This window comes from Engraulis encrasicolus, chromosome 5 (genome assembly GCF_034702125.1).
Source record: "Engraulis encrasicolus isolate BLACKSEA-1 chromosome 5, IST_EnEncr_1.0, whole genome shotgun sequence".
Taxonomy (NCBI): domain Eukaryota; kingdom Metazoa; phylum Chordata; class Actinopteri; order Clupeiformes; family Engraulidae; genus Engraulis; species Engraulis encrasicolus.
The window spans coordinates 4,604,607-4,715,144 of record NC_085861.1 but is presented as its reverse complement, the minus strand read 5'-3'; the positions used below and the strand labels follow the sequence as shown (position 1 = coordinate 4,715,144).

At 45.2% G+C, this 110,538-nt stretch overlaps 3 protein-coding genes across 3 annotated transcripts; 1 reads left to right on the top strand and 2 right to left on the bottom strand.

Annotated features, from left to right (window-relative positions):
* Positions 1-14,640: 14,640 nt before the first annotated feature.
* Positions 14,641-15,648, bottom strand: LOC134448770 (beta-2 adrenergic receptor). Its single transcript, XM_063198428.1, has one exon. The coding sequence runs from the start codon at positions 15,646-15,648 to the stop codon at positions 14,641-14,643; it is 1,008 nt and encodes a 335-aa protein (XP_063054498.1).
* A 2,946-nt stretch (positions 15,649-18,594) lies between these two features.
* plekhf2 (pleckstrin homology domain containing, family F (with FYVE domain) member 2) lies at positions 18,595-84,570 on the top strand. The gene is made up of 3 exons (XM_063197948.1): positions 18,595-18,942; positions 81,941-82,217; positions 83,356-84,570. The coding sequence occupies exons 2-3, from the start codon at positions 81,956-81,958 to the stop codon at positions 83,835-83,837; spliced, it is 744 nt and encodes a 247-aa protein (XP_063054018.1). The 5' UTR covers positions 18,595-18,942; positions 81,941-81,955; the 3' UTR covers positions 83,838-84,570.
* LOC134448769 (piggyBac transposable element-derived protein 4-like) lies at positions 53,701-57,355 on the bottom strand. Its single transcript, XM_063198427.1, has 3 exons — positions 56,305-57,355; positions 54,249-55,607; positions 53,701-54,136 (listed from the first exon to the last, which is right to left on the bottom strand). The coding sequence occupies exons 1-3, from the start codon at positions 56,478-56,480 to the stop codon at positions 53,701-53,703; spliced, it is 1,971 nt and encodes a 656-aa protein (XP_063054497.1). The 5' UTR covers positions 56,481-57,355.
* Positions 84,571-110,538: the final 25,968 nt, after the last annotated feature.

Below are 110,538 nucleotides of genomic sequence, written 5' to 3'. Positions count from 1 at the left end.
TGACTTGTCAGTATACCCAGTGATGCCACATTTTTCGGCTAAGCCCTTTCCGAGATATGAGCTATTCTAATGGGTCAGCGTTTGTTTACATTTATTTTTTTAAATCAACATAGGCCTACTCCAAATATTTTCTCAAAAGGTACTGCTGTTTGCTAGTTGTCTGCTGATGTTGTATAACCTTTCGGTTGTTTTTGGGAATAAATAAACAATGTTTTTTTTGTTTTATAATGTAAACAAAGCGCTGCCCCCGTTACAATGACCAAAATCTCGGAAAAGGCTGGAGAAGTGGAAAAAAAACCTCAGGTACTGACAAGTCCAGGGTATAGTGTGAGCGTTACAACTGCATGTTGAAATTGACTGAACTGGTTAATGTCACTGGTTGCCATGTGCTATAGCGCAATTGCTTTCATGTTCTTTCAGGTTATTTTGTGATTTCAGACGTTTTTACCGAGAGGCAGACGAGGCAGTTGCCTAGGGCCACATCAAAACTGTACACTCAAGACCCCCCCCCCCCCCCCCAACAACAGCCAGCCCCTAAATGTCAGGAAAGGTAATTCAAGAGGGGCCCCATGTCTACATTTTGCCTAGGGCCCCTAATGTGTAGGACCACCACTGACTGTACCCAGTGTTAACCATTGTTTTTCCCCTGACGACAATAAAACGATGACGAAAAAAAGCAGCATGCGTTTGTACGAAAAATATAACGATATTGATTTATATTTTCATCGAAAAAATAAAAATCTGACTACAATACCACAGGAGACGAAAACCAATAGGAAGCATATAATTTTCATGAAATTTTCATGATAGAAGACCGCAGATGGCTACTCATACCCTTTTCCTTTCTTTGCACTTTACCTGTACCATAGTGCTGTTATTACTTGCTATGAATCACATCCTTGGGGTGGTTAGATTGAGGCTATTTGAAATGATTGGCTGTCAGAAAGGGAGGCCGTAGCTTCAAGCCAGGCACTCTGGCCCTCTTGTACAGTAGTAGTGGTGTTTCTGGAAAATTGTGCCTTTATGTCACTGGTTGCCATGTGCTATAGCACAATTTCTTTCATGTTCTTTCAGGTTATTTTGTTATTCAGTTTGTCATTCAGACTCTGTGACCACAGTTACGGTTTGAACATTTCAAAGACACCATATTCACAGACAGTACACAAATATTATTTTGCAAAAAGTCATCTTTAGTGTTGGCCCAGTCATCAGTCCAGGTCTCGAATCGTTCTGAGATCTTCACCCGTGCAAGGGGCTAGCCCCCGATGGCCCCCGGAAGGGAGCACTGCGGCGGGACGGTACCATGCTCAGGGTACCTCAGTCATGGAGGAGGGTGGGGGAGAGCACTGTGAAATTGAACATTAATTGCAAAATTCAAGAATCATTCAGCCAGGTGTGTTCGGAGAAGGATAAAAAAAACTCAGTTGTGACAGACTCCACAGACCCTGATGGTAAAACTAATTTGTAGGCCTATCAAAGACAAAAGTTCATCCAGGCCCTCCACGTATAGTGTCCAAACGGGAAGTTACATTAAAACGCCTTTAATTTTACTGGGCTGCGTTTTAATGTAACTTCCCCTTTGGACGCTGTGCTTGGAGTGCCTGGATGAACTTTTCTCTTTTGATTCAACTCTTCCCCGATATCGAAGAGCGTCCCAAACCCTTAAGAACATTCTGACGACTGCTTGAGCTACCAGCCACCTGTGTGCCTTTCTAATTTGTAGTAGAGGTGTGTCGGTCATGAACGAGCCGGTTCTTTTGAACGGCTCCCTTAAGTGAACGATGGGAACCGGATCACAGCTGGGGGAGCCACTCGACCATTATTTCATTCATTTTTCATTCATTTTAAGCACGTGACCTCGACCAATTAAATTTGGGAAAAAACACAATTGTTTGCCTCAAAGAGGGGCAAAAGCGGTCTGTAGAAGCAGGAGAATAATCAGTTGTTGTTTGGACAAAATTACCTTGAGGTGGAGTCAAAATATTACATTCTTAATAAATGATTTAAATCAGAGCCAAAAGAGCCAGTTTTCTGAACGGCTCTTTGAAAGGAACGGCCAACTAAGATCCGGATCCTGTCAAAGAGCCATAAATCCCATCTCTAATTTGTAGGTGTGCTGTCTTTGTTGGGTAGTGGCTACTCCGTTATCAACTGTGCCCATGGCTGGGCTTGAGAGGCATTCTTCAGAATAGAAATACACATTACTTCATCCTAGCAAAAGAAAAGGTGCGAGAACTCATCCTTTTATTGTGTCAGAGGGACTGGCGGAGTAGGCCTGTTAATTGTGTTGGAGGATGAAGGGTGAATGTGCAAGAGGTGAAATTAACAAGAATAGAAAAACACAGAGACAGGTTCTTTCAGAGCAGAGCAGAAGTGTGTGCTGTGCAGACGTGTGTGTGAGAGAGAGTGAGACAGAGACTGTGTGTGTGTGTGTGTGTGTGTGAGAGAGAGAGAGAGAGAGAGAGAAAGAATGGCGTAGAGAAAGAAGTTCTTGTTTGATAGTCCATGATAACATCCACAGAGCATGGAGCTGTTTCAAAGGCCTTTTGATGTGAAAAGAGTTTGAGTCCAGTCCTCATCAGATGAGTTAAGTCCTGCAGCCTTAAAAGTGAGAAGATTAAATGAATACGTACTGTATGTGTGCCTGGCAGTTTCTGAAACCCTGTCAGATCACAGATCAGTTCTGTAATGGTAAGCGAAGGATTTGTCCAGCTTTACTGAGATCTTTTTTGTTAAAAAGGGTGAAAAAAAGCATGAAATGACTATTGTGTCTTTTTTTGAAATTTGATTTAAGATACAGCTTTGCATGCAGATAAATATGCTTTAGAGGTTTAAGATAATCAAAGCCCTAAGTCCAAATGACAGATTTGAAGCATATTCTCTTCTTTTTCTCTCTTCATATTTCTCTTCATTTGTCAGCTGAGATGAGCGACAGCTGATGTATGGTAAACCAAGGGAAAACTCCACCCAATACAGTAGTGGTGAGGAACCTTTTTCATTCGAGGGGTCACTTAAAATTTTAAAACAGTCTTCCAAGGGCCTTACTATGATGAACACAAACCAGATTTCCCCTGTACCTCAGACAAGGCGACCACCTTTACGACAGACCCCACCTTCTCTAGGTCCCCTGAAATATAACTAACTTAATTGTATTGCAAATGTAATTTCTACATTTCTTCGCAAAACATGTCATATTTCATGTGAAATGAGGGGGCTTGGAGGGGAGGTGGGCTGGATAAGACGTCCCTCGAAACATACCGTCGGTTCCCCACCCCTGCAACAAAGTTTCTCATCTCTCAGCATGGACGGAGGTAGCCTGATTATCATCGACTTTCACATCTCTCCGAGACTTGGTCTGACCAAGAGCATAACAATTGACATTTCCCTAACGGCATGGTCGACCTACCTCCATTGATTTGCTAATCATTGTATGCTTCCCGACAAAGTGGGAGGGGTTCCCGATTTTTCGGGAGCTCAGAAATGATATTTGTATTGCTCTTGGCCTGACTAGGAGCGACGCTGAAGGTGTTGCGTCACGAGGAGGGCGCAGCCTGGCTGGGACGGAGGGGTTATTGGATGGCCAAGCAGGGGATTTGCCTCTTGGCTTAGGGCCCTCCAGTATTGGTGGTGGTGGGGCCCTATTATGGTCCTTGTCAGGCCGCAGGGGGGACCCTTTCAGTATTTTGCCCTGGGGCCCTGTGTGCCTGCGTTCTGCTACTGTCTCACAGGGCTGTATTGGGGGAGAAATAGGGCCCGGGAACTCTTGGCTTAAGGGGGGTCCTCATAATTAGCGCTGCAGAACTGAATCACTGGTGGGCCCTGCACCCTCGTGGGCCCCTATTTTCAGAAATGTAAAAAAGAAACACACACACAAACAAGGGTGCAGGGCCCACTGGGATATGCCCGCTATGCCAGATGGCCAGTCCAGCCCTTGTCCTCAAATAGCGCATTCAGGCCGACTGAGAACCGTGCTGGAGCCCGTTCCCGCACCTAATCGTGAACCGGCTGTCGTGTTCACGCCACAGATATTTGCGTTCGCGAACCGGAAAGTTGGTTCGCAATGCAAACCGCAAAATACTAGGTTTTCCTCCGCGAACCGTGACGCAGCGTGGCCGTCAGCAGGTTCATCCGGGTAACACAGTCACGTGCGGAAAAAGTTCAGAGCCCGGTATGAACACGTTGGGTTCGCAGATAAGCACTTAAGTGCCGAACGTAACTGGTGCGGGCACCGGCTCCGGCTCCGTTCTGGTCGGCCTGAAAGCCCTAACAGAGGAAACCCCTCTGGGCCTTCAGGATATTTGGTGAAGACCCAATCTTCAATCTTGGTTTCTAATAAGGTGCTGCCTGCCACACTGAGTGGCATTTGGCCATCCGAGAAAGTTCTCAGCAAATGTTTCGCTTAGTAGTACTGTGGGCAGGGCTCGAGCTGTAGGGGGATGGGGGGGGGGGGGGGGTGCCCATAGATCTGTATGACTCTTGGGGATGCCATCCCCCCTAAAATGAAAATGGTCTAAAATCATCCCCCTCTAAAACAGGCATCCCTTCTGCATATATTGTGTTAAAATTGCACTTTTAACAACTACATTTTCAAAAATTTCTCAGGGGAGAAACCCCCGAACACCCAATAATGAAAATCCATCTCTGACCATCCTCCCTGCTTTGATTTTACAACTCGACCACAGTCTGTGTGGCGATATCTAATCTTTCCACACAAAAAAAGAAAAAAGAAAAAAGGAAGTGTAATCTGGGTGAATATTTTTAGGGCTGGAGACATTAGAACGCCCCCATCTGTAGCACAACAGGAAAGATAAAAGTTGTGCGTAATGCATTAACAGCTTTTATTCTACTAGAATTTTCGTTCATGCATGGTGTGACCTTTCCTTCCTTCCTTCGCTGCATTCAGGCTCTTGAGATTTTAGTTTTTTATGAAAAATGTGGGTATGTTAGAGCTGAATGAACACATTCTAGTGCCAGATTGAGGATCCTAGCTTTTAAATGCAACTTATTTCATGTTTTTATATGCTTCGGAGGCTGAGGTATTTAGGTTTTTATAGGCTGAGGGCATTTCCCAAAAAGGGCTTAGGCACTCAGCAGGTGTTTTTGCAGGGTAATTGTTAGGAACACATTTTTTGTTTGAAGAAGGCCAGGCAGCTGGAAACGTCCTTATTTCCTTATTTTCTTTGATGTTAGAAAATGTTAGGAGAATGTTAGAAGATGTTAGGACAAGTGATCAGCACCTCAGAAATAAACTACCTTGTTGTGCAATACTTTATTTTTTCTGGGAATGCATTTATGCCATTACCATCTATAGGCCTGATGCTTTGGAGCGTGCATTGTGTCATCCCCAATCAGAAACGGATGGTCATAGAAGACACCTTGATAAAAATTCAGGAAATAGCTAAACAAGACAAGACACAGACAAAGGCAACAGCTGAAACGTTGGTCTGCTTTTCTGCTGCTACATGTACACTCACTGGCCACTACATTAGGAACACCTGTTAGAACTGTTCATTGAGGCAAATTTCTGATCAGCCAATCACATGGTGGCAACTCAATGCATTTGTGCATAGACATGGCCCAGATGATCTGATAGGGTTCAAACCGAGCATTATAATGTGGAAGAATTATTATTTAAATGACTTTTAACATGGCATGGCTGTGGGTGCCGAAGGGCCTGATTTGACAATGTCAGAAATGGCTGATCTACTGAGATATTCACGGACAACCATCTCTAGGGTTTACAAAGAATGGTACGAAAAATTAAAAAAATGCAGAGAGCAGTGATTCTGTGGGCAAAAATAGCTTGTTGATGGCAGAGGTCAGAGGACAATAGCCATACTGGTTTGAGTTGATACAAAGACAACATTAAGTAATAAAAAACACTCATTACAACCGAGGTATGCATAAGAGAATCCCTGATTACACAGCACAGCAAATCTTGAGGCAAATGGGCTATAGCTGCACTCCTGTCAGCTAAGAACACGAAAATGAGGCAACAATTTACACAGTCTTACCATAAACGGCACTAGAAGATCGAAAAAAATGTGCCTGGTCTGATGGGTCTTGGTATCTAGTACTGCAACACTCAGGTAGAATGGTCCGAATTTGGCGTCAACAGCATGAAAACATGGGTCAACCCTGCTTTACGTCAACATTTCAGGCTGGGGATGTAATGGCATAAGGACATTTTCATAGCACAATTTGGGCCAATTAGTACCAATTTATCTTTGTTGGAATGCCACAGTCTACCCAAGTTTTGTTGTAGGCAGTTCAGGCAGTTCTGAAGGCAAAAGGGGGTCCAAACCAGCATTAGAGAGGTGTTCCTAAACACGCCCACCTGTGAGACCATTGTGAGGGGCCCCTTTCAGCCAAAAGTCCCCGGACCCTATTTCTCCCCCAGACCAGCTCTGTGTATGTGATTTTCTAGCCAGTGTTGCCATCTGGCCCAAAGAAACGGCTCAATTGAGCTGTCATAATGTCCAGGTTTGTTTTGTCAGCTCGAGGTGGCAACCCTGTTTCTAGCATGTCACCTTTGTAACTACTGTATGAAAAGTAGCCTACCGGTAACTTCTGTTGTTTTTTCTGTGTCTCTGTCGCTTGGAGGAGAACGGCTGTGGAGAGCACTGGGAAAGGACTGCTTGTGTGTCAGCAATTACCTGATATGTGACAGATAATTAAATTCAGCATGAGTTTGTGGCACTAAGAAGACAGTGAGTTTACACACACACACACACACACACACACACACACACACACACACACACACACACACACACACACACACACACACACACACACACACACACACACACACACACACACACACACACACACACACACACACACACACACACACACACACACACTAACACTCACACTCACACTCACACACACACTCATGAGTGTGTGGCACTAAGAAGACAGTGAGTTTATGAACCACAAAGAAAAAACTTGTCTGCAGCACTTTATGTCCACAACACTTACTATAAGTCTGCAGATTGAAAGGAAAGGAAAGGAAAGGAAAGGAAAGGAAAGGAAAGGAAAGGAAAGGAAAGGCTATTTTCAGTCTACCACTCTAGGCCAAACAAACAGTGAAACGTCAAGTCGTGCGTCAATGCTTTGCCTGGACTTGCTTTTAAAAAGTTGCCAGTTCTTAATGGAAAATGCACTACTGCAACACGCACTACACTGTAAACCTGACATTTAAGCCACTTTTCTGTTTCCTGTTTCCTGTTTCCTGTCTACTGCCTCCTCATTATCCCATTGTTACACTGTGTGCGTTCCAATATGCGACCTCGCATCCTTCACTTGTGCTTGTGGCCTCGCCCTGCCTCCTGCCCCCTCCTCCGTGGAGAAAACGAAAAAGTTTCCCCGCTGTCAGCCTAGCCAAAACATTTTTGGGGGACTATTCTTCTCTACTCTACTCTACTCTACTCTACTCTACTCTACTCTGCTGTACTGAACTCTACTCTACTCTACTCTACTCTACTGTACTCTACTCTACTCTACTCTACTGTACTCTACTCTACTCTACTCTACTCTACTCTACTCTACTCTACTCTACTCTACTCTACTCTACTCTACTGTACTCTACCCTACTCTTCTCTTCTCTATATGTCCTGTGCTACTCTACTCTTCTTTACTCTACTGTACTCTACTGTTCTGTACTGTGCTCTTCTGTACTGTACTCTACTGTACTCTACCCTACTCTTCTCTACTCTACTGTGCTGTACTCTCTACTCTACTCTACTCTACTCTAAATCTACTCTACTATACTCTACTCTACTCTAATCTACCTCATCCCAACAAAACAGTAAATAAGTGCTGCTGCCCAGTTTTTATCTTGGGCAGGACGGGGCCACTCCTCACAACACGAAGACCGAAAATTCTGGTCTTGGTATGCCAGGACACTTTAGAGAATTACAAATTATAGGCCTGAAGGAGATACTGTGATGTCTGAGACAGACTGGTGATAAAAAACGTCTTTCTGTCAGAAGAATTCAGGATGAAAGCTTCTTTAGTGATGATGCACACTGTGAAGAAATAATGAGTCTCTGTCCCTTTGTCATTTCTCTTCTCTCTTCTCTCTCTCTCTCTCTCTCTCTCTCTCTCTCTCTCTCTATCTCTCTCTCTCTCTCACACTTTTTCACTCTCTCACTCACTCACACACACACACACACACACACACACACACACACACACACACACACACACACACACACACACACACACACACACACACACACACACACTACACGTAAAGCTACACACAATACAATACTGACGTGATCCATGATTTTGCAACTCCATTGTGCAAGTGTCAGGTTGATTTCTTTTATTATTCATTATTATTATTCATTGTCATGTCAAGTGATTGCAAGATGTGCTGCGCATTTAGGTCTCTTGACTGAGCTTCAGCATATTGTCATCTGTACAGATATTTTTTTCCCCAAATATTTTTCATAGTGACATGCAAGGGATTTGTAAAAGAACACGAGTTCTTAGAGGCTTGTTAACAACAACACAACGCACAACATCAATGTCCTTCAGTTAGTTAATAACTGTCATTTTGAAAATGTCCAAGGTCGTTATGTCGCTCATTTTACTAATGAATAATCTAACCAGTGTCTCGTTTTCAGAGGCACTTAGAGGCATTTTTGTGGAGAAAAGGTTCGCACAGCTGGTCAGTGAATCTGAGGAAGACTACGAGGTCGACATGTCATCATGCTTCAAAAAGTGGAGAAGACGCGCTCACACTATCGCCTAAATAGGCTACTTAACAATTCTTAACTGGGTGCTGAATCTTGAATGAATAAATGAAGCGAAGGACAGCACTCTTCAAATTTCTTCTTTGTTTATTCGCCCACGAACGTTTCGGGCAGAGCCCTTCTTCAGCGTGTAATGGCGCAAACGATGAATGAATGAATGAAAAGAAAAAATAAGAAAATAAGAAAAGAAGAACTTAAAGAAGAAAAAAATCCAAAGGAGTGTGCGAAACTTTTTTCCACACATAGCCTATGTACTTTTTTTGTTCAGCACCAGGCATTGTGCTCAAGCAGCCTAACTCTCTACAAGTCAGAGGCATTTTGCCATCCTGTAGTGAGGGTAAGGAATGGATTTAGTCATCAAAAATATAGCGAGAGAAATAATCAGTCCATGCTGGAGACACGCTGGAGAAATGTCACACTGCTATTTCCTCCCACCGTTTTACAGTATAAAACTATCCAAGGCCACCCCGGTAGCAATCGGCATTAATGAAAGTGAAAGCCCAACTGGGAAACTCCAACTTCCATTGTCATTGTGACACAGCTCTCCACAGCACACAAGCGCACACTGCACATAACAAAATTGCATTTACTGTATGCCTCACTCGTGCAAGGGGGCAGCCCCCAACGGTAGGCCTATCCGAAAGGGAGCAGTGCAGCGGCACGGTACCATGCTCAAGGTACCTCAGTCATGGAGGAGGATGGGGGAGAGCACTGGTTCATTACTCCCCCCACCAACTTGGCGGGTCGGGAGTCGAATGAGCAACCTTTGGGCTACAAGTCTGACGCCCTAACTGCTTACCCATGACTGCCATAAATAAATAAATAAATAAATAAATAAATGAGTTTAACCTTCCATCTGATTGGTTGGTCGGTACCCTAGCTTTGCTTTGGGGAGGGGGGGGATAAGTTGTCCCAGGCCCTGGGAGACAGGGGGCCCAAAATTGAGCTTTTCATTACATTACATGTATTGGATGGGGGGCCCTTTCAGATGACTTTGTCCTGGGCCTAGCAAAATCTGTCAGCGGCCCTGCTCCAGAGCTCTGCAGTTCTAGTAGCGTTCTCATCAGTGACCCCCCCCCCCCCGCAAGGTCACAGTATTCACCTCCAGGGAGCAACTGCCTTCCACCATCCAGAGACACCGCCCGGCCGCCTGTCAACATGTATGGTGGGTTTGAAAAGAGAACTGTTTGCCGTAAATTAGCTCATAGCTAGCTCACAGTACACGCTGCAGGTCAGGATCCAAATGCACTGGTGCACGAATGAATTAAATGCTTTAGGACAGCGGTTCTCAACCTTTTTTGAACAAACGCTCCCTTGGCCTCATCACAAGCCTCCCAACGCCCCCTTGACCTCATCATAAGCCTGACAACGCCTCCATTTATATTGAAAAACTAAATGGACTAATGACCCCCAATGGCAACTAAGCACCGCCCCCTCTCAACTGTATCCTTCTCAACGACCCCCTAGAGCTCCCCGACGCCCCCTAGGGGGCTTTACCGTCCCCGTTGAGAAACACTACTTTAGGAGTTGGGAGAGGGGGGAAGAGATAACAGGAGCTGAGTGCCAGACTGAACATCATATTTTATGCATTAGGCTTTTTGGACCAGGAAGTGGTGTTAGTGTTACTATTTTTCCAGTTGCAAAACTATTCACGTACTGACCTCTGGTGAATCCAGACCACACACCTTAAGTTGTTTTAGAACAACAGGACGCAAAGCTATGCCATTAGATATAAAAGCACAAAAAAGTCTGATCAATTTTACAAGAAGTGCACCACTGTGGTACGTATATCCACCTCTCGTGAAACTAACGCATAATGTTTTATTCTCTTTACATTGTGAAAAATGGGTTGGCTACATTTACTACTGTATGTGTAGATATTACATGACATGACATTGTGCTAGCTGACGCTTTTATCCAAAATGTCTTTGCAGATGTTACAGGATATATTGGTTACAGTCCTGAGCAGTGTGGGGTTAGATGTCTTGCTGAAGAGCTCTTCAGCCATGGAGGGGTGATCAAGGGACACGTGCATAACTGTGCCATGACACTATTATGACACTGTAATGACATGCTTATGACAAGTGCGTCAAGTAAAGTGTTACCCTTGTCTCTGCCTCTCTCCTATCCCTCATCTCTGGCCATCTGCGCTGCAACGTGACTTTGCACGATTCCCCTTTCAATCCAAACGTAGTAAAATAGTAGAGAGGGGAGAGGGGGGTGGGGGTGGGTAAGGGGAGGGCATGGCATAGGAGGGATAAAAAAAATGGATTTGCCAGCTTTGAGAATCCCAGCTATGATTACAATAAGTAGACGTCCAGCCGCTAAGGAGAGAGAGAGAGAGAGAGAGAGAGAGAGAGAGAGAGAGAGAGAGAGAGAGAGAGAGAGAGATAGAGAGAGAGAGAGAGAGAGAGAGAGAGAGAGAGAGAGAGACAGACAGAGAGAGAGACAGAGAGAGAGAGAGAGAGAGAACACAGACAGACAGACAGACAGACAGACAACAGAAGATGAAACGAGGTTGGAGAAGATAAGACAAGAGAAAAAAAAGAAGAGAAGAGAAGAGAAGACGAGAGAAGACAAAACAAGACAAGACAAGACAATACAAAGAGAGAAGGGAATAATAAACAAAGATGACAGCAGCTGTGCCATCTGTAAAGGGATAGACAGTCCTCATGCTCCCGTGCTGACCACTCTGAATCTGAGCAGTATCTGAGGGAGAAATGATTGGACCCCCTCCGACTGTAATCCTCAAACATGGATTACCACATGGTTTAGGAATAGAAATACATGTCAAATCGCACTCCAGATTACCACCCCCTTCATCTCCATATTGCTCCTTGAGCAGTTACCCAGGGCTGGTCTGGCCATCTGGCATACCGGGCATTTCCCAGTGGGCCCTGCACCCTCGTGAGCCCCTATTTTCAGATTTTTTTTTTTAAAATTTAAATTAATTTTTTTACATTTCTTACAGGGGCCCACGAGGGTGCAGGGTGATTGAGTTCTGAGGGGGCCCTGCACCCTCATGGGGTATTTTCAGAAATGTAAAAAAATAAATAAAATAATAATATATGTATATATTTTTTACATTTCTGAAATTAGGGCCCATCGGTGATTCAGCTCTGAGGGGGCCCTTTAATCCAAAAGTGCCCGGGCCCTATTTCTCCCCCAGCCCAGCTCCTGGGCCTTACCTCATGCTGGAGGGCTGGCTGCTTTGCAGAAGCCGTCTGTCCATCAGGATCACTAGTAGGAATTAAATTTGTACAGGGCCACAGCAGCCCCCAACACTCCAGCAGCAGTATACACATACTGCACATGCACAATATACAGCTATCAGATGATGGAGCAAGGGATTTTTATTTATATTTTGACAAGGTTATTTTCCACATACCGCGCTCTTCCGTCTTGTTGGTGCGTCTCTGAAGTAATCTAGTAGTTAGGAAATGGATCGCACTCAGTTTTTCTTCTGAAACTGAGTGCGATCCATTTCTTAACAATCTATATTTTTGATCAATAGGAAATCCTTGAATTCAGAGCACTCATATCTCAAACAACATCTCTCTCTCTCTCTCTCTCTCTCTCTCTCTCTCTCTCTCTCTCTCTCTCTCTCTCATTAGACAATAAATGCTTTTTGAATCATTAAATCTGGAATAAATTAAGTTGTCTAAAAAAAAAAACAAGCTCTGGATGTTTGATGTCAAGTCAAGTCAAGTCAAGTCAAGTTTATTGTCAATTTCTTTACATGCACTGGTCATACAAAGAATTTGAAATTGCGTTTCTTGCTCTCCCATGCAGACATAGACTAATCTAGGTAAGGACATAGACAGTATAGACATAGACAGTACTCATACATGGACATAGACAGTATGGACGTAGACATTGCTCATACAGACATTTAAAGTGCAAGACTGGACAACAGAAGACTTGTAGAGAACATACATTAAGAGGAGGTATTTTGTTGTTCTTTTTTCTAAAAGTCCTTTATAGCGTTCTGACATAGTAATAGTAGCATTTGAAGAAATAAATAATTAAAAAAAGGTTTTTATTAAATACACCAGCAGCAGTATGTGTGTGTGTGTGTTTGTATGTGTTTTGTGTGCGTGTGTGCGTGTGTGTGTGTGTGTGTGTGTGTGTGTGTGTGTGTGTGTGTGTGTGTGTGTGTTTAGTGCAGGTAGAAAGTGCGGTGTGCGTCTGTGTGTGTGTACCTGTGTATGTGTGTGTGTGTGTGTGTGTGTGTGTGTGTATGTGTGTGAGTATGAGTTGTGTGTCAGTGTGTGTATGTTTGGGTTTAGTGCAGAAAGTGCGGTGTGCTTGTGTGTGTGTGTGTGTGTGTGTGTGTGTGTGTGTGTGTGTGTGTGTGTGTGTGTGTGTGTGTGTGTGTGTGTGTGTGTGTGTGTGTGTGTGTGCGTGCATGTGTATGTTTTGAGTTAGTGCAGGTTGAAAGTTCAGTCACAGATGTAGTAGTGCAGGTGGAATGTTCAGTCGCAGATATGGTGGTGGGGATGAGGGGGGGGAGCGTTGTCAGTGGCCTGGCTGGCTAGAGGCTGACAGTGAAGGGAGAGTGGGTTGAGTGTTCAGTATCTTGATTGCTTGATGCATCGTGCTGCTTGCAAGCCTGGTGGTACGGGAACGGAGGCGCCTGTACCTCTTTCCAGAGGGCAGGAGGCTGAACAGTTTGTGTGCAGGGTGGCTTGTGTCTTTGATGATCATCAGTGCTTTTCGGGTGAGGCGTGCGGTGTAAATGTCCTGCAGGGAGGGGAGTGTGTGTGTGTGTCAATGTTTCCCTGGTAGTGTCTTTGCAATGACTTGATATGCATTTAGTAGATGTCAGTTATTATGGTTAGGCCAATAGTCTATGTAGGATAATGGGTTTGTCGAAATATTTCAGGTTGTAATGCAGAAAGCAATTTTACTTCTCCAGTAGACCTGTGCCACGATATACAGGTGCACATTTTACATATGAAAATGTTGGTCAAAATGTTGAGATCGGTTTAAAAATAGTTTGAATGTTAATCTGTTCAAGTAAAATCAGAGACGGTCTATTGTTCTAATATTTTGCTAAAACCACATTGTTGGGGTTTGGATAAGTTATGGTGTTTTTATATGACACATAGCTAGACAAGTGAGCACAGTAACATATTTCATTTTATAGGGAAAAAATGTTTTATTTGTCATTGGATTCCTCTCATGTAAACATTTCACAGAAGTGACAATTGACCAAAGAAAGCATGCCAGTTACAACGACAGTAGTGCAGCGATCACCTGTCTCTTTACCAATGAACCATCCATGCCCACTGTGATGCACTCTCCCTGAAGCTGAGCCCATCACATTCCGCTTTCTGTACACCCATTTCCCATTTGAGTTACTGAACTTTGTCTCCACCTAGCGTCATGCACAAGGTACTGACCAACAGTACAACAGTAGCCTACTGAGAAAAGAACAGCCAGACTTGAAGTACAAAAAAACAACATAAAATGTAAACATTGGCAACACGGCAGTGTAAAACACTCAAGATAACCGACGAAGCTTCTTTTGCAATTCACTTTGATGTTGTGGACGTTTGAATTAAGCCTCGTAATATTATTAGGAACATGAATGGTATGCCTAGGCTACCCAGCTGACTTACACAACATCAATCAATCATCAATCGTTAATAGCAGTTCCATAATCAACACCTGAAAGTACATGCACGTGAACGAATAATAACACGATTGGCTAATAACGTGGAAAGAAACACCACTCCGGATGAAGTCCCGTTTTTCAGGTTTGTACAGTATGCAAATGCAAGGCATTCATTGAAATGTTACTCCTGAATTTGAAAACAAATTCGTATAATTATGACAGGCTACTTTAGAAACCATAGCTCTACGCATTTCAAGTACTGTCCTCAGTTCTCCCCAGCGGTGTCGATAGAAGCTGTTGCGCGCGATGTCGAAACTTTTGGTCTCTGGCGCTGTATATAATGACGTTCCAGCAACTGTTTGTGGCTAAAATCCAGAAAGCAAAAAACGAAAAATTGCACCATTCATTTCCGATGACATTGCCCACCACAAAGACGGCGATGGGGGTGAAGGATGCTGTGAAAGCGAGGGTCAACGTTCCTATGGTCTTCGCGGCATTGATGTCGGAGAAAGTGGGTTTGGTTGTGGTCTGGCAGTCCGCCTCCACGAGATGTTTCCTTCGCTTTGAGTGCTGTCGGATGGAAGAGAAGGAAATGATATTGATCACCACCGTGCCCCCAAGCAGAGTAAAATCAAATGCTGGGAAAAGTAAAAGAACGTTCCATGCCTGAGAGGGAAAGCCATTCCCGCCCAATGCGTAATTGCACATCCTGCTGCAAGAGTTGTATTCCAGATTAATGTCCTGGCTGAATAAAATGGGGGTAACAGCCAGGAGGAAACTCCCTACCCAAGACAAAACAATAAGGACCGTTGTTCTCCTCTTTGTAATCACCGCCTCCTTGTGTAGGGGCTTCACCACAGCGATGCTCCGCTCGATGGTGAGGAGAAAGATGGTCGTAATTGAAACGAACGTGCATCCCGCAAACATTGGTCCAATAAAAATGCACGGGTGAAATGTAACGTCCCGTGAATTGAGCATTGTCCATTCAGGCGTGGAGCCATTGATCAAAATGGAAAGCTCTGCGTAAACAGAGAGCGGCACCACGAAAATGCCCACGGCCAGGTCCGCAGTGGCCAGGGACGCTTTCAGGTAGCCCTGCGGCGTTTGGAAATGTTTGGTTCCCAAAACCACAGCTAACGTCACGGCGTTCCCAAATAGTATCGCAAAGATTAAGAAGACCATAAACACCACCATCAATATTTTGTTGGCAAGCGTACAGCAACAAACGGTGCAGTTCGTTGGCTCCAGCGCTGACAGCATGTTTGGTCAGCCGCGCGTAAAAGTCAGTCTGCCGACGGACGGAGCCCACTCCTCCTCACATGAAGGCACCGAACCCTCCGTCCCAAAGCATCCCTGCCATTCCAAGAGCAGTCATCAACATCTCAGCTCACAATGACTGGGTTGGTTTGGTCTGAAGCAAACTCTGATGCGCTTCACACGATTTTAAGGTTGGATATGCTAGGTTGTACATGATGAAGATAGCCAATGCTTTCAAAGCGCTTTCAGAAATACTCACTGTTTTGGGGTTTTGGAGGGAATCAAACATGTTTTGCTTCATCGGAGGTGCAAGCGATGGTGCGCAAAAACGTGAGGCTTTTTGGCAACATGGAAACCAAGCACATTACGCACAGTCCGAAGTCCGCCAAAAAGGCACCAATATGTCCGCTCTTGATCGTAAATAAAAACTCCTCATCTAAAAAAATCTTAAAAGCAAACTACTGTGAAACTAGCAGAAGACTCGTCTTCAATGAGGTAGAAACTCTGGCAGTTCTACTGGAAATGCTATATAGAGAGTCATGACGTAGTATGTCGCTTTGCTATTGGCCCCCCGTGAGATCATAGAACAAGGGTGTGTGAGAGAGGGGGTCTGTGGTTAAGGTGCGGATACATAATTTCATACGTGATGTATGCCTCTTCCATCGCAATTGCTAACATGTAGGCCTACTACCGTTTGGAAATATTGGGACGACTTTTGATGGAGACGGTCAGACGCATAGGCTACATTACATTCTTCAGTGTAAGAGAGTTGACTAGAACAACACTCAATGTGTTTGTCCTTTCAGTGTTGATCTCACCACTACGGAATTTACTGTGTGGGGTTTCATGAGGTAGTAAAAGAGAACAGGCACCCGCGCTCGCTGCTGGTATGGTGGAAGTGAAGCGCTCAAATGTTGACAGCTTCAACCTCCGACAATAAATCGCTCTACATTTACAAAGGCCAACGCCTGGGGGCAGCAGGGAGTCGCTGCGAATCGCATCTATTTTCAGTCTCTTCAACTGTCACATGACTGGTATTGTAATAACAACATTAAATACAGCATCAACATTACATTTATAGTTCTGTGAAAGGACATGTTCATTACTCTGCTTTAGTCCCAGAAACGAGAGTCGTTGGCTCTCTGGTCTATCTTACTTCACACGGCACAGCAAAGCTGTGTCCAGACAACACTCTGAGACAGGAATTACTGTGGACAGGCCAGGAGGATGTGAAAGAGCAGCAAGTAGGTCAAGAGGATGACATCCACAGACTGTGAGAAACTCTGGCGGCAGCAAAGCCAGCAGTCAACTAGGCCTGCACTTGGTGTTTCTTTAGGAAGTGCCTTCACTTTTAAAGGTGTCAAACTTGGGAAGTATTCTGTTACATACAGTACACTAAGCGTATGCAATGCATGTAAGCCTAGGTCTACTGCATAGTTTTATCCAGACAATTGTACAGACGTTTAAAAATCAAACACAGAAGTAGGTTTCTTTTCTTTTACTTCTACTTCAGGTTTACAACTCTGCGTTTCTGATAGCGAAAGCGAAAAGTGAAAGTTCAATTGGGAAACTCCAACTCCCATTGTCATTGTGACACAGCACTCCACAGCACACTACACACAATGAAATTGCATTTATGCCTCACTCATGCATGGGGGCAGCCCCCACTGGTGCCCCAAGGGAGCAGTGCAGCGGTATGGTACCATGCTCAGGGTACCTCAGTCATGGAGGAGGATGGGAGAGAGCACTGTAATTACTCCCCCCACCAACTGGCGGGTCAGGAGTCGAACCGGCAACCTTTGGGCTACAAGTCTCACGCCCTAACCGCTCTCCCATGACTGCCCTATGCAGGCCTATGTAACGGAGGCCAACTAGCAGAGTGTGGCTTGGAAAAGTTAGTAAACCTCCCTCCCCGAAGCCTCATACAGTATCGGTAGAGCTGTGCTATCTATCGGAGCGATCCTGTAGCTCAGCGGTATCGTGCTGTCCCTCCCATTCCTGAACCAATGTGTTGACTAGGAGGTGGTGAGTTCGAGAACTGAGGGGCGGACGGTGCAGGAACACCTCAGACACTGGTGCCGTTTACCAGCGGTTGCCAAACTTTACCATGACAAGCCCCCCATATAGGCTACCGGTAGAGTCCAGGCCCCTTTTATAAGCTACCGTATATTTCAGCCAAGGTCCCCCATATAGGCCTACCAGTGGATTCCAGCAAAGGCCCGTCCCCCTTATACCAGTAGATTCCAGCCAAGGCCCCCCATATACAGTAGATTCCAGACAAGGCCCCCCATATACAGTAGATTCCAGACAAGGCACCCCATATACAGTAGATTCCAGACAAGGCACCCCATATACAGTGGACTCCAGCCGAGGCCACCCATATACCAGTAGATTCCAGCCAAGGCCCCCCATATACCAGTAGATTCCAGCCAAGGCCCCCCATATACCGTATATTTCAGCAAGGCCCCCCATATAGGCTATATTAAGGCCCTCCTCCATACCTTATATTCCAGCCAAGGCCACCCATATTCCAGCAAAGGCCCCCCTTACATTGGTCATTCCACACTATTTTTTTTTTCCTTTTTCTTGTGCAACATTCGGAGCCATTCGGATCTATCTATTTAAAATAACAACAATAAGTAATGTTCAGGGAAGCAAGCAATATATTATTATAATGCAGTTGTTATTGTTCAGGTTTTTTGTTGTTTATTTTAGTGCACATTAATTATGCTATTCAATGATATATTTTGTTTCATTTTTTCCTTTGGCCCCCCAGGGGTCCCCGGCCCCCAGTTTGAAAACCACTGACCTAGTTTACCGCTTGGTCGCGTTAGTAACATTGGTGCGTATTTAATGTCAATGGTTTCACATTGTGCTGATGATACCCACGGCGCTTTCAGGGAAAATAAAAAGTTGTCATACTGGTTGATCAACTTGGACCCAGTAGGCTACTGCTGCAGCCAGGTCTCGTGAAAGAGTTGAGTCAGACGAAAGCAAGTGTCTAACCAGTGTTCCAATGAACATACTTTCCCTGGGAATTTGCTCTCTTTTCTGAACATTAGAACTAGACTAGAACTTCAATTTGGATTTCCCTCTCATCCCAGCTGTCGGAACTGCTACGGAGTGACGTTTCCATCAACTTTACGGAGCCAGCCATATTGTTGTTGCCCGCAAAGTACCAGAGGAAACTGCCGCCTCGCCACTGACACAAGCAAAGTGTAAAAGGTGTCAAATCTGGAATTTCTTTGGAAGGATACAAGTGACTCCAACTTTACTGGCATACGTTGTCTTTCGGAGGTAGGTGTTTTAAGTATTACACTGCCACTGTTCTGTGTGTTAGCGCTTGGTTTATTTTCCAAGTCTACTCAGCCATTTCTGAGTTAGCAATAGCCTGCTAATGCGGTGGACTTGGAACTTGGAAATAGCAGGCTTTTCGTGCTAATGTTAGCTTGAATAGGGATTCACTGTCGGGGGCAACTTTCTCGACAATACCAACCGAGTAAGTAGTTTTGTTAAATAAGAGAGTCACTTTTGAACGAAGTTTCTTTCAATTGAAGTTGTGCATTTGTTCTCGAATATTTTAATATGTAGGGGAAGTGATATCTTTACGCTGTGTGTGTGTGTGTGTGTGTGTGTGTGTTCTCCTTTGAAGCTTTCAAAACTCTGGACCGTTTATGAACTACCAGTTAGCCATTGCAAGCTAACTTGTACACTATGGAAATTGTTAGCCTGTCAGTGAGAAGGTAGTAAAGTTGGTATGTGTTATTACTTAACGAGCCATGTATTCAGCTGTGTAAATCTCCCCACTGCAAGGGGGTGTTTGTGTAAAACGTCCAAGCACGTACTTAGCTGTAGGATAACATTTAGAACTACTATTGGTCACAAACTAGCCAGGAATGTTTTGCCTCCCAAGAGTACTTTGCCAGGCTACGATTGTAAACAAACTGGGAAATATGTCTGTCTGGACTTTGGAATCCGTTTCACGATTTTGAGAGTTAGTAATAACACAGACAAATACATTAACCACGTCGAGAACTGGAGAGTGGTTTTATGTTTTCTTGTAGGCTATATTTAATTGATTATACTGTTCGCTGCGGGCAACAGTTATTTCTGGAAGGCAAACACGGCCGTCCTAAATTATAAGACACAACAATCGGTCACGAAGTCGGCTAGACATCTGCTGCTAAGCCAATTCTAACGGGACAAGACTGTATTTACCTGATAAGCGCATGGAGTGGTGTGTGAATGCATGCACAGTACTGCAACATCGTTTATTTTCACTGTTCAAAGAGTTCTGGGTGCCCATCATAAGTCATTGGTCCAAAGTTGACATTTCCATTGTATTTGTGGTGTGACTGGTCTTGTGTAGAATCTCGCATGTGAGAATGATTCATAAGAAAATCATTCCTTCCTGCCAGATTTTACAATACAGCGAACTTGCTTTCTCTGTGAGTCGACCATTATAGATTAGCAAATATATTTCTTCAAATGTAAGCTACTTGCTGAAGTCAGTTGAAGCAAAAACTGGGTAGGTTTGCTTTCTGTTAGACAAGGGAAGTAATTGTTTTCTCAGGTCTCTGAGATGACTTGACATTGAGTTCACTATACTGTCAGGCACTAGTATTTCCTATCTGTAACTTCTTGGTCTTGGTTTCTCACATTAAAGTATCTCGTCATGCATGTCGTGTATTAATCTTATGTTCAACCTGTGTGGTGGAACTGACTTTCTCTATTTCTTTGTCTTGAAAGTTAAACTCTTAGAGGCGTGATGTTTGCAGGGAAAGCCTTCTGCTATTTCAGGGTGATACCGCTTTGTGTTTCAACTAGCCTACTTGTCTTAAAACCAGTTCTGCTTGAAGGGCTGATCATTTTTACCTGACACCAGGTGAGAGAATCGTTGTCTGTCTCACACATGAGTAATGGTACCAGTTATTATTACTGTATTACCTAACCTAGAGCTTGACCTCTGTAGGAATATGTTAACTTTAATCTGTTGTTCACACTTTCTGTGATTCTTGAATCTTGACCCACATTTCTGGAGAGGAGAACAGGAGGACACTCGAGCAGAACACCCTCAGGGTTGCCAGACGAGACTGATGATTTCCAGCCCAAAAAAAATGCTAAAAACCCGACTGGAAGCACTAAATCCCACCCAATTTGATCAAAATTCCATTAATTTCTATGGCCATAAATCGGCAGAAAAACCCGCCCAAATGCCGTTTTTTTTACCCACAGACGGCCATCCTAAGCAGCCCAATTGGGTGGCTGGGAAACTGCCCAATCTGGCAACACTGAACACCCTGCAATGAGGCTGAGAGGTCTAGCTTCCTTTTTTCGCGCAGAGCCAGTTCGGTGCAATCATGTGTTTGGCTTTTTGCACTGTGTCTGGTAGGCCCAGGCTGTGGAGAGTAATGCTCACCACATGAGCAGGTCCCAATGAGAGAAACAGATGCACCTACTCTAAGCTCCAGCTACCTTGTGTACTTTTTTTCCCCTTTTTTCCCTACTATTTCTCCCCCCCTCTCTGTATCCGTTTCTCTCTCTCTCTCTCTCTCTCTCTCTCTCTCTCTCTCTCTCTCTCTCTCTCTCCTCTCTATCTCTCTCTCTCCTCTCTATCTCCCTCTCTCTCATCTCGCCCCCCCCTCTCCCCCCCTCTCTCTCTCTCCGTCCCGCTGGCATATCTGGAGCAGTTCTGAGGCCTCTCTAACTTCTAAAGTCCGACCCTGCTGCTGCTGCTGCCTGGAACCTGGAAAATGCTTTTGAGGGTCTTTTGTCTGCCTGCCTCAGGCATCTGGTCGTGTTAAAAGTTTAATGTGGACTGGATCGTATTTATGGGTTTCCAGCTGTCAGAGAGCCCGTGTTGCTGATGTTTATTTCAGTGTAGTAGTCAGTAGTCACTATACTTCTTAGACTGTTTTGCTATGCTGTAGTGCGTTGGCCTCAAACAGCATCTTGGGCTCTGAAAACAAGTGGCAGACCTCTTCTTCTTTGTAGGTCAACAAGCTTTCAGGCTACTTTTCTTCAACCGTGTGCATACCGGATTCGTTGAGCAGTACACTGGGTTTTTTTATTCCTTCAAAGTCTGATATATGTTCTCCTTCCACCGTAGTCTGTCACACAAGCTGAAAAAATGTGGGGGTAGGGAGGGACAGTGTGGAATCACCAGAGAGGGCTGACTTTTGGTGGGCCACCAGGCTCTAGGGGCCACAATTCTTAACACAAGCACTCCTGTATGACATTTCTTCAGTATTATTCCAATCACGTATCAGTCCAGAGCAGGCTAGGCCAGAGCCGAATACTAGAGATTCTTGTCCCTGGTGTCCGCTATGCTTGAGATGTGACCTCCACCAGGTCCAGGACGTTCCACTGCAGTACATTGCCGCGGTAACTGAGGTGTTCCGGCGCACTCCACCACTCGGGGCTCGAACCCTCCACCTCCTCGTCAACGCTCCAGTTCGGGTGTGGGAGGCACAGCACGGTACAACTGAGTTAAAGAACCAGTCCGATAGCTTAGTGCTACTGATACTGTTTGAGGCTTCAGGAGGGTGGTTTAAGTAATGTTCCACGCCACACGGTGCTAGTTGGCCTACGTGACAAAACCACGGCCAACTGTACTGAACTGGCCAGGTTGCCGTCACAAGACCTTAGTCAAGTCACCAGAGAAGGTTCACACGCAACACCCCCCCCCCTCACTTGTTGTAAGTGCAATGTAATGTAATGTAATGTCCCACTGCCACCACGGCCAGCTGAGTTGGGCCGCTGCTGCGAGACCTTTACACCCACCAGGTCCAAGACCTCAGCACTTCACTTCCTGCTCCGCAAGAATGGAAATAGCTGAGTCGACTCGGAAGATGTGTTGACGCATGGAGGCTGGAGTACCAAGCTGTCTGCCCATTTATCACCAGCAGAAAAGACACAAGACGTGGCGCGGGGGCAGAACAGCCTGGTTTGCTGCGCTTGCTGCTTCTGGCTCGTTACAGTGGGCCGAGCTATAGGGAGGGCAAGCGAGGCCTTTGCCCCTGGGCCCAGGGCCCCTCCTGTATGGGTGTTGGGGGCCCTGTTGTGACCATGGCAGCCCGTATGGGGGGTCCTAGACTATCAGTGTTTTGCCCTTGGGCCCTGTGTGCAATTGTTCCGCCACTGCTTGTTAGAGTGGGCTGCGAGTGCTGCCGGGTGCCCTGTCATTCACCGTAGGCGTAAAACAAGGGTAGTCCTAAACTCGACTTATGACTCAGGGGATGACGCCGTGTCACTGGGCTTGTAATGGACGAAGGCCTGGCCCTGAGCACTCAAGCTGAACTTTCGGCACTAACGTGACTCATACTCTGATTCCAGGGTGTTAGCGGTGGTGAAAAGCCTACTATTTGGCTCCAGGCTTGACAGCTATGCACTTACTGACCACCGAAATTAAATGCATATTTAATTAAGAAGAAAACTGTGAAAGGAAGAGACTGTTAGTTTTCGATCAATACAAACAAAGTTTAATGAATTTTTAAATTGGCGTATAAACTTAATTCCACATGAAGATAAAAAGCCCCATTGGTCAGATAACTGTATTGGGTGTATGTAGGGTTTAAGCTTAAACGCGTAGGATGTTAACTTCGTCCATACTCCACACTCCATACGTCATCCAGCGTGGTGCATACACTGTGCGGTTGGGTTGTTTCCATGTCTTAAAGTAGGCAGCCTGGTGGCACACATGTAAATCCTGCCCGGGGAATTTCCCCAGTCAGTCACAGCTGTGAATCAGTGGCAACAGCAGCCAGGCCAGGCCACCCAAAGTTGGTATCTAAGCAAGTACAGTACACATCAAGACATCATTATGTTCCACCATGCAGTGCACCAGCGCTCATGCAAACCTCTGCCCACCACTTCTGTCCCTTTTTGTGGTGCTGGCGTTCATTATTTCCCCTCTTTTGAAGTCAAGTCAACACCCCCCACACCACTGCTTCATGTAACAGAATAATGGGTTAGCTGGGAGTTACCCCCCAAAAGCCTTCGAGCCTCCGAGTTATCTCCCCCCCCCCCAGCCGCTGGGAGTTACGCCCCCCCCCCCCTCGAGCCTTCGAGCCTCCGAGAGCATTAGTGGCACGCCAGACGCCACCACAGCGGCACGGCTGCTAAATGGGAAGGGTGCCATGCGCCCTAGTTGGCAACATGCAAAGATGGAGTACTGGGGGCCCAAGAGTCATGGGCCCTGAAAGCCCCATTGGGAAACTCCAACCAACTCCCATTGTCATTGAGACACAGACAGCACTCCACAGCACACAAGTGAACACTGCACACAACGAAATTGCATTCATGCCTCGCCCGTGCAAGGTGCAAGCCCAAGCCCCAGCTGTGCAATCCTAGGCCTCTATATTTCTATTCTCATTGTGCCTTAAAATCATACTTTCAACAACTATATTCTCACATTTTCTTGGGGGACAAATTTCCTGAACCCCATCTATAAGCTCTGTAATAACATCTGTCCTATTACCCACCTTGATTTAAAAAAAAAATTAACTAACAATGCTCATGTGAGGGGGGCCTTTCTTGTCGTCTGGCCCAGGGCCCCATGAAGTCCTAATCCGTCCCTGGCTGCATGACGTGTGGCCTTCCCGCGCCTTGGCAACAGGTCCATGCGTTCATTCCAATATTCACACTCTTGTCCTCTTCACTTGTGCTTGTGACCTTGCCCCGCCTCCTGACCCCACCTCCATGGAAAAAACAATAAAGTTTCCCTGCATTAGAATTGTGCTTTTGCTTTTGCAAGATATTGAATTCATTTTCTGTCATCGGTGACGTCGTCATGAGGTCACATACAAGCAGGCAAGTGAGCAAGGGAGGAAGCGAGTTTGCATATTGGAATCCACACCCTTGTGTTACTAGGCTGTGGGCTTGTTGGCTGCATGACGTGTGGCCGTCCCGCGCCTTGGCAGCAGGTCCCAGTGTTAATAGGCTGTGGGCTAGTTGGTGCATGACCTGCTTTTGTAGGGCATGCTGTGTATAACATTAAAGCCCAGCAATGGAAACAGACAGTTTATCTTTGACAGCAATGGCAAGACAAGAGAGATGAACTTTGCCCACTTGTCTCGAGGTGATTTTGATTGTTTTTACACATCACTGCTTTCATGCTTTAAAAAAAAAAAAGATGAAATGTAATGTTTAACTAACTGTACTGACCCGTACCAGGTTGAATGTGAAAGTGAAATGGTGCTTAGCTGTGGGGCAAAGTGTACTCCATTAGTCTATGATGTCTTGAGAACAAAATCAGACGAGTCTGGGCCAGGGGCTGATAGACAGTGCTTTTGAGGCCAACGGTTTGACCTAGTAGTCTGCAGAGGGACGCTTAGCTTATCTCCTCTCTGTCTGTCTACTATTGTCATTGCATCATTCACAGCCTGATGGTCAAGGCAAGAAAAAGGAGAAACGAGATCCGTCCTCGATACAATTGAAGTGGACAGGACAGGAAGGCCCTCTGGGGGCGTAGGAACTTGTCAGCATTAAAGTGATACTGTCCCATTTTTGGAAATAAGCTTATTTTACACCTCCCCTTGGGTTAAATAATAGGGTTTTACCGTTCTCCTGCACTTTCAACCGTTCTCTGCGTATGGCAGTGCAAATTTTACCTCCATGCTAGCAGTTAACATTGAGTCCTATGAGACCAGTTCGCGGCTAACTGGTCTCATAGGACTCAATGTTAACTGTTAGCTTGGAGGTGAAATGTGCACTGCCATAACTAGAGACCGGTTGGAAGTACAGGAGAACGGTAAAAGCCTATTATTTAACGCAAGGGGAGGTGTAAAATAAGCTTATTTCCAAAAATGGGACATCACATTAATGATTACCCTTTTGCTAATGGTGTGTTCAGCTGACAAGTGTTCAGGTCCCAACGCACCTAAGCGTTTTGGTCTGGTAGGCCAGTGTAAAGAGACCTATTTGCTGAATCACACTCCTTTCATTCCCCAAGATAATAACGGTCTGTTGCATCTGTCAGGATTTAGCTGTAAAACTTCAGCCTATTAGAAAGTAAGAAATGTCATCGTACTGCTCAACTTGTGTTATGCATACATCCTCAATAAGCCTAAGGTTTTCCAATTGATATAGAAGAGGCTGCAGAAGTTTTGCTTCTAGTTTCCCTGCTTAAAATACTATCTCCACAGCACATAGCCTGGCTTTCACAAGCCCATGTCAGAAGTGTGAGAGCCTGGGCACCATCTATTCATTTTCTTATAGGTGACTCAGGGTTGGTCTTAACTCTTTAAAATACAATCCAAGCTGGATGGAAAGCTGATTTCACATCTGCTGTCGAGTCGACACGGCGCATCTGTAAACAAACTACAAGTTTCGTTTGTCTTGCACTTTCTCCCTGTTCTCTGCCTTGGTACCCAGATTTCAGCAAGGGTTTCCATTGCTGTCCTTCAGATCGGAACGAAGGCACAAGGCAGCGTGGGATGTCCCAGACTAATACAGTAGCATCTATGGTATTGTTTGTCAACGGGGGCGTTACAGCCCTCTAGGGGGGCGTTGAGAAGGATACAGCTGAATGGATGCGGGGCTTCGTTCCCATTGGGGGGCATTAAGCTTAGTCTATTTTTCAATTCTAAGTGTGGCGTTGGAAGACTTATGATGAAGGGGGTGTTTGTTGGAAAGAGGTTGAGAACCATTGATCTATGATATCTAGGTTAGTGGTTTGTTTTGCTGGTGTCCTCTCCTCTCCTCTCCTGTCAGGTGCAGAATGTACAGTGAGTGACCTCTGCAGTTCAGCTCTGACAGATCTTATCCTCTCCTCTCCTTCCTCTGAGCTGTCTGCTGCGTACGAGCTGAGCTGTTTTCGTGTCAGAGGTAATCTGCGTCTCTCTCTCTCTCTCTCTCTCTCTCTCTCTCTCTCTCTCTCTCTCTCTCTCTCTCTCTCTCTCTCTCTCTCTCTCTCTCTCTCTCTCTCTCTCTCGCCCTTTTGCACTTGTCCAGTGAGGCGTATTTAGAACTCATGACCTAGCCCAGCATGATCGCCTTTGTTTGCTGGATTTGTGTGTGTGTGTGTGTGTGTGTGTTTGTGTGGTCACTGACAAGTCCTTGCATTGCAGGCAAGCAGGCAGCGTATGGGTACTAGACACAAAGAGCGTTTTTGATACCCTGTTTGTTTGTTGCACTTTGACATAAACACACAGGCAGCCGGAGAACAGTCTTGAGGAGCGCTTTCAGGAATCTAGAGGTAAGACGATGATGACTGGGCAACCTCATGTTCGGGCGGTTACGTAATTGTTAGCCTGTGAAAACTAAGAACAAGATGTCATACGACACGACGAGTACCTCTCAGAGCAGAGTCACGTCGTTAAGCAGGTGGAGAAAGCAGCAGTGAGAAGAAATGAATGGAATGTTTTGGCTCTGTGGATTATCATGGATTCTGTGGATTCTGTGCATTTCTCGACAGCGGCGTTGCTAATCAAGTTAGCGACTTACTTGGTTGCAATGTAATTTCCCATTGGCAACTTTCTAAATTTCTAACTGGATAGCAACGGCGCTTTCGAGAAACAGGGTCCTGGTCTGTGGAGTGTATTCCAAGAACAAGGTTAAAGGGGTATGCCACTATTTTGGGGCTTAATACAGTTAAAATCATTGGCCAGGGTTTATAAAGGTGGTAAAGTGTCTTATTTTTCATGTAAGCCGTTGTCTTGCTTTAAGACAAGTTAAAAGAGGGAGCATGTCGCTAAGCTAATGAAAGTCAATGGATCCGTGTAACATGAAAAATAAGACACTTTACCACCTTTTATAAATCCCAGCCAACGATTTTAACTGTATTAAGCTCCAAAATAGTAGCATACCGTTTTAAGTGATAATTGATAAACCCGGCTAAGTTAACCTACAGGAAGTGGGAAACTTGCTAATAGATGGACCGCAGGTGTCATTTGACTAAGAAAATGAAGACTCATTATTTACCACTGCCTCTGGGTTAATTTCAGATGGTTTACTACTTACTTAGTCAGGTTCTTGGAATACTCCCCAAGGTTCTCTTGTTAGAAATCTTAGAACTGACCACCACCACCACCATGACCACGAGGCAGCTCTCTCTAACTGGATGGATGGATGGACGGAGGAAAGAAAAAAAGAAAAGGGAAAAAAAACAAAACAACAATAAAGGTCAGCCTGGGTAACAGGAAAAAGTGTTGGGTGACAGGAAAAGGAGTAGGATATCACGTGGTTGAAAGTTCTGCCTGCAGAGACAGACTAGAGCACTCACCTGCCTTGTCTACCCTGCCTGCCTGCCTGCTGAGTTGCGGCCTGGTGGCAGTGACGGAAGTCAAGGTAGATGTTATCAGCCTCTGTCGTCGTGTACAGGATATTAGTCTTGGAGGTGTGTGTGTGCGTGTGTGCGTGTGTGTGCGTGTGTGTGCGTGTGTGTGCGTGTGCGTGCGTGCGTGCGTGTGTGTGTTGCGGTCTAGCCTGTGCTGCTTGCTTGCTCGTTTCTCTCTCTCTCTCTCTCTCTTTCTTTCTTTCTTTCTTTCTTTCTTTCTTTCTTTCTTTCTTTCTTTCTTTCTTTCTTTCTTTCTCTCTCTCTCTCTCTCTCCCTCTCTCTCTCTCTCTCTCTCTCTCTCTCTCTCTCTCTTTCTCTTCTTTGTCGTTCTTTAGTGCTCTCTTTCTCTTCCTCTCTCTCTCTCTCTCTCTCTCTCTCTCTCTCTCTCTCTCTCTCTCCCCCCTTGTGGTAAGCGTGCTCTGTGCTGTGAGAGTGGGGCCTGTCCCCTGTCAGTATAGTGGGCCTGTACTCTAGAGCAGTGTTTCTCAAACTTTTTCAGACCAAGGACCACTTTGTCCCCCCAAAAATGTTCAGGGACCACCTGTCAACTTAATTGACAGTTTACGGGTGCTAATTTGACTGCTAATTTTGATATAGATCACTTACTTTTTTATTCAAATTTACAAGTCTGTCTAATTGTGGTGAAAATGAGGTTTCAGCTATGTTTATCTTTGTAATAATGTTACAAATATTGTGTACTGCTAACTTGTCTTGGAAGAGTAGAAATCCCCTCGCGGACCAGCTGAGCTCTGTCGCGGACCACAAGTGGTCCCCGGACCACACTTTGAGAATCACTGGTGTAGAGGGACTGAATGCAGACAGCTGGAGAGGAGAGGAGCGATGCTTCAGGGCAGTAAGGCGACATGACAAGTCGACCTCAAGCCAAACACGCTGGATATAAATAATCACGGGCGACGAGCGGCTGGCTGGCTGGCTGTGGAACCCGAAAATCAGCTTCCTCTTCCCCTTCATGCTGCTCTGCCTCTCGAAGTGTCTGTCTGCTCTGCAACATCCAGTGCAATGTGCAAAGCCTGTTATTGTGTGTTATTGGCCAAGAGCTCTATATTTATCCACATGTAGTAGGCCTACTAATGCTTTTCTTACGGTAATGCAGCGTGTCAATTGCAAATGGCCGTGTTGTACTCTGCATATCCAGTGCAATGTGCAAAGCCTCTACTGTGTTGTTGGTAAACAACAGCACTATTTTCATTCACATGTAGTAGGCCTACTAATGCTTCTCTTACGGTAATGCAGCGTGTCAATTGCAAATGGCCATATTAAGGTTCTGCTGCTCGGAGAGACGGGGTTGTAATAAAATGTTTTGCTGCTGTAGCTGTTTACAAAAGGAAAATAGCATGTAAAATAAAAACAGCTTGTTGCCACGCTTTTTGTGGTAATTGCGTTCCTGGCTGCTTTAATTGGATTAGAGGCGTTTGAAGTGGGCTAAGTTGTTTATTAAGAGGCATTTGAGGAGCACGTCACGTGACCGGCACACTGGGAAAATCCACAGCCAATTTGCTCTGTTGTGGTGGACTAGCTGAGATGTTTTTTTTTCCATCCCTCAACTACAACCAGTTGTAGTCCTGTTTGGGAGTTATCTATGTGTGAGGGAGAGAGAGGGACGAGGGGTGGGGTGGGGGGTTAAGCATTAAGTATTATCCATTCTTAATTTTAGATAAGGATGAATTGTGTTCAACACGTGCGAGCGACTGATGTGTTTGTTTTTTTAGTTGCCTGAGCTTCTAAGAATTGACACCATTGTATTCTATCAGGCTATGAGTAGACTCTGCAGTAGCTACATTGTTACGTTGTGTGTGTTGGCCGTGTCACCAAATGCCTGCTAGTGTGCGAATGATAACCTTTTAAAAGATCCCATCACTGGACAGTCTGGGGGAGTACAGAAGTGTCACGGGGAGTACATCCATGCAGGGCCGCTGACAGCTTTGGCTGGGCCCGGGACAAAGTCATCTGAGAGGGCCCCCACATGATGCATTCAATGTAATAAGGACCCAATTATGGGCCTCCCATCTCCCTGGGTCTGGGACCGCTGACCCCTTTGTCCCCCCTTGTCAGCTTCCCTGCTGGCGTGTCACGCACATGTTGACATGGATTGCCCAGGTTGCTTGGCACGACACTACAGGACATAAACTAGATCACACTGCCAGCCGTGATTAATATCTCTCTCGTCACAGCCTCTTTCATTTTCTCTTTCTCCATCTGTCTATCTCTCCATCTCTCTATCTCTCCTTTCTTCTGCCTCCTCCTGAGTTACAGGTGCTGCAGAGTGAGCAGGTGCCTGCAGCCCGGCCAAAGTGGCTCATGTCATTACAACACAAGTACATGAGCTTACATAGTTTATACTAGGGATGGCGAAAATGTAAAAATATCTTAACCGGTTACTGAGACTCATTAACCGGTGGTTAACCGGTTAACCGGCAATCTTAAATGATATAACGTTTGCGTGCCTGATAGGCACAGCACTGAATTTTTTCAATTTTATTTTTCACATAAGCCTTTCTTCTTGCTGCTCAGACAGGGTCTGTCATGTCCAGCCAGTGTCGCCAGATGGAAAATGCTGAATTATCGTACCAAAACCTCAAAATTATAGTTTTTGCGGGCTTTTTGGGAGGAAATTATTATTATAATTATTATTACCGGTTAACCGGTGGCAGAAAATTTAACCGGTTATCGTTGTTCCGGTCGACTATCGGTTAACCGGTTACATTCCTAGTTTATACAGCAGTTATTCCACTCTGCCTAATGATAAACAGTATGTTAGTTATACAGCAGGTGTACTTGGACTTACACTCTGTAACATTTTAGTGAAGTATTTCCAGAATTCATGCTGCCAATTCAGAAATGTTACCTTCTCCATAAATACTTACCACCACCATAAAATTCTAAGTTCAAAGTATTCATTTTGACTGGGAAAATTGCACTTTTCATACATGTATGAAAAATACAATTTTTCCAGTCATAATAAATAAGTTACTTAGGATTTCATGGTGGTGGTAAATATTCATGAAAAAGGTAACATTAGTGAATGGGCAGCATGAATTCTGGAAATAAACAACAAAAAATCTCACACAGTGTCCCTTTAAGCTTATGGCATCTTTGCCTGCGTGGCACATGTGTGTCTTCAGCAGCAGTACAACTTTGAGCTGTTCTCTAAACTCTGTCAAGTTGTTAGCCACCGTATCTTTTAAATTAAACAGCAGTCTGTCTGGTTGGAGTTTCTCAGTAGCAGGGGAAATGGTGCTGCTCCCGGGGACGTGAGAAGCACTTTGAAGTGTAAAGACCGGCCATCTGGCATACTGGGCATTTCCCGGTGGGCATTGCACCCTTGTGGGCCCCTATTTTTAGAAATGTAAAAAAATAAATATATGTACAAACCCCAACTCCGATGAAGTTGGGACGTTTGGTAAACAGTGAATAAAATCAAAATGCTATCATTTTCAAAACATTCAATCTATTCATTAGATGGAGAATAGTGAAAAGACAACATATTAAGTGTTAAAACCGAGAAAAAATATTGTTTTGGGGGACATATGTACTCATTTCTAATTTGATAAATCCAACACGTCTCAAAAGAGTTGGGACGGGGACAATAAATGGCAGCAAATGTCGAGGAAGACTAAAACAAAACAAAAGACAACACTTAACAGTTAAATACATTAACCGATGAGATGATTTTATATTAAAAAACAGTGTTAATTCCTATCTTGGACATGATTTCACCAGCTTAAATGGTGGGTGTATTCCTTGTCATGTTTTGCAATGTTTTCCTTTCTGTAATGCTTACAGTGTGACAGGTCTTGACCAAAAACCCACCATTTTATCACCTGCTGGTCCTTATGATGGAGCCAAACTGTTAAAACATAGTAGAGAATGCAATTTGACCTTACTATGTGGCAGTAATCGAAGATCTCCCTTCAAAATATAATGCATGAGTGGCTTTTCATGCTGTTTAAAACCCATTTATACCATTCAGCACTGTATTTAACTCTACAGATGAGTGAGAACATCTTAACCAATGCACTACTGCACTCGCATGCCATCATGGAGGCTGACTTTTGAAGCTAGCACTAACACAAGTTGGATGGTCCATTTTCACTGTAGCACAGGATGTACAATGCTCTATTATTGTCAAAAAGAATGGACTTCTACAACTTCTGCTGACTTCTGTAAGCAAAGGACAGTTTCCCATGTCTTCTGGGTCTATTTCAAGTGAGCTCAGGTGCTTAGGAGAATGTTACACCCCTGTATCATTTTCATGCATTAAGCATTCTTAATATGGTCAATTTTCAATAGCTCTAGTTCCTGGAGTGCTAGAGTGAGACTACAGCCAATATATATTTCATGATGTCATGAACCTATACAATGATTTTATTAACAAAAATATGTCTTATATACACTAAATCGTGGTAAATCAAAGGGAATTCAAAAATGTATGTAATAACTATGGTAATTATTCCCTTTGCATCTTTAATTCTGAGTGACTCAGCCTCTCTGTGATGATCTTATACCTGGACACCTATATTGTCCGTCAGTACAATTCATTTTGAAATGTTCTTCTTTGTTGTTTTATCTTATTTGGATGTTTACTAAATTTCACTGATCCCTGTCCCAACTCTTTTGAGACGTGTTGGATTTATCAAATTAGAAATGAGTACATATGTCCCCCAAAACAATATTTTTTCTCGGTTTTAACACTTAATATGTTGTCTTTTCACTATTCTCCATCTAATGAATAGATTGAATGTTTTGAAAATGATAGCATTTTGATTTCATTCACTATTTACCAAACGTCCCAACTTCATCGGAGTTGGGGTTTGTATATATTTTTTTTACATTTCTGAAAATAGGGGCCCACGAGGGTGCGGGGCCCACCGGTGAGTCAGTTCACACACGCGCGGCCCGGCTTGATATTAGAAAAGACCGGGCCAAATGTCATTGCATAGTTGCGCACCTACTCGGTCACGTTGTAGGCTAATTATTATGCTACAACATGCTAATTGGTAGTCGTTGTAGCTCGTACGTTTTAAACAACTTGCCTCACAGCGTTCTTGCAGAATAATAGCCTACGATGTAGGCTGGTTTGGGAACCTGGCGAAAATGCCTGTCAAATGATAAGTCAATCGCCTTACCTCACCCGACACTGACAGCCTGACCACCCGCCTCGAAATGCAACACACAGACAGTATGAGTATCCACGATTTTTGAATGTATTGATATAGTCTCGTCGTGTTAGAAAAGGGTTTCCATTCAGTCGCGCTGCATGTTCGACGAGATGCATAACTCGTTATAGCAATACTAAAGTAGCACTGTATCAATACCTTGTAAAATAAGTTAATATGAGAGAAGGGAAATGTTTTGCCCAAGTTTTCCTTCATTCTTTCATTTACCACAAGGCCTTGTTAACCAAGAAGTCCGTTGACCCGTTATTTCTTTCTCTCTCTCTCTCTGCCATTGCGCAGCAGCAGGGTGCCTGTCTCACTCTCCACACCTCCTCCAAATAATGAAATAGAAATTAACGATGATCTCGCCACAAATACGACTGTTCGATGAAGACCTAGGACTACTACAGTTTCCTACAATAATGATTTAATGACAATGACGATGTTGTCCCTCGATCACCCTTCATTAAAACATTCATATCGCCTCAGGCGTCTACATCCTCGCGTAAAACAAAAACAAGTGTGTAAATAGAATACAAGCCAGAACCTTCATCCCAAGGAAAATATGGTCTACAACAGACGATGGAAAGGAATTTTAAAAAGTAAACGGGACATAGGCCTAGAGGAGCTAAAATAGCAGTGTCAGGCAACTGACAGCTGGACAAGTAGCCTATTGCCAGAAACGGTATTATGTAGGCCTATCATTTCAGTGACGGTCAGTATAATTGCCTCATTAATGCTTATATTGTAGCTTTAGCTGTAGGCCTCACTCCACTATCGTCCTTGGCATTGTTCAACAGCGTTTATGACGAAATCTGGCGCATGTGGGGGGTTGGGGGCTCGGACATTAAAAAAAATTGAAAAAAAAAAAAAATTGAAAAAAAATTGAAAAAATCCGACCGACCCATGACCAAACCTGACAACCAACCGGAACCAAACATTTATTTTTCTTAGGCCTAATTATGAGGGGCCCCTTTAAGCCAAAGGTGCCCGGGCCCTATTTCTCCTCCAGTTCAGCCCTCTGTAATGAATACCCACTGGGTAGCAATGCGGATTCAGAAGAGGAAGGAACATGTGATCAGTGTGTTGGACAGATTGATTTAATTAATTTTACATGACTGAGCCTTGCGGACATTATTTTACATTTTAAAACCCATGACATTGAACCATGATGAAACAAGTTTTCCATCTGCTGCTGCTGTAGGCTGGGCGGGTTGGATGGCGCTGGACAGTGATGTCCAGGGGGACATAGTTCAGCCATTTCTGTGTCACCTGTTTGACATGCTGATGCCGACCTGACCATTTATTCCTGATTACAGGGGGCGGCGAGGTGATTTAATATAATAGTGTTGCCTCTGGTCACCGGGTCTGTGATCGAGTCCTTTCCTCTCTCTAATGTGTTTTGGCGCTTCGGATGATTAAGTGTGTCTGAGGTGACGATACGTTTGAACTAACTAAATTGCAGAGGGAGTCCTGACATAAAGATGAAGACTTCATAACTTTCAAGTTGTGAGTGATTCATAATACATTTGACGTCTGTGTTTGCCATGAATCCGACTTCCTCAGTTGTTTTTTGATGGATCGGCAGCTCGAGGCTGTTTACATCAGAATCTCTCAGTAGTCAAGCTTTGCCTTCACATCCTGCATCCATGATGATTCAATTCAAAGGGCACAAGATGTTAATGTCTGAGTTAATTTTAAGGGTGAAGCTTGAGAGTGCATGATGGAGATTATTTTGAAGGCCATAATAATTGCAGTCGACCTCTGTCATCATAATGCATTAAGCTTTGCCCTCTGGGGATGCCAGCTATCCAACCTCATAGTTTTGACGGGTCTGTTCTGCAGCTCGAGGCTGTATTCCGTTTCCAACAGACTCTCAATATTAATGTTTGGAAGTCAGAGGCGTGCCCTGTCCCTTTAGAAAGATGAAAAAAGTATTCTTATGGCTGCTCTTTGGTTCAAGGTTCAATGTCAAGAAAGTTGCTTGAAAAAACTTTTCTTCACCAAGGCACTCCAAAAAGTATAGTTAAAATGTCTTGAAGAAGGCTCATGCCCTGAAGAAGGCTCAACTGCCGCTACGCTTGGGCAATTTTAAAGTCCTTAATGGACATGTCATAATAATAAAGACATTTTAACTATACTTTTTGGAAGGCCTTGGTGAAGAAAAGTTTTTTTTCTGTTTTCAAGCAACTTTTTAAACTCTCGGTATTGTGAAGGTTTGACGTATACATTGTTTTAGCTACTTTTTGATTTACCATAGTTTTGACATGTCTGTTGGCCCTGAACTAAATTGCAGCTGGAAACTCTTAACTCTAACTTTTAGCCCAAATTGTGATTCATAATAGGGATGCACGATACACATTTTTCCACTTCTGATCCGATCCCGATATCTACATTTGGATATCTGCCGATACCGATACTACTCCGATCCTATACCAAAACCACATATATGCATGGGATTCAACTTGAGGTAATTAGGCCCAAGTAGGCTATTTGGTCAGAAAAGGAAGTTAGAAGAACAGGACACCAATTAATGAGTAAAAAGTAACAAGTAAGCTTAACTTAAAAAAGCAACAATCCCATCCTGAAAGCTAATATGCAAGTGTTCATGATTTCAAATTAACATTGGAAATGGCTCAATGTCAGATTCAGGAAAGTTCAGATACTTTAGGAAAATTCTGATCCGATCTCTGAATTATGTTGATATCTGAACCCGATACCGATACCCCATCCCTAATTCATAATGCATTAAGATTTGACCTCTGTGGTTGCCAGGTAATCAAATTCATAGTTCTGACAGGTCTGTTCTGCAGCTCGAGGCTGTTTTCTGTTTCCAACACACTCTCAGTATTGTGAAGGCTTGACTTATTGCTGTATACATGAATACTTGATAAATTTAATTCAGAGTTCAGACATCATACCCCTGCCTGTCTGTGTACTGAATCTTTAAGTGTGCTTAAAAGTTGAGAAGTGCACACAGAATAATTGAAGGCCAGAAATAATTGCAGTCAACCTCTTTTTTTTGGCGGCAGTTTTTTATTTGTATTTCTGACAAATCTGTTGGGTCTAACTGATCTGACTGATGCTGCCGTTTCAGTTTTCCGGCAGAGTCTCGAACGTTTTGTCTTTTTTTATATAAAAATAAAAGTCTATATGATTGTGTGATGCTTTTCATATGGGTCATTTCACGTGAAATCAGACACTTTGGGACCCGACCGACCCGGATTTCAATCATACTTGGTGTGCCTTTTCAGTAGCAAGGTAGCACCCCAGAACTGCATTGGTTTGAATCTGACACTAATATTAAGGGAGAAACAGACTAGGAAAGGTTCACATGTGAGGGTAGGACACTATACATTCAGCCTTGAATATATCAGTCAGTGTTAGTCACAAAAAGATGCCTGTGGTGTTGTTTGAAAGCTCTTTTCTGGCTCTACATATTACACAGTCACCTTGGAATACAACTACTCTCAGAATATGAATTATGATAAATTGAAAAATTAAAAATTGAATATCTAAAAAAACTATATTTTAAAATGGCCAGTTCCTTGTCCAAACGTAGCCGGCAATGTCATGAGCAGCACCTAAAATGCTGGTGTTCGGTTTGTTATTCATTTCAGAGAGAAGTTGACTCACAAATATGGCATCATACAGACCACTTACTAATAATATGGTAATACCATAGTAGCATCACATGACAAAACAAAAACAAAACAAAAATGGTCAGTGTCCATGGTCCCAGGTTTCAGAAACTAAGGCAGATGTCCATTTATACACACGAAATGAAGATATGTGAATGTTTGAACATTCCTTCTCTGTGTACCTATGCCATCTTCCCTTTACCGTACTTTAAAGAGATAATCAATGGCTACACTCTCATTTTGTACTCTACCAGTGCATTTGAAGCAGCAGCTGTGTCTTTTGTAGATAATGTATAAGTACGTCCCGTTGCAGTTACAGGTTCCACTACCAGAAGCACATCCTGATGATCCATGACAAGTCTATCTGGTCTGAAGGGAAAAGTGAAGGATGGAGATGGCCCATGAGGATGCAGGAAGTTCAGTTTCACCTCTCCAGTGCTCGGCATACATTCCTCAGCACATGCTAGCCACCAGTTGCCATCATATACAGCTACAATATACCCTTTGATGCTTGAAAATGTAACACATTCCTTTACTGAGCTCACTCTTTCAACTCTGCCTTCTCTGAATGCTGAAAATGGCCTAACTTCCACTGTGTCCATTGACAATGGGTAGAAGCTGTGTAGTTTTTGAGTACCTGGAATAGTTCTTGCAGATTCAAACCTTTTCAACAGGTTCTCAGCTTCATGATGGTACATCTCTGTTGTGGCAAACTGGCAATGGATGTTCTTGACATTATCCTTGACAAATTCAAACAGTTGGTATGGCGTTACAATTTAATTGTCAATAGGACGTTGCAGACTTGCTCGTGCAGCAAGCCATTTTACTGTCCCTCCAACGCCATCACATGGACCTTTGCCATGTGATGTGGCAAAAAAGTGCCACTCTGCAGGTATGTGAAAATCTGCCTCGTGGTGGCACAAATTTGTTGTGTTTTTAAGGTTCTTATATTGTGCAGCACAGCCATCAGAAAAAATATAGGATCTTCTTTGGACGTTCTGTCATTGATGAAGTGTCACTGAGGAACTGAATTAGGAGCTTCTGAAACAGATGTACAGCAATTGTATCATGAATGTTGCAGTCTGAAATAACAACAAAACAGATTTTTTTCCCAGTTTCAACTGATCTTGGTAGTAGCATACAAATGGATGGATTGTGGCCTGCACTGGTTGTTCCAGTGAAATGATTGAATAGCATCTTGAATTACAAAACTATAGTTTTAAAAACGTTCCTGGTTCAAGGGAGTCAGTCAAGGATAATGTCAGAGAAGGCAGAGTTGAAAGAGTGAGCTCAGTAAAGGAATGTGTTACATTTTCAAGCATCAAAGGGTATGTTGTAGCTGTATATGATGGCAACTGGTGGCTAGCATGTGCTGAGGAATGTATGCCGAGCACTGGAGAGGTGAAATTGAACTTCCTGCATCCTCATGGGCCATCTCCATCCTTCACTTTTCCCTTCAGACCAGATAGACTTGTCATGGATCATCAGGATGTGCTTCTGGTAGTGGAACCTGTAACTGCAACAGGACGTACTTATACATTATCTACAAAAGACACAGCTGTTGCTTCAAATGCACTGGTAGAGTACAAAATGAGAGTGTAGCCATTGATTATATCTTTAAAGTACGGTAAAGGGAAGATGGCACAGGTACACAGAGAAGGAATGTTCAAACATTCACATATCATCATTTGGTGTGTATAAATGGACATCTGACTTAGTTTCTGAAACCTGGGACCATGGACACTGACCATTTTTGTTTTGTTTTTGTTTTGTCATGTGATGCTACTATGGTATTACCATATTATTAGTAAGTGGTCTGTATGACGCCATATTTGTGAGTCAAATTCTCTCTGAAATGAATAACAAACCGAACACCAGCATTTTAGGTGCTGCTCATGACATTGCCGGCTACGTTTCGACAAGGAACTGGCCATTTTAAAATATAGGTTTTTTAGATATTCAATTTATAATTTTTCAATTTATCATAATTCATATTCTGAGAGTAGTTGTATTCCAAGGTGATTGTGTAATATGTAGAGCCAGAAAAGAGCTTTCAAACAACACCACAGGCATCTTGTTGTGACTAACACTGACTGATATATTCAAGGCTGAATGTATAGTGTCCTACCCTCACATGTGAACCTTTCCTAGTCTGTTTCTCCCTTAATATTAGTGTCAGATTCAAACCAATGCAGTTCTGGGGTGCTACCTTGCTACTGAAAAGGCACACCAAGTATGATCGAAATCCGGGTCGGTCGGGTCCCAAAGTGTCTGATTTCACGTGAAATGACCCCCATATGTCTCTTGCATAATAAAAATCTATGTGTGTGTGATGTTTTTCATACATGTCTTACATAAAAATCTATGTGGGTGTACAAATTCCCCCGTGACCTTATGCATGGCGTTTGGCTTGCAGTGCGTGGGATCAGGCTTCTTCTCTGGCTGTAGAGAGGGGCTCCCAGATGAGAGGCTGGCTGGCTGGCTGGCTGGCTGGCTGGCTGGCTGTAGGAGCACTAGAGCAGTGATTCTCAAAGTGTGGTCCAGGGACCACTGGTGGTCCGCGACAGAGCTCAGGTGGTCCACGAGGGGAATTCTACATTTCCAAGACAAGCTAGCAGTAGGCTGTATTCGCATAGCATAATTACAACGATAAACATAAGCTTAAGTCTTATTTTCACCACATAAGACTGACTTGTAAATGTGAATAAAAAGCAAGTGATCTGCATCCAAAGTAGCAGTATCAAATTACCACCTGTCAACTGTAAATTCAGTTGACAGGTGGTCCCCGAACATTTTGGGGGACAAAATGGTCCACGGTCTGAAAAAGTTTGAGAAACACTGAGCTAGAGCGAGCAGCCGAGGGATGAATAACCCATGAGAGAGTAGCTGGCCAGGGACAGTCGAGCTCCAGGGCCAGATTAACACACAGGCTAGACATGGCTGCAGCCTAGGGCCCACACCTGACAGGGGGGCTACAATTGCCTATACCAGCCTAGGGGCCCTATACCATTTTAATGCAGCGCTATCAAGCTCCCTTGCTCATTAGGGCATAGCTGGCCAGGGACAGTCCAGCACCAAGGCTGGATTAATGCACAAGCTACATATGGCTGCAGCCTAGGGCCCACACCTGCCAAGGGTGGCGCCAATTGGACAAAGTGGGATGTGGAATTGAAAAGTGAGATGTGATGTGAAATTGAAAAGTGTTGTTGAGTTTTAGTTTCCAATCTTGTTAATATTCATTCTTGGCTTGCCTTGGAATAATGACACTCTGCTTCCACACCTCCCCCCCCCACCCCCACCCCAAATTGTTGCAGAATTTGTCTTGCGTGGGGGCCTACAGCAACCTATAGCCTTGAGGCCCCATACCATCTTAATTCTGCCCTGTCGGGCTCCCTTGCCCATGAAGGCGTAACTGGCGTAACTGACATGTAATTGAGCTTCCTAGCCGACTTTAGTTGGCCTGGGATAGTCAAGCTCCCTTGCCCATGAAGGCTTAACCAAAAATACTGGATAAGAGAAAGATAACGCAAACCACGCCCACTCAATTCAAAAGCGTGGGCTCAAGTTGGGTCTCCTAAGGGGGCGTTGTCCCCTCCTTCTTCTTCTATTTTTGAGGTGTTTGCTCAAGACGTGCGCTACTGCCATCTACAGCGCTAAGGGGACTTGATTTATTCTCAACCTCAGGACTCCTAAGGTCTCCTAACCTAAGGTCTCCTAAAGGGGCGTTCACCCGACATTAAGTGGATACCGGAAAGGAAATAAAATGACGCTCCTTGTTAGATCCACTCTCTTTGGCGTAGCTGCTGGCCAAGGATGAGGTAGTTGAGCTTCCTAGCCGACTTTAGTTGGCCTGGGATAGTCGAGGTCCCTTGCCCATGAAGGCGTAGCTGGCCAGGGATGAGGTAATTGAGCTTCCTAGCCGACTTTAGTTGGCCTGGGATAGTCAAGCTCCCTTGCCCATGAAGGCTTAACTGGCCAGGGATAGTCCAACTCCCTCGCCGGCTTAGTTGAGTCACCTCCTGCGCCTCTAAGGCAGCAGCACTGATTAGCACTCTGGCTGGGCTGGTGGACTGGTAGGTAGCATTACCAGAGACAATTCATGATTAAGAGACCGGCTTTAGATCTGAGGGTTGCAGGTTCGAATCCCTCTCTTCCACTTACACAATCTCATAATCTGCATAATATCCTGCAGTCTATAGCTTCCAATATGCACATGAACACAGTGTAACCGCAGAAATACACCAGCGGCGATCTGAGCGAGGCGAGCGACGGAAGTAATTGATTTTGTATTAAGTTGCGAGACAAAAACGATTCTGGAGACTAGAGCAATTTGCGCAACGAGAACAACAGTTTGAAGGTGAAATCCTCTCAACTTTCTATGATGCGGTTCGGCGACAAGTCGCGACAGCCAATGACTGTAGAGAGGTCAGTGACCACAGCCAATGGGAATGCTTGAATGCTTTGCCTTCTGCCTGTAAGGACATACTCCAGTCTCCTCAATCGCTTGTATCGCTTGCTGCTGCACTCTGTCGCTTGAATCGCATCGCGCCTGGTCTATTCATGCGGTTATGCTTGCTCACTGCCTGAATCAAGCATTCTAAAAAAAGTTCTATTGTGCAACACCTCCACCCCAATGTACATGTGCTTGTTGACACACACACACTTGCACACACACTCATGAACACATGCCTTCACACACATGCTCACATGTGCACATATTCACACACACTCCCACTCTGGCTATGGCACGTTCCCCTTTACAGTGTGATCACAGCTCTGCCCATGTGTGATGTGATTTCACACTCTTTCCCTTTACTACCATTTTCATACGCTTTGTACTCACATGTGCTAAAACCTACACATACTAAGTATGCATAGCACATTCATCATACACATGGTGTGTAGGCACTTCCTGATCTTACTTCTGCTCCTGTAGTGCAGGGGTGGGGAACCTTTTTCATTCGAAGGGCCACTTCAAATTCATCCGAGGGTCGCATTATGAACACAAATCAGGATTTACCCCTGAACTTTGGGCCAATATTGAAGGCAGCCACCTTTAAAACAGACCCCAGCTTCTCTAGGTCCACTGAATATAACTTAATTGTATTGAGATTAAGATTCCTTAACAAAATATGTCATATTTCATGTGAAGCTGCATAACATTAAAATTATATCGGGTGCCGGATGAAACGGCCTCAAGGGCCGCAAACGGCCCTCGAGACATAGGTTCCCTGCTGTAGTGAGTGTGTGAACTGCTTTCAGTAGTAAAGTAAAGCCACAAGCTCACAGGCCTGTGCTCATCACTACTCAATATGTTTTTTTGGTCCTACATAGACATCTGAGTAGTTTGAAAACAAGGAAAAATCCACACACTGTTGCTGCTCACCGATTTATTGAACACAAAGTTTCGACCTCAGGCGGTCTTCCTACACCTATATATACCTGACGAAGACGAAGCCTGATATCGAAACGTTGTGTTCAATAAACCGGTGAGCAGCAACAGTGTGCGGATTTTTCCTTCTTCTTTTACGCACGTCTGTTTGATCCAGCACCTGTTTTACTGGATGTCGGCGTGCATCACTTACACTACTGTTAGTCTGAAAACAAGCCCTGAAGATGTGGCTCTTTGAGGCCTTACTATACTGCAGTCAGGGGTGTAGTGGGCGTGGTACGCGGGGGTACGCATTCCACCCACTTCTCATGAAGTGAGATTTAAAAAAAAAGTCTTCTGCCCATGTTTGAATACAAAAAGGAATGAGCACATAGCAGTATTGCAGGTGATTGGCCAAACAGACGAGAACGGAGAAGCAACGACTTTAGATCAAGGACAGTTGGCGGACTTGACAGGATAAGCTGCCTAATTATTTGATGACATTAAAAATGTACGCGTACCCCCACTTTAAAAATCCAAAAAATGTGGCATCACCGGGTACTGACAAGTGAAGGGTAGCGTGAGCAATACAACTGCAGATTGAAATTGACTGTAGTGGTCCTTTAATTAACCTTTCCTGAATGTATGTAATCTTTGTCATCCCAACAGCTGTATTCACATACAGTAATAGGCTATTTTTTAGTGTCCAGATTTGTCTTGTATTGTTACTTAGTAAAGGCCAAGCGCAGTGGTGTAGTGGGGATTTTTAAAGTGGGGGTACGCGATTTTTAATGTCATCAACACTGACTGCAGTGGTCTCCAAATGGCGGCCCGCGGGCCAGATCCGGCCCGGGCACGGTAAACATTTGGCCTGCCATGAGGTTGGAACAAATTAAAACATACATCCTATCTGCGGCCATACAGCTGGGTGATTTGTTTGGCCCTCGGCCTCAATTGCATTACATCATTTCGCCCTTGCAGAAAATTTCCTGGTTTTTAGCTTTTATAGCCGCTTTTCTAGTACTTCAACATGATCTCCAAAAATTCCGTGCTCCTGGACACGGATGTTAAGGACACAAAATCCGTGTCCAGGAGCACGGATTTTGCCAAAATTCCGTGCTCCTGGACACAGAATTGTTTTCCGTGCTCCTGGACACGGAATTGTTTGAAGTGCTTTCTAAAGGCTATTTCCACAGTCTTGTGTTTTCTCAGGATTTTTCTAATTTCAAATATTTTGTCTAAAAAAAAAAACATTTCTTACTGACAGGTTAGGGTTAGGGATTGTTTTGGTCTGGGCACAGCTAGTTTTCTTTCATTCATTATATGAGTTTGATAGCCTAGCAACCAACTGGAAAAGGTATTTCTCAAAAACATGTCTTTAATGACAGGTTAAGGTTAGGGAATGTTTTGGTCAGGGCACAACTTAAATTGCTATAGCATTATTTTGTTTAGGATTAGCATTTGGTATGTATTTTCTAATGATAGAGTTAACACAGTGCTGTGGTAATAGCCTATATAAAGCACTTCCGTGTGCCCATCACGGAAAACAATTCCGTGTCCAGGAGCACGGAAAACAATTCCGTGTCCAGGAGCACGGAATTTTGGCAAAATCTGTGCTCCTGGACACGGATTTCGTGTCCTTAACATCCGTGTCCAGGAGCACGGAATTTTTGGAGATCAGGCTGAGTACTTCCATAACGGCATGTGCACTTGATCATCATGTCTGTGACTGTGCATATTCATCTTGTGTGTGCGCGTGTGTGTGTGTGTGCGTGCATAACACATCACTGTGTGGCTCAATAAACCATGCAGCAGTTGTGAGGTCAGCAGTATTCAGTGTGTGTGTGTGTGTGTGTGTGTGTGTGTGTGTGTGTGTGTGTGTGTGTGTGAATAGCACATCAGTGTGTGGTGCAATAAGCCATGCAGCAATTGTGAGGTCAGCAATATTGAGCTGCATGAGGAATGCAGTTCGAGGCATCCACAGCTGGCCCGCCCTATGACTGTGTGAGTGTGTGAGTGTATGCTGGAGTGTGTGTGTGAGCGAGTGAGTGAGTCCCTTTGGGCCTGTGTGTATGTGTGTGTGTGTGTGTGTGTGTGTGTGTGTGTGTGTGTGTGTGTGTGTGTGTGTGTGTGTGTGTGTGTGTGTGTGTGTGTGTGTGTGTGTGTGTCCGTCCCTCCCTCTCTCTGGCTCATTTTGTCATTTTGTGTGCGTGTGTGTGTGTGACTGTGTGTCCATGTTCGTCCCTCCCTCTGGGTCATTTTGTGTGCGTGTGTGACTGTGTGTGTTTACCAGGGTCTGTGTGTGTGTTGTGCCCAGCCCATGTTGTGTGTCAGCAGGCTGTAGAAGGATCCAGTTTCCTCCTGCTCCCCTCACAACACAGCTGATGCTCCTACACAGCACGTGTGTGTGTGTGTGTGTGTGTGTGTGTGTGTGTGTGTGTGTGTGTGTGTGTGTGTGTGTGTGTGTGTGTGTGTGTGTGTGTGTGTGTGTCCCTCCTTCTGGGTCGTGTGTGTGTGTGTGCCCCCCCCCCCCCTCTCTCTCTCTCTCTCCCCTCCCCCCCTCTCTCTCTCTCTCTCTCTCTCCCTCCTTCTCTCCCCCCCGCCCTCTCTCTCTCTCTCTCTCTCTCTCTCTCTCTGTCTCTCTCTCTCTCTCTCTCTCTCTCTCTCTCTCCCTCTCTCCCTCTCTCTCTCTGCCTCTAAGAAGGGGAGTAGTACTGTATACTTTCTGTGTTCTGCACCTGCTCCCCTGACACCATCTGTTGTGCTGGATAACCCAGTCACCTAAATCCACCCTCACTATACGATACCAAGAGCATGCTAGCAATGTGAAGCGTAACAGGTGTGTGTGTGTCTGGGTGGGTGGGTATGTGTGTTTGTGTGTGTGTGTGTGTCAGGGTGGGTGGGTGTGTGTGTGTGTGTGTGTGTGTGTGTGTGTGTGTGTGTGTGTGTGTGTGTGTGTGTGTGTGTGTTTGTGTGTGTGTCAGGTTGGGTGGGTGGGTGTGTGTGTGTGTGTGTGTGTGTGTGTTTGTGTGTGTGTCAGGGTGATTGACAAATGCTAACCTGAGATACAAATTATCCAGGGCAGATTCTGGTACTGGTTCTTAACTTTTCTGAACAAGTGCCCCCGTGACCTAATCATAAACCTGAACGCTCCCCAAGGGCTCTGTAACGCCCCCTGGGGAGAGCCCCCGTTGAGAAACGCTATTCTGGTATAAAGGGCTTTTCCCCAAATCCACAATAGGTAAAAAAAAAGCTTTGTTTGCATGTAGAAAGCTATGCTGATGCCAGATTAGTGGACTGCATGTGAGTGAATAACAGTTAAGTGATGACGTAATGATGTATAAATAGTTATGTGTGGTGTGTTGGTGTTGTGGTATAATGCAGCATTGTGTTCATGCAGAGTCAGTCTCTGCCTGTATAGCCTCCTGGCAGCTTGGTGGAAGTGGCAGCAGCAGTGTCCTCACATACACTTCACTAATCTGGCATTCAGACTTGTTGTGGTTAGTTGGTTCACCCACATTCATGTGTAGATTAAGGACAAGTCTGCCACCTTCACTATTCTGGTATAATGGGCCTTTATCAGAGATTCTTTAAGTATATAGAGATATGCCAACATAATAGGTTTCTATGGGCACCTAACACGGCCAGGTTCCGGTCTGCCTAAAGGGGCGTGTCATAATGCTCCTAGCATTGAATAGAACAGTCCTTAGGTCTGCCTAGGTCTACCTAAAGGGGGCCATAATAGAAACAATGGGCCAATGGAACCTCTCTCTCTCTACTCTCTCTGCCTTTATGGTTATGTACTATAATCCACATGTGTGGTGTGGTGGTCTTGTGGTATAATGCAGCATTGTATATTGATGCAGAGTCAGAGACTGCCTCCGTAGCCACCTGGAAGCTTGGTGGAAGTGGCAGCAGCAGTGTCCTCACATGCACTACACTAATCTGACATTCAGACTTGTGTGGTTAGTTGGTCACCCACATTCATGTGTAGATTGAGGACAAGTCTGCCACCTTCACCACCAGTCTTTTTTTAGAGAAAGTGCGCTCAACTTCCCACTGTTTCTTACAAAGTCTTCGGGTGAGAGCAAACAGCAAAGTTCATGTTTTACTGTTTACAAGTACATGTTTTACTTACTTTTGCAGGTGTGCGGCTTTTTTACTAAACCTTCACCACCAGCCCTTAACACAGTAACTGTTTCTTAAGATCATCAGCCACTTTGGCTAGTGCTTTTCCCTGCGTAATTACTCATTCAGTAGGCTATGTCCTCCTGCCAGGTTTGTTCAGTTCTTTTCTTTAGCATGCTAAGTCATCAGCAGAGCTTTCTACATGCAAACAAATATTTTTTCTTGCGCAAATAAGTTTAGTTTAAGGACACGTCTGCCACCTTCACCACTAGGGCTTAGCATTAACTTTAACTTTTTTTAAAAGCTCATCAGCCACTTTGTTAGTGCTAGGCTAGTGCTTTCGCTCGCTGCGTAATTACTCATTCAGTCTGTCCTCCTTCCAGGTTTGTTCAGTTCTTTTCTTTAGCATGCAAAGTCCTCATCAGCATAGCTTTCTAACAAAGCTTTTTTTCTTGCACAGCAACGATTAATGTACTGCGTGCCATGAAATAGCTGCATTGGTAGGTAGCTCTGGGTACGTAATGCCAACCATTCATTACTGTTCCAGAGAATCTGCATGGCTTGCGCAATGTAATGCCACACAGGGCTTCCTCGTTCCTTTTTTGGCCCGCGGCCGCTTGTTGTTTCTGACTTCACTTCGCTGTTAAATGAGGAGGAGTGTTTAGGAGAGTGATGCGTCATGAGATCTCCTCATCCCAATAGATTAGCTGTTTTATGAGGTCATTGGCAGAAAGAGGTGTGCGTGTGTTGGTGTGCGTGTGTGCGCGCGTGCGCGTGTGTGTGTGTGTGTGTGTGTGTGGACATTTGAATTGCACTTTTGCAAGATATTGAAATAAACTTCTGTTGTCAGTGACGTCATCTTCACGAGGCCGCAAGGAGGCAAGTGAGCAAGGGAGGACGGACTGGGAAGAACCGAATGTGCATATTTCCAGTGCCTCGTACCTGCTGTAGGATGGACTGGGAAGAACCACATGTGCATATTTCCAGTGCCTCGTACCTGCTGCTTGCTCTGCTCTGAACCTAATGTGCATATTTCCACTGTAGTGCCTCGTACCTGCTGCTTGGGAAGAACCTAATGTGCATATTTCCAGTGCCTCGTACCTTCTGCGTGCTCTGCTCTGCTCATGCCAGGCTGTCATGTGTGGCCTTGAGAATAAGATCACTGCCCTGTTGGCTAGGGCTGGGCGATATGACGAGACATATATCGTGAGGACGAGAGAAACGTGTCTTGGGAAACGAGATGACTGGTGAAAACAGGCGATGAAAGATTTTTTTCGACCCTGTCCGTCAAACTGGTTGACTGTTTTTTTTTTAAGGCTATATCGTGATACATATCGCTATCGTGATATAAAATAATCCATATCGCGATATACATTTTTTTCCATATCGCCCAGTCCTACTGCTGGCTAGAGAGCATGGTGTGGTGGCTGTGGCACGCAGGAGTCACCTTGACAGACACACGGGTCATCTGACTGGACTGGACTTGACTGGACTGGAAGGTCAGCTGAGACATCTGGGTGTGTGGATGTGCATGGATGTTGCTCCTCTGGAGCTAAATTGATCCGATTGGCCACATCTTCCGCCGCTGTCCAATATGCGGACTCCTGTCCTTGGCCTGTGCGTGTGGCCTCACCTTATGTCAGGGATGTCAAACTCAAATTTGGCCCGCGGAGCAATTTTATTCAGCCCGCCAGATCATTTCAAATGTGTATAGTTGACCCACATACACCATTAATGTATAGCGTAACATGACTTGAACATGGAATTTGCTGTGTCACAGGATGTGGAAAGAGTGTATGTAAAATGCATGCACTAATTTAGTCATTTTAAAAAAAAAAAATTGAGTTCGGCCCGCGACTTTTTTGATTTTGGCCCTCGGTCAATTTGAGTTTGACACCCATGACTTACGTGGACACCCCAACTCTGTGGAGAAAACAATAACGTTTCCCCGCTGTCACAACAACTTTTTTGGGGACTGTTCTTCATTCACCATCCCGATTACAAATGAGAAAATGACATTAGAATTCTGCTTTTGCAAGATATTGAAATACAGTTAGTGACGTCATCACAAGGCCACAAGCAGGCAAGTGAGCAAGGGAGGACGGGAGTTAGGATATTAGAGAGACTTCTCCGCTCTGCTGTATGCTCTGCTCCTCCCAGGCTCTATGGCCTTAACAATAAGATCACTGCCCTGTTGGCTAGAGAGCATGGTGTGGTGGCTGTGGCACGCAGGAGTCACCCTGACGGACACACGGGTCATCTGACTTGACTGGATTGGGCTGGCAGGTCAGCTGAGACTTTGGGGTGTGTGGATGTGCATAGATGTTGCTCTTCTGGAGCCTGATTGGCACATCTTCCGCCACACGGCCGGGTCATCTGACTTGACTTGACTGGGATGGCAGGTCAGCCGAGACATCAGAGCGGCTATCAAGCCTTCATCAGTGCGTGGTGAATAAGATCACTGCCCTGTTGGCTAGAGAGCAGTGTGGCTGTGGCACGCAGGAGTCACCTTGACAGACACACGGGTCATCTGACTGGACTGGACTTGACTGGGTTGGCAGGTCAGCCGAGACATCAGAGCGGGACGGGTGGATGTGCATGGATGTTGCTCCTCTGGAGCTAAATTGATCCTGATTGGCACATCTTCCACCCACCACTCCCTCGCCTCACCTCCGCCACACCCTCCCCTCCCCTCGCCTCCGCTACACCCACGCCTCCCCTCCCGTCAGGAATGATCTCTCAGGACTTTGAGAGACTGACTCAGAGTCTGCCTTGAGACTGAGTTGTGCCCGTGTGTGCCCGTGTGTGCCCGTGTGTGTGCCCGTGTGCCCGTGTGTGTGCCCGTGTGTGTGTGTGTGTGTGTGTGTGTGTGTGTGTGTGTGTGTGTGTGTGTGTGTGTGTGTGTCAGAGAGTTTGTGAGTGAGTGAGTGTGTGTGTGTGTGTGTGCGTGCGTGTACGCAACATGACACTGCCATGAGTAACTCTCTCTAGAATGAGTTGCTTCACGGCAGGAAATCGGATTGTGTGTATTGCGTGTACTCTGGCCCAACTGGATATTTTAGGCTTTTTGTTTGTGTGTGTGTGTGTGTAGTTGTGTGTGTGTGTAGTGTGAGTGTGTGTGTGTGTGTAGTTGTGTGTGTAGTTGTGTGTGTAGTTGTGTGTGTGTCTGTGTGTGTGTCTGTGTGTCTGTGTGTCTGTGTGTGTCTGTGTGTCTGTGTTTTGTGTGTAGTTGTGTGTTTTGTGTGTAGTTGTGTCTTTTGTGTGTAGTTGTGTGTTTTGTGTGATTGTTTATTTTTTTCAGAGCTCACTTTCAGTAGGATAATACGATTGTTTTCCTTTCTGTTTTTTGTAATTCTTGCAATATTAACCCTTTTACCAAAATTGTTGAGCAGTAGAATTCTGGCCCCTTGGCTTTTTTAACTACAGTATACTCTATTGATTCAGGTAGCAGTTTGTAAGAGCAAAAAAACAAGATGGCTTTGGTCGAAACGTCTGTCTGTTTGACATACAGTGTGAAGTGTGCAGAGTCAGACCTACCTTCTTCAACTAGCTGTTAGTTATGAACATTGTCATTACCATAGTTGTATAAAGGACAATTAGAAGTGGAGTACTCTTACAGATGTCATTACAATGCTATTGGTACTGTGTGATAATACATGGTTTCAACTTTGTTATACCACTAGTAGCGCTGTAATTACATCTAAGTAAGGAGTACTTCTAGTTTATACAACTCTGACTGGTCATGTGCATGAGTGACACACATGGTAAACTAACTCACAGAGTGCATCTTAATATGTGACCTTGCCTCCTCCACTTGCGCTTGTCTCCTCGCCCCGCCTCCTGGCCCCTCCTTCGTGGAGAAAACGATAAAGTTTCCCAGCTGTCAGCCTAGCCACAACAACTTTTGAGGGACTGTTTTTCATTCACCATAACAATTGCAAACGAGAAAAAGACTCTACAATTGAGCTTTTGCAAGATATTGAAATATAATGCTGTTGTCAGTGATGTCATCATGACGAGAAGCGAGTGGAGGAGGCAAGTGGAGGAGGCAAGGTCCCATATTGAGATGCACTCACACACTCCCCAGCCTGCTGTGTAGAGTAGACAAGGCGGTAGTAGACTCATCCTGGTTGAGTGTGGTGTACAGAGATGGAGAGTGGCACATGTCCTGTCCTCTCCACTCGACCCCCCACGCTCTCCTGTCATGTGACATGTGACATGCCCTGTCCTCTCGACCCGACCCCCCACCTCCTCCACCTCCTCATCTAGATTGACAGAATTAGAGCAGTGCCCTGAGGATGGTGGATAGTGGGGTTGGGGAGGTTGGGGGTTAGGATGAGGGGGCAAACAACGAGCAAAAAAGAAAGGAAAGAGGGGGAAAAAAGCATTCAGCCCCCTCAGCTGCCCTCTCCATCTCCCATGGCAACAGCCCCCAATTAGCTCATCGTCCGACGTCCATATCGTTCCCGCCATCATGCCAAAGAAGATACATTTTTTTAAAAATAAAATAAATTGTGGCATTAAACAACAGCAAAGACAGTAGAGTTGCCTCTGGTGTGCCCAGTATGATGCCTAGTATGCCTAGTATGATGCGGATACATGCAGCATGCTGTATTGTGTTGTGTGCGTGTTTGCAACTGTGTCCAGTTGAGGCATGTGATTGGCTAGCTGGGATTGGCTACCCAGCACCAGGCGCTGCGGGTCAGGGTCACTGGAGCCAACAGCAGGACTCATTAGCAGGATCCATCCTCCTCCATCCCTCTCATTCCCCTCCTCCATCCTCATCCATCCTCCTCCATCCCTCTCATTCCCCTCCATCCTCCTCCATCCTCCTCCATCCCTCTCATTCCCTCTCATCCTCCTCCATCCTCCTCCATCCTCCTCCATCCCTCTCATTCCCCTCCATCCTCCTCCATCCCTCTCATTCCCCTCCCCCATCCTCATCCATCCTCCTCCATCCCTCTCATTCCCTCTCATCCTCCTCCATCCTCCTCCATCCCTCTCATTCCCTCTCATCCTCCTCCATCCTCATCCATCCCTCTCCTGCCCCCCTTCTCCCTACTCTCTCTCCCGCTCCCTCCTCCCCTCACTATACCACACCACTCCACTCCACTCCTCTCTCTCCACTCCCCTCTCCTGCTATTTTCCATTAAGGAATTGTGTTTGAGGTTGTGCGCAAAATCATGGCACTTTGTCCTTCACCTGTGGATAGTATACACGTCTACCGCCAGCTTCATGAGAACAATGTTTCACTGTCGGCTACTGTGATAAGCGGTGGGAAATATAGCCTATGCGATGTCATCTCAGTGGAGTTCCGTGCATGGGATTTCATCTGGGTCAGTCAGAAATGGCAGTTTGCTTTAGCGCCAGGAAGAGTGTTTTTTCAAACAAGAAAACTGGTTCATCATAGGCAGGTATGCATGGCTAAACTGACTTTACCGTTTGCCCAAGTGCTATCGTTTTCCTCTGGTAATAGCACCGGGCGTCACTACAGTTAGGTGACCTCGCGCGCATAATAAACCCATTAAAATATAGGCATAGGCTTGAGTGTCTTTCAGAGCAATATGAACCAGCTTGGCTTTGCAACTAAACAAAATACTTTCCTGATGTCTACTTAACTAAATTAAGCTGCATTTTGTCTAATATTTGGAGACATCGCCTTACCCTTTCTGCAGAGCGATTTTGGGAAGCGCCTCTCTCTCGTTCTCTCTCTGGTTCTCTCGCTCACACACAAAGCGACGCTTGCACTCTTCGCAAGACATATGTCACTTGACTCATCTTGTTGGATAGACCAGCCAAACTTGCAAGCTAGATAGCCAATAGTTTCGATTTAGCTGCTTGGAGAGGAGGCAAAATTGGTACAATTTAGGCTGCATGAAAGCATACACGTTAACTTTCACGTTGTGCGATGGATGGAGACAAGTTTGGAATCGCTCCCTCTCTCACCCTCTCTCGCTCACACATACACGCGCGACGTAATTCTCTGCACTCTTCGCAAGACACTTGACTAGTCTTATTGGATACCATCCAAACTTGTAAGCTAGATAGCCAATAGTTTCGATTGTGCTGCTTGGACTGGATGTATTTAAACTGTTAAAATTTAGGCTGCATTAAAGCATCCACACGTTTCAACTTTCACGTTGTGCGATGGGTGGAGACAAGTTGGGAATTGCTATAAATTAGAGATTTTTTTTAAACATGGGCTGGCAAGATGTAAATGACCTGCACTGCTTGAAAAAGACGATCGACTATGTGCCTCAGGCATCTTAACCCCTTAAGACGCACCCCCTTTTTCAGACTTCATTTGCGAAATTGGCATACCCAATTTGAAAGTAGCACAGATCCCACATGGTTGTAGATACATGCATGTGCATGTACCCATTGTAAAGGTAACACTCTCAGGTTCATGCCTAAAGTGTCAGTATGATTTTATGATGTTCTATCAGAGAAATACAGTTGTTTGAATGGAATAAAAATATAGTTTTTTTGTTCCCGTATAGCATCTTTTCTTGAAAATGACTGAGATTGACAGCTCCAGCAACCTGTCAGCTCTGTAATGATACATTGAGACCAAAGACACAAGTGTCTGCTTCCAACAGCAAAAGAAATGGAAGAAAAATACCAAACTATGAATATTTTATGGGTTTTTTTCTCTTGGTATACCCATGCGCTTTTGTTGGGTACCTTTTGGTGATGCCCAAGAACCTTTTTGGATAGGTAAGAAGGACACCAGAATCAAAAGCCTGTAACTTCAGAATGCCACATGCTAGAAACACAGTTCTGGTTTCTATTGAAAGCTAACATCTTGGGGCTTCCAATCATGGACTTGGATTGGGTGCTAGACATTTTGGATTAGATTGGCATAAGCATAAACTCAAAAATATCATTTTTTCTTATTACGTCTATGGGGTATTGATGAAAGAAAGGCTAAAACAATTGAAGTATGAACAAGTATTTAATAAAATAGTAGAAATAAGAAAGGCAAAATATTTAAAATAATTAAAAAATCAACTATATACAAACAAGAACATAACATAACAATATCAATATAACTAATAATACAAAACTAATACAGTGTATAATACAGAGTGTGTGTGTGTGTGTGTGTGTGTGTGTTGTGTGTGTGTGTGTGTGTGTGTGTGTGTGTGTGTGTGTGTGTGTGTGTGTGTGTGTGTGGTGCAAACCATGCCATGTGGCAATGAAAAGTGTGAAAATGAAATCCAGTCCGGAAGTCCAGCATCATTCTTTCTTCCCTTTGTGTGTGTGTGTGTGTGTGTGTGTGTGTGTGTGTGTGTGTGTGTGTGTGTGTGTGGGTGTGTGTGGTGTGTGTGTGTGTGTGTGTGTGTGTGTGTGTGTGTGTGTGTGTGTGTGTGTGTGTGTGTGTGTGTGTGTGTGTGTGTGTGTGTGTGTGTGTGTGAGTGAGAGAAAGAGAAGTAGGGGGGAGAGGGGGAGGGGGGAGTCCTACAAATTGTTCTTTGTATGCCACTCATTGTAGCAGTCCCTCTTCACCGTAAAGCACAGCACTACCTGGCATGAAGTGCACTCTGTGGTGCTCTTCAGGGAACAGTTCACACACCTCCGCCTCCCTGCTGTGCCATCTTCCGTGTAGTGCCTCAGTTTGTGATGTGCACCTTGGGGAGCTGGAGCAGGTGATGGAGGAGGGTCAGTTGAAGGTGACCCCGCTGCCTTCAGCTCCAACACCAGGGCCTCCCGGAACGCCTTCTGTGTAAGGGGGGTCTCATGCCTCTCTGCTGCCATACAGGAATGAAGTACAAAGGCGTTCACGATGGCAATGTCCAGAAAGTGATAGAAGAACGTCCTGTGCCACTTCCTGGTCTTGTGAACGGTGTTGTAAAACCCGATCATGGCATCAGAGAGGTCCACTCCCCCCATATGTCTGTGAAAATAAAAGATTACAAAAGTTTTGTTTAGCACATAGCATTACAATCATTGGTGGATTGTTACATACCCTTGAAGACAAAATAAAATAATGTATCTCAAGTACTTACTTGTTATAATCAGTGACAGCTGGTGGGGCAGGGATGGACTTCAGCTGCCACCGGCCATCTGTCCCTCTGACCCTCCTCTGAACGGTGGTCTGTGGGTTGTGGGCTGTGTGCATTGTGGAGCACAAGCGGACGTCCCTCGTGTCCTTCCACTGGACAAAAAGAACGGGATCATCTCTTATCCAGCGGATGGTACCACGTGGTGACTGAGAGGTGAGAGCTCCTGGACGTCTTCTCGGGTAGCCTATTCGCTGTTCTCTAATTGTTCCACAAGCCCATACCTTCTCGGCCAGGAGGTCCTTGAACAGGGTAGGGCTAGTATAGAAGTTGTCCACATAGAGCTTATAGCCCTGGCCAAGCACACGCGTGTCCACGAGATTCATGACTGAATCATAGCTGAGCCCCTTTTGAAGTGCCATGTTTCTCCCCTCATATACAAAAAAGTCCCATGTGTATCCGTTTGATGAATCTGCCAGCACAAAAAGTTTATACCCCCACTTAGTGGGCTTGTCTTTCATATACTGGCGGAGGATGGAGCGGGCTTTTGATTTCACCATCCTTTCATCCACTGCAATGTGTTGTTGGGGATGGTAGTGAGCTTTACACGCGGTCCTAATCTCGTCATAGAGAGGGCGGATCTTGCACAGACGATCGTAGGCCTGTGTTCCCCTCCTCCTGTCATTCTCTGCATCACTGTCTGGGTGGCTAATATGCAGCATGCTGGAGACAGCTGCAAATCTTCTCCCGGACAACATAGATGTGGGGAAGGGGAAATTGTAAAGTTCGTTCTTCGCCCAGTAGTCCCTTACAGACTTGGCCCCAACTAGGCCCATGTAAATCACCATACCAATATATGAAAGCAGATCCTCCAGGGACATCTGATGCCATCTATGAGGGTGGTTCCTTTGTCCATATATGTTAGAGTGATTTACTATTGTCTGTAGGGTGTTTCTTGTCATGAAGAGCATGAAGAGTTGCAGTATGGTGTATTGCACCCCCCCCACGACCTGGGGCCCTGGAGCGCGAGCGGGGTTGAATGATGGTTGTGGTGGTATGATGTCATCCACGTCCATCCCCTGCCATGGCTGACCATTTCCCTCTGGCTCCTGTCGCCTTCCCTGTCCTCTTCCTCTTCCTCTTCCTCTTCCTCTCCCTCTTCCTCTGCCTCTCTTGGTGGCAGGTGTGGCGCTGGATGGCTGCGCTGCTTTCCTCTTCCTTGCTCTGGTGGTAGCCGGCGAAGAGGCTGATGGTTGATCGTCTCCTTCCTCCTCACCAACTCTCTGCCCCTCTTTCTCCACCTGGCTCTCCTCCTCCTCCCCCTCCTCCTCCTCCTGTTCAGGGAGCCAGTCTGCATCAGAGGATCTATGTGGAAAAAAACACAATATAATTGCAAATTATTATTTCATGTAACATTCAATTTGATGCATCTCTCTCTCCCTCCCTCTCTCTCTCTCTCTCTCTCTCTCTCTCACACACACACACACACACACACACACACACACACACACACACACACACACACACACACACACACACACCTCCCCCCTATCGCACTCGGTCACTAAAAGGTGAGAGATTTTCAATGGCCCCTTCCCCCATTGCATACACTTTGTATCAGCTGTGAACCACACACACACACTAGGCAACAGGTAGTATAAATACAACATAAGCACAATTCAAAGCATTTACATTAGGCATTATGGATGAAAACAGCTAAACATATTCGTAATGCAAATTGCAACATGGCAACAGCACAATGTTCACCCAGAAAGAGAAATACATAGTACAGACAAATGCCCCCATTCATCCATTGCCTTCACACACAAACAGATAATCATAGCATACACTATAGGTTACATGCAGAATGAATACAATTAGAAAGCATTTGCAGCCGTAGTGGATGAACAATCGCTGTATTTACATTGCAACATTGCAACACTGCAACATCTCGAATGCGGTCCAAAACGCACTATGCAACTAGCACTAAGTACAATCCAGTAGTGTAAATGAATATGTGACATCTGTTTACATTCAGTGAAAGTTTAGAAACAACACTTACATCTCCAAGGCTGGATCGAGTCCTTCCAAAAATGCCACAGAGTCAACCGATGACATGCTCCCTGCGTCGGACTCTTCGTCGCTGGATTGTAAAATCCATTCGGCTGCCTGTTGAGCAGTCATCTTAGTTGGGCCAGCAACATTCTTCTTCTTGCTCGTTGCCTTCTTACCAGACATTTTGCATGCAGTAGACTGTCTGTAAGACTGTACGCAAACTGTATGTCCCGTGCTGTCTTCCGAAGTCTGTGTAAAGTCTACTGTTCTCTCGCGTAACCGTGCGTCCTCTCAAAACTCTACAGCTTGCTGTTTACGCGAGCAATTACGCAAACATCGAAAACAGCAAGTGGGTGGTTCTCTGTAAGTCCAAGGCAGTCGAGTGATAGCTCGTTTGAAAGCTATGAATCTCAACTATAATATTCAGTGACTCATGAAACCCGAAACTCTCACTGTCCTACGCCAATGGCGAGGTAAAGACGGGAGGTCAGATTTGAATAGCAGTGCCCTATTGGTCTTCAATCGCCTGTAACTTTCCATAGGAGGATCCGATTGGCTCGTGGGTGGTGTCAATCAAAAGCTAAGACCTTCGAGAACATCATTCAGGCACTGTTTTGCGCATTTCGTGCGGTGGAGTGGATTCCTTCGTCTTCAAAGACGCTTGTAGTGAAGAAATACAATTACACAACGTATGCAGGAAGCCAAGAAACATTGGGATTATCACAAAAACACAAGGATTTGAAGTAAATGGCCTGGATATTCCAACATTGTGGACACTGGATGACTCAGAGAAGAAATCTTGGACCATAAAACATTCGTTGGGAATATTGAGAAATTTTCAAAGGTAAGTACACCCCGTTTTCGGTTGCAATTTTGATGACATCACACACAGAGAAGATTAGCCCACTGTTAGCTGTGTGGAGAGTGTTGATCTTTGAGGATGGGTTCATATGAAAGCTGACGTTCTCAGCTTTCGAACGGTGTGTGGTATGACCATTATAAGCTTGTGTACAGTCTATAGGACAACAAATTCTTTATTTTTTTTAAAACAAAATGGCGGCATCGTGCCGTGAGCGCCACAGTGCGGCTTAAGGGGTTAAATACTAAAAACTAATAGGCGGATGGCGGGCGGATTCGGTTTTGGAAATTGGAGAAAAACATTAGGGCGGGTGGATTAGAAATTCTGAGAAGCGGTTGCGGATGAAATAATACGTCAACCGCGCACCTCAGACATTGCTGAAATGGGCCTGTACTGCTGCTGCTTAAATGAGCCTGAAGTGTTACCGCTGCTAGATGGCACTGTTGCTTATGTTGCTGGGACAACAAATAGACACGCACTTAATTTTTTTCCCGGTTTCCCGTCATGGCTTTCCCGGGAAACGGGAAATTGTTTTGATCAGATTTCCCGGGAATCCCGGGTCCCGGGATTAAACCCTACTCCACTCCTCTGCAAAGTGGACCCGTCGCCTGCCCCCCTTCTCCCTACTCTCTCTCCCGCTCCCTCCTCCCCTCCTCCTCCTCTGTCACTCTCTTCTTCTCCTCTCCTCTCATCTCCTATCCTCTCCTCTCCTCTCCTCTCCTCTATCCCCCTCTCCTCCATCCCCCTCTCCTCTCCTCTCCTCCCCTCTCCTCTCCTCTCCTCTCCTCCTCCCCTCTCCTCTCCTCTCCTCCTCCTCTCCACTCCCCTCTCCTCTTCCCCTCCCCACATCTCTCCACTCCTCTCTACAAAGTGGACCCGTCGCCTGCCACTACCGAGAGAGAACAGTGAACAGTGTGGGGATGAGTCATCTTGAGTGTGTCCCTTCTTGTAATGTGACGGCGCCTCACCAGAGCTAGATGGATGGATGGATGGATGGATGGAGGGATGGATGGATGGAGAGGAAGATTGAGAGACAGAAAGATATCTCTGTTGAATAGAGGTCCTTTGACAGCTTTTCTATTTTCAAGAGAATTGACAATTGGAGCCCAGTGTTGTGTCCCATCTCAGTCTGAAGTGATGCTTTCAGGCTATGTGAGGCATCCCTCCTCGCTCTTGATCGCTTTATTTCGTTTCATTAATCTATCTAATCTAATAATTACTTTTATTTATTTTCTTTCATTAAACCAGCTGTTTAAAAAGGGAACAACACGGTACATTTGTATTTGACCGTGAAATTATGGAAACTTCCATGTTAATGGAATAGAAACGTTCATGCCATGCCCCGGGCATGTGTACCTACCTGCGTCATTTCACGTGTAATCAGACACTTTGGGACCCCGACCGACCTACCCTACCCTCTTAATTAAATCTTTCTTAACTCGTTACTTCTTTTATATTAGTGACAGATTAATGCAAATGCATTTCTGAGTTTCTACCATGCCACCAAAAAAGCACACCAAGTTGTAAGTGTTAAGATCTGAGTTGGTCGAGTCCCAGTGTCTGATGACCCAACTGTACGGTACGGCACCTTGTGTTCCTCTCATTGAGAGTAAATAGAATGGAGGCCAAAATTCTATTTCATTGTTGAAGCCAAGTTGGAGCCAAGGTTGGACCCAAAAAGACCAAAAAATGGCCAAATCCCATTCATTCCTATGAGAGACATAAAACCCTGTATCTCCCTTAAATGACACTTCAGGGGGATACTTTTTCGCTCAACTAGTAGGTCCCTTTGCTCTCCAACTTACCAGGGTGGTGATTTTTTGTGGTGATGTTTTGTTTTAGAGAGATATTAAAAGTTAAATTGACCAATGAGCATCAGAACATGGTTTGATTGACCGTTAGAAGTCTTGTTGTTGTCCAATCAGCACCTGCGTTTGGCGTTGCTAAGGTGGAATGTAAGTTGGAATGTTCCCAAATCTAGCTTCAAAGCGTTGAATGGCAAATAGCGTTGATTTGGCGTCCATTCTATTTACTGTCAATGGTTCCTCTTCATATCCGCTTACTGCTGACATGCACGGCGGGGTTGGCCATAAGGCATACAGGGCATTTGGCAGGTGGGCTGTTGATGATTTTGGACTGGTACTCCCCTCCTCAATGTAGTAGTGTATCAGCCCTCATGCAGTCACAGCTGACCTCTCTGAGTCAGATTTGAAAATATGTTTGGCTGTTGTGGTCAAAATAGCTCGTAATAGATGACTAAAAATGTTACAACAGGCTTCATTGTCTTTCTCAATGCCTGGTGGACCGGTTTTGGCTGAAAATGAATGCTCTGCCGTGGCCAACCGGTAGGGTACTCGTCTACCATGCAGCTGACCCTGGTTCGATTCCCGGCCCGGGTCCTTTACCTACCCCTCCCTATCTCTCTCCCCATTCACTTCTTGTCCATCTCTCAAACTGTGCTATTCTATATAAAGTCGTAAAATACCAAAAAACGACATTAAAAAAATAAAATGCCCGGCCCTTTTTTTTTGGCCCAGTTCAGCACCGCTGTCAGGGCAGGTTGGCACAGGCTGCGTTGCAAAATGACATTGAGGATAATTGGGGAGAGGCTGGTGGTGAGAATTGGCTTTTTTCACGTGACGTTAGAGACACCTTCGATTCTCAGTGCATTTGAAGCAGGAAAAGTAGCATCCAGTCCGCCGGCATAGACATGCAAATTTATACCTCACTGTCTTCTTTTTTTATTATTTATTTTTTATATATATTTTTAGGGGCTTTCATGTCTTTATTTGACAGGACAGTCGAAGATGGTGACGGGAAGCGAATGGGACAGAGAGACAGGAGAGGTTCGGGAAATGATCCCGGCCGGACTCGAACCGGGGTCCCTGTGGGTGGACATGCAAGCCCAAATGTGGGGGGCTTAGCGCGCTGCGCCACAGCACCCCCCACCTCACTATTTTCTATGGAAACCAGTTGGCGGTTTTCAATGCTTCGCGTTAAAAATTGAACTTCTCTGACGTCACGTTACAAACGTCACATCTGTTGTACATGTACTCATACAGAACCTTTGGAAACAGACGTTCGGTACGGTACAGTGCCGTACAAAACAAGTACAGGACATGGAGCATGGGACCTACTTGCATTAGTTGTGGATGTCATTGTCAACCGTTTTTTTCCTGCTTCGCTTCAAAAATGGAGCTAGTCTGACATCATGTTGAGAGAGGCTAATTGGAAGAGCATTGGATACATTACTTGCAGAATATGGAGGAGGTCTGTAACAGTACATGTACAGCTGGAAACAGTACGGTACGGTTTGGTACGGTACAGGGCGGTAGTCTGTACCAAACGAGCACAGTACATGATGGAGCATCCTATTTTTATTAGGATAGTTGTGGAGTTGTGGACGCCACACAAGCAGTAAGCACACGCAGTATTTCCGTCATCATGGCATTGATGCACATAATAGAAAACTGCAAGGGAGAGGTAGTCGCATTTTGGTTGGTGGGGCTTAATGCTCTTCACAGTTTGGCAAAACAACACATGACATTAGAGATACACATTTATAAAAGGAATTTGATACAGTAAGCTTCAGAGTTGTCAAAATACACTAGGACATGATACGTCATAGCTTTTTTGTACTGTCTAATGAGATAGATGTACTGTGTATCCACTCCTCTCATCTCCTCTCCTCTCCTCTCCTCTCCTCTCCTCTTCTCTTCTCTTCTCTTCTCTTCTCTTCTCTTCTCTTCTCTTCTCTTCTCTTCTCTTCTCTTCTCTTCTCTTCTCTTCTCTTCTCTTCTCTTCTCTTCTCTTCTCTTCTCGATGATGGTGTCATACTCTGTCCAGTAACAACTGATGCCTGATGAAGGTCTAGTACAGAAACGTTGTTAAAGAAAGAACAGCGAAATGGTCAGTGTGCAGGAGTTTCTTTAAGTTGTTGCTGAGTGACCCATGGGCCATCTCCAACGCACCTGCCAGCTGAGGTGTGCGAAAAAAAAGTCGAAGTTTAACGTAATACTCAGTCCAGTAACAAAACCACAAAACCTGGCCAGGGGCCGCCGCTAGGTATAAGCAGAGTAAGCAGAGCGCTTAGGGCCTCAACCACTTTGCCCCCAAAATCGGGGCCTCCTAAATTACGATTGACTAAAAAATGTATTATTATTTAATTATGAAGGGGTCCTCCTGACTAGTTATGCTTGGGGCCTCCAAAACCTTAGCAGCGGCCCTGGGCAGTAGTACTGTGGTGAGTTCCACCGCAAGCAGTGCCTTTTCAATAGCTCATTTCAGACGACTAGGAGTAGGTCGCGGTGTCTTCCCGCAACCACATTGTCTTCCAGCAATACATTTTTCACAGGTTTAATCCACTGGGGGTCACATTGGCCTGTCACCCACAGGCCTCTCACCTTGTGACTTCCGGCGTGACCATCATCCTCCTTGTTCCCTATGGGCAGTCATGTGTAAGCGGTTAGGGTGTCAGATTTGTAGCCCAAAGGTTGCCGGTTCGAGTCCCGACCTGCCAGGCTGGTGTGGGGGAGTAATTAGCCAGTGCTCTCCCCCATCCTCCTCCATGACTGACGTACCCTGAGCATGGTACCGTCCTGCCGCACTGCTCCCTTGGGGCGCCATTGGGGGCTGCCCCCTTGCACGGGTGAGGCATAAATACAGTTTTGTTGTGTGCGGTGTGCACTGTTCACTTGTGTGGTGTGGAGTGCTGTGTCACAATGACAATGGGAATTGGAGTTTCCCAGTTGGGCTTTCACTTCACTTTCACCTGATCTTATATGACCGACAGTGGTTTCCAACAATCAGAGGTTGAACAGTGTGCAGTTTGGACCGCAAGGCCAGGGATTGTTTACTAACGGAGAACCCGTATAGTTCCAGACCAAAACCAATGCTCACCTGGGGAGGAGTGAGTTGAGTCATATGGTCGTGTCGTGTTTTGTCGTGTCTTATATAAAGTTCTCTAAATGTACTGACCTCTCCCATGGTAACAATATGAAACATCCTCCGTCTTGGCCAAGACTAACACAGCCCAAGCTGAGGATGCATCCGGCCTGCCTACCTGCACTCCCACACTACTACTACCTTTACGTAAGAATGATGCAATCTGCCATCACCCCACAGACAACACATGAAAGACCAGTGTACTGTGTGTGTCTAACTGTGTAAACGGGCGTGTGGGTGTTTGTGGACTTGCGGCTCTGTGCCACATCGGAGGGATTTGCCGGAAATCATAATTGTGTTTTGTCAAGGCCATCTGTTGCTTGGCCACTGCAGGCCTGTACTGTGATGTGCTGGGCTGGGCAGTGTTGCCAGATTTGGCGGTTACCCAGCCAATTGAGCTGCTTGGGATAGCCGTCTGCGGCTAAAAACATTCAAAAACGGCCATTGTGTGTGTTTTGCACTGTGATGTGCTGGGCAGTGTTGTCTGCCTCCGTCATCTGAGGCGGCTAGCTGCTATAGCCCTCCTCTTCTCTCTCCTCTTCTCTCTCATCTTTAGAATGCTCCAGTCACTCTCTCTTCTTCTCTCTTCTTTCTCCTATTTTCTTGTTCTTCTTCTTCTCCGCTCTTCCTCCTCTTTCTTCTTCTTTTTCTTCTTCTCCGCTCTTCCTCCTCTTTCTTCTTCTTCTTCTCCTTCTTCTCCGCTCTTCCTCCTCTTTCTTCTTCTTCTCCACTCTTCCTCCTCCTGCATACATGGCACTCCTCCGCTTGGCCACTGCAGGCCTGCGCTGTGTTGCCAGATTGGGTGGTTACCTGGCCAATTGGGCTGCTTGTGATAGCCGTCTGTGGTTAAAAACGGGCATTGTGGATTGTTTTTTTTTGTAGTTTTATTGTTGTCATAGAAAACAATACAATTTGGTTGAAACTGGGCGGAATTTAGCGCCTCCTCCTCCAGGTGGTTTTTGTGTACCGTTTGGGCTGGAAATGATCAGACTCATCTGGCAATGCTGTGCTGTACTGTACTGCATCTGGCAACACTGGCGCTGGGCTGTACTGGCGCTGTGCTGTGCTGTGCGCCTCTATCATCTGAGACGGCTGCCTGCTATTGTTGTTTAGAATGATGCAGTCACTCTCACTCCTCTTCACTCCTCGTCTCTCTTCTTCTCTCTCTTCTTCTCTCTTCTTCTCTCGTCTCTCGTCTTCTCTCTTCTCTCTTCTTCTCTCTTCTCTCTTCTTCTCTCCTCTTCTCCCCTCTTCTCTCCTCTTCTCTCTTATTCTCTTCTTCTCTCTTCTTCTCTCCTCTTCTCTCTTCTTCTCTCTTCTTCTCTCTTATTCTCTTCTCCTCTCCTCTTCTCTCTTCTTCTTCCCTCTTCTCTCCTCTTCTCTCTTATTCTCTTATTCTCTTCTTCTCCCCTCTTCTCTCCTCTTCTTTCTTCTTCTTTCCTCTTCTCTCTTCTTTTCTCTTCTTCTCTCTTCTTCTCCCCTCCTCTCTCTTCTTCTCTCCTCTTCTCTCTTCTTCTCTCTTCTTTAGAATGCTCCAGTCACTCTCTCTCCTCTTCTCTCTTCTTCTCTCCTCTTCTCCCCTCTTCTCTCCTCTTCTCTCTTCTTCTCTCCTCTTCTCTCTTCTTTAGAATGCTCCAGTCACTCTCTCTCCTCTTCTTTCTCCAATTTTCTTTTTCTTCGCTCTTATTCTTCTCCGCTCTCCCTCTTCCTGTGTACACGGCACTCCTCCGCTGGTATAGAAGGGATGAGTCACGCCAAGGCATGGTGTATCGGATGAGCTGTGAAGAGAGGGTGTGTGTGCGCGTAGAATGTGAGTGATTGATTGGTGTGTGTGTGTGTCTGTGTGTCTGTGTGTGTGAGTGAGAGAGTGTGTGAGACAGATTGGTGTGTGTGTGTGTGTGTGTGTGTGTGTGTGTGTGTGTGTGTGTGTGTGTGTGTGTGTGTGTGTGTGTGTGTGTGACGGATTGTGGTGTGTGTGTGACGGATTGCACTGTGTGTGTGTGTGTGTCTTCATTGGTTGCCTCCATGGCAAGCCTGGTCTTGAGAGGTTTGCTTCACTGTAATAACTTCTCATAAACAGTCATCTTAATCTCCACCCTGAGCACCTCTCTCTCTCTCTCTCTCTCTCTCTCTCTCTCTCTCTCTCTCTCTCTCTCTCTCTCTCTCTCTCTCTCTCTCTCTGTCTCTCTGTCTCTCTGTCTCTCTCTCTCTTTCTCTCTCTCTCTCTTTCTCTCTCTCTGTCTCTTTCTTTCTCTCTCTTTCTCTTTCTTTCTCTCTCTTTCTCTCTCTCTGTCTCTTTCTTTCTCTCTCTCTCTCTCCCTGTCTCTCTCTCTCCCGCTCTTTCTCTCTCTGTCTCTCTCTCTCTCTCTCTCTCTCTCTCTCTCTCTCTCTCTCTCTCTCTCTCTCTCTCTCTCTCTCTCTCTCTCTCTCTCTCTCTCTCTCCATCCCTCTTTATTAAATCAAGAGGGTGAGTTTTGAACTATGTAATTGGAGTTGAATTATCTGCTGCTGAGAGTCAGTGAGTGCTGTGAGGGGAGCGTGGCCTGCCGGCCTGCCTTGCTCTGTGGGGCGTATTGGCAAGCTGTGTGTGCGTGTGTGCGTGTGTGTGTGTGTGTGTGTGTGTGTGTGTGTGTGTGTGTGTGTGTGTGTGTGTGTGTGTGTGTGTGTGTGTGTGTGTGTGTGCCTGCCTGCCACCCTGCCTTCTTCTGTGAGGCGTATTTGTCAAGCTGATGAGCACAGTCAATATTGAACTGGACTGGACTTGACTGGCTAGGAAATACCCACTCCGGGCCGCCGCTAGGCATAAGCAGAGCACTTAGGGCACCAACCACTTCGCCCCCAAAATGGAGGACTATAATATGTACTAGGGCTGCACAATTAATCGAAAAATAATCAAAATCGTGATAAAATATTGAAATCGAACTCATGATTTTAATCGTGATTTAATCGTGGCAATAGTGACCTACCTTTGAGAGCGTCCTTGAAGCCAGAATATACTGACAGGCTGGTGTTTCTGGCCAGAAATCTGTCCACCTAAGTTTCATGCTATTGCCTTTACATAATTATTACAATTAATTTTTATTTTGCTCATCCCGTATGTAATTCATTCTTGGTTATATTTCATCCTGTTATAATTTTCAAAAAAATCTGCAAAAATCAATAATCGTGATTTTGACCAAAATAATCGTGATTATGATAATAATCGTGCAGCCCTAATAATACTATTATTATGAGGGGCAGCCGTGGCCAAGTGGTTAGAAAATGTGTCTTTCAATCTAGGGGTTGCAGGTTTAAATCCCCCCTGACCTCTCCCCACATCTCCATCCATGACTGAAGTGCCCTTGAGCAAGGCACCTAACTCCACACTGCTCCAGGGACTGTAACCAATACCCTGAAAAATAATAACTAAGTCGCTTTGAATAAATGAAAGTCAGCTAAGTGCAATGTAATGTAATATTATTATTTAATTGTAAGGGGGGGGCTCCTGACCAGTTATGCTCCGGGCCTCAGAAACCAAGTAGCAGCGGTCCTGTGTCCACTGACTCCATGCCATGGCATCCAAACCAGTCATTATGTGGAGTGGAGTGGACACACTCCCAATGTAATTCCTTCCTCACCAGGGTTTGTGTATGTTTGAGTTGAGGTGGTGGTGGTGATTTATAATGTTGTAATTACTGAATGATGTAACATTGTGTGTAGGCTAATGGCTCATTCACATTGCAATCATGGGATGAAACAAGTCCAAATGCAGAGCCGTGGGAACTCGTCTGTGACAGGGGGTGCAGGGGTGCAGGGGGTGCAGGCATTTTTTGCACATTTTTTGGGGGTCCTCCCCCAAGAAAATGTGTGTCTTCGATGCAATTTCCTGCATTTTAATGCATTTTAATGCATTTTAATCAGTGTCCGAATGACGGACGTCTGGCTACCCTATGGGGGCTGAAAATGGTCAGAAAAGTTATTGTGCTTGTAACCCATTGCACCGCTAGTTCCCACAGCAGGGGGTGCGGCCGCACCCCCTGCACCCCTACTTCCCACGGCTATGTCCAAATGTGTCTAAATGTATCTGTGCTCAGTCGGAAACGGTTAGAAGACATGGAAACAGATTATTCTTTTCACATTGAACATTTGCGTGCGCGGTACGGGGACAACGCGAGCACAGACAACGCGAGCGCAAGAGGTTCTTCACAGGCTGTTCAGTTGTCCGTTTCACACTGGTACGGTCTGCTCTGCATACGCATTCTATCTGCGGTAATCTGCATTCCGTCCCAGCCTGCCCAGCCAGCCCATCCATACATTCCAATGGAACGCCGCGCTTCTCTGTGAAAAAAAAAATCTGTTTTCTTGTTTTCTAACCCTTATGGACTGAGCACGGGTAGTTGGGTACATTTGGACGTGCGTGTGTGTGTGTGTGAGAGACAGTGAGTCTTCATGTGTGTCTGTGTCTGAGCAAGTGAATGTACAGTTAGGGCCATAAATATTTGGACATCTGCACAATTTTCATGTTTTTGGTGTTGTACACCATCCCAATGGATTTGAAAAGAAACAAACAAGATGTACATTAACAGCAGACTTTCAGCTTTAATATGGGGGTGTTTGCGTCCAAATCGAGTGAACTGTGAAGGAATTATGACATTTTCTATCAGTGCTACCCCATTTTTAAGGGACCAAAAGTAATTGGACAGTCTAGTATTTATACATCAAACTTTCAGTTTTTAATTATTTGGTTGCAAATACTTTCCAGTCAGTTACAGCCTGTAATTTGCAATCCATAGACATCAATAGACACTGGGTTTTATCCCTGGTGATGCTATGGTGAGCTCTCTATTGCAACAGTCTTCAGTTCCTGCTTATTCTTAGGGTGTTTTCCCTTCAGTTTTGCCTCCAGCAAGTGAAATACTTGCTCAACCGTACTCAGGTGAGGTGATTGACTGGGCCATTGAATAATATTCCACTTTTTTGGGGTAGAAATGGCTAGTGGCTTTCAGATGAAGCTTTGGGTCATTGTCCATCTGCACTGTGAAGCATTGTCCAATGAGTCCAGAACCATTAGGTTTAATATGACATGATAATATAGCCTGAAAATCTTCAGAATTCATCCTGTGGCTTTTGTCGGTAGTCCTCATCATCAATAAATACAAGGGGATAATCGTATTGACAGATATGCATGCCCTCACCATGACACTACAACCACCATGATTCACTGATTGGGTGGTGTGCTTTGAATCATGAGCAGTTCCTTCCCTTCTCTATACTCATTTCTTCCCATTACCCTTGTACAAGATGATATTTGTCTCCTCTGCCCATACATTCAGATTCAGATTCAGATTCAGATTACTTTATTAGTCCCATGAAGGGCAATTCAGTTTGCGGTCCCAGTCTCCATCAGTCAATGAATAGATAGTATAAATAAAAAGAGTAGAAAAATGAAATACAAAACCTAAAGGAAACAAAAAACAATAAATAATAAATAGGAAACAAAAACATACACATTTTAACACATACATTCAAACACCCTGTCCTGTCAGTGATGAGCAGCCCTCAGTAAATTAAATGGTCAGTAATGAACTCTACCCCTACAACCTTGTTTAATAATCTAATGGTTGTAGGGATGAATGATCCAGAGTAACGCTTTGTTTTTGTCCTGACAGAATAATAGCGCCTCCCAGAGGGCATTAATGAAAATTCACCACTTAGAACATGGTCAGGAAGTAACTCAAGACCTATACAGTCTTTTTAAGATGTTGTTTGGCAAAGCCAAATCTGGTATTGCTATTTCTGATGCAATCAATAATTTACATCTTTTAGTGAACCCTCTGTATTTCCTATGGTGAAGTGTTCCTCAATGTTCTTGATCTTTTTCTTGATTGTTGCCTTGGACATGTCTCCACCGTTCACCTGGACACTGTTCTACATCTGGCCAACTGTTGGGAGATGGGTTTTTGTTCACCAGATACAGAATATTGTCTGTCATCCACAGCATTTGTCTTCCATGTCTGCCAGGTAATTTGGTGTTGCTCTGGTATTTCTTTTTCCCAACATTCTGAACTCTTGAATTAATCATATTCAATGTTTCCCCATCTCTCAAATGGGTTTGTTTTGATTTTTTTCCACCTTATGATGGCTTGCATCACTGATGGTGACAGATGGACTTTGGATCTCATGGATATTCCGTAAAAATATATGGAAATGCAAATGGAACACTTCAAATGAACTTATTGACATCTTGGTGATGGTGTAGTATGGGAATAACACACATCTGACTGGAAAATAGCTGAGAAGCCTACTGTCCAATTACTTTTGATCCCTTGAAAAGTGGGCAACACACACAAAAAACGTTGCTATTTCATTCCTGTTTATGCGATATGGATTTTAACACCTTCACATTAACACCGAGAGTCTACAGTTAATGCACAGCTTGTTTGTTTTATTTCAAATCCATTGTGGTGGGGTATAGGGTGGAAAAGGATGATAATTGTGTTGCTGTCCAAATATTTCTGGCCCTAACTGTATGTATGTGTGTGTGTGTGTGTGTGTGTGTGTGTGTGTGTGTGTGTGTGTGTGTGTGTGTGTGTGTGTGTGTGTGTGTGTGTGTGTGTGTGTGTGTGTGTGTGTGTGTGTGTGTGTGTGTGTGTGTGTGTGTGTGTGTGTGTTTGCACGTACGTCAGGGCTTAACACTTAACACACGCCAGGTAGCCAAATGCGGGTGAATATCGGCGTTGGCTAGTAGATACCGAAGGTTCACTAGCCATTCTGGCGGGTCCGTTACTATTCTGAATGATGAGGCACCGCATTTTGTAGTTTTTTTCCTCGGACCGTCTTTGCTACAAAAGCAATACAATGCAATTTCGCGAGCCTACAATACCCATGAAGCACCTGTGTCACGTGTCACCTGTGTGTCACGCATGCCAAGAATCTGAGAGGACTAGTCTTGCGAAGAGGAGTGGCAACGAGCTACCGGCATATCAGCGTGCGTTAGGAAATGTCACTGAAAACCTTGTCGTGAAAATAAAGTAGCCAAGTTCATCTCAACTGACGTGTTTTGCGATCTGTCATTAGTTCAATACTTAGTAGTAGTGTACATTAAAATGACCAAGGCGAGAGGAAAACACGCCAGCCTGTCTTGTGAAAGTCTCGAGACTATAAGCGCAGTGATAAGACAAGGACACATGCGGCATTAATAATGTTCGGTTTAAATTATTTTCTGATTTGCCTGTATGTCTTCATACTTTAATATTCCTCCATGTTTCTTGTCCTGTTGTTCCCGACTGTCAAACCGGGCTTAAACAACGAGCAGTAGCCTACTGCAGCCTTCCAGACTGCATTAAGCACGTCCCTTGCCCATTTCGCCTTGCGTCCGTTTATTTAAACAACTCAATATTAAACGAAATGAAAGGAAGTCGTAGCCCCTTCTGTAGGCCTAGTTACCGCATCTGTGTGCGCTTTTTAGTGGACACTATAAGAAAATATTCCAGAAGAGGTGTTATTCCACATCCATGACCGAGGAGAGGCGAACTTGGCAATGACTTTTGCTATCTACTTTGCGCATCAATTTGGACGGCAACCTCCACAGATTGGCCTATATGATATGAAGAAAGTGCCTTTCAGATCAAAGGCGCAAATGTTTTATATTTATATTATATTATATTATATTATATTATATTATATTATATTATAGGACTGCACGATTATGGAAAAAATCATAATCACGATTATTTTGGTCAAAATCATAATCACGATTATTAATCACGATTATTGATTTTTGCAGATTTTTTTGAAAATTATAACAAGATTAAATATAACCAAGAATGAATTACATACGGGATGAGCAAAATAAAATGAATTGTAATAATTATGTAAAGGCAATAGCATGAAACTTAAGTGGACAGATTTCAGGCCAGTAAACACCAGCCTGCCAGTATGTTTTGGCTTCAAGGACGCTCTCAAAAGTAGGTCACTATTGCCACGATTAAATCACGATTAAAATCATGAGTTCGATTTCACTATGTTATCACGATTTTGATTATTTTTCGATTAATTGTGCAGCCCTATCATATTATATTATGTTAGCCTACATCACATTATTACACCCTATTATATAATTCTTTAAAGCTGCTATGATGGTTAAGAGAATTATGGCTAGTGAAAAGGCCCAATGGCTAGTGAGTCAGGAAAACCACTAGCCAAAATGGCTGGTAAGCGAAAAAGTTAGTGTCAAGCACTGACGTACGTGTGCGTGCGTGTGGCTCCAGTGGTTGCGGGCTCTAACAGCATGAGTGACATTGAGATCGTTGTTTACATGATGACATTACATATTTAATCCCCTCCCCCTGGAACTTACAGATTGGTTTGTTTTTGTTTGCCGTGATTCATTGGCCTGAACTTAAATGGCTTAATCCTCATTAGCCGTTCAGGGTGGGTGGATGGGAGGCCTTAAGCTGCATGCGTATGTGTGCGTGCCCATGTGTGCGTGTGTGTGTGTGTGTGTGAATGCGTGCGTGCGTGCGTGCGTGCGCTCATGTGTGTGCGTGCGTGCGCATTTGTGTGTGTGTGTGCATGTGTGCGCATGCCCGTGTGCGTGCCCGTGTGTGTGTGTGCTCATGTGTTCCTGTTTGAGTATAAATCCACAGGAGTTGTGTGTGTATTAGTCTCTTCAGGTCAGTGATCCGCATATACGATGGTAATTAGCGGCGTCTCTCCCGGCGGTACGCCTCCGCTCTGCTCTGCTCTGCTGCTGTCAACACACACTGGCATGCAGCAGCAACAGCTTAAAGCATCTGTAACACACACGGGCACACACACACACACACACACACACACACACACACACACACACACACACACACACACACACACACACACACACACACACACGTACATGTATACACTGTGATTTGCTACCTCGTTTGGTACATAAGAACATGCCCTCGAGATCAATGCAGTGTTCTAATGAGTACCTAGTAAAGGGTGGAGGGTGGAGATGGGGGGGGGTGTAGTTTTTATGTCACACTGGCCATACAGTATGATCCCTGTATGGGGCAGAAACCACATCCTCCCCCCTGCCCTGCCCTCTCACCCCTGGTGGCAACTCGGTTGGTTGATGGCTGGGAGTTGGGGCATTAGGTATGTGATGAGGGCTGATTGGGGGGGCGGTGGTTTGTTATGAGATGGGGGCTGATGGGGGGCGTTGGGTATGTGATGTGGGGCTAGGGGGGCGTTGGGTATGTGATGTGGGGGGGGTGTTGGGTATGTGATGTGGGGCGGGGGATTGTGTTGGGTATGTGATGTGGGGGGGGTGTTGGGTATGTGATGTGGGGCTGGGGGGGGCAGGCACCACATCCTCCCCCTGCCCCCCATCGGCCAACCCTTGCCCCCCTGTCCCCCCCCCCCCCCCCCTCCCCTGCCCGTTCTTGCCCCTGGTGGCAACTCTCAGGCTAATTATGCCAATTATCTTTGCACTCACAGATGGGGGCGGACACGACGCTGAGCTGCCCTGTTGACAAACAGGCAGAGGACAGCTAGCTATGAGTAGCCGTGGGTAGACCGCAACAGCGTGTGTGTGCGTGTGCGTGTGCGCATGTGTGTGTGCGTGCGCGTGTGCGTGTGTGCTCGTGTTGTTAGATGTTGGAGTACATCCACAGGAGTTGTGTATCAGAGCTCAACAGTGCGTGTACGTGCGTGTGTGCGCGTGTACGTGCGTGTACGTGCGCGCGTGTGTGCTCGTGTTGTTAGATGTTGGAGTATACATCCAAAGGAGTTGTGTATCAGAGCTCAACTGTGTGTGTGTGTGTGTGTGTGTGTGTGTGTGTGTGTGTGTGTGTGTGTGTGTGTGTGTGTGTGTGTGTGTGTGTGTGTGTGTGTGAATAGCACATCAGTGTGTGGCTCAATAAGCCATGCAGCAGTCGTGAGGTCAGCACAGTGTTCATGAACACGCAGAGGAGGACACTCAGCTAACTGCGCCTAGCCGTGGGTACAGAGCAACAGAGGACAGCTAGCTAGCTACGCCTAGCCGTGGGTACAGAGCAACAGAGGACAGCTAGCTAGCTACGCCTAGCCGTGGGTACAGAGCAACAGAGGACAGCTAGCTAGCTACGCCTAGCCGTGGGTACAGAGCAACAGAGGACAGCTAGCTAGCTACGCCTAGCCGTGGGTAGAGAGCAACAGAGTGTATGTCTACGTACTAGGGCTGTAACAATATTGTATCGAACCGAGAAATCGTGATGTGCAGTCATGATGCCTTTATCGCAATGCAAGGAGGCAGTATCGTGATACGTGATATGCCCTCATCATTATTAATATTTTCAAATTTCTTTGTATTACTGGTATTATTAGTAGGCTCTTGTAACCTATTCTACCTTCAAAGAAACTATCATAGTTCTCATAGATTTGAAAAATCGTAGGGTATATTGAACCGTGTGTCAAAAATCGCGATATGAACCGGATCGTGAGTTGAGTGTATTGTTACAGCTCTTTGTGTGCGTGTGCGTGTGCATTATGTGTATGTGTAGTGTGGACTTGCACCCAAACTGATAGCATGTGTTGAAGAGCTTCAACAGTGTGTGAAATATTTCCTGTCTCTATGTGTAAGATAAGATAAGTGCTTCCTGTATTTGAAAAGGGGCGTGCGTGCGTGTGTGCGTGCGTGCGTGTGTGCGTGCGTGCGTGCGTGCGTGCGGGCGTGCGTGCGTGCGTGCGTGCGTTTGTCCAACCATGGCAGCAGGGTGCCGCTGGATGACTGTCAGTGAGTGCACTGATCTGGAATGTGCTCATGAGACCAAATAGAAAACAACAACAACAACAACAACAACAACAAACAACAGATATTAACTTAACAGGGCCTCTTATGGTTACCAGGCCAACAGATCCATCGTCTCCACGACTACCGTTATTGGGACCGGATTAAGCCGGATGCTTACCTGAGGCCAGGGCAATTAATCAATTAATCTATTAATGTGCACGGCAGGGTTTCCCCTAGCAACGCATTGGTAAGGCGCCCGCCCACCTTGACAACAAGCACCCTCATGGGCGTAGTTTTTCAAGTCAAGTCGGCTATATTGTCAATTTCTTTATGCACTGGTCATACAAAGAATTTGAAATTACGTTTTTTACTTCCCCTGCAGACATAGACTTTAGGTGTGGAGTGGACATAGACAATTTGACGTAGACAATTAGAGATAGCCTTCCTTCTTGTCTACTTGCCCCCCTCCCTGCCTCCCTGTATGCCTGCCTGTATGCCTGCTTCTCTGCCTCTCTGCATGCCTGCCTGTATGCCTGCTTCTCTGCCGGTCTGCCTGCCTGCCTGTCTACGTTCCCTATCACTTGTCTACCCCCTTATCTGCCTACCTACCCCACTTTCTGCCTACCTACCCCCCTCTCTGCCTATCTGCCTACCTACCCCCTTATCTGCCTACCTACCCCACTTTCTGCCTACCTAGCCCCCCCCCCCCCCCNCCCCCCCTGCCTATCTGCCTACCTACCCCCCTCTCTGGCTACCTCCCCCCTCTCTGTCTCTGCCTATCTGGCTACCTACCCCCCCCCTGCCTATCTGCCTACCTACCCCCCTCTCTGCCTACCTACCCCCCCCCCCCCCCCCCCTGCCTATCTGCCTACCTACCCCCCTCTCTGGCTACCTCCCCCCTCTCTGCCTATCTGCCTACCTACCCCCCCCCCTGCCTATCTGCCTACCTACCCCCCTCTCTGGCTACCTCCCCCCTCTCTGCCTATCTGCCTACCTACCCCCCTCTCTGCCTATCTGCCTACCTACCCCCCTCTCTGCCTATCAGAGGGGGTAATGGTCTCCCTGCCCAACCTCTTGCCCTTCCCAGCTCTGCCCTATTCTGTCCTGTCCTGTCCTGTCCTGTCCTGTCCTGTCCTGTCCTCCTGTGCTACTCTTCCCAGCTCTGCCCTATTCTGTCCTCCTGTCCTGTCCTGTCCTGTCCTGTCCTGTCCTGTCCTGTCCTGTCCTGTCCTGTCCTGTCCTGTCCTGTCCTGTCCTGTCCTGTCCTGTCCTGTCCTGTCCTGTCCTGTTCTCCTCAGCTCTGTCCTATTCTGTCCTGTCCTGTGCTAGCCTGATTATCATCGACATTCAAATCTCTTTGAGACTTGGTCTGACCAAGAGCATAACAATTAACATTTCCCAAACGGCATTTTCCAAATGTCCGCCCTTGGTTTGCTAATGATTGTTTGCTTCCCAACAAAGTGGTAGGAGTTCTCGTATTTGCAGGAACACAGAAAGTCTTACTTGCATTGACTCCTGACCTGACTGGTAGCAACGCTGAAGCTGTTGCGTCACTAGGAGGGCACAGCCTGGCTAGTGCTGTGCTGTGCTCCACTCGTAGGCATTTATCAGCTGTGTGCCAGTGGACTTGGAGTTGGAGCTTTAGCGCTGTGTTCTGTGTTCTGTTGCCCCGGCGATCCGAAATGAGATCAGCATCGCTCCACTTGTCACGTCGCCCCGGCCTGCTCTCCTCTCTCCTCTGCTGCCTTCCTCTCTTCTGTCACCCTCTCTCCTCGATCCCCCTCTCCTCTCTCCTCTCTCTCCTCTATTCTCCTCTCTCCTCTATTCTCCTCTCTCTCCCTCTCTCTCCTCTCCTCTCCTTACTCCCCCTCTCCTCTCTCCTCACTCCCCCTCTCCTCTCTCTCCTCTATTCTCCTCTCTCTCCTCTATTCTCCTCTCCTCTCCTCTCCTCTCCTCTCCTCTCCTCTCCTCTCCTCTCCTCTCCTCTCTCCTCTCTCTCCTCTATTCTCCTCTCTCCTCTATTCTCCTCTCTCTCCCTCTCTCTCCTCTGCTGCTTCCTTCCTCTCCTCCATCACCCTCTCTTCTCTCCTCTCTCATCCCTCTCTTCTCTCCTCTCTCATCCCTCTCTTCTCTCCTCTCTCTCTCTCTCTCCACTCGCTCCCTCCTTCCCTCCCTCTCTCCTCTCTCCTCCCTCCCTGCTCCTCTCTCTCTCTCCGCCCTGCTCTTCCCCCTCTCTCCTCCCTCCTTTATTCTTCTCTCTCTCTCCGCCCTGCTCTTCTCTCTCTCCGCTCTCCTCTTCCCCCTCTCTTCTCTCCTCCCCCATCCTGCTCTCCTCCAGGCTGTCCGCTATCTTCTCATTTCACCATCATTTGTCCGTTTTTCATGTGTGTCTCTCTCTCACTCTCTCTCTCTCTCCCTCTCCTCCTCTCTCCTCTCTCCCCCTCTCCTCTCCTCTCTCATTCCTCTCTCCCCCTCTCTCCTCTCTCTCCTCTCTCATTCCTCTCTCCCCCTCTCTCCTCTCTCTCCATGTCTTCTCTCCTTACTCTCTTCTCTCTCTCTCTCTCTCTCTCTCTCTCTCCTCTCTCCCCATGTCTTCTCTCCCTCCTCTCTTCTCTCTCCTCCCTCTCTCCCCCACTCTCCTCTCTCCTCCCCCCTCTCTCCTCTCTCTCCATGTCTTCTCTCCTTACTCTCCTCTCTCCCTCATCCTCTCTCCTCCCTATCTCCTCTCTCCCCCACCCTCTCTCTCTCTCTCTCTCTCTCTCTCTCTCTCTCTCTCTCTCTCTCTCTCTCTGTCTCTCTCTCTTTCTCTCTGTCCCCCTCTCTCTCTCTCTCTCTCTCTCTCTCTCTCTCTTTCTTTCTCTCTCTCTTTCTTTCTCTCTCTCTCTCTCTCTCTCTCTCTCTCTCTCTCTCTCTCTCCCCCCCCCCAGTGCTGTAGGCAACTGGCCCTAGTGATTCCTCTGCTTCTGATGATTCAGGCTTCTGATTGTATCTTGTGTGTGTGTGTGTGTGTGTGTGTGTGTGTGTGTGTGTGTGTGTGTGTGTGTGTGTGTGTGTGTGTGTGTGTGTGTGTGTGTGTGTGTGTGTGTGTGTGTGTGTGTGTGTGTGTGTGTTGATTTTCCTGTGCCACCCTGGCCAACACCTTTTGAACACACATCTGAGACCCTCACTCCAGCCCACACACACACACACACACACACACAAACACACACACACACACACACACACACACACACACACACACACACACACACACACATGTCTCTCCAGCCAGCTTTTCATCTCTCTCATCTCATGTGATTTCCAGCCTTTTGGGCAGCAGATGCATGGCCCAGCATGTGGGATGAAAAAAAAGTTGATGCAAAAGTTGATTGATGGCATGGTCAATGTGTAATAAAAAAAAGTTGCATGTATGGTGCGACCACTTTTTTTATTTTTCAGGGCTCTAAATTAACGTTTTTCATCACCAGCCAAATTGGCTAGTAGATGCTAATCTTACTAGCCAAACTAGCACACACTCACCAATGCGTCAAAGTGGCTGGCTGGTAAGGTGGTCTTTTCTACCAGCCAAACTCACATTTCACCAGGATTTAGCCGGTTGGCTGCCCCCTAATTATTTTGGTCAGCACCCAGAAACAAAAGAAAAACCTCCAACCTTTTAAGAACTCCTTCAGGCTGTGGCCATGTGTGTGAGTCTGTGGACTGGAACGAGGCTGAGTGGTCACCAGGGCATTTTTGGCATAGACGACCACCCCCTCACCCACCCCCATACTACAATTACAATCGTCTCCTCAGTCCATTACAAAGATTGTCCGCCCCCATCTAAATTGGGGGCCGGTCTCTAAGGGAAAATTTCAAACAAAAACAAACAAACAAATAGGGCTGTGTTCAAAAGATCGATCTGCGATCCAATATCGATTCACGTTCGAAAAGTGCAATATCGATTCACATTTTTGTGGATAGATCTTTTGCAGATGATTCTAGGTGCTATTCCTCAACCACTTCCTGTAGCTCTCATTCACATTCATGTCGCTACATGCCCACTATTTCATGTTTGTGTGGGCATCAAAGGCTGAGATATTTAGGTTTTTATAACTGGTCTTAGAATTTTAGGCATAAATGGGTTTAAGTGACAACCCAGCAACACAGAAGATCGATATTGAATCGGATCGTGAATCGAATGGGATCGTGACCTGGATCGGAATCGATCCAGGACATTTGGATCGATTCCCAGCCCTACAAACAAACAAACAAAAAAAACAGCGGCACTACATGACTGTCGGCCCACCTGGAAAATGACCTGTATGCCAGATAACCAGTCTAGCCCTAGTGTTCACCCACTCCAGGTTCTCACACAGACGCCTCTCTCCAGCCAGTGTTTCATCTCTCGAGTAATTTTCAGTCCATTTGGCTGCCTGCCCCTGACCACCACTAGTGCAGCAGGTTATTTGGCATACAGGCTGTGAAAAATACCTGAGATATAAGAAAGAGTTATATCTCTTATATCTCTTATATCTAGTTTTTGATTACACATTCTTATACGTTATTTTGGTCAGCACCCTAAAAGAAGAGAAAATTGTGATCAAAGCGATGACGCACTGGGTGAAAGGCATTGTTCGCTCAAAAAAATACAATAAGAAAAAAAAGAACAGCAAGCAGTGTGAGGTGTCTTCTGAACTTTCATCTTTGATCACCTTCTCCTGCCTCACACCCGCACCTGTATTGCTGAAGACTTGTGCACAAGGACTCTCTTCAATTCTGGTTGTTGAAGAGACAAATGTGTTCGGGTGAAGCGTTTCGTCTCCTCCTGGGCCCCTTGGCCACTTGTGCAGCAGGTTATTTGTCATGCCGACTGTGTCATGCAGACCCCTTAAAGGAAGAGAAACATGTGTTTGGGAGAAGCCTATTGAGAGCTCATACAGACTGTTGCCAATGCCATGTCATTGAGTCTGCGGACTGTAGTGTATCGTGAAGAGGCTTGTGACAATACCGATACTGATAATTTGAACACACCCCTAGTGGTGGTGGTGGTGGTGGTGGTGGCGGTGGTGGTCTAATTTTAGTTTAATTTTAGCCCATCTGTTCTCTTGTGTGTGAGTCTGTGGCTGTCATTGTGTGGGTCCCTTGTGTGCAGCCTGATGGCATCCTTGCCTCTTCCCCTATGTGGCCCCTGCCTGTCCTCTCAAAACTCCCCTCCTCTCTCCTCTCTCCTCTCTCCTATCTCCTCTCTCCTCTCTCCTCACTCCTCCCTCCCCTCTCCCCTCGTCTCCCTCCCCTCTCTCCTCTCTCCTCTCTCCCCTCTCTCCTCTCTCTCCCTCTCTCCTCTCCTCTCCTCTCCCTCTCTCCTCTCTCCCTCCCTCTCTCTCCTCTCTCCTCCCTCCTCTCTCCTCTCTCCTCTCTCCTCTCTCCTCTCTCCTCTCTCTCCTCTCTCTCCTCTCTCTCCTCTCTCTCCTCTCTCCTCTCTCCTCTCTCTCCTCTCTCCTCTCTCTCCTCTCTCCTCTCTCCTCTCTCCTCTCTCCTCCCTCGTCTCTCCTCTCTCTCGTTTCCCCTGTGTGGCCCCGCCTGTCCTCTCCAACTCCCCTCTTCTCTCATCTCTTCTCTCTCCCCTCGTCTCCCTCCTCTCTCTCCTCTCTCCTCTCTCCTCCTTCCTCCTCCCTCCTTCCTCTCTCCTCTCTCCTCTCTCCTCCTCCCTCCTCCCTCCTCCCTCCTCTTCCTCTTCCTCCTCCTTCCTTCCTCCTTCTCCTCTCTCCTCTCCTCTCTCTTGTTTCCCCTGTGTGGCCTTGCCTGTCCTCTCCAACTCCCCAATTATGAAGCCCTGCTGTCGGACCCTGAAGAGCAGCGCGATAAGGGGCCAGGGCGAGGGGAGACAGGTGTGGGGGATGAGGGGGATGGTGGGGGGGGTAGTGGTGCCCAGGGGACGGTCGACAGGTGTGTGTGTGTGTGGGGTTGGTTTGTGTGGTAGGGCCGGGGCAGGTCTGTTGGGTGGCAGTGTAGTGGGGGTTGGTGTGCGGAATAGGTGGATAGGTGTGAGGGGTGGGGGAGTTGGGGGGGCGGGGGGTTGTTTTGCAGGGACAAGAGGACAGGTGTGTGGGGGATGGGGGGTAGGGGGCAGTGGGACAGGTGTGTGGGATGGGGGGGTTGGGGGGGGGGTTGCAGGGATAAGACAGGTGTGTGTGTGTGGGAAGAAGCCGCTGCTTGATTGTTCTACACCAGCGCAACCTTTTGCATATGTCAAGCCGATCAGCAAGAAGAAGTGGGATCATTTAACACCTGTGAGACAAAACCTTTTCTCCACTGTCATTGGGGGAGGGGAAAAAATGAGCGTGTTTTGTGCGCCTGTGTGTGGGGGGCGCTTGAATGTGTTAGAGAGTGAGACAGCAACTCTGTGTGTGTCTGAGTAAGAGAATGCATGTGTGTGTGTGTGTGTGTGTGCGTGTGCGTGTGCGTGTGCGTGTGCGTGTGCGTGTGCGTGTGCGTGTGCGTGTGCGCGTGCGCGTGTGTGTGTGTGTCTGAGTAAGAGAATGCATGCACCTGTGTGCATAGAATCACTGCTGTTATGCAAATGCTGTGTAAATGTCCATGTTTTGGTTAATTTGCTGCCTGCTAATTTCACACAGACTGCCGTTTGTGCCGCTCCTCTGATTGCATTTTATATTCTAAGGAAAACCCAACTGGGGTGTTGCAGCAAGCATTTCACTTTTCCATTTGAGCTAGTTATTATCTTCTCTGACGAAGAGGGAGAGTAGCTTAAAAACACCAGATACGAATACAATAAAAATATAATTTCTTTCCAGATATTTTTCTTAATTTTCTTCCAGGATAAGTGAAGCTCTTGTATTTTCCTGGTAAACAAACCAGGGGAGTATTTCAAGAATATGGCTAATTGACAGACCTGGCTAAGTTATCCTACAGGATGTGATAAACCTGCCAATAGATGGACTGCAGACAACATTTAGTTAAGAAAATGAAGACGGGGGCTCTGTGGCGCAACGCGCTAAGCCCCCAACATTTGGGCTTGCATGCCCATCATGGGGACCCCGGTTGGAGTTCAGCCGGGGTCATTTCCCAATCCTCCCCCATCTCTTTCTCCCACTTGCTTCCTGTCAGCATCTCATACTGTCCTGTCAATAAAGGCATACAAAGCCCCTAAGAAAAAAGAAAGGGGGAAAAAAAGAAAATGAAGACACCGGGCTCTTCTGTTTGATGATTTGCCACCACCTCAAGGTTAACGTGTCGCTTAGTTATTAGATATTGAACCAGCTTTGTGAAGTAGCCCCTGGACTAACGGCTTTATTGATGTTTGTGTCTTTTGTTTATTTGTTTTGTTTATTCTGTCTGTGTCTTCAGGCTTTCTTTACCAAAACAACAAAAAATAGCACCATCTAAAGTAAACAAGTTTACCCTTTTTTTTATTATTTTTAACATGGCCTCAGTGCCTTTGGCGTTATTATGTGCAGGTGAGAAAAAGCCAGCTCTCGTCCTGAGAAGAGGCCTGGCTGGTATGTGTGTGTGTGTGGGCGTCTTGCTGCCTTCACTTAAATTATATCTAGGGATGCACTGATACTGGTGTCGGTATCGGCACCCGATACTGCTCATTATACTCGTACTCATACTCGTCAAGCACTTGCCAATACCGGGAACGATACTGCTATTACACAAAGCAATGCAAAATCTTGTCACGTTCTGTGGACTTGAAAGCAGCATGGAAAAAAGTGCCACCTCATACATTTACTAACATTTAAATCTACATGGAAATGGACAATAAAAAATATCACAGATGGAAAAAAACAAGGCCATGCATTTATTTTCATTGTATTTTGGTGGTAAAAGGTATCGGTATCGGTATCGGTATCGGTATCGGCAAGTACACACATTAATGTACTCGTACTTGTATCGGTTTTCAAAAAAGTGGTATCGGTGCATCCCTAATGATATCCGCTCTGGCGTCCCATCACTGCGGAGCCACTAAACGGACAAATGAGCCTCCTCCTGTGGTGCAGTTTTGGACAGAGTAGTGGGAGAGCCATGATGCTGGATATTGTGTTTTTTGTTTGTTTGTGTTGTGTTAGTCTGAGGCAGGAAACAAGCTCTTACTCTTGGCAGCCTAACAAGCAATCATGGTGTCTGGAGCTCTGTTGCGTTGTCGGAACTGAACTGAAGCAGAAAGGATGTTGTAGATGCGATGATGTAGCCTGTCAAAAGTGGTGAAGGGTGGCGGGTGGTGCGGGAGGTCACGTTCTGCCATCGCTACCCAACCCAGTGGGAACTATTGAGTTAACCCGTTTTGTCCTCCTAAGCCCTTTTTGGGAAAGGGTGCCCTTTGCCTTTTAAATCCTAAATATCTCAGCCTCTGAAGCATGTACGAGCATGAAATGAGTTGCATTTAAAAGCAAGGACCCTCGTTTTGCCTTAGAATGTGTTCATTCAGCTCGAACTTACCCACATTTTTTAATAAAACAACTCAAATCTCAAGAACCTGAATGCAGCGTATGTGTGTTTCCAGGACACAATGGGTTAATAGGTGGATGCCTAACCTCTAATACGCTTTACCAAGTTGTACGGCCTGGGTCATTTCCCAGCCCTCCCCTATCTCTCTGTCCCTGTCCTGTCTGCACTTTCCTATCATATTAAAGGCTAAACGGCTCCAATACTATGTAAATAAGCCATAATAACCATCTACATATTTCCTCAGGTTCTCATCTCACTATAGTTTTTGTCTCTGCCTTCGCCCTCCTCCCACAGGTGAAGGCAAGATGGCGAATACACACACACACACACACACACACACACACACACACACACACACACACACACACACACACACACACACACACACACACACACACACACACACACACACACACCTGAATTTCCCCCTGGGGATCAATAAAGCTACTCTACTCTACCTCCTCTCTCCTCTCTCCTCTCTCTCCTCCTTCCTGCAGGAGACTGGCTGGCGAACACACACACACAGACAACCACAGGCTTCTCACTATTGTATCAGACGCACTGAAAATGGCACAGAACAATTTTCCGAAGGGACAAATAAACAATCTATCTATCTTGTTTTCCTCTCTCTCCTCCCTCTCCTCTCTCCTCTGCCTCCAGGTGACGGCCTGAAAGATGGTGGACCGGCTGGCGAACAGCGAGGCCAACTCCAAGCGCATCCAGGTGGTGGAGGGCTGCTTCGGCACGGCGGGCCAGCCCCTGGCCATCCCGGGCCGCGTGCTGATCGGCGAGGGCGTGCTGACCAAGCTGTGCCGCAAGAAGCCCAAGGCGCGCCAGTTCTTCCTCTTCAACGACATCCTGGTCTACGGCAACATCGTCATCCACAAGAAGAAGTACAACAAGCAGCACATCATACCGCTCGAGAGCGTCACCATAGGTACTACTTATGTCACACACACACACACACACACACACACACACACACACACACACACACACACACACACACACACACACACACACACACACACACACACGCAAGCAGCACATCATACCGCACGAGAGCGTCACCATTGGTACTTGGGTCACACACACACACACACACACACACACACACACGCAAGCAGCACATCATACCGCTCGAGAGCGTCACCATAGGTACTTGGGTCACACACACACACACAAGCAGCACATCATACTGCTGGAGAAAGTCACCATAGGTACTTGGGACACACACACACACACACACACAGACGCAAGCAGCACATCATCCCGCTCGAGAGCGTCACCATAGGTACTTGGGTCACACACACACACACACACACACACACAGACGCAAGCAGCACATCATACCGCACGAGAGCGTCACCATAGGTGCTTTTTTTTGGTCTTTTAGGCTTTATTAATGACAGGACAGTCTGAGAGAGAGAGACAGGAAACGTTTTTTGGGGAGGGGTCGGCAAAGGACCCGGGCCGGAATCAAACCGGGGATTGCCGCGTAACAGATGAGTGTGCTACTTTGAAGCATGGTAGGGCCATCACCATAGGTACTTAGGTCATTGCACTGGCTACCAGCGAGATTTAGAATTGAGTTTAAAATTCTTCGGATACTCAATAATTGTCTTGGGCCGTAAATATATTGTAGATATGCTTGAACAATATCATTCTAATAGATGCCTTAGGTCTTCAGAATCTCCTCTACTGGTGGTGCCTAGAGTCAGGTCTAAACAGGGTGAATTGGCATTTAGTCATTGTGCTGAAAAATGCTGGAACCAGCTTCCTGTCCATATCATAACTGCCCCAACAGTATCTAAAAGAAATGAAAAACAGCTTTATCTCATCTGCCTTTGGTGATGGTTAATTATCTACTATATCTATAACACTATAGTTTCTTTTCTTTTCTTATCTCTTTCTCTACTCTTTAGCACATTGAATGACAATTATTTATGATGTGGTATATAAGTCATTTTAATTGATTGATTGATTGTTTGATAGAGTGATTGATTGATTGCTTGCTTGCTTGATTGATTGATTGATTGGTTGATTGATTGATTGACTGATTGTTTGATTGACAGACACGGTGGGCGACGAGGGCGAGCTGCGCAACGGCTGGCTCATCAAGACGCCCACCAAGAGCTTCGCCGTCTACGCCGCCACGGCCACCGAGAAGTCCGAGTGGATGAGCCACATCGGAAAGTGCGTGACGGACCTGCTGGCCAAGAGTGGCAAGGCGCCCACGGGCGAGCACGCCGCCGTCTGGGTGCCCGACTCTGAGGCCACGCTCTGCATGCGCTGCCAGAAGGTCAAGTTCACGCCCCTGAGCCGCCGGCATCACTGCAGGAAGTGCGGCTTCGTGGTGTGCGGCCCGTGCTCCGAGAAGAAGTTCCTGCTGCCAAGCCAGTCCTCCAAGCCCGTGCGCGTCTGCGAGTTCTGCTTCGAGCAGCTGTCGCTCGGCACACACGGTGGAGGCGGCCTCCACGCGAGTTCTCGGTCCCTCGACGCCTATGGCCGCTCCAACATGTCCGACGACGATGACGATGACGACAGCAGCGATTGAGCAGAGACTCGTAATGTAGCGTGACGTGACACGACGTGGCGAGACGCCACATAACAGCGATCTGAGATGCGGTCTCAAACCTTCCCCCCCCCTCGTCTCACCTCGACTCAATTCATTGTCCTTTACTTTACTCTACCACACCTCACACACACTCTTGCCCCCCCTCCCACGCCCCCATCCATAGGCCTCGTCCAGCCTGAAAGCCCATGGCAACCTCTTAACGTCCACGCGGAGCTCTCCCCACTGAACTCTGAACCCTCGAGAATCCCTCCATTCCATGACATTTATCAACACGATGCTCTTGCAAACACCGCTCCCCATTTTGATTTTTTTTTTCTTTTTTTTAACTGGACTGCTCTCAGACCTGCAATGTCCCACCATCCCAATTCTACCCAAACACATAATAAATGACTAGTGAGTTTTTTTAAAGGCATGCCACAGCTGTCATGGTGCATAGCCTCTCTAGTCTGGCTCTAGTCTAGTTCTGGACTGGGTCTAGTCTTGCTCTGGTCTGGTTCTAGTCTAGGTTTAGTCTGGACCTAGCCTGGATCTAGTTCTAGTTTTAGTCTAGGTTGTTGCTTTGATACATAAAGGTGAAACACTAGGTGAATGCCTCTAAGTGGCTTCTCGTCGCATCGCGTCTGGTCAGGTCAGGCCTGCACGGCTGCTGTTGGTGCTGCATCTGTTTCCTCTGCAGCCAGCGGTCCGATCCGCTTCACTTCGCCAGGCCGAGCTTATAGCCAGCGGTCCGTTTCACTACAGCACACGCATCCAACACATGAGTCATGCCCCCTCCCTCTGTCTTTAGTAGCAGTATCTGTCTCCCTCTAGCTCTGCATGTCTCTGTCTCTCTCTCTGCCTCTAGTTTTCTGTCTTTTGTACTTTCTAGATTTCTGCCTCACTCTCCTTCTCCTTCTCTCTCTCTCTCTCTCTCTCTCTCTCTCTCTCTCTCTCTCCCTCTCTCTCTCCTCTCTCTCTCTCTCTCTCTCTCTCTCTCTCTCTCTCTCTCTCTCTCTCTCTCTCTCTCTCTCTCTCTCTCTCTCTGCTGGTTAGTGTTTCGCCCCAGTAGTCTTGATATTTTTGGGTTTTTGCATCTCCACTTCCCTCCCCTCCCCTCTCGCCCCCGTCCCTAGCGGCCTGCCTGCCTGCCTGTCTGCCTCCATGAGCCCCTTCAGGTGCTGTTGCTGTGCTGTGGAGTTCAGCTCCGGCCTCCATGCCGACATGACTGCAGGGAGGGGGGGTTTAAGATTACAAGAGCTCCGTGATGTCATTCCGGATTACAGAGTTCAGTGTTCCGTCACAGGGCTGCAAATAGACTCTCCAGTCTACACATGCTCACTCAGTCTCCGACCGAAACGTCTCAGCAGTTTTGGGGGCGTGTCTTGTCGTCACACATGGAAGGGCTGTCCCGGCCGCTAGGCTACATTCACTCACTTAGGAATCTCTATTTTTGTATCTCTTCCTTCCCCTTTTTGATATTAATTCCAGCAAACATGCGCGCACACACACACACACACACACACACACACACACACACACACGCTCCTCAGAGCCTAACATGCTTTCTGCTCAGTCTACTGACCTACCAGTGCATCCTCGTCTGGGTAGATGGATAACGCCAGTTTAATGAATACGTCTTATATATTAGTCCTGGTAGATGGGTAATACCAGTTGAATGCTTGCTCAAGACAAATCCATGTGCCGCTTTGTAGACTACCCTAGCTCTTTGAAGTGCTTACGTGCGCGTGTGTACGTGCGTGTGCGCGTGTGCGTGTGTGTGTGTGTGTGTGTGTCGATGTGCGTGCGTGCGTGTGTCGGTGTGCGCGTGTGTGTGTGTGTATGTCGATGTGCGTGTGTTTGTGTCCGTGTGTGGTTGTTTTTGCAGATTCCCAAAACTAAGCCTATCAAAGGCCTTAACACCGCTGTGCCTTCTCACTAGCTATCCCTCTTGGAGAGCAGGGTTTTTTTATTTCTCCTTTCATACTTCAGGGAAAAGTCCAGTGAAAATGGCAAACGCCAAAAACAAAAAAAACAAGTATTTTCAGACCAGAGCACAACAATGGCTGACGTTCGTTTGTATTTTACAGACTAACCTCTGTTGTGGGGTGTGTTTAGATCCAGAGTACATAAATATTTTTAAAGTATTTGAAGATTGAAACAGTAAGACATAATAGATACTATATTCCCAAGCTTCTAAAGTTCTATATTTGTAGATTTTTAAGAAAAAATATAAATCCACAGTCGTATTATGTGAAACATCAGACAGGGAGGATGCCACAGTATATACAGTGGCATCCTCTGTGTTGTACGGTGTTGTAATCACATTTCGTAGATACAGGGGCCCACAGAGCTCAGTGCATACCCCATAATATTCTTGTCTCCAGCGCTGTTGACGACCACATGCATATACAGTATATCCAATACAGAGACCCACAGCGCTAGATACATAGACCATAATACTCTTGTCTCCAGTGCCGTTGACGACCACATACAGTAGATGCAATACAGAGACCCACTGCACTAGATACACAGACCATAATACTCTCTCTTCAGCGTCCGGGCAACCACATACAGTAGTAAACACACAGGGGACCAAAGTGCTCGTCTGTTGACGAACAGTAGACCGAGGGATCTGTACTGCCCTACAAAGGCGAAGTGCAGTAACTAACTAACTACGCCAGTATTGAAACTGAAAAAAATGCCTCCAAAGGCTGTGTATTAGGTTGGATATTGTAGTTACTTCAAATTTGACAAAACAATATCTCTAATTCCGGAGACACATTTGGACCATAAGGCTTTGTCACAAGATAAAGGAGATGTAATGAAGACCATTTTAAAGCCCTATTCCGACGGGACTAGTTTAATGTATTGACATGGGGGAATGTGATTTTTATCTCAGGACGTCGGTAATAGAAATGGCCGATTCGGACTGGATTGAAATATCTCAGTAAATGAACAGAAACTAGGAGGGGTTACTCATCACGCACCTGCAACTGCAGTTGTCGTCATGCGCGTGTTAACTCCACAATATTATTATTGATTTTTGAGCACAATATTGCGCATCCATTGAGGCATTTGGTCCCGTGTCTTAAGTCAATTTTTACACAATGTGTAGTTACTGCACTTTGCCTTTGTAGCGCAGTACAGTTGAACTTGACTGTCTAGACCAGGGATGTCAAACTCAGGCCCGGGGGCCAAATCTGGCCCGCGGAGCCATTTTATTCGGCCTGCGAGGTCATTTCAGATGTGTGTTACAGTTGGCCCACATGCACCATTAATGTATAGTGTAACAAGACTTGAACATGGGAACACAGGATGTCAAGGCATATTTAAACTACCATGTGTGTGTGCGGAATTTAACTATGAGTATAAAGTGCGTACGCACAATTTTAGTCCATTTTATTAAATAAATGATGAGTTCGGCCCTTGACTTCGTTACAGATTTTGATTTTGGCCCTCAGTCAATTTGAGTTTGACGTAGAGTAGATACAGGGGTCTACAGCGCTCTGCTGTAATAATGTTACAATTGGAGCCTACTGCTAGCTTGTCTTTGGAAAAATAAAAAACCCCTCGCGGACCACCTGAGCTCTGTCGCGGACCACCAGTGGTCCCCGGACCACACTTTGAGAATCGATGGTGTAGACGTAGAGTAGAGTAGATGTTAGATACAGGGGGCCCTACGGTGCTCTGCCGTGTAGAGTAGACCACCAAAACCCTCTTGTGGTCCTGACCTCTGGGTCTACCACAGGCCCCCTTGATCTACAGAGGGGTCTGCTGCTACTGTATCTCACACGCACACACACACACACACACACACACACACACACACACACGCACACACAGACACACACACTAACACACGCACACACAGACACACACACACACACTGCATCACAGGGGCGGTTGGCTAAGAGGAAGTCAGTGCAGATCAGATCAGAGGAGGAGGATCTCAGTCAGTGTTGGTGTCACTCCGTCACGTGAAAGCTGTCCCCCCTCTCTACTCGTCCCTCCCCATCCCTCGTCCCCCCTCTCTACTCGTTCCCGTCCTTCTTTCCAGCCAACCATCGTCGAGTTGGTTCGTGTGTGTGTGTGTGTGTGTGTTTGTGTGTGTGTGTGTGTGTGTGTGTGTGTGTGTGTGTGTGTGTGTGTGTGTGTGTGTGTGTGTGTGTGTGTGTGTGTGTGTGTGTGTGTGTGTGTGCACTACAGTACAGACTACATTTCTGAGTGAAACCATGGTCTTTCCCCGTGACTCTTCAAACAGGAATCGAGACATGCAAGCAGATGTTGTTTTTGAAGAAGTAGCTTCACAAGCCTTACAATGCCTCAACACACACACACACTCACACACACACATACACACACACACACACACACACACACACACACACACACATACACACACACACACACACACCTCATTAGGAGAGCGGAACAGTACATGAATAGAACAGTACATGTCTGCAGATGTCATCTACTGAACTGCAAATGAAACTGACGTTGAAAAGGGATTTTTTTTTCAATTGTCTCTAATGTAAAGAGAGAGAAATGACTGTTTTATTTTTATGCAAACTAATTTGCATTGGCATAAAAAAACTGAACTGGTTGACTGTTTACTGTTAATTTACCCTGAGAAAGATTCAGGTTTTTTTTTTTGCTTGTGCACGCAAAACCTCACCAGGCTTTGTTTGGGGAAGGAGAAAAACTAATCTACATGAGTTTACGGAAACCAGACTTTGATGATTCTGTCCAGCGTTTGAACTGCTTTTGATTTTTTAGTAATTCACTTCAGGTAACAAGTGTGGACTTTGTCGGTCTCTCATCCGAGGTTTTCTAGTCTTCAGGAACGGACTATGGAGCGCCAGGACTGGAGGCAAACTAGCTCCGACTGATGAGTGTTGCACCTCAATCCATCCATACAGTTCCAAGACCAGTCATTTGTTTTGTTTTGTTTTGATTTTTCCTGTTCTATACTTTTTTTTCACCAAATTCTTATGTTAACCTAGTCCTTCGTTGGAAGCCAGGACCTTACCTGTCTCCGTCTTGCCAGTGTTGTAAATTTTGTACAGGTTTTCATTTTTTTTTCTTTCTTTCTTTTTTTCCTGTTTCGTCTCCATTCTGATGTATTTTTCAGTTTTGCCCTTTTGAACTTGCCCTCAGAGTCTTGGACCAGCTGCAACATGCATGTTAAGACAACCTCCTGCGGTCAGCTGCATGATAAACCAACCTCCTGTGGTCCTCACTCCTTCTCTGTATGGAGGGGTGCTCAGACTCCAGGGGCATGGCTACGCTACGTTACGCTACGCTAGCCTGGTTCCTACCAGACCTCTGTGTGTTTGAGCTCTGGAGCCATGAAGCTGCGCGGAACTACAGGTCGGGCAAGAGCCAGGCAGGCAAACGCTACGCTGCTGTCCGCACCGCCGCAACAAGACAAGACAGCGGAGTGGACAACATAATTACATACTATAGAGTGGCCTTAACCAGCTACCACCAAAGGGCATCTAGAATATACTGCAGTAGGGACTCAAGCACAGTGGACTTATACATGGGTTTACCGTTTGGAAACAATCCCTGGCTGCACAACCCTGGCTGGCTGCGCACTGTTCAACCTCTGATTGATGGAAACTGATGTCGGTCAAAAAAAAAATGTGCTCACGTGGTTGGCTGCTTAGCATCTTGGCTTGCCAATCCTCACAACACGAATGTTTGTAAACGAAAAACCTATGTATATTATGAGCCCAAAGTGTAATAGGATGCTAGACTAGTGCAGAGAAAAGGCACCAGTCTGCAATGACCTGAGACGACGACGTGCTTTTGCAACCAGACAGCAAGCAATAATGTTATGGACAGAGAACATGAGGGAATTATAATAATAATAATAATAATGTTTATAAAGAGGAAAGAAGAAAAAAATAAGTTGTAAGATATATGTGAGCAATAATTTTTGTTTTTTTGTTCGAATTAGTTGGAGTGACCTATTTGATTTTATTGTAATTTAATACGAAGAAACGCCTCTCTCTCTTTGGGTGGTTTTTGGACCATGACTATGGGTCCATTTATTGTCTGATTTAAAACAAACAAACAAAAAAAATCTAATGAAAAGGGCTTAAACCAGAATGTAATCAAGCATATCATTGTTAGATACTAATTTTCTGAAGAAATTACAATGCATTAATACAGAAACCTTTGACTCGTGTGTTTTATTTTTATTCACAAGAAGTTGAGAAGAGGTCTGTTGCTTGCCGATGATGGGACCAGATTCTAAATCTTTCTACACACACACAAACACACACACACGAACACACGAGCGAACACACATGAACAAACAAACACACACACACACAAGCACACACACCCACACTCACGCACACACATGAACAAGTATGAATTGCTAAAATATATTGTTTCAAACTTGCCCACCCAATGTGTATTTTTGACATGCTCATCATATTTGGAGGAAAGGGTATTGGTGTCACAGTTCCTGTTTTGGGGGGGGTTAGTAGGGGTCATGCCCACCCCACCCCACCCCACCCAGAGCAGAGCAGAGCAGGACGGAGAGGAAGCCATGTGAACACTGCATCCGGAATTACTGTCACTTCACAAGCTGATCTCTCATGCCCCCCCCCCCTCTCTCTCTCTCGCTCTCACACTCTCTCTCCCTCCACCTCTCCCGCTCTCTCTCTGTCTCTGTCTTTCTTTCTCTCTGTCTATTTCTCTCTCACACTCACACTTTCTATTTCTCTCTGTCTCCCCCCCCCCCCCCCCCCCCCCCCCCCCCCCCCCCCCCTCCTCCCTCTCTCTCTCTCTCCCTCTCTGGCTCCCTCTCTCCCTCCTCTCTCCCCCTCTCTCTCTCTCTGTGTTTCTCTGTCTCTCTGTGTCTCTGTCTCTCTCCCTGTCTCTCTCTTTCTCTCAGCAGGAATCGCTCTGCTTGACTCATTAGGTTGGAAATCAATGACCTGTTGCCCTCATGACTATTTCTTATTCGCCGGAAGGGAACAGACTTGCTCTACATTGGCTTACTTACGTAGTAAGAGATGCAGCCTTGCTCTACATTGGGTTACATAGTAAAAGATGCTTGCTTGCGGTTCATGGAAAGCCTGTCGATCCTAACCCTCCTTTCCTGAATGCATCTAATCTTTGTCATCCAATGACTCACTGTTGTCATCCCAACAGCTCTTCACATACAGTAATAGGCCATTTTTGTATTTCCAGATTTGTCTTGTATTGTTACTTAGTAAACGCCAAGCGGCAGGACATACTGCAGTTTTTGCCTGTCAAGTTGGTCTAGTACTGCACCGTTGGAGTTCAGATACAAACGGTTGGCTAACCTGACTGTAATTGCAACTCTGACCCTCCCCACACACACACACACTGATTTCTTGTTATAATTTATCTGACTTGCTAGGATACTTGTATAGTGCACAACAATTCATTCCTCACCGATGTAGTGTCAACTCAAACACATATATATATATTTTTTAAAGGTCTACAGTTGTCGTCACCTATAGCTCGCCACTGCAATTAAAACTACATCAGGTATTGCTGCATGCAGAGGTGAAGGTTTGGCTTGGAAAGTGGTGGGGAAATTATAGGAAATTCTTCGGGTATGCTATTTTTGCATGATATTTGTGAAAAAGTGGTGGGGACAAGCTTGGTTTCCCTCAAAAGTGGCATGAACATGTCCCCACCAGAGCCATCTAATAACAGAGTTACGTCACTCCCATAGACCTCTATGGACCAATCTTTCCACAGCAATGGCGGCTCTCATGGAGCCTCACGGAGCGTTAACATGGAAATCCCCATTGACTTTAGTTCTATTAGAAGTTACTTAGTTCTAGGAGGTGGCCGTAGAACACAGAAAATGTGGTAAAGGTAATGTAATTTGTTTGTACTTAATCTTTGTTTGGTATGTGATGGTTCTTTGTTAGTTTCCAACGAACCCCATGTCCCCACCATCCACACCTAAAATTACACCCATGGCTGCATGACTGGAGTTAGTCTAAAAAATGAAAAATAAACATTGCTTTTAAAAGCAGAAGCTTATTTCTAGCATACTGCAGTTGAAACTAATAAATAGCTGTCCTGCTGTTTCCCTGAAGTCCAAACCCCTTAAGATGTCTACATTGGGTAATTTACTTAGTAAAAGATGCAGACTTGCGGTTCATGGAAAGCCTGTCGACCTTAACCCTTCCTTCCTGAATGCATCTGATCTTTGTCATTCAATGACTCACTCACTGTTGTCATCCCAGTAGCTCTTCACATACATGTGTGTCCAGATTTGTCTTGTATTGTTACTTAGTAAACGCCAAGCATTAGAACATAATGTAGTTGTTTTTGCCTGTCAAGTTGCTTTAGTTGGGGTCCAGATACAAACGGTTGGCAAACCCGACTGTAATTACAATGCTGACCCTCCCCATTCTCCACACACACACACAAAGATTTCACGTTATAATCTGACTTGCTAGGATACTTGTATAATGCACAGCATTTAATTCCTCACCAATGTAGTGTGAACTAAAATATATATTATTATAAAAGAGGTCTACAGTTTCCGTCACCTATAGCTCGCCACTGCAATTAACACTACCTCAGGTATGGCTGCATGACTGGAGTTAGTCTTAAAAAAAAAAAAAAAAAAAAAAACATTGCTTTTAAAAGCAGTGGCTTATTTCTAGCATACTGCAGTTGAAACTAATAAATAGCTGTCCTGCTGTTTCCCTGAAGTCCAAACCCCTCTGGTTGCCTCTCCTGCTGCCTGTCAACATGATTAGAGTGGTGTGATGATGGGGTTGAGACCCAGGCAGCCATCAGAAACTGAAAACACTCTGCCATTGGGCTGCACAATTAATCGAAAAATAATCAAAATCGTGATAACATAGTAAAATCGAACTCATGATTTTAATCGTGGCAATAGTGACCTACTTTTGAGAGCGTCCTTGAACCCAGTCCCAGAACATACTGACAGGCTGGTGTTTCTGGCCTGAAATCTGTCCACTAAAGTTCCATGCTATTGCCTTTACATAATTATTACATTTTAGTTTGCTCCTCCCGTATGTAATTCATTCTTGGTTATATTTCATCTTGTTATAATTTTCAAAAAAATCTGCAAAAATCAATAATCGTGATTAATAATCGTGATTATGATTTTGACCAAAATAATCGTGATTATGATTTTTTCCATAATCGTGCAGCCCTACTCTGCCATGTACCTTTTCTGCCAGGCGCCACCTGCGCCCAGGTGATTTCAATAATTTTGATGTGTGTTCTGCATGTGTGTGCAGGGCCGCTGACAGCTTTGGCTGGGCCCAGGACAAAGTCATCTGAAAGCCGGGCTCTACGTATGCCTGGACCTGGGACAACTGTCCCCCTTTTCTGCCCACCTGTCGGCTTCCGTGTGTGTGTGTGAGAGGGAGAGTGAGAGAGAGAGAGAGAGAGAGAGAGAGAGAGAGAGAGCGCTCATCGGGATGTGCTGGTACCAGGAGATGGGATTTTGGAAGGTAGGCCTATGGCAGGATTTCTACTCCCCGTCCCGGAGGCTTGCTGCATCCATGGACTACTTATGCACGGTGCCCATTGCGCATTCACACTGACATTTTCCATCATTGATGTTCAGCTCAGCATGACATTCTGTCTTCAGGTGTCTCGAGCATAAAATTCTCCATGGTGTCTTCTTCAGACTCCCTCAGTCACGTCCAGCGCTGGACTGGTCATCTGGCATAGCAGGCATTTCCCGGTGGGCCCCGCACCCACGTGGGCCCTTATTTTCAGAAATGTTAAAAATAATAATATTTTATTTATTTATTTGTTTACTTTTCTGAAAATAGGGCCCCACGAGGGTGCTGGGCCCACTGGTGAGTCAGTTCTGCGCCGCTTTAATTATGAGGGGCCGCTTCATGCTAGAAGTGCCCGAGCCCTATTTCTCCCTTATGAGGGGCCGCTTCATGCTAGAAGTGCCCGAGCCCTATTTCTCCCCCAGTCCAGGCCTGGTGGTCACGTCAGTGTGAACCTGCTCTCATCTCTCAAGAGCAGCGTAGTATAAAGTAGAAGTAAAGTAGCAGTAGTCTTACTGATGTAATTACAACACTAGTAGTGTGATATAACATGTTTCAACTTTCTGCTATTAGATGATTTACCTCTTAACCTATCCTGAACCAGCTTTGTAGTATAGGCCCCTAATGTAATTACAACACTAGTAGTATGATATAACATGGGTTCAACTTTCCTCTATTACATGATTTACCTCTTAACTTAACCTTAACTTATCCTGAACCAGCTTTGTAGTATAGGCCCCTAATGTAATTACAACACTAGTAGTATGATATAACATGGTTTCTTCTACTTGCAACTCTGCAGAAGAGCAGTTTTTTAGAAATGGATGTGTATCTCCCCGAGATGCGAAGTGTATGCATGAGCAATGGAAGAAAGTTCAGTGATTGTGTGTGTAGTGGTCTGAGTGTCCAGACAGTATGGAGATAAACAATGTAAATTGCCTCGCTCAACGCATCCTTGTGAGGAGATGCAAGGCTACAAGCACTTTCATTATACAGGCGTAGAGAGCACATAGACTACTGCTGCTGCTCTGTATCTATAGATAAACGGTTGGATTCAGAGTGGACAACAGGAATAGCCTTGTTGTCTTTTGTCCATATCGAGATATTACCATTTTGTGCTGAACATGAAGTGTTTTTATTTGTGTGTGTGGATTATGCAAAAAAGTGCAAAGGGACTGGCCAAATACTACTCTATTTCTGCCATATTTGGGAGCCTGTCCATTTGGAGACGGAGATGTCACATCTATCCATAGAGACTACTGGACGTACATTCTGTATATTATCAATCTTGCCAATCTACAGGATTTTTCAAAACATGTTTGTATCTGTAATCCTTCCCTGTGTGACTATCCAAATAAAAGTACAAAACTGTTTGTATGTGTGTGTGCGTGTGTGTGTGTGTGTGTGAGAGAGACAGAGAGCTCATTAGAATGAGTTGGTTTCAGGAGATGATGCAGCTGGTGAGATTTTATATGTGGCAGGATTGCTTCTCTCTGGGCCTGCCCTGTCCTAACTGTAGGGCGCTGGGTTCGATTCCAGCACTCTGTCTCTCTCTCCCCACTAATTTCCTGTCTCTCCTCCAGTCAAAAATAGAGCCGAGGTATAAAGGCCCTAAACAATAGAGATGCACCGTATCCTGATTTTTAGGATCCTGCCGGATACCGGATCCACTGCTTACAGTTTTTCTCGATTGCTTCCACACAATTTCTGGTACTTCACACACAATTCTCAGAACATCTCACCCATTTCCCAACTCCCCTAACCAATGTCACTGAACACTAAGCACAATTCCTCCTTTATACTCACATTTCAGTTTTAAAACACACTCGTTTCAAACCACTACACACAATTATCTGGATTACACACAATTTTCATGAAGAAAATCCCTGGTTGTCGCATTGAACACACTGTCATTCAAAACACTAAAATCAACTACCATACTATGTTCACTTCCTCATCACATGGGCAAACTCTCTTCATACCGGTTTACAATCTGAAATCATCACCCCATAAGGACACACATTGCATGTGATATTGATGAAAACATGAGTGGATGCAGTGAGAAAACACATTGCTACCCTCTTTAGTAAGTAGAACACTGAAGAAAATAAGTTTCTAATGTGTGTCAAGTTGAGTATAGAGTTTTACCATGTGCATATTAGTGTTCAATGGTTCACATATGAGTGTATAAAAATTACTGCTTGTGTGTGTCATTTTTAAGAACAAAATTACCTTGTTAGAAGAGAGTACATTGTTTTGAGACAAGACGTGCATTTTTCAGAGGTAGTGAAGAGTTTTGCCCGTTGTGTGTGAGGTTTGGAGATTTGTGTGTAGAGTTTTGAGAATTTGCGAATTGATTCCGAAAATTGTGTGTAAGCAATCGAGAAAAACTGTAAGATCCTGCCGGAACTGGAACCGGATACCGGATCCTACTAAAGGTTTGAAACACATAGCCTACTCGCACACGTGGGCCCTTTTTATTACGTTGGCTCAAACTATTTTTTAGACTCATTGGCTTACTGCCACACTGCCTGCACTGGCCGCTTCCAAAGGGCTTTCACTCCATGCAGCAATTGGGATTGTGAACGACTGACTGAAAAACCTAGGCTAGAGATGCACCAGATTCTGATTTTTGGGTAACTGCCGGATACCGGATTCACTGCATAAGATCCTGCCGGATCCGGATCCTGTGAAAAATCCTATTATCCTGCCGGATCCGGAACCAGTTCTTGGATCTTGTGCATCTCCAAAAAAAAATATATATATATATATATTTTTTTAAACGATTGCTTCTCTCTGAGGCCAGGGTCTCCCGTCTGGTTGTTGTATCCATGGACAATTTATGCCCGGTGCCACGGTAGCCAGACAAACCAGACCATTAATTTGGAAAAATGCATGAAATGTTTCGGCTCAGTGTTGTGTTGCATCACACAGTAATGTTGTTCTTGTTGTTGGTGTGTGTGTGTGTGTGTGTGTGTGTGTGTGTGTGTGTGTGTGTGTGTGTGTGTGTGTGTGTGTGTGTGTGTGTGTGTGTGTGTGTGTGTGTGTGTGTGTGTGTGTGTTGGTGGGGGCATCAAAGAAGAGAGTAGCCAAAGAAAGTTTCAAACTTTCAAGTTCTCACAAAAAGGATGACAAAAAATGTTATAGCACTGTCAACTCAAAGATTGCATTGATGCTAAAGGGCAATGGATTTTGTAGATCAAAGAATATTAACAATGAGACAGTGACCCCCTTCTGATCCTTTCATGTTTTGGCAATAGACTGGAAAATTCAAGATGCCTCTCTGTCTTGTTCCGTGGCGGTGAAAGACTGCATTCACATGTTAAGATTACGGGCGTCTGCTGTCTAGTCTTCTAGAGACGCCTGAGGTAGCCTCTGTCTAGAGTAGTGTCTCCCAATCAGGGGTAAGTGTACCACTAGGGGTACGCGAGAACACTGCAGGGGGTACTTGGAAAAATGACATTTTAAGAAATATATGGAGGTCAGTTACATTGGGATGGTGAAAGTGATATAGAACTTGACTTAGGGGGTACTCATGGCACAACGAAAAGGCTTGGGGGTACACAAGACAAAAAAGGTTGGGAAACAAAACAAAAAAGACTGCATTCACATGTTAAGATTATGGGCGTCAGCTTTCTAGTCTTGCAGAGACTCCTGAGGTAGCCTCTGTCTCTAGACTATGTAGAGCAAAGCAAAAGAGCCCCCCCTACTGGAGAAGGGAGCACATTTGATATTGCTGTCAATGGCCCTGCTGTGGGGTATATATATGTTTACGGTCGCGTTGGTCTGTCTGTCTGCCTGTCTGTCTGTCTGTTAGCAGGAAGTGTCCATTTGTCTGACAACTTTGTTGTTTTCTAGACAGAGGCTGTGGTGTCTACGTAGAACGCATGTCATGATCATCTACAAATGCTTGAAAATCGAACATTTGTCAATAATGTTCTGATATAACATATAGCCTCTTAACATAGAGCCTATGTTATAACCTTACTGTCACCAAAATTGTAATGCCTCTGTCTTAATCTGTTACTGGCTCTCGGTAATGTCATAGCAATGTTGCGTCTGCTCCCCGGAATGCTTCATTCTCCATGCTGTCCTCAGACGCCCTCAGTCACATCAGTTGCATGTCCTCAGTGTGAACTTGCTCTCAGAGAGTTACATAAAGTAGAAGTACAGTACAAGTTCTCTTACCGATGTAATTGCAACACTAGCAGTATGAGTAAAAGAAAGGATGTCTGCGCTTCAGCCCTTGTGGTGCTCACAGTCCAGACCGTAGAATGAAGAAAGACTGGGCTACTTCTCAGTGACTAGACCCAGGGATGACCGGAGCACTCAGCATACTTTTAGAGGTTTTTTATTTTTTGGTGCACAAAATGACCAAAAAATAAAAAACCTTGATTAGTATGCTGTGTGCTCCGGTCATCCCTGGGTATAGTCACTGAGAAGTAGCCCAGTCTTTCTTCACTAGTAGTATGAGTTCATGGTAACTACTTCAACTTCTACTTACAGCTCTGCTGAAGAGCACTGCAGCTTCATCAAGTTCCATCCTTACCTTTTTTTTCTGACGCGGCTACTATATATTTCGCTCTTCTATAGACAGCAGAAAATAACATTACCTACATCTAGTCAACTATAATCAATTCGGCAATGCATCGCAATGTGGGGGCAGGGCAATTAAATTAAATGCGGTAAGTGTCATAATCGATGCGGCATATTTTTTCAAGTTTCAGTTACTTCGGTAGATATTTCCGGAGCAAATGAATGTTAAATTAAATAAAAGCACTTCAAAGCATTGAAGCATTGAAGACTGATACAGAAAACAGCCAATACGGCCTCATCATGACTGATGAAAAATTTGCTTTGCTCTCAGTAAAAATGTAGTGTATTACGAATTAAATCTAATCGCTACCTCCCGAATCGTAATCGAATCTAATCGTGAGGGCAGTGCCAATGCCCACTATTACTTAAAACTCTCTGAACTTTTAGAAATGGATGTGTATCTCCCCGAGTTTCACAAGTGGGTGCATGAGCAATGGAGAGAGGTTCAGTGATTGTGTGTGTAGTGGTCTGAGTGTCGAGTCATCAGCGCTGGACTGGCCATAGGGCATACAGGGCATTTGCCAGGTGGACTGCTGATGATTTTGTAAGACTGGTGATGATTTTGGCCTGGCTTTTATGTAGTGGTATCAGCAAAAATACTGAATCAGACCAAGATATCGCAAAACACGCCCACTCAATGCAAAAGCGTGTGCTCAAGTTGGGTCTCCTAAGGGGGCGTTGTCCCCTACTTCTTCTCTTTTTGAGGTGTTTGCACAAGACGTGCGCTACCGCCATCTACAGTGCTAGGGGACTATTCTCAACTTCAGGACTCCGAAGGTCTCCTAACCGAAGGTCTCCTAAAGGGGCGTTCACCCGACATGAAGTGGATACCGGAAAAGAAACAAAATGACGCTTCTTGTTAGATCCACCTTCTTTGGTATCAGTCCTCATGCCACTACAGCTAACCCCTCCGTGCCAGATTTAAATATTAATTTTTGGCTGTTAGGATCAAAATAATGAAAGATGAATAAAAGTATAAGGTTGATAAAACTGTCTTTGTCTTTGTCGATGTCTGGCAGACTGGTCTTGACTAAGAATGCCCGGTCCCGGTTCATCCCAGTCCCGGCCTGCCAGACATATGGAGGTAAACAATTGAATTCAAGTGCCTCACTCACCGCATCCTTGTGAGGAGATGCAAGGCTACGAGCACTTTCATTACACAGGCATATTTTAACTTTAATGGAGAACACAGACATAGACTACTGCTGCTGCTAGGTATCTATAAAAAAACTGTCGATTCGCAGTTGACAACCGGAATAGCCTTGTTGTCTTCTGTCCATATCGAGGTATAACCATTTTGTGCAGAACATGGTGAGGTTGTTCTGAGGCCGTGTGCGTGCGTGCGTGCGTGCATGGGTGTGTGCGTGTGTGCAGGGAAGTCGACAAGGTGAGGACAAAGGGGTGAGTTGGCCTGGGCCCAGAGAGTGGTCGGGGGATTTTCAGATGACTTTGTCCCAGGCCTGGACAAAGCTGTCAACGGCCATGTGTGTGTGTGTGTGGGTGCGTGTGTGCGTGTGTGTGTGTGTGTGTGTGTGCACTCGTGCGTGTATGCATGTGTGCGTTTGTGTGTGCATTCGTGTGTGCATGCGTGTGTGTATGCATGTCTGTGTATGCATGTGTGCGTTTGTGTGTGCATTCGTGTGTGCATGCGTGTGTGTATGCATGTGTGCATGCGTGCCTGCGTGCGTGTGTGTGCATGCGTGTAGGTATGCGTGTATGCATGTGTGTGTGCGTGTATGCATGCGTGCATGCGTGCCTGCGTGCGCGTGTGTGTGTGCATGCGTGTAGGTATGCGTGTATGCATGTGTGTGTGCATGTGTGTGTGATATAGTCCGTGGCACAGTGAGTCCTGCAGGCATCTAAGCCGCCCTTAATGACTATTATTAGAGAGTGTAGGAGTCGTGCTGTCAAAGCATGCACTTAACCAGCGCTGCAACTTTGCCCTTTGGAAGTTGCTTTAAAAATGACATGTAAACCAAAGGTTTTTAATACCAGTGCTGTTTTGCACAGTATTCTCTATCTAGGAGGTCATTTAAAATCTGATGTTTTTTCTTTTTTCTTTTTTTAATGATTGCACAAATTTTCACCACATTTCCTGGGTGGTTATTTCCTTGTCATTTTAATGGTAATTCGTTTTTTGTGTTTTGTTTAATCATTTGCCGTGCACAAGGTGGATAGGCTGGCCATGGCTGTTCTGTTGATAAGGAGACAGTTATCTGTGAACTTTGACGTCAAGCCTGGTGGTACCTGGTGGTAGCTGGTAGCCTGACAAGCCAGGGGTGCATTTCTCGAAACTACTTTGATTAGCTACTTTGTTGTTTTCAATGCATTTTTCCATTGGCAACTACCAAAGAAGCTAACATGCTAACCACTTCTCTTTTGAGGAATGCACCCCAGACTGGAGAAAAAAGTAGGTTGAAGCCCGCACGGCACGACACATCCAAACGTCTGACCTGCGAGCAGAACAATTTCGGGTAAAAGCCCGCCTTTTAACCTGAAACGTCACGGATAAAAGAGGGAGCAGAACATCCTGCAGATTTTTTCCCTTTTCATCAAGCCAGACTAGAGGCCCTGTAGTAGAGAGGTAGAGCCCAGAGCCTGCACAGAGGGTTTTGGCTTGTAAAGGCTAGCAGAAGGTTATAGTAATGGTACCAAAAAGAAATCCTTGCACACTAAGCACACACTTTTTTCTGTTCTCGGATCCTTTCTGGTTAATTTTCTGGTGACATTTCATTTGCATTTCATCCGTGTCTCCCTCTTGGTGCAACCATAGCACCGTGGGCACTTCCACTTGCACTTGTGGGCTTGCGCTTCACTTTAAAAGGGTAGCCTGAAAGCAAAAGGTCACACATTACCAAACCATATTAATAAGGAGCCAGTTATCTGTGAACTCTGACATGCTCTCAGCAGACCTCCACAGGGTGCAAAAGGGGAGCCTGACAAGCAAAACTCTCTACTAGAGAGGTTCTCGCTTGTCACACAGGCTAGAAAAAGGTCTGGCTTGTCACACAGGCTAGAAAAATGTTATATGTTACCAAAAGAAAAAAATCCTGAAAACAAAGTCATCCTTCCTGGCTAATTTGATCAATTATGCATTTGATCAGTGTCTCGCTCTTGGTGCAACCATAAGATCGTTTGTACACTCCATTATATAGTACATGGGTTCTCATTTTTTGTTTTCCACTGGGTGCGCGACCCTGGCTGCGTACAACTCAACCGCTGATATTTGGAAACCGCTGTCGGTTGGACTATTAAATGGACCCCCAATGGCAACTAAGCACCGCCCCCTCTCAGCTGTATCCTTCTCAACGCCCCCCTAGAGCTCTCCAACGCCCCCTGGGGGGCTGTGCCGCCCCCGTTGAGAAACACTTATATATAGGCTACTGTATAAACTCCCGTCCTCAACTTCAACTTGTGGGCTTGCGCTTCACCGCAAAAGGGTAGCCTGAATGCAAAAGGTTACACGTTACCAAAATAAATATGTAATTCCCTGCACACAAAGCATCACTTCCCAAATGGGTCTGCATCTATCTGAGTATGAAATGATTTTAACACTGCTGGCTGCTTTTTATGGATTAGCACATATGAGGGAAAATGAGAAAAGGGCTTGTTGATTTGCCCAGCGTCCGTGTGCCTCGACTATCAATCAGAACAGCCTGTGTCAACAAAGACAGAAATAATTTCGACTAAGGATGGCAAATAATGGTGCCACCATGAATTATAAAAAGAAATTGATTTTAACAATGCTCGATAAAAAACGCCCAGTAGTGCCCTCACCGCCAGCCAGTCTTGTTTGTTTTTGTTCTTTAATCATGAAACGGGACATGAATTGGAGACTTTTGATTGGTAAACTTTGAGCGTTTGATAACAGAAATCACTCTGCGTACTACAGAAATCACTCTGCATGCTTGCTGATTGTAACCAGCGCTGGACTGGCCATCTGGCATAGCGGGCGTTGCCCGGTGGGCCCTGCACCCTCGTGGGCCCCTATTTTCAGAAATGTAAAAAATATAATATATATTATATATAGCACTGATTCTTGAGAAAGTGGCTAAAACAGGTTGTAATGTTGACAGAAAAAAACAAAGTGAATTACAAAATTATATGGTATATCCTCGTAGACTTAGGTCTTGGCTTTTCAGAAATGCACAAGGCCAATCTCCCCATTATGTATTTTTTTCAGAAATCAGGCTTTTCTCCGATCATACCTTGTTTTTTGTCAACACCGTCAGACACAATTAAAAGTTATTAAAATTGTATTGATTTGGTTGCATATGTATCTGGAGTTTTTAAGTGATTATGTGTATTTTTTGGTTCACACATATGCCTTTAAATGTTGAAAATTCACTTTTGTTCTATTTTAATACTGTTTCATGTGTTCTAATTTTAAAATATGTCCCGTCATACGATGCTTACTTAACGCCTAAATAGAACAAACAATTTTTTGTAATTTCACAAATATTCGTGTAGGCTTAAATTGGCTATTACTTTGATATTTCAACAACTCCTAAGGAAAATGTTGTAAGCACATTCCTTTAAAATGTCCAAAACTCCTTCTTACGGTGGTGACTTAAGAACTGACAGTGGTGACAGTAATCTGAAAGTGGTGAAAGTGGCCTATAGTACCTGCATTTAGCAAAATAAATAGCCCTTTCAAGTCAATGGCATCTTGCATAAACACTTTATTTTTGTGTGTGCACAGTATGAGCATGTGTTTTTACTTCATTAGTTAGATTATCTAGGAAGGAAGCCACTGGTTGTTGAAAATGTGGTAAAAACAGCTTTTAAGTTGTTCAAATCCAAAATATAGAGGTGTATTATCATAGATGTAGGTCTTGGCTGTGCAGTGAATGCATTGGCCAAGCTCCCCATGTTTAACATTTTTCATAAAATGGGCTCTTTCTTGTTTTGTCAACAGCGGCAGACAGAATTAGAAGTAAAAACACATGTTTACTGTATTAAAGTGAATTACTTTAACAATTCAACATAACTGTAGATACTTATTGTATGCATATTCTTAAAACATGTCAAAAACACGTAAAACATGTGTTTTTTGGTGAACTCCATCAGACGTCACCACCGTCAGGTTTTCTGACAAAAAAACCTCCAAATGCACCTCAGTGGTGGCTAGAGTATAATTTTGGATCACAATTATTACTAACATGCCTAGTAATATTTCATTAACCAGCACAATTTAGTAAAATATGGAACAACATGATGAGCAGAACAAAATCTGACGGTGGTGACATCTGACGGTGTTAGACAAAAAAACACTCTTTTAAATATTATGCATTGTTTGTTCACATTAGCCATTTCATTTTCGCTCTGTTTCTTGGGTGCTTCATACCTTTTCTGAAAAAAATTATATTTATTAACATTAATGTAATACAATACTATTAAAACCCCCGACGGTGTTGACAGTTTATGGTTGGGACAGTACCAGTGTCCAAACAAATTAACAAATTGAGGACAAAATAATAAACTTACAGGAGCTTCAGTGATGGTGAAGTAGGCAGTAGAGCTAAAGGTTTGAAAAGGGGTCCTCAGTAATGAAAATTACCTTGTGCATACCTGATTTTCTTGTCTTTTAGAAAAAATCTGACGGTGGTGACCAATATGCTGGACACATTTTGAGCAATCAGTAAATAATAGTAAATATTGTTTTACATCCACTATGTGCACATCTGTAGAACCACTTTAATATGGTCTTCCACATCATGGTGATATTGTTCAATTCTGTTAGTGATCTTTGCATTTTAAGTCAATTGAAATGATGATGCCAGTCCACGGGACAGGCGTTTTTACAGGGTGTGGACAGGTTTATAGCCATAAAAAGTAATATAATTACACTTAAATATTTCAAACAACTGTGTATTCGTGTGACAGACCCCTTGGCCATTACCTGGGTTCATTTTGTTTGTGAAAATTTAGTTGATTTTCAACAGAATTAATATTTTACTGCAGGGACATGTTTTTGCCAAACTTTCAAGAATCAGTGATATATAGTATATTATACTGTACAGTGCACATGTACACTATATATATATATTTTTACATTTCTGAAAATAGGGGCCCAAGAGAGTGCAGGGCCCACCGGTGAGTCAGTTCTGCACTGCTAACTACATATGAGGGCTCCCTTTAAGCCAAAAGTGCCCGGGCCCTATTTCTCCCCCAGTCCAGCCTCACATGATCAAAACACAGCAGAGGAAGGCCCATATAAGTACATTTGCACTTGGGCTACAGTTTTGATTGGCTGTATTAATATTTAAACCTTAATCACACCTGTATGACACCAAGGACTGATTACAGCACAGGCCTACTAGGCCCAGGCCCAGGGGCCCAAGAGTCAAGGGGGCCCTGAAGCCCAAGCCTCTATACTTCTTTTGTCACACTGCGTTAAAATTGCACTTTTGACAGCTGTATTTCCACATTTTCTTGGGGGACAAATCCCCCAGAACCTCAAACAACATACAGTAGGTAGTTGAACATCTGTCCTAAAACCCTGAACCTTTTTGTAAACTAGCTAGCTATACTTGTGAAATGGGGGCCTTGAGTGGGGCCCTCTCATGTTGTCTGGCCCAGGGGCCCGCATGGAGTCATGCCCCGTCCCTGTATGCCACATCCCATGTTGCATAACACTGTGTTTCTATTCTTCATCATCACTCTTTTTGTCCTGTCTGTCATTTCATGAAAACTGAAAATAAAGGACCGGCCGGCCGCACACCAAGCTCCCGTTTCTCTTAATTTAATGTAGTGGCGTTTTCGGGCTGCATAGCATGCCCTTCATCAGACTATGTCTGTCTTTTCATTTCATCCATCAGATGTACAATACCTGACCCCCAACAGACCCTGCTGTCTCTCGCGTCTCTGGCCCTCATATCCATCCAATCAAACTCATAATGAATAGAGTATATAAATCCCACTGATAAAGGAGAATGTGTGCCTGTGCGGTTAGCAGTAGGGCGGTAACGATATTGAATCGAATCGAGAAATCGTGATACTCAAGAGTCACGATACTGTATCGTGATGTAAGGAGGCAGTATCGTGATACGCCCTTTTTCGAGGCTTTGTAATCCTTCATTTCAGAAAACAACCATATGACATGATGTGATAGTGCTTCCAAGCTTCAAATGAGATACATTTCAGAAATCGTGGGGTGTATCCAACCGTAGGTCAAAAATTGCGATACAAACCAAATCGTGAGTTGAGTGTATCGTTACAGCCCTTGTTAGCAGACTATTGAAATACATCTCCGTCTTCTCCATTATGGGCATCTCCATCCTCGTCCGCATGCTAATAAAAGAATAAAAGTGCCGCCTCCTTGAGAGGCCATATAGGCCTACTACTGTAACTCAATCAGTAGCCATTAGCCCCTTAGCGCAGAGCCTATGTAATGTAACCAAAATTGTTATTTTTTAGGGGCTTTTATGCAATTATTTGACATGGGGAGATGGAGACAGGAAGCAAGTGGGACAGAGAGACGGGGGAGGATCGGGAAATTACCCTGTCCGGACTCGAATAGGCATGCAAGCCCAAATTTGGGGGGCTTAGCGTGCTGCAATGTCACCAAAATTGTAATGGCTATGAATGTCTTACTCCGTTACTTAAGGCTCTCTCTAATGTCTTAGCAATGTTGTGATGATGTAGTAGAGTATACTAGAGCAAATAGTGTATAGGCCCGCCGGCGACCCCATTGGCAGTTAGAGGCTCGGATTTGGCCGGCTCGGAACATGGGCAAAGGGGTACGTTGTCCCAGGCCCAGAGAGAGAGAGGGGGGCCCAGATTTGGTTCTCTTCCATTACATTGTACTGTGCTGTATGTATTGCGTGGAGGGGCCTTTCAGAGAGGGGGGGCCCAGATGTGTCTCTGTTACATTGTAATGTACTGTCTGTATGTATTGCGTGGAGGGGGGCCTTTCAGATGACTTTGTCCCAGGCCCAGAGAGAGAGAGGGGGGCCCAGATTTGGTTCTCTTCCATTACATTGTACTGTGCTGTATGTATTGCGTGGAGGGGGCCCTTTCAGATGACTTTGTCCCAGGCCCAGCCAATGCTCTCTGCAGCCCTGGTGAGACATTTACTGTGTGTAATATGTGGTATCCGGCCGCATCATCGTCGACCTCACACCGTCACCGTGCCGACCGACTCCACTGCCGCTCCCCTCCAATCAGAGCTCTGTGTTTAGCTGAGGGGGGGGGGGGGGGGGCAGATTTGGTTCTCTTCCATTACATTGTACTGTGCTGTATGTATTGCGTGGAGGGGGCCCTTTCAGATGACTTTGTCCCAGGCCCAGCCAATGCTCTCTGCAGCCCTGGTGAGACATTTACTGTGTGTGATGAGTGGTATCCGGCTGAATCATCGTCAACCTCACAACGCACCGACTGGCGTGCCCCTCCAATCAGAGCTCAGTGTTTAGCTGAGGAGATAGCCTACTTATGTGATCGCTATTAGCATCAGGGGCCTGACAAGCACACTCTCATTTAAACGCTCGCCTCTCATCGCCCCTGTGAAGGCTAGGGTTGTGTAACACCATTAGAGTCGTTTGACCTCTCATTTCTTTTCCCCTTTTCCTATAATTTCTTTTCCCCTGCCAACCATCTTGCTCCTCTCTCTCCATAAAAAAACACAGTTAAATGTCTTAAGCTTTTATCAGCTGAATTTATCAGTGTGAGGTTAAGGCCCAGCCTGAGTGTGCAGCGGCTTTTATGATGGACACTGGCATAACATCTTACTTGTGGAACCAAAGTGGGAGGTAATGACAAGTTAATGCAAAGCAAGAAAACAGCCAAATGCCAGGATGATTCATCATCATCGTCATCATCATCATCATCATCAACATCATCATCATCATCATCAACAACAACAACAACAACAACAACAACAACAACAACGTTATTACAGACTCAATGTCCAAATTTAAGAAGACACACAAGCACACGCCTAGGCCTATACAATAAGAAAAGGAAGATATTCGACTGCATGGGAATAAGATTTTGCATTTCAACTAAATACTGAAAATTGTCTCAGGTATGATGGGCTCAAAAGCTCACATTGGAGAAGAGTGAAGAACTGCCGTGTAGTCGTTCAAACCAACTGGGATGCCTGTTCTGCAGAGACATGGGGGGGGAGGCGGGAAACAAAAGTGATGATTGTGTTGTTGGAGAATCTCCATGAATTTAAGTTGCCCCTTTCATCATGGCATATATGCATAATTGTTCATGAATTTCTCCAAAACTGAATTTGCAGGTGCACTGTGTAGGATGGTGGCCAAGGTGCTGAAACTACGCTGCTTATTGACAACAGTGTGAGATGGAGACAGGAAGCAAGTGGGACAGAGAGACGGGGGAGGATCGGGAAATTACTCATGTATGCACTTTTCATACATTAAAAGGGGGATCTTCTCCATGGTTCGCCATTTTGAATTTCCAAAAATAGCCATTTTTAGCTGCAAAAATGACTCTACTTGGACCATACTAGAAAATATTTGTTTATTACTCAGTTAACTTTCATGTAAATATCAAATTTGGCGATAGCCAACCCAGTTTCAATGAGCAGCATAGTTGCAGTACCTTTTTTGACCATTTCCTGCACAGTGTCTGTTTAAGGCTCTCTGTACTGTCATATTACGTACTTGCCATGGGCAAAGGGGTACGTTGTCTCAGGCCCAGAGAGAGAGAGAGAGGGGAGGGGGAGATTTGGGTCTTCATTACATTGTACATGTACTGTATTGTGTGGAGGGGGGCCTTTCAGTTGATTTTGTCCCAGGCCCAGAGAGAGAGAGAGAGAGAGGGGGGCCCAGATTTATGTCTCCATTACATTGTACTGTACTGTCTGTATGTATTGCGTGGAGGGGCCTTTCAGATGACTTTGTCCCAGGCCCAGAGAGATGGGGGGGGGGGGGCAGATGTGTCTCTGTTACATTGTAATGTACTGTACTGTATGTATTGTGTGGAGGGGCCTTTCAGAGAGGGGGGGCCCAGATGTGTCTCTGTTACATTGTAATGTACTGTCTGTATGTAGGGGCCTTTCAGATGACTTTGTCCCATGCCCAGAGAGAGAGAGGGGGGCCCAGATTTGGTTCTCTTCCATTACATTGTAATGTACTGTCTGTATGTATTGCGTGGAGGGGGGCCTTTCAGATGACTTTGTCCCAGGCCCAGGCAAAGCTGTTTGCAGCCCTGCTGAGATACGTATACTGTGTGTAATATGTGGTATCCGGCCGCATCATCGTCGACCTCACACCGTCACCGTGCCGACCGACTCCACTGCCGCTCCCCTCCAATCAGAGCTCTGTGTTTAGCTGAGGAGATAGCCTTCTTATGTGATCGCTATTAGCATTATGCTCCTGACAAACACACTCTCATTTAAACGCTCGCCTCTCATCGCCCGGCCCTGTGAAGAGTGTGTTGTGTAACACCATTAGAGTCGTTTGACCTCTCATTTCTTTTCCACTTTTCCTCTAATTTCTTTTCCCCTGCCAACCATCTTGCTCTTCTCTCTCCATAAAAAACACAGTTAAATGTCTTAAGCTTTTATCAGCTGAATTTATCAGTGTGAGGTTAAGGCCCAGCCTGAGTGTGCAGCGGCTTTTATGATGGACACACACTGGCATAACATCTTACTTGTGGAACCAAAGTGGGAGGTAATGACAAGTTAATGCAAAGCAAGAAAACAGCCAAATGCCAGGATGATTCATCATCATCGTCATCGTCATCATCATCATCATCATCATCATCATCATCATCATCATCATCATCATCATCAACAACAACAACAACAACAACAACAACAACAACAACAACAACAACAACAACAACGTTATTACAGACTCAATGTCCAAATTCAAGATATAACACACAAGCACACATACCTACCGTATATAATAAGAAAAAAATTGGTCTAGTCCACTCCACAAGATTTTGCATTTCGACTAAATACTGAAAATTGTCTCTGGTATGATGGGCTTAAAAGCTGCCTGATGGGAGAAGAAGAAGTGAAGACCTATATCATTGGAGAAGAAGTGAAGAACTATATCATTGGAGAAGAGTGAAGAACTATATCATTGGAGAAGTGAAGACCTATATCATTGGAGAAGTGAAGAGCTATATCATTGGAGAAGTGAAGAGCTATATCATTGGAGAAGTGAAGAGCTATATCATTGGAGAAGTGAAGAGCTATATCATTGGAGAAGTGAAGACCTATATCATTGGAGAAGAAGTGAAGAACTATATCATTGGAGAAGAGTGAAGAACTGCCGCGTAGTCGTTCAAACCAACTGGGATGCCTGTTCTGCAGAGACATGGGGAGGCGGGAAACAAAAGTGATGATTGTGTTGTTGCAGAATTTCCATGAATTTAAATTGCCCCTTTCATGGCATATATGCCTAACTTTTCAGGAATTGCTCCAAAACTGAATTTGCAGGTGCACTGTGTGGATGGTGGCCAGAGTAGGTATTGCAACTACGCTGCTCATTGCCAAATTTGATCTTTTCATGAATATTTCGAGGGTTTGGAGCCAGAGGGGCGTAAGTGGCATTTGACCAACTTTACAGGAGAGCCAAAACAAAATTTTGACCACTATTCAATCAACTATTTATTGAATTTATTTACTAATTTATTTACCTTTAACCACAACATCATAGCCATGAACATACTTAAATGAGGCAGTCATGAATTAAAAATATGATGTCATATTGACATACTGAACATATTATAAAATCTTGAAAAATGCCAAAAATACTGAAAAATATGGCCAAAAATGCATGATACGCCTTTTGGGCACCAAACATTTTGAATGTTAAGAGAGGGAAAAGGGCGTATCTGCTCATTCTTGGTTAAAAACAATGTGATGAATAAGTCATGATTTCTTCCTTTTATTTCAAATACTGTACACAACAAAGACATTCTGATGTGTCAGTACCTCCACTTCTCAATTTAGTGTAAATGCAATGTACCCTGGGCCTGGCCATTTCCATCCTATACAAGTACACAATTCAATGCTAACCCCTGTTTTCACATCCATTTAGTGCTCCAATCTCATTTATTACTTCATATTCATATTTTTAATTTCAAACACTTGAACAGTGTAACATTTACTGTACTTACAAGCAGTTCAATTTCAATTCTATAGTTTGTATGCACTTCACTTTAGCATAGGCCTTCTGAGCCTATCTAAGCCATAGGAGTGAATGGAGATACGCCCTTTTGCCTCCAACACTGATGGCCACTTCTGTGTTAGGTCTTTGTTGTTTTGCTGTTTTATTCAATATTGGTCTTTTTGGTACAGTTAAATAGAGCTCATCAAGACCTTTAATTTGATATATAGAACTCATTTTTGTCAAAAATGCCACTTACGCCCCTCTGGCTCTAAGCCCTCGATTTACTAAATAACTAATATTTAGTCTGACAAAAATACAGTACGTTTTGTAGTCATAATCAAAACTTAATTTGATGTTGGTGGTAAATATTGTTGAAAAAAAAGGTTACATTTGTGAATGGGCAGCCTGAAATCTGGAAAGAAAGTGCTAAAATGATTACACAGTGCACCTTTAAGTTTGTAT

What these genes read in the sequence shown, in the direction of transcription:
- plekhf2 (XM_063197948.1), top strand. Translation starts at nt 81,956, where the DNA reads ATGGTGGACCGGCTGGCGAACAGCGAGGCCAACTCCAAGCGCATCCAG. An exon ending in GCTCGAGAGCGTCACCATAG is followed by an intron (nt 82,218 to 83,355) that starts GTACTACTTATG and finishes TTTGATTGACAG; the next exon opens with ACACGGTGGGCGACGAGGGC.
- LOC134448769 (XM_063198427.1), bottom strand. Translation starts at nt 56,480, where the DNA reads ATGTCTGGTAAGAAGGCAACGAGCAAGAAGAAGAATGTTGCTGGCCCA. An exon ending in CTCGATCCAGCCTTGGAGAT is followed by an intron (nt 55,608 to 56,304) that starts GTAAGTGTTGTT and finishes TTTTCCACATAG; the next exon opens with ATCCTCTGATGCAGACTGGC. An exon ending in GCTGTCACTGATTATAACAA is followed by an intron (nt 54,137 to 54,248) that starts GTAAGTACTTGA and finishes TTATTTTCACAG; the next exon opens with ACATATGGGGGGAGTGGACC.
- LOC134448770 (XM_063198428.1), bottom strand. Translation starts at nt 15,648, where the DNA reads ATGCTGTCAGCGCTGGAGCCAACGAACTGCACCGTTTGTTGCTGTACG.